Source organism: Athene noctua, unplaced genomic scaffold (assembly GCF_965140245.1).
Source record: "Athene noctua unplaced genomic scaffold, bAthNoc1.hap1.1 HAP1_HAP1_scaffold_150, whole genome shotgun sequence".
NCBI classification, from domain to species: domain Eukaryota; kingdom Metazoa; phylum Chordata; class Aves; order Strigiformes; family Strigidae; genus Athene; species Athene noctua.
Window position 1 is genome coordinate 157,459 of NW_027437622.1, and position 137,135 is coordinate 294,593.

General features: G+C 63.2%; 7 protein-coding genes across 16 annotated transcripts; 3 read left to right on the plus strand and 4 right to left on the minus strand.

The window, feature by feature from the left end:
• Positions 1 to 41,748: 41,748 nt before the first annotated feature.
• On the minus strand, positions 41,749 to 52,779 carry LOC141955234 (dephospho-CoA kinase domain-containing protein-like). Of its 4 annotated transcripts, XM_074895154.1 has the most exons (7): positions 50,749 to 52,779; positions 50,260 to 50,337; positions 49,708 to 49,824; positions 47,390 to 47,507; positions 45,256 to 45,459; positions 43,323 to 43,410; positions 41,749 to 42,849 (listed from the first exon to the last, which is right to left on the minus strand). In XM_074895154.1, the coding sequence occupies exons 4-7, from the start codon at positions 47,499 to 47,501 to the stop codon at positions 42,564 to 42,566; spliced, it is 690 nt and encodes a 229-aa protein (XP_074751255.1). In that variant the 5' UTR covers positions 47,502 to 47,507; positions 49,708 to 49,824; positions 50,260 to 50,337; positions 50,749 to 52,779; the 3' UTR covers positions 41,749 to 42,563. The 4 variants fall into 4 exon arrangements, with proteins under 4 accessions (XP_074751255.1, XP_074751257.1, XP_074751256.1 ...); XM_074895156.1 differs by lacking the exon at positions 50,260 to 50,337; XM_074895155.1 differs by lacking the exon at positions 49,708 to 49,824.
• On the plus strand, positions 51,191 to 59,563 carry LOC141955235 (C1q-related factor-like). Of its 2 annotated transcripts, none has more exons than XR_012632443.1 (2): positions 51,191 to 51,302; positions 58,449 to 59,563. XR_012632443.1 is itself a non-coding variant. In XM_074895158.1 (2 exons), the coding sequence occupies exons 1-2, from the start codon at positions 53,668 to 53,670 to the stop codon at positions 58,626 to 58,628; spliced, it is 234 nt and encodes a 77-aa protein (XP_074751259.1). In that variant the 5' UTR covers positions 53,066 to 53,667; the 3' UTR covers positions 58,629 to 59,483. The 2 variants fall into 2 exon arrangements, 1 of the variants encoding a protein (XP_074751259.1); XM_074895158.1 differs by lacking the exon at positions 51,191 to 51,302 and adding an exon at positions 53,066 to 53,721 and having other exon boundaries at positions 58,449 to 59,483.
• Positions 59,564 to 60,729: 1,166 nt separating this feature from the next.
• Positions 60,730 to 72,992, plus strand: LOC141955239 (kinesin-like protein KIF18B). 3 transcript variants are annotated; one of them, XM_074895165.1, is made up of 16 exons: positions 60,730 to 60,836; positions 61,437 to 61,837; positions 64,568 to 64,725; positions 65,204 to 65,308; positions 65,582 to 65,692; positions 67,119 to 67,316; positions 67,504 to 67,680; positions 68,071 to 68,145; positions 68,264 to 68,373; positions 68,680 to 68,791; positions 69,030 to 69,145; positions 69,893 to 70,107; positions 70,874 to 71,213; positions 71,965 to 72,060; positions 72,246 to 72,436; positions 72,677 to 72,991. In XM_074895165.1, the coding sequence occupies exons 2-16, from the start codon at positions 61,522 to 61,524 to the stop codon at positions 72,790 to 72,792; spliced, it is 2,436 nt and encodes an 811-aa protein (XP_074751266.1). In that variant the 5' UTR covers positions 60,730 to 60,836; positions 61,437 to 61,521; the 3' UTR covers positions 72,793 to 72,991. The 3 variants fall into 3 exon arrangements, with proteins under 3 accessions (XP_074751266.1, XP_074751267.1, XP_074751268.1); XM_074895166.1 differs by lacking the exon at positions 65,204 to 65,308; XM_074895167.1 differs by lacking the exons at positions 60,730 to 60,836; positions 61,437 to 61,837 and adding an exon at positions 63,683 to 64,147 and having other exon boundaries at positions 72,677 to 72,992.
• Positions 72,993 to 76,052: 3,060 nt separating this feature from the next.
• On the minus strand, positions 76,053 to 79,147 carry LOC141955233 (glial fibrillary acidic protein-like). The gene is made up of 6 exons (XM_074895153.1): positions 78,681 to 79,147; positions 78,041 to 78,101; positions 77,726 to 77,821; positions 77,490 to 77,651; positions 76,490 to 76,615; positions 76,053 to 76,277 (listed from the first exon to the last, which is right to left on the minus strand). The coding sequence occupies exons 1-6, from the start codon at positions 79,145 to 79,147 to the stop codon at positions 76,053 to 76,055; spliced, it is 1,137 nt and encodes a 378-aa protein (XP_074751254.1).
• A 2,686-nt stretch (positions 79,148 to 81,833) lies between these two features.
• On the minus strand, positions 81,834 to 95,593 carry LOC141955238 (kinesin-like protein KIF18B). Of its 3 annotated transcripts, XM_074895162.1 has the most exons (17): positions 95,240 to 95,593; positions 93,968 to 94,311; positions 92,987 to 93,387; positions 90,101 to 90,258; positions 89,518 to 89,622; positions 89,134 to 89,244; positions 87,510 to 87,707; positions 87,146 to 87,322; positions 86,681 to 86,755; positions 86,453 to 86,562; positions 86,035 to 86,146; positions 85,681 to 85,796; positions 84,719 to 84,933; positions 83,613 to 83,952; positions 82,766 to 82,861; positions 82,390 to 82,580; positions 81,835 to 82,149 (listed from the first exon to the last, which is right to left on the minus strand). In XM_074895162.1, exons 3-17 carry the CDS (start codon positions 93,300 to 93,302, stop codon positions 82,034 to 82,036), a joined length of 2,436 nt encoding a protein of 811 aa, XP_074751263.1. In that variant the 5' UTR covers positions 93,303 to 93,387; positions 93,968 to 94,311; positions 95,240 to 95,593; the 3' UTR covers positions 81,835 to 82,033. The 3 variants fall into 3 exon arrangements, with proteins under 3 accessions (XP_074751265.1, XP_074751263.1, XP_074751264.1); XM_074895164.1 differs by lacking the exons at positions 92,987 to 93,387; positions 93,968 to 94,311; positions 95,240 to 95,593 and adding an exon at positions 90,679 to 91,143 and having other exon boundaries at positions 81,834 to 82,149; XM_074895163.1 differs by lacking the exons at positions 89,518 to 89,622; positions 95,240 to 95,593 and having other exon boundaries at positions 93,968 to 94,834.
• A 159-nt stretch (positions 95,594 to 95,752) lies between these two features.
• On the minus strand, positions 95,753 to 103,646 carry LOC141955237 (C1q-related factor-like). Of its 2 annotated transcripts, none has more exons than XR_012632444.1 (2): positions 103,534 to 103,646; positions 95,753 to 96,382 (listed from the first exon to the last, which is right to left on the minus strand). XR_012632444.1 is itself a non-coding variant. In XM_074895161.1 (2 exons), exons 1-2 carry the CDS (start codon positions 101,167 to 101,169, stop codon positions 96,203 to 96,205), a joined length of 234 nt encoding a protein of 77 aa, XP_074751262.1. In that variant the 5' UTR covers positions 101,170 to 101,184; the 3' UTR covers positions 95,753 to 96,202. The 2 variants fall into 2 exon arrangements, 1 of the variants encoding a protein (XP_074751262.1); XM_074895161.1 differs by lacking the exon at positions 103,534 to 103,646 and adding an exon at positions 101,116 to 101,184.
• Positions 102,115 to 113,087, plus strand: LOC141955236 (dephospho-CoA kinase domain-containing protein-like). Its single transcript, XM_074895159.1, has 5 exons — positions 102,115 to 104,087; positions 107,329 to 107,446; positions 109,377 to 109,580; positions 111,426 to 111,513; positions 111,987 to 113,087. Exons 2-5 carry the CDS (start codon positions 107,335 to 107,337, stop codon positions 112,270 to 112,272), a joined length of 690 nt encoding a protein of 229 aa, XP_074751260.1. The 5' UTR covers positions 102,115 to 104,087; positions 107,329 to 107,334; the 3' UTR covers positions 112,273 to 113,087.
• The last annotated feature ends 24,048 nt before the right edge of the window (positions 113,088 to 137,135 follow it).

Genomic DNA, 137,135 nt, shown 5'->3' on the forward strand with positions numbered 1-137,135 from the left:
GGAGGACTGACAGACTCTCACAAAAGAGCATCTCTGGATGAGACACCACAGTGTAGCAAGGAGCTGGGTTAGTGCAGGAATGACAACCATGTGCAGTACTTGTTGCCACTTGCACCAACTAAAGGTGCAACTGCATCATCCCCTGAGCCAGCCTCCAGAGCAGGCCACCTCACTCACACCAAAAGGGGTAGGTAACAGCCAGCCACAATTAGCAAGTTACAGATTCAAACAGTTGCAATCAATATTAATCACAGAGCAGCTAGCGGTATCTCTCAGTACATCTTCCGTCACAGATAGTTTGAAACAGTTTCCGGGGTTTTTTAATCCAAATGTCCAACTGTGACTTAAATTTTTAATTCAAAACTTGATCATACTTTAGGTATGAGTCATCCTCCTACTCCACTGTGCCTCAAGGCTGGCAAACTCCTGCTGCATCCCACAACAAAATGCAACAGAAGTGACCAGGGTTTGAGAGCAATGAGGCAGATCCACCACCACGCCTTGTACCTAACTTTGCATTTCCAGCCACACCCCTCCCAGTTGCTGTGTCACTTTTCCTTCCATATGGCCTCCTAGGCACATCTTCATGCTATCATATGCAGTTCTATGTACCTCTGCCAGCAAACATCTGGGCACCAGATGAATTTCACTGATAGGATTAAAAAAAAAACAAACCAAAAAAAACAAACAACACCCCCACCCCCCCCCAACAATTTAAAAAGGCTGTGGGGTGTGATGATTCTTGGCTTTCCTGACTGGAGAAGCAGCTGGTGAGCCACAGTCTTTGGTGGATCAACCCTGAGTAATCTGCAGGTTCTTAGATCCCCCAGAGCCCAGCCACTGGCCTGTCCTTCCCAAAGTACTACATTGCACCACCTCCTAGTGAGACGCGGAGTCTAAACAATCTGAGATTGATGGTGCAAGACTTGCGCAAAAACAAAAGGAGGCGTATGGGGCTGCTCGCAAAGACGTAGCAGGTGCTGATAACGTTGCTAGGCGACTCACTCCTAGCTCAAGGAGAAGTCTACCCCGGTCCTTGAAGTTGTGGGCACCAGCAACAGACTACCCAAACACCAGCACAAACTGGCCTGGCAGTCTGGACAGAAGCCAGAGAACAACTGAGGCTGCGCAGAGCGACGGTGAAAAGTTCATCAGCGAGGAAGAAGAGGTACTTCATCTATACGACCCCTCCCCAGGAAGTTGCGACCCCAGACCGGAGGTTGAAGAGCTCATGGCGCAGGCGCGAGGGGAGGAGACCCGATTGCCATGAGGAGCGAGGGGGGCGGGGTAGACTCTGTGTATGTACAGGCGTTCTATGAACATGCACTGTTCTGTAACACATGAGCCGGACGGGAGCTGCAAACGGTGCGCATGCTGGTGGTGGAGCGACCCCCCATGCGCCCGGCGCTGAATAAACATACCCACTTTGTAACTCCACAGTTATAGAGTGATTTCTCCGCAAATCAACCCCCATGTCACACTGCCACCACCATGTCACAGTGCCACCACAATGTCACAGTGCCACTCCCATTTCACACTGCTACACCCATTTCATAGTGACACCTCCATGTCACAATGTGGCCCCCATGTCACAATGCTGTACCAGTGTCACAGTGCCATCCACATGTCACAGTGCCACTCCCAAGTCACAGTGCCACCTCCATGTCACAGTGCCATCCACATGTCACAGCACCATGCCCATGTCACAGTGCAGTCCCCATGTAAGAGTGCCACCCCATTGTCACAGTGGCGCCCCCATGGCACACTGTCATCCCCATGTCACAGTGCCACTTCCAAGTCACAGTGCCATCCCCATGTCACAATACAATACCCATGTCACAGTGCCACGCCCAAGTCACAGTGCCACCCCCATTTCATAGTGACACCACCATGTCACAGTGCAGTCCACATGTCATAGTGCCACCACAATGTCTCAGTGCCAACCCGATGTCATAGTGACACCCCCATGTTCCAGTGACGCTCCCGTGTCACAGTGCCACCAGAATGTCACAGTGCCACCGCCATGTCCCAGTGCCACATCCAGGTCACAGTAACGCCCCCATGTAACAGTGCCGTCCCCATGTCACAATGCTGTCCCCATATTACAGTGCCACCACATCTCACAGTGCCATCCCATGTCATTGTGCAACACCACGTCACAGTGCCACCCCAATGTCACAGTGCCACCACCATGTCACAATGCAGCCCTCATGTCGCAGTTCTGTCCTCATGTCACAGTGCCATCCCCGTGTCATTGTATCGTCCCCATGTCACAGTGCAACCCCACTGTCACAATGTCACCCCCATGTAACTGTGCCACCACAATGTCATAGTGCCACACCCATGTGACAGTGCCACGGCCATCTCACAGTGCTGCCCCATTGCCACAGTGCAGGCCCCTTGTCAATATGCCACGTCCATGTCACACTGCCACCCCCATGTCACACTGCTGTCCCTATGTTACAGTGCCACCCCATCTCACAGTGCCACCAGAATGTCACAGTGTCACTGCCATGTCACAGTGCCACATCCAGGTCACAGTAACGCCCCCATGTAACTGTGCCATCCCCATGTCACAGCACCACCCCCATGTCACACTGCCGTCCCCACGTCACACGGCTGTCCCTAAATGCCATCCCCATGTCACAGTGCCACCCACATGTCATAATGCCACCGCCATGTCACACTGCCGTCCCTATGTCACAGTGCAACTCTAATGACCCAGTGCTGTCCCACTCTCACAATGCCACGCCCATGTCACAGTGCCGCCCCCATGTCACAGTGCTGCCCCCATGTCACAGTGCTACCGCAGTGCGACAGCACCTTACCCGTGTCACGGTGCCACCAGAATGTCACTGTGCCACCGCCATGTTACAGTGACACCCCCACGTCACAGTACCACTCCCATGTCCAACTGCTGTCCCCATGTCACAGTGCAACACCCATGTCACAGTGCCAGCCCTATGTCACCCTGCCATCCCCATGTCACAGTGCAACTATAATGACCCAGTGCCGTCCCCATGTCACAGTGCCATGCCATGTAACAGTGCCATCCCCTGTCACAGTGCCATATCCATGTCCCAATGCCATCCCTATGTCACAGTGTGACCACAATGTCACAGTGTCACCGCCATGTCACAGTGCCGTCATCATATCACAGTGCCACCCACAAGACACACTGCCCTCCCCATGTCACAGTGCCGTCCCCATGTCATGGGGCAACTCTAATGACCCAATGCCTCCCCCATTTCACAGCGCTGCCACCCTGTCACAGTGCCACCCCAATGTCACAGCGCGAAACCAACGTCACAATGCTACTGCCATGTCTCAGTGCCAAAACTGTCACAGTGCCACCCACATGTCACAGTGCCATCTCTATGTCACAGTGCCGTCTCCATGTCACAGTGCCACCCCAATGTCACAGCGCCAAACCAACGTCACAATGCTACTGCCATGTCTCAGTGCTAAAACTGTCACAGTGCCACCCACATGTCACAGTGCCATCTCTATGTCACAGTACCATCTCCAAGTCACAGTGCCACCCCACTGTCACAGTGCTAAAACCATGTCACAGTGCCACCCACATGTCACAATGCTGCCCCCGTGTCACAGTGCTACACCCGTTACACTGCTGTCCCCATGTCACAGTGCCGCCCCAATGTCACAGTGCCACCGCCATGTCACAATGCAGCCCCCATGTCACAGTACCATACCCATGTCACATTTCGACCAGATGTCACAGTGCCACTGCCAAGTTACCGTGCCACCCCCTGGTCACAGTACCGCCCGCATGTCACATGCCACCCCCAGGTCACAGTGCCATGCCCATGTCACAGTGCAGACCCATGTCACAGTGCCAACCCAACGTCACAATGCCACTGCCTTTCACGGTGCAACACCCATGTCACAGTGCCGTACCCAAGTCACAGTGCCATACCCATGTCACAGTGCCACGCCATGTCACTGTGCCGTCCCCATGTCATAGTGCCACCCCCATGTCACAGAACCGTCCCCATGTCAAAGTGCCATCCTCGTGAAACCGTGCCACCCCAATGTCACAGTGCCACCCTAATGTAACAGTGCGACACGCATGTCACAGTGCCACACCCATGTCACAGTAACGTCCACATGTCACAGTGCCACCCCCATGTCACAGTGCCAATCCAATGTCACAGTGCCATCCCCATGTCACAAAACCACTGCCATGTCACAGTGGCACCCACAGGTCACACTGCTATCCCCATGTCACAGTACCGCCCCCATGACACCGTGCCACCCCACTGTCACAGTGACGTCCACATGCCACAGTGCCACACCCATGTCACAGTGACACATCCAGGTCACAGTAACGCCCCCATGTAACTGTGCCATCCCCATGTCACAGCACCACCCCCATGTCACACTGCCCTCCCCATGTCACAGCCACCCCCATGTCACACTGCCCTCCCCATGTCACAGTGCCACCCCCACGCCAAAGTGCCATCCCAATTTCACAGTGCCACCCACATGTCACAATGCCAGCACCATGTCACAGGTCCGTCCCCATGTCATAGGGCCGTCCCCATTTCACAGTGCCACCCCTGTGTCACAGTGCCGACCCGATGTCACAATGCCACGGTCATGTCACAGTGCCACCCCTGTGTCACAGTGCCACCCCCATGGCACAGTGCCACCGCCATATCATAGTGACGCCCCCATGCGACAGTGCCGACCAAATGTCACAATGACACCGACATGTCACTGTGCCACCGCCATGTCACAGTGCCTTCCCCATGTCACAGTGACGCCCCCGTGTCACAGTGCTGCCCCCAATTCACAGTGACGCCTCCATGTCACAGTGCCGTCCCCATGTCACAGTGCCGACCCAATGTCACAAAGCCATCGCCATGTCTCAATGCCACCGCCTTGTCACAGTGCCACCCCCAAGTCACACTGCCGTCCCCATGTCACAGTGCGACCCCTGTGTCATAATGCCACCACCATGTCACAGTGCCACCCCACTGTTACAGTGTCGCCCCATGTTACAGTGCACTGCCCATGTCACGCTGCCACCGCCATGTCCCAGTGCCGTCCCCATGTCACAGTGACACCCACATGTCACAGTGCCACCTACATGTCACAGTGCTACTCCCATGTCATAATGCCACCGCCATGTCACAGTGCCAACCCCATGTCACAGTGCCATCGCCGTATCATAGTGGCGCCCCCATGTGACAGTACCGTCCCCATGTCACGGTGCAACTCTAATGACCCAGTGCCGTCCCACTCTCACAATGCCACGCCCATGTCACAGTGCCGCCCCCGTGTCACAGTGCTACTCCAGTGTCACAGCACCGTACCCATGTCACAGTGCCACCAGAAAGTCACTGTGCCACCGACATGTTACAGTGACACCCCCACGTCACAGTACCACTCCCATGTCCCAGTGTCGTCCCCATGTCCCAGTGCCGTCCCCTTGTCACAGTGACGACCCCATATCTCAGTGTCACCCCCATGTCACATTTCTGCTCCCATTTCACAGTGCCACTTCCATGTCAGTGTCGCCCCCATGTCACAATGCCGCCCGCATGTCACAGCGCCACTCCTTGTCACTGAGCTATTTTCATGTCACAGTGCCACCCCAACGTCACAGAGCCATCCCCATTTCACAGTGTCACACTAAAGTCACCGTGCCACTCCCATGTCTCAGTGCCACTCCCATGTCACCGTGCCACCCACATGTCACCATGATGCCCCCATGGCACAGTGCCTAGTCCATGTCACAGTGCCACACTCATGTCACAGTGCCGTCCCCATGTAAGAGTGCTACTCCATGTCATTGTGCCGTCCCCATGTCACTGTGCCACGTCACAATGCCGCCCACATGTCACAGTGCCACTCGCTGTCACTGTTCTATTTTCATGTCACAGTGCCACCCCAATGTCACAGTGCCGAACCAACGTCACAATGCTACTGCCATGTCTCAGTGCCAAAACTGTCACAGTGCCATTTCCACCCCACTGTCACAGTATCGTCCCCATGTCACAGTGCCACCCCATGTCACAATGCCACCATGTCACAATGCCACCCCCATGTTACAATGCTGCCCTCGTGTCACAGTGCCACACCCATTATACTGCCGTCCCCATGTCACAGTGCCACCCCATGTCACAATGCCACCGCCATGTCACAGTGCCACCCCCACGTCACACTGCCGTCCCCATGTCACAGTGCAACCCCCGTGTCATAATGCCACCGCCATGTCACAGTGCCACCCCACTGTTACAGTGTCGCCCCATGTTACAGTGCACTGCCCATGTCATGCTGCCACCGCCATGTCCCAGTGCCGTCCCCATGTCACAGTGCCGCCCCAATGTCACAGTGCCACCGCCATGTCACAATGCAGCCCCCATGTCACAGTACCATACCCATGTCACATTTCGACCAGATGTCACAGCGCCACTGCCAAGATACAGTGCCACCACCAGGTCACAGTACCGCCCGCATGTCACATGCCACCCCCAGGTCACAGTGCCACCGCCGTATCAAAGTGACGCTGCCATATGATAGTACCGTCCCCATGTCACAGTGCTGCCCCGGTGACACACTGCCGTCCCCATGTCAGAGTGCCACCACCATGTCACAGTGCCATCCCAATGTCACAGTACCGTACCCATGTCACAGTGCCACCAGAATGTCACGGTGCCACTGCCATATTTCAGTGACACCTCCAAGTCACAGTACCACCCCCATGTCACAGTGCTGTCCCCATGTCAAGGTGCCGGCCCTGTGTCACAGTGCCACCCACATGTCACAATGCAGCCCCCATGTCACAGTTCTGTCCTCATATCAAAGTGCCACCCCCATGGCACAGTACAGTCCCCACGTCACAGTGCAACCCCACTGTCACAGAGCCACACCCATGTCACTGTGCCACCACAATGTCACAATGCCACACCCATATCACAGTGCCGTCCCCATGTCACAGTCCCATCCCCATGTCACACTACAAACCCAATGTGACAATGCAACTGCCAGGTCACAGTGCCACACCCATGTCACAGTGCAACTCGTGCAATAACGTGTCACAGTACCACCCCATGTCACAATACCACAGTAAAGTCACTATTTCGCCCACATGTCACCGTGCCACCCTCATGTCACACTGCTGTCCCCATGACACAGTGCCGTCCCCATGACACAGTACAGACCCCATGTCACAGTGCCACCACAATGTCACAGTTCAGTACCCATGTCACAGTGCCGTCCCCATTACACAGTGCCGTTCCTATGAAACAGCGCCACCCCATGTCACAGTGCCATCCACATGTCACAGTGCTGTCCTAATGTCACAATGCCACCGCCTAATGTCACACTGACCTCCCCATGTCACAGTGCCATCCCCATGTCACAGTGCCACGCCCATATCATAATGCCACCACCATGTCACAGTGACACCCCTCTGTCACAGTGTCATCCCCATGTCACAGTGAAACCACAATGTCCCAGTGCCATCCCCATGGCACAGTGCAACCACAATGTCACAGTGCCACTGCCATGTCACAGTGCCGTCCCCATGGCACAGTGCCTTCCCGTGACACAGTGCCATCCCCTTGTCACAATGCCACTTCCATGTCACGGTGGCACCCTCATGTTACTGTGCCATCCCGATGTCACATTGCCACCGCCGTATCAAAGTGACGCTGCCATATGATAGTACCGTCCACATGTCACAGTGCCGCCCCCGTGACACACTGCCGTCCCCATGTCAGAGTGCCACCACCATGTCACAGTGCCGACCCCATGTCACAGTGCCGACCCCATGTCACAGATACACCGCCACATAATAGTGACGCTCGCCTGTCACAGATCCAACCCCATGTCACAGTGTCACACTGAAGTCACAGTGCCACACCCATGTCACGGTACCATTCCGATGTCACAGCGCCACCCCCTTTCACAGTGACGTCCACATGTCACAGTGCCACCAGAATGTCACAGTGGCACCACCGTGTCACAGTGCCAACACCAGGTCAGTGTACCGTCCCCATATCCCAGTGCCACACCCATGTCACAGTGCCACACCCATGTCACTGTGCCATTCCCATGTCACACTATGTGACATGAGTATGGTACTGTGACATGGGGGCTGCATTGTGACATGGCGGTGGCACTGTGACATTGGGGCGGCACTGTGACATGGGGACAGCAGTGTAACGGGTGTAGCACTGTGACACGGGGGCAGCATTGTAACATGGGGTGGCATTGTGACATGTGGGTGGCACTGTGACATGTGGACATTACTGTGACAGTGGGGTGGCACTGTGACATGGAGACGGCACTGTGACATAGAGATGGCACTGTGACATGTGGCTGGCACTGTGACAGTTTTGGCACTGAGACATGGCAGTAGCATTGTGACGTTGGTTTGGCGCTGTGACATTGGGGTGGCACTGTGACATGAAAATAGAACAGTGACAGCGAGTGGCACTGTGACATGTGGGCGGCATTGTGACGTGGCACAGTGACATGGGGACGACACAATGACATGGAGTAGCACTCTTACATGGGGACGGCACTGTGACATGAGTGTGGCACTGTGACATGGACTAGGCACTGTGCCATGGGGGCATCATGGTGACATGTGGGTGGCACGGTGACATGGGAGTGGCACTGAGACATGGGAGTTCCACGGTGACTTTAGTGTGACACTGTGAAATGGGGATGGCTCTGTGACGTTGGGGTGTTACTGTGACATGAAAATAGCTCAGTGACAAGGAGTGGCGCTGTGACATGCGGGCGGCATTGTGACATGGGGGTGACACTGTGACATGGACGTGGCACTGTGAAATGGGAGCAGAAATGTGACATGGGGGTGACACTGAGATATGGGGTCGGCACTGTGATATGGGGAGGCCACTGTTACATGGGTGTGGCACTGGGACATGGGGACGACACTGGGACATGGGGGTGTCACTCACTGTGACATGGGGACGGCGCTGTGACATAGGAGGGACAGCAGTGTGACATTGGGGTGGCAGTTTGGCATGGGGGTGGCAGCGTGACATGGGGATGCAATATTGACAAGGGGCCTGCACTGTGACAATGGTGTGGCACTTTCAAATGGAGGTGGCTCTGTGACATGTGTGTGGCACTGTGACCTGGCAGTGGCATTGTCACATTGGTTTGGTAGTGTGTGGCACAGTGACATGGGTGTGGCACTGGGATATGGGGACGGTACACTGACCTGGTGTTGGCACTGTGACACGGTGGTGCCACTGTGACATTCTGGTGCCACTGTGACATGTGGACGTCACTGTGAAAGGGGGTGGCGCTGTGACATGGGAATGGTACCGTGACATGGGTGTGGCACTGTGACTTCAGTGTGACACTGTGACATGGGGTTGGATCTGTGACAGGCGAGCGTCACTATTATGTGGCGGTGTATCTGTGACACGGGGTCGGCACTGTGACATGGGGACGGCACTGTGACATGGTGGTGGCACTCTGACATGGGGACGGCAGTGTGTCACGGGGGCGGCACTGTGACATGTGGACGGTACTATCATATGGCAGCGTCACTTTGATACGGCGGTGGCACTGTGACATCTGGATGGCACAGTAACATGAGGGTGCCACCGTGACATGGAAGTGGCATTGTGACAAGGGGATGGCACTGTGTCACGGGAAGGCACTGTGCCATGGGGACGGCACTGTGACATGGCAGTGGCACTGTGACATGGGGGTGGCACTGTGACATGGGGATGGCACTGTGACATGGTGGTGGCACTCTGACATGGGGACGGCAGTGTGTCACCGGGGCAGCACTGTGACATGGGGACGGTACACTGTGACATGGGGACGGTACACTGCTATCCCCATGTCACAGTACCGCCCCCATGACACCGTGCCACACCACTGTCACAGTGACGTCCACATGCCACACTGCCACACCCATGTCACAGTGACACATCCAGGTCACAGTAACGCCCCCATGTAACAGGGCAGTCCCCATGTCACAGCACCACACCCATGTCACACTGCCCTCCCCATGTCACAGCCACCCCCATGTCACACTGCCCTCCCCATGTCACAGTGCCACCCCCACGCCAAAGTGCCATCCCAATTTCACAGTGCCACCCACATGTCACAATGCCAGCACCATGTCACAGGTCCGTCCCCATGTCATAGGGCCGTCCCCATTTCACAGTGCCACCCCTGTGTCACAGTGCCGACCCGATGTCACAATGCCACGGTCATGTCACAGTGCCACCCCTGTGTCACAATGCCACCCCCATGGCACAGTGCCGTACCCCACCCCCATGTCACAGTGCCACCGCCGTATAATAGTGACGCCCCCATGCGACAGTGCCGCCCCCATGAAACAGTGCCGACAAAATGTCACAATGACACCGACATGTCACTGTGCCACCGCCATGTCACAGTGCCTTCCCCATGTCACAGTGACGCCCCCGTGTCACAGTGCTGCCCCCAATTCACAGTGACGCCTCCATGTCACAGTGCCGTCCCCATGTCACAGTGCCGACCAAATGTCACAAAGCCATCGCCATGTCTCAATGCCACCGCCTTGTCACAGTGCCACACCCAAGTCACACTGCCATCCCCATGTCACAGTGCGACCCCTGTGTCATGCTGCCACCACCATGCCAGTGCCGTCCCCATGTCACAGTGACACCCACATGTCACAGTTGCCACGAACATGTCACAGTGCCAAGCCAAAGTCAAAGTGCCACCCCCATGTCACAGTGCAGTCCCCCTGTCATAGTGCCACCACAATGTCACAGTGCCACTCCTATTTCACACTGCTACCCCCATTTCATAGTGACACCTCCATGTCACAATGTTGCCCCCATGTCACATTGCTGTACCAATGTCACAGTGGCACCACCATGTCACAGTGCCAACACCAGGTCAGTGTACCGTCCCCATATCCCAGTGCCACACCCATGTCACTGTGCCACACCCATGTCACTGTGCCATTCCCATGTCACACTACCAAACCAATGTGACAATGCCACCGCCAGGTCACAGTGCCACACACATGTCACAGAGTCACCTCCATCTGAAAGTGCCACACCATTGTCACAGTGCAGGCCCCTTGTCAATATTGCATCCCCATGTCACACTGCCACCCCCATGCCAAACTGCCACCCCAATGTCACACTGCTGTCCCTCCTATGTCACAGTGCCGTCCCCATGTCACAGTGAGTGCCACACCCATGTCACAGTGCAGTCCCCATGTCATAGTGACACCCCCATGTCCCAGTGTCGCTCCCATGTCACAGTGCCACCCCTATGTCAGTGCCGCTCACATGTCACCGTGCCACCCCCATATCACACTGCCACCAACATGTTACTATGCCAAACCAATGTCACAATGCAGCCCCCATGTCACAGTGAAGCCCCCATGTCAAAGTGTCACCCCCATGTCACAGTGCCGTCCCCATGTTACCCTGAAGCCCCATGTCACAATGCCACCCTCATGTTACAGAGCCACCACCATGTCACACTGCCATCCCCATGTCACAGAGCCATCCCCATTTCACAGTGTCACACTAAAGTCACGGTGCAGCCTCCATGTCACAGTGCCACCCACATGTCACATTGCCGCACCCATGTCACAGTGCCGTCCCCATGTCACAGTGCCGTTCCCATGGCAAAGTGATGCCACCATGTCACAGTGCCATGAACATGTGACATGGGGACTGCACTATTAGGTGGGGACAGCACTGTGACATGGGGATGGCACTGTGACATGGGGACGGCACCAGGTCATTAGAATTCCACTGTGACATGGGGAAAGCAGTGTGACACGCTGGTGGACTGTGACATGGAGGCAGCACTGTTACATGGGGATATCACTGTGACATGGGCGCGGCATTGTGACATGGGGGTGGCTCTGGGACATGTGGATGTCTCTGTGACTTGGGGGTGGCACTGTGACATGGGGGCTGCATTGTGACATTGGGGTGGCACTTTGAAATTGAGGTGGCACTGTGACACGTGGATGGGGCCGGCACCTTGTCATGGGGGTGGCACTCTGACATGGGGACGGCAGTGTGTCACGGGGCCATCACTGTGACATGTGGACGGTACTATCACATGGCAGCGTCACTATGATACGGCGGTGGCACTGTGACATGGGGACGCCACTGTAACATGAGGGTTCCACTGTGACATGGCAGTGGCATTGTGACATGGGGATGGCACTGTGTCACGGGAAGGCACTGTGCCATGGGGACGGTACTGTGACATGGCAGTGGCACTGTGACATTGTGGTTGCACTGTGACATGGGATGGCACTGTGACATGGCAGTGGCACTGTGAGACATTGTGGTGGCACTGTGACATGGAATGGCACTGTGTCATGGCGGTGGCACTATGCCATGAGGACTGCGTTGTGACATGGGGACGGCACTGTGACATGGGGCGGCACGGTGAGATGGAGACGGCACCATGAGTTTAGTGTGGCACTGTGAAATGGGGATGGCTCTGTGACATTGAGGTGGCATTGTGACATGAAAATAGAACAGTGACAAGCAGTGACACTGTGACATGGGGGCGGCACTGTGACATTGTAGTGACACCAATGTTGCCCCCATGTCACATTGCTGTACCAATGTCACAGTGCCGCCACCATGTCACAGTGCCACCACAATAGCACTGTGAAATAGGAGTGGCACTGTGACATTGTGGTGGCACTATGACAGGGGGACTGCACTGTGACATGGGTGTGGCACTGTGACTTCGGCTTGGCACTGTGACATGTTCGTGGCACTGTGACATGGTGGCATCACTTTGCCATGGGGACGGCACTGTGACATGGGGACGGCACTGTGACATGGGTGTGGCAATGTGACATGTGGGTGGCACTGTGACATGTGGGTGTCACTGTGACATGGCAGTGGTTTTGTGACATGGGGATGGCACTGTGACATTGGATTGGCACTGTGACATGGGGGTGGCACTGTGACATGTGGACGTTACTGTGACATGGGTGTGGCACTGTGACATGCGTGTCGCACTGTGACATTAGGGTGGCACTGTGACATTAGGGTGGCACTGTGACATTGGGGTGGCACGGTTTCACGAGGATGGCACTTTGACATGGGGACGGTTCTGTGACATGGGGGTGGCACTGTGACTTGGGTACGTCACTGTGACATGGGTGTTGCACCGTGAAAGGCAGAGGCATTGTGACATTGGGTTGGCACAGTGACATGGGTCTGCACTGTGACATGGGCATGGCACTGTGACCTGGGGGTGGCATGTGACATGCGGGCGGTACTGTGACCAGGGGGTGGCACGGTAACTTGGCAGTGGCACTGTGAGGCACTGTGACATCTGGTCGAAATGTGACATGGGTATGGTACTGTGACATGGGGGCTGCATTGTGACATGGCGGTGACACTGTGACATTGGGGCGGCACTGTGACATGGGGACAGCAGTGTAACGGGTGTAGCACTGTGACACGGGGGCAGCATTGTAACATGGGGTGGCATTGTGACATGTGGGTGGCACTGTGGCATGTGGACATTACTGTGACAGTGGGGTGGCACTGTGACATGGAGACGGTACTGTGACATAGGCACTGTGACATGGAGAAGGTACTGTGACATAGAGATGGCACTGTGACATGTGGGTGGCACTGTGACATGGTTTTAGCACTGAGACATGGCAGTAGCATTGTGACGTTGGTTTGGCGCTGTGACATTGGGGTGGCACTGAAAATAGAACAGTGACAGCGAGTGGCACTGTGACATGTGGGCGGCATTGTGACGTGGCACAGTGACATGGGGACGGCACAATGACATGGAGTAGCACTCTTACATGGGGACGGCACTGTGACATGAGTGTGGCACTGTGACATGGACTAGGCACTGTGCCATGGGGGCATCATGGTGACGTGTGGGTGGCACGGTGACATGGGAGTGGCACTGAGACATGGGAGTGGCACGGTGACTTTAGTGTGACACTGTGAAATGGGGATGGCTCTGTGACGTTGGGGTGGCACTGTGACATGAAAATAGCTCAGTGACAAGGAGTGGCGCTGTGACATGCGGGCGGCATTGTGACATGGGGGCGACACTGTGACATGGAAGTGGCACTGTGAAATGGGAGCAGAAATGTGACATGGGGGTGACACTGAGATATGGGGTCAGCACTGTGACATGGGGACAGCCTTGTGACATGGGGGCGGCACTGTGACAAGGGGACGGCACTGGGACATGGGGACAACACTGGGACATGGGAGTGGTACTGTGACGTGGGGGTGTCACTTTAACATTTCGGTGGCACAGTGACTTTCTGGTGGCACTGTGACATGGGTACGGTGCTGTGACACTGGAGTAGCACTGTGACACGGGGGCGGCACTGTGACATGGGCGTGGCATTGTGAGAGTGGGACGGCACTGGGTCATTAGAGTTGCACCGTGACATGGGGACGGTACTGTCACATGGGGGCGCCACTATGATACGGCGATGGCACTGTGACATGGGGTTGGCACTGTGACATGGCGGTGGCATTATGACATGGGAGTAGCACTGTGACATGCACCCATGTCACAGTGCCACACCCATGTCACAGTGCCAACCCACTGTCAGGGTGACATCCACATGTCACAGTGCCACACACATGTCACAGAGTCACCTCCATCTGAAAGTGCCACACCATTGTCACAGTGCAGGCCCCTTGTCAATATTGCATCCCCATGTCACATTGCCACCCCCATGCCAAACTGCCACCCCAATGTCACACTGCTGTCCCTCCTATGTCACAGCGCTGTCCCCATGTCACAGTGAGTGCCACACCCATGTCACAGTGGCCTCCCCATGTCACAGTGCAGTCCCCATGTCATAGTGACACCCCCATGTCCCAGTGTCGCTCCCATGTCACAGTGCCACCTCTATGTCATAGTGCCGCTCACATGTCACCGTGCCACCCCCATGTCACAGTGCCACCAACACGTTACAATGCCAAACCAATGTCACAATGCAGCCCCCATGTCACAGTGAAGCCCCCATGTCAAAGTGTCACTCCCATGTCACAGTGCCGTCCCCATGTTACCCTGAAGCCCCATGTCACAATGCCACCCTCATGTTACAGAGCCACCACCATGTCACACTGCCATCCCCATGTCACAGAGCCATTCTCATTTCACAGTGTCACACTGAAGTCAGGGTGAGCCTCCATGTCACAGTGCCACCCACATGTCACATTGCCGCACCCATGTCACATTGCCGCACCCATGTCACAGTGCGGTCCCCATGGCAAATTGATGCCACCATATCACAGTGCCACGAACATGTGACATTGGGACTGCACTATTAGCTGGGGACAGCACTGTGACATGGGGATGGCACTGTGACATGGGGACGGCACCAGGTCATTAGAATTCCACTGTGACATGGGGAAAGCAGTGTGACACGCTGGTGGACTGTGACATGGAGGCAGCACTGTTACATGGGGATATCACTGTGACATGGGCGCGGCATTTTGACATGGGGGTGGCTCTGGGACATGTGGATGGCTCTGTGACATGGGGGTGGCACTATGCCATGAGGACTGCGTTGTGACATGGGGACGGCACTGTGACATGGGGCGGCACGGTGAGATGGAGAGGGCACCATGAGTTTAGTGTGGCACAGTGACATGGGGATGGCTCTGTGACATTGAGGTGGCATTGTGACAGGACAATAAAACAGTGACAAGCAGTGGCACTGTGACATGGGGATGACAGTGTGACATGGGGGCGGCACTGTGGCATGGGGGCGGCACTGTGACATGGGGACGGCACTGTGACATTGTGGTGGCACTGTGACATGGTGGCGGCACTGTGACATTGGTACAGCAATGTGACATGGGGGCAACATTGGTGTCACTATGAAATGGGGGTAGCAGTGTGAAATAGGAGTGGCACTGTGACATTGTGGTGGCACTATGACAGGGGGACTGCACTGTGACATGGGGGTGGCACTGTGACTTCGGCTTGGCACTGTGACATGTTCGTGGCACTGTGACATGGTGGCATCACTTTGCCATAGGGACGGCACTGTGACATGCGGACGGCACTGTGACATGGGTGCGGCAATGTGACATGTGTGTGGCACTGTGACCTGGCGGTGGCATTGTCACATTGGTTTGGTAGTGTGACATGGGAATGGCACAGTGACATGGGTGTGGCACTGGGATATGGGGACGGTACACTGACCTGGTGTTGGCACTGTGACATGGTGGTGCCACTGTGACATTCTGGTGGCACTGTGACATGTGGACGTCACTGTGAAAGGGGGTGGCGCTGTGACATCGGAATGGTACCGTGACATGGGTGTGGCACTGTGACTTCAGTGTGACACTGTGACATGGGGTTGGATCTGTGACAGGCGAGCGTCACTATTATGTGGCGGTGTATCTGTGACATGGGGTCGGCACTGTGACATGGGGTCGGCACTGTGACATGGTGGTGGCACTCTGACATGGGGACGGCAGTGTGTCACGGGGGCGGCACTGTGACATGTGGACGGTACTATCATATGGCAGCGTCACTTTGATACGGCGGTGGCACTGTGACATCGGGATGGCACAGTAACATGAGGGTGCCACCGTGACATGGAAGTGGCATTGTGACAAGGGGATGGCACTGTGTCACGGGAAGGCACTGTGCCATGGGGACGGTACTGTGACATGGCAGTGGCACTGTGACATTGTGGTTGCACTGTGCCATGGGGACGGCACTGGGACATTGTGGTTTCACTGTGACATGGGGATGACACTGTGACAGAGGGGTGGCACTGTGACATGGTGGTGGCATTATGATATGGGCGTGGCACTGTGACACGTGGGTGGCACTGTGACATGTGGATGGCACAGTGACATGGGGTGGCGCTGTTTCATAGGAACGGCACTGTGTAATGGGGACGGCACTGTGACATGGGTACTGAACTGTGACATTGTGGTGGCACTGTGACATGGGGTCTGTACTGTGTCATGGGGACGGCACTGTGTCATGGGGACAGCAGTGTGACATGAGGGTGGCACGGTGACATGTGGGCGAAATGGTGACTTTACTGTGGTATTGTGACATGGGGTGGCACTGTGACACGTTATTGCACGAGTTGCACTGTGACATGGGGTGGCACTGTGACACGTTATTGCACGAGTTGCACTGTGACATGGGTGTGGCACTGTGACCTGGCGGTTGCATTGTCACATTGGGTTGGTAGTGTGACATGGGGATGGCACTGTGACATGGGGATGGCACTGTGACATGGGTGTGGCATTGTGACATTGTGGTGGCACAGTGACATGGGGGTGGCTCTGTGACATGTGGATGTCACTGTGACAGTGGGGTTGCACTGTGACGTGGGGACGGTACTGTGCCATGGGGGTGGCACTTTGATATGAGGACAGAACTGTGACATGGGGGCTGCATTGTGACATGTGGGTGGCACTGTGACACAGGGCCGGCACCTTGACATGGGGACAGCACTGTGACATGGGGGTGGTACTGTGACTTGGAGGTGTCACTGAAATATGGCAGTGGCACCGTGACATTCTGGTGGCACTGTGACATGGGTACAGTACTGTGACATTGGGATGGCACTGTGACATGGGGGTGGCACTGTGAGATGGGGATAGCAGTGTGACATGGGTACGGTGCTGTGACATGGTGGTGGCACTCTGACATGGGGACGGCAGTGTGTCACCGGGGCAGCACTGTGACATGGGGACGGTACTATCATATGGCAGCGTCACTTTGATACGGCGGTGGCACTGTGACCTGGGGGTGGCATGTGACATGCGGGCGGTACTGTGACCTGGTGGTGGCACTGTAACTTGGCAGTGGCGCTGTGACATGGGTATGGTACTGTGACATGGGGGCTGCATTGTGACATGGCGGTCGCACTGTGACATTGGGGCGGCACTGTGACATGGGGACGGCACTGGGACATGGCGGTGGCAGCATGACATGGGCATGGGCAGTGCACTGTAACATGGGGCGACACTGTAACAGTGGGGTGGCACTGTGACATGGTGGTGGCATTATGACACTGGGGTCGCACTGTGACATGGGGACGGCAGTGTGACTTGGGGGTGGCACTGTGACATGGCGATGGCATTGTGACATGGGGTGGCACTGTGAATTGGGGGCAGCACTGTGACACGGGGGCGTCACTGTGACATGGGGAAGGCACTGTGACATGGCGGTGGCATTGTGACATGGGGTGGCACTGTGACATGGGGACGGCAGTATAATGGGTGTGGCACTGTGACACGAGGACAGCATTGTAACATGGGGGTGGCATTGTGACATGGTGGCATTGTGACATGTGGGTGGCACTGTGACATGTGGACGATACTGTGACAGTGGGGTGGAAATGGCACTGTGACAGTTTTGGCACTGAGACATGGCAGTAGCATTGTGACGTTGGTTTGGCGCTGTGACATTGGGGTGGCACTGTGACAGGGTGGCAGCGCTGTGAAATGGGGGAGGCATGGGGTCATTAGAGTTGCCCCATGACATGGGGACGGCACTGTGACATGGGGAGGGCAGCGTGTCTTGGGGGTGGCACTGTGATATGATGACGGCACTGTGACATGGCGGTGGCACTGTGACATTGTGGTCACACTGTGATGGCACTGGGACATGGATATGGCACTGTGACATGGGATGGCGCTGTTACATGGCATGGCACTGTGACATGGGGACGGCACTGGGTCATTATAGTTGCACTGTGACATGGGGACGGCAGGGTGACATAGGGCTGGCACTGTGACATGGGTGTTGCACTGTGACATGGGGACAGCAGTTGGACATGGGAGTGGTACTGTGACGTGGGGGTGTCACTGTAACATGGCGGTGGCACAGTGACATTCTGGTGGCACTGTGACACGGGTACGGTGCTGTCGCACTGGGGTAGCACTGTGACACGGGGGCAGCACTGTGACATGGGCGTGGCATTGTGAGAGTGGGACGGCACTGGGTCATTAGAGTTGCACCGTGACATGGGGACGGTACTGTCACATGGGGGCGCCACTATGATACGGCGATGGCACTGTGACATGGGGTTGGCACTGTGACATGGCGGTGGCATTATGACATGGGAGTAGCACTGTGACATGCACCCATATCACAGTGCCACACCCATGTCACAGTGCCAACCCACTGTCAGGAGTGCCACACCCATGTCACAGTGCCACACCCATGTCACAGAGCCACCACAATGACACAGTACAGTCCCCATGTCACTGCCACAACCATGTAACAGTGCCGTCCCAATGTCATAGTGCCATCCACATGTCACAGTTCCGTCACCATGTCACAGTGCCACCACCATGTCACAATGCAGCCCTAATGTCACAGTGCCGTCACATGTCACAGTGTCGCTCCATGTGACAGTGCCCTGCCCATGTCACACTGTCATCCCCATGTCACAGTGTCGTCCCCGTGTCAGTGCCGCCCCCATGTCACTGTGCCATTCCCATGTCACACTACCAACCCACTGTGACAATGCCGTCACCAGGTCTCAGTGCCACACACGTCACAGAGCCACCCCCAGCTCAGAGTGCCGCCCCACTGTCACAGAGTAGGCCCGTTGTCAATATGCCACACCCATGTCACAGTGCCACCATGATATCACAGTGCCGTCCCCATGTCACAGTGCCACGCCCATGTCACAGTGCCGCCTCATTGTCACAGTGCCACCAACGTGTCACACTGATGTGCCCATGTCACAGTGGAATTCTAATGACCCAGTTCCGTCCCCATGTCACAGTGCTGTCCCCACGTAATAGTGCAGTCCCCATGTCACAGTGCCGCACCCATGTCACAGTGTTGTCCACATGTCACAGTGCCAACCCACTGTCACGGTGCCATCCCCATGTCACAATGCCACCTCAATGTCACAGAGCCATCCCCATTTCACAGTGTCACACTAAAGTCACGGTGCAGCCTCCATGTCACAGTGTTGTCCACATGTCTCAGTACCGCCCCCATGACAAAGTGCCACCCCAATGTCACAGTTCTGTCCTCATATCAAAGTGCCATCCCCATGTCACAGTACCATCCCCATGTCACAGTGCAACCCCACTGTCACAGTGACATCCACATGTCACAGAGCCACCCTCATGTCACTGTGCCACCACAATGTCACAATGCCACACCCATATCAGAGTGCTGTCTCCACGTCACAGTGCCATCCCCATGTCATAGTGCCACCCCCATGCCATAGTGCCACCCACATGTCACAGTGCAGTCCTAATGTCACAACCCCACCACCGTGTCACAATGCCACCCCTCTGACGCAGTCATCCCCATGTCACAGTTCCACTCCATTGTCCCAGTGCCACTCCAATGTCCCAGTGCCGTCCCCATGTCACAGTGCAACCACAATGTCACAGTGCCACTGCCATGTCACAGTGCCGTCCCCATGTCACAGTGCCAACCACATGTCACAGATACACCGCCACATAATAGTGACGCTCGCCTGTCACAGATCCAACCCCATGTCAAAGTGTCACACTGAAGTCACAGTGCCACACCCATGTCACGGTACCATTCCCATGTCACAGCGCCACCCCCTTTCACAGTGACGTCCACATGTCACAGTGCCACCAGAATGTCACAGTGGCACCACCGTGTCACAGTGCCAACACCAGGTCAGTGTACCGTCCCCATATCCCAGTGCCACACCCATGTCACTGTTCCACACACTACCAAACCAATGTGACAATGCCACCGCCAGGTCACAGTGCCACACACATGTCACAGAGTCACCTCCATCTGAAAGTGCCACACCATTGTCACAGTGCAGGCCCCTTGTCAATATTGCATCCCCATGTCACACTGCCACCCCCATGCCAAACTGCCACCCCAATGTCACACTGCTGTCCCTCCTATGTCACAGCGCCGTCCCCATGTCACAGTGAGTGCCACACCCATGTCACAGTGTTGTCCCCATGTCCCAGTGCCGTCCCCTTGTCACAGTGCCGCCCCCATGTCACAGTGTCACCCCCATGTCACATTTCTGCTCCCATTTCACAGTGCCACGTCCATGTCACAGTGTCGCCCCCATGTCACAATGCCGCCCGCATGTCACAGCGCCACTCCTTGTCACTGAGCTATTTTCATGTCACAGTGCCACCCCAACGTCACAGAGCCATCCCCATTTCACAGTGTCACACTAAAGTCACCGTGCCACTCCCATGTCTCAGTGCCACTCCCATGTCACCGTGCCACCCACATGTCACCATGATGCCCCCATGGCACAGTGCCTAGTCCATGTCACAGTGCCACACTCATGTCACAGTGCCGTCCCCATGTAAGAGTGCTACTCCATGTCATTGTGCCGTCCCCATGTCACTGTGCCACGTCACAATGCCGCCCACATGTCACAGTGCCACTCGCTGTCACTGTTCTATTTTCATGTCACAGTGCCACCCCAATGTCACAGCGCCAAACCAACGTCACAATGCTACTGCCATGTCTCAGTGCCAAAACTGTCACAGTGCCAGCCACATGTCACAGTGCCATCTCTATGTCACAGTACCTTCTCCATGTCACAGTGCTACTCCCATGTCATAATGCCACCGCCATGTCACAGTGCCAACCCCATGTCACAGTGTCAACCCATCGCCGTATCATAGTGGCGCCCCCATGTGACAGTACAGTCCCCATGTCACGGTGCAATTCTAATGATCCAGTGCCGTCCCACTCTCACAATGCCACGCCCATGTCACAGTGCCGCCCCCGTGTCACAGTGCTACTCCAGTGTCACAGCACCGTACCCATGTCACAGTGCCACGCCCATATCATAATGCCACCACCATGTCACAGTGACACCCCTCTGTCACAGTGTCATCCCCATGTCACAGTGAAACCACAATGTCCCAGTGCCGTCCCCATGGCACAGTGCAACCACAATGTCACAGTGCCACTGCCATGTCACAGTGCCGTCCCCATGGCACAGTGCCTTCCCGTGACACAGTGCCATCCCCTTGTCACAATGCCACTTCCATGTCACGGTGGCACCCTCATGTTACTGTGCCATCCCGATGTCACAGTGCCACCGCCGTATCAAAGTGACGCTGCCATATGATAGTACCGTCCACATGTCACAGTGCCGCCCCCGTGACACACTGCCGTCCCCATGTCAGAGTGCCACCACCATGTCACAGTGCCGACCCCATGTCACAGTGCCGACCCCATGTCACAGATACACCGCCACATAATAGTGACGCTCGCCTGTCACAGATCCAACCCCATGTCACAGTGTCACACTGAAGTCACAGTGCCACACCCATGTCACGGTACCATTCCCATGTCACAGCGCCACCCCCTTTCACAGTGACGTCCACATGTCACAGTGCCACCAGAATGTCACAGTGGCACCACCATGTCACAGTGCCAACACCAGGTCAGTGTACCGTCCCCATATCCCAGTGCCACACCCATGTCACAGTGCCACACCCATGTCACTGTGCCATTCCCATGTCACACTACCAAACCAATGTGACAATGCCACCGCCAGGTCACGGTGCCACACACATGTCACAGAGTCACCTCCATCTGAAAGTGCCACACCATTGTCACAGTGCAGGCCCCTTGTCAATATTGCATACCCATGTCACACTGCCACCCCCATGCCAAACTGCCACCCCAATGTCACACTGCTGTCCCTCCTATGTCACAGCGCCGTCCCCATGTCACAGTGAGTGCCACACCCATGTCACAGTGGCCTCCCCATGTCACAGTGCAGTCCCCATGTCATAGTGACACCCCCATGTCCCAGTGCCGCTTCCATGTCACAGTGCCACCCCTATGTCATAGTGCCGCTTCACAGTGAAGCCCCCATGTCAAAGTGTCACTCCCATGTCACAGTGCCGCCCCCATGTCACACTGTCATCCCCATGTCACAGTGCCACTGCTTGTCACTGTTCTATTTTCCTGTCACAATGCCACCTCAATGTCACAGAGCCATCCCCATTTCACAGTGCCACACTAAACTCATGGTGCCGTCTCCATCTCACCGTGCCGCCCCATGTCACAGTGCCGTCCCCATGTCACAACGCAGTCCTCATGGCATAGTGCCACCGCCATGACACAGTGCCATTCCATGTCACAGTGCCACCACAATGTCTCACAGTGCCACTGCCATGTCACAGTGCCATCCCATGTCACAGTGCAACCACAATGTCACAGTGCCACTGCCATGTCACAGTACCGTCCCCATGGCACAGTGCCTTCCCGTGACACAGTGCCATCCCCATGTCACAATGCCACTGCCATGTCACAGTGGAACCCTCATGTTACAGTGGCGTCCCCATGTCACAGTGCCACCGCCGTATCATAGTGACGCTGCCATGTGATAGTACCGTCCACATGTCACAGTGACGGCCCCGTGACACACTGCCGTCCCCATGTCAGAGTGCCACCCCCATGACAAGGTGCCGTCCCCATCCAGGTGTCACAGTGCCACCTCAATTTCAAAGTGCCACCCCAATGTCACAATGCAGCCCCCATGTCACAGTGCCACCCCCATGTCATAGAGCCATCCACATGTCCCAGAGCCACCCCCATGTCACAATGCCGCGCCCATGTCACAGTGATATCCCCATGTAACAGTGCTGCCTCCATGTCACAGTCCACCAGCGTGTCACACTGCTTTCCCCATGTCACAGTGGAATTCTAATGACCTGGTGCCGTCCCCATGTCACAGTGCCATCCCCATGTCACAGTGCCGACCCCATGTCACAGTGCCGACCCCATGTCACAGATACACCGCCACATAATAGTGACGCTCGCCTGTCACAGATCCAACCCCATGTCACAGTGTCACACTGAAGTCACAGTGCCACACCCATGTCACGGTACCATTCCCATGTCACAGCACCACCCCCTTTCACAGTGACGTCCACATGTCACAGTGTCACCAGAATGTCACAGTGGCACCACCATGTCACAGTGCCAACACCAGGTCAGTGTACCGTCCCCATATCCCAGTGCCACACCCATGTCACAGTGCCACACCCATGTCACTGTGCCATTCCCATGTCACACTACCAAACCAATGTGACAATGCCACCGCCAGGTCACAGTGCCACACACATGTCACAGAGTCACCTCCATCTGAAAGTGCCACACCATTGTCACAGTGCAGGCCCCTTGTCAATATTGCATCCCCATGTCACACTGCCACCCCCATGCCAAACTGCCACCCCAATGTCACACTGCTGTCCCTCCTATGTCACAGCGCCGTTCCCATGTCACAGTGAGTGACACCCCCATGTCCCAGTGTCGTCCCCATGTCCCAGTGCCGTCCCCTTGTCACAGTGCCACCCCCATGTCACAGTGCCGACCCCATATCTCAGTGTCACCCCCATGTCACTTTTCTGCTCCCATTTCACAGTGCCACGTCCATGTCACAGTGCCCCCCCCATGTCACAATGCCGCCCGCATGTCACAGCGCCACTCCTTGTCACTGAGCTATTTTCATGTCACAGTGCCACCCCAACGTCACAGAGCCATCCCCATTTCACAGTGTCACACTAAAGTCACCGTGCCACTCCCATGTCTCAGTGCCACTCCCATGTCACCGTGCCACCCACATGTCACCATGATGCCCCCATGGCACAGTGCCTAGTCCATGTCACAGTGCCACACTCATGTCACAGTGCCGTCCCCATGTAAGAGTGCTACTCCATGTCATTGTGCCGTCCCCATGTCACTGTGCCACGTCACAATGCCGCCCACATGTCACAGTGCCACTCGCTGTCACTGTTCTATTTTCATGTCACAGTGCCACCCCAAAGTCACAGCGCCAAACAAACGTCACAATGCTACTGCCATGTCTCAGTGCTAAAACCATGTCACAGTGCCAGCCACATGTCACAGTGCCATCTCTATGTCACAGTGCCGTCTCCATGTCACAGTGCCACCCCACTGTCACAGTAATGTCCACATGTCACAGTGCCACCCACATGTAACAATGCCACCCCATGTTACAATGCTGCCCCCGTGTCACAGGGCTACAACCATTACACTGCTGTCCCCATGTCACAGTGCCGCCCCAATGTCACAGTCCAACCGCCATGTCACAATGCAGCCCACATGTCACAGTACCATACCCATGTCACATTTCTGTGACAGACACCCACACCCACCCACGGCCAGCGGCCCAGACCATGTCACCACCATGGGCAAGCACGTCGACACAGCACGGCCAGCGGCCCGGAACATCTCACCCCCCAGGCCCGCAACGTCGCCACGGCACGGCCAGCGGACCGGAACATCTCACCGCCCGGGACCGGCACGTCGCCACGACACGGACAGCGGACCGGAACATCTCACCACCACCCGGGACCGGCACGTCTCCACGGCACGGCCAGCGGACCGGACCATCTCACCACCCGGGGCCGGCACGTCGCCAGGGCACGGCCAGCGGACCGGAACATCTCACCACCCGGGGCCGGCACGTCGCCACGGCACGGCCTGCGAACCGGAACATCTCACCACCCGGGGCCGACACATCGCCACGGCAAGGCCAGCGGACCGGAACATCTCACCACCCGGGGCCGGCACGTCGCCACGTCACGGCCGGCGAACCGGAACATCTCACCACCCGAGACCGGCACGTCGCCAGGGCACGGCCAGCGGACCGGAACATCTCACCACCGGGGCCGGCACGTCGCAACGGCACGGCCAGCGGACCGGAACATCTCACCACCCGGGGCCGGCACATCTCCAAGGCACAGCCAGCGGCCCGGAATATCTCAGCCCCCTGGGACGACACGTCGCCACGGCACGGCCAGCGGACAGGAACATCTCACCACCCGGGGCCGGCACGTCGCCACGGCACGGCCAGCGGCCCGGAACATCTCACCACCCGGGGCCGGCACGTCGCCACGGCAAAGCCAGCGGCCCGGAACATCTCACCACCCAGGACCGGCACGTCGCCACGGCACGGCCAGCGGCCCGGAACATCTCATCCCCCGGGGACGTCACGTCGCCAAGGCACGGCCAGCGGCCCGGAACATCTCACCACCCGGGCTGGAGCGTCGCCACGGAACGGCCAGCGGCCCGGAATATCTCACAACCCGGGACCAGCACGTCGCCACGGCACGGCCAGTGGCCCGGAATATCTCACCACCCGGGACCGGCACGTCGCCACGGCACGGCCAGCGGCCGAGAACATCTCAAAACCCTGGGCTGGCACGTCGCCTGGGCACGGCCAGCGGACAAGAACATCTCACCCCCCTGGGCCGGCACGTCGCCACGGCACGGCCAGCGGCCCGGAATATCTCACCCCCCTGGGCCGGCACGTCGCCACGGCACGGCCAGCGGCCTGTAACACCTCACCACCCTGGGCCGGCACGTCGCCCCGGCACGGCCAGCGGACCGGAACATCTCACCACCCGGGGCCGGCACGTCGCCACACCACGGCCAGCGGACCGGAACATCTAACCACCCGGGGCCAGCAAGTCGCCACGGCACGGCCAGCGGACCGGAACATCTCACCACCCGGGGCCGGCACGTCGCCACGGCACGGCCAGCGGACCGGAACATCTCACCACCCGGGGCCGGCACGTCGCCACGTCATGGCCAGCGGACCGGAACATCTCACCACCCGGGGCCGGCACGTCGCCACGGCACTGCCGGCGGAATGTAACCTCTCACCACCCTGGGCCGGCACGTCGCCACGGCACGGCCAGCGGACCGTAACATCTCAGCCCCCTGGGGCGACACGTCGCCACGGCACGGCCAGCGGCCCTCACCATCTCACCACCCGGGGCCGGCGCGTCGCCACAGCACGGACAGCGGACCAGACCATCTCACCAGCCGGGGCCGGCACGTCGCCACGGCACGGCCTGCGAACCGGAACATCTCACCACCCGGGGCCGACACATCGCCACGGCAAGGCCAGCGGACCGGAACATCTCACCACCCGGGGCCGGCACGTCGCCACGTCACGGCCAGCGGACCGGAGCATCTCACCACCCTGGGCCGGCACATCTCCAAGGCACAGCCAGCGGCCCGGAATATCTCAGCCCACTGGGACGACACGTCGCCACGGCACGGCCAGCGGACAGGAACATCTCACCACCCGGGGCCGGCACATCGCCACGGCACGGCCAGCGGCCCGGAACATCTCACCACCCGGGGCCGGCACGTCGCCACGGCAAAGCCAGCGGCCCGGAACATCTCACCACCCAGGACCGGCACGTCGCCACGGCACGGCCAGCGGACCGGAACATCTCACCACCGGGGCCGGCACGTCGCAACGGCACGGCCAGCGGACCGGAACATCTCACCACCCGGGGCCGGCACGTCGCCACGGCACGGCCAGCGGCCCGGAACATCTCATCCCACGGGGCCGTCACGTCGCCACGGCACGGCCAGCGGCCCGGAACATCTCACCACCCGGGCTGGAGCGTCGCCACGGAACGGCCAGCGGCCCGGAATATCTCACAACCCGGGACCAGCACGTCGCCACGGCACGGCCAGTGGCCCGGAATATCTCACAACCCGGGACCGGCACGTCGCCACGGCACGGCCAGCGGCCGAGAACATCTCAAAACCCTGGGCCGGCACGTCGCCACGGCACGGCCAGCGGCCCGGAATATCTCACCCCCCTGGGCCGGCACGTCGCCACGGCACGGCCAGTGGACCGGAACATCTAACCACCCGGGGCCAGCAAGTCGCCACGGCACGGCCAGCGGACCGGAACATCTCACCACCCGGGGCCGGCACGTCGCCACACCACGGCCAGCGGACCGGAACATCTCACCACCCGGGGCCGGCACGTCGCCACGGCATGGCCAGCGGACCGGAACATCTCACCACCCTGCGCCGGCACGTCACCACGTCACGGCCGGCGGATCGGAACATCTCACCACCCGGGGCCGGCACGTCGCCACGGCACTGCCGGCGGAATGTAACCTCTCACCACCCTGGGCCGGCACGTCGCCACGGCACGGCCAGCGGACCGTAACATCTCAGCCCCCTGGGGCGACACGTCGCCACGGCACGGCCAGCGGCCCTCACCATCTCACCACCCGGGGCCGGCACGTCGCCACGGCACGGCCAGCGGACCGGAATATCTCACCACCCGGGGCCGGCACGTCGCCACGGCACGGCCAGCGGATCGGAACATCTCACCACCCGGGGCCGGCACGTCGCCACGGCACGGCCGTGGGACCGGAATATCTCAAGACCCGGGGCCGGCACGTCGCCACGGCACGGCCAGCGGCCCGGAACATCTCACCCCCCGGGGCCGGCTCGTCGCCACGTCACGGCCGGCAAACCGGAACATCTCACCACCCGGGGCCGGCACATCGCCATGGCACGGCCAGCGGCCCGGAATATCTCAGCCACCTGGGGCGACACGTCGCCACAGCACGGCCAGCGGCCCGGAACATCTCACCACCCGGGACCGGCATGTCGACACGACATTGCCAGAGGCCCGGAACATCTCACCATCCCGGGCTGGAGCGTCGTCACGGAACGGCCAGCGGCCCGGAATATCTCACAACCCGGGACCAGCACGTCGCCACGGCACGGCCAGTGGCCCGGAATATCTCACCACCCGGGACCAGGACGACGCCACGGCACGGCCAGCGGCCGAGAACATCTCAAAACCCTGGGCTGGCACGTCGCCTGGGCACGGCCAGAGGACCGGAACATCTCACCCCCCTGGGCCGGCACGTCGCCACGGCACGGCCAGCGGACAAGAACATCTCACCCCCCTGGGCCAGCACGTCGCCACGGCACGGCCAGCGGCCCGGAATATCTCACCCCCCTGGGCCGGCACGTCGCCACGGCACGGCCAGCGGCCTGTAACACCTCACCACCCTGGGCCGGCACGTCGCCCCGGCACGGCCAGCGGACCGGAACATCTCACCACCCGGGGCCGGCACGTCGCCACGCCACGGCCAGCGGACGGGAACATCTCACCACCCGGGGCCAGCAAGTCGCCACGGCACGGCCAGCGGACCGGAACATCTCACCACCCTGTGCCGGCACGTCACCACATCACGGCCGGCGGATCTGAACATCTCACCACCCGGGGCCGGCACGTCGCCACGGCACTGCCGGCGGATCGGAACATCTCACCACCCGGGGCCGGCACGTCGCCACGGCACTGCCGGCGGAATGTAACCTCTCACCACCCTGGGCCAGCACGTCGCCACGGCACTGCCGGCGGATCGGAACATCTCACCACCCGGGGCCGGCACATCGCCACGGCAAGGCCAGCAGACCGGACCGTCTCACCACCCGGGGCCGGCACGTCGCCACGTCACGGCCGGCGAACCGGAACATCTCACCACCCGGGGCCGGCACATCACCACGGCAAGGCCAGCGGACCGGAACATCTCACCACCCGGGACCGGCACGTCGCCAGGGCACGGCCAGCGGACCGGAACATCTCAGCATCCGGGGCCGGCAGGACGCCACGGCATGGCCAGCAGACCGGATCATCTCACCACCCTGGGCCGGCACATCTCCACGGCACAGCCAGCGGCCCGGAATATCTCAACCCCCTGGGGCGACACGTTGCCACGGCACGGCCAGCGGCCCGGAATATCTCACCCCCCGGGGCCGGCATGTCGCCACGGCACGACCAGTGGACCGGAACATCTCACCCCCTGGGGCCGGCACGTCGCCACGGCACGGCCAGCGGCCCGGAACATCTCAACCCCCGGGGTCGGCACGTCGCCAAGACACAGCCAGCGACCCAGAACATCTCACCACCCGGGGCCAGCACGTCGCCACGACACGGCCAGCGGCCCGGAACATCTCACCACCCGGGACCGGCATGTCGCCACGGCACGGCCAGCGGCCGAGAACATCTCAAAACCCTGGGCTGGCACGTCGCCACGGCACGGCCAGCGGCCCGGAATATCTCACCACCCGGGGCCGGCACGTCGCCACGGCACGGCCGGCGGATCGGAACATCTCACCACCCGGGGCCGGCACGTCGCCACGTCACGGCCGTCGGACCGGAACATCTCAACACCCGGGGCCGGCACGTCGCCACGGCACGGTCAGTGGACTGGAACATCTCACCCCCCGGGACCGGAACGTCGCCACGGCACGGCCAGCGGACCGGACCATCTCACCACCCGGGGCCGGCACGTCGCCACGTCACGGCCGGCGAACCGGAACATCTCACCACCCGGGGCCGGCACATCGCCACGGCAAGGCCAGCAGACCGGACCGTCTCACCACCCGGGGCCGGCACGTCGCCACGTCACGGCCGGCGAACCGGAACATCTCACCACCCGGGGCCGGCACATCGCCACGGCAAGGCCAGCGGACCGGAACATCTCACCACCCGGGACCGGCACGTCGCCAGGGCACGGCCAGTGGACCGGAATATCTCACCACCGCCCGGGAACGGCACGTCGCCACGGCACGGCCAGCGGCCCGGAACATCTCACCACCCGGGACCGGCATGTCGCCACGGCACGGCCAGCGGCCGAGAACATCTCAAAACCCTGGGCTGGCACGTCGCCACGGCACGGCCAGCGGCCCGGAATATCTCACCACCCGGGACCGGCACGTCGCCACGGCACGGCCAGCGGCCGAGAAAATCTCAAAACCCTGGGCTGGCACGTCGCCACGGCACGGACAGCGGCCCGGAATATCTCACCCCCCGGCGCCGGCACGTCGCCACGGCACGACCAGTGGACCGGAACATCTCACCCCCCGGGGCCGGCACGTCGCCACGGCACGGCCGGCGGCCCGGAACATCTCACCCCCCGGGGCCGGCACGTCGCTACGACACGGCCAGCGGCCCGGAACATCTCACCCCCCTGGGCCGGCACGTCGCCACGGCACGGCCAGCGGACAAGAACATCTCACGCCCCTGGGCCGGCACGTCGCCACGGCACGGCCAGCGGCCGAGAACATCTCAAAACCCTGGGCTGGCACGTCGCCTGGGCACGGCCAGAGGACCGGAACATCTCACCCCCCTGGGCCGGCACGTTGCCACGGCACGGCCAGCGGACGAGAACATCTCACCCCCCTGGGCCGGCACGTCGCCACGGCACGGCCAGCGGCCCGGAATATCTCACCCCCCTGTGCCGGCACGTCGCCACGGCACGGCCAGCGGACTGTAACACCTCACCACCCTGGGCCGGCACGTCGCCACGGCACGGCCAGCGGACCGGAACATCTCACCACCCGGGGCCGGCACGTCGCCAGGGCACGGCCAGCGGACCGGAACATCTCACCACCCGGGGCCGGCACGTCGCCACGGCACGGCCAGCGGAACGGAACATCTCACCACCCTGCGCCGGCACGTCACCACGTCACGGCCGGCGGATCGGAACATCTCACCACCCGGGGCCGGCACGTCGCCACGGCACTGCCGGCAGATCGGAACATCTCACCACCCGGGGCCAGCACGTCGCCACGGCACGGCCAGTGGACCGTAACATCTCAGCCCCCTGGGGCGACACGTCGCCACGGCACGGCCAGCGGCCCTCACCATCTCACCACCCAGGGCCGGCACGTCGCCACGGCACGGCCAGCGGACCGGAACATCTCACCACCCGGGGCCGGCGCGTCGCCACGGCAAGGCCAGCGGACCGGAACATCTCACCACCAGGGGCCGGCAGGTCGCCACGTCACGGCCGGCGAACCGGAACATCTCACAACCCGGGACCGGCACGTCGCCACGGCACGGCCAGCGGACCGGAACATCTCAGCATCCGGGGCCGGCAGGACGCCACGGCACGGCCAGCGGACCGGAGCATCTCACCACCCTGGGCCGGCACATCTCCACGGCACAGCCAGCGGCCCGGAATATCTCACCAACTCCCGGGGCCGGCACGTCGCCACGCCACGGCCAGCGGACCGGAACATCTCACCACCCGGGGCCAGCAAGTCGCCACGACACGGCCAGCGGACCGGAACATCTCACCACCCAGGGCCGGCACGTCGCCAAGGCACTGCCGGCGGATCGGAACATCTCACCACCCTGGGCCGGCACGTCGCCACGGCACGGCCAGCGGACCGTAACATCTCAGCCCCCTGGGGCGACACGTCGCCACGGCACGGCCAGCGGCCCTCATCATCTCACCACCCGGGGCCGGCGCGTCGCCACGGCACGGCCAGCGGACCGGAACATCTCACCACCCGGGGCCGGCACGTCGCCACGTCACGGCCGGCGAACCGGAACATCTCACCACCCGGGGCCGGCACATCGCCACGTCACGGCCGGCGAACCGGAACATCTCACCACCCGGGGCCGGCACATCGCCACGACACAGACAGCGACCCAGAACATCTCACCACCCGGGGCCAGCACGTCGCCACGGCACGGCCAGTGGCCCGGAATATCTCACCAACCGGGACCAGCACGTCGCCACGGCACGGCCAGCGGCCGAGAACATCTCAAAACCCTGGGCTGGCACGTCGCCTGGGCACGGCCAGAGGACCGGAACATCTCACCACCCTGGGCCGGCACGTCGGCACGGCATGGCCAGCGGCCCGGAATATCTCACCCCCCTGGGCCGGCACGTCGCCACGGCACAGCCAGCGGCCTGTAACACCTCACCACCCTGGGCCGGCACGTCGCCCCGGCACGGCCAGCGGACCGGAACATCTCACCACCCGGGGCCGGCACGTCGCCACGGCACGGCCAGCGGACCGGAACATCTCACCACCCGGGGCCGGCACGTCGCCACGGCACTGCCGGCGGAATGTAACCTCTCACCACCCTGGGCCGGCACGTCGCCACGGCACGGCCAGCGGACTGTAACATCTCAGCTCCCTGGGGCGACACGTCGCCAGGGCACGGCCAGCGGCCCTCACCATCTTACCACCCGGGGCCGGCGCGTCGCCACAGCACGGACAGCGGACCAGAGCATCTCACCAGCCGGGGCCGGCACGTCGCCACGGCACGGCCAGCGGACCGGAACATCTCACCACCCGGGGCCGGCACGTCACCACGGCACGGCCAGCGGACTGGAACATCTCACCCCCCGGGACCGGAACGTCGCCACGGCACGGCCAGCGGCCCGGAACATCTCACCACCCGGGGCCGGCACGTCGCCACGGCACGGCCAGCGTACCAGACCATATCACCACCCGGGGCCGGCTCGTCGCCACGGCACGGCCAGCGGACCGGAAAATCTCACCACCCGGGGCCGGCACGTCGCCACGTCACGGCCGGCGAACCGGAACATCTCACCACCCGGGGCCGGCACATCGCCACGGCAAGGCCAGCGGACCGGAACATCTAACCACCCGGGGCCGGCACATCGCCACGTCACGGCCGGCGAACCGAAACATCTCACCCCCCAGGGCCGGCACGTCGCCACGGCACGGCCAGCGGCCGAGAACATCTCAAAACCCTGGGCTGGCACGTCGCCTGGGCACGGCCAGAGGACCAAACATCTCACCCCCCTGGGCCGGCACGTTGCCACGGCATGGCCAGCAGACGAGAACATCTCACCCCCCTGGGCCGTCACGTCGCCACGGCACGGCCAGCGGCCTGTAACACCTCACCACCATGGGCCGGCACGTCGCCCCGGCACGGCCAGCGGACCGGAACATCTCACCACCCGGGGCCGGCACGTCGCCACGCCACGGCCAGCGGACCGGAACATCTCACCACCCGGGGCCGGCAAGTCGCCACGGCACGGCCAGCGGACCGGAACATCTCACCACCACCCGGGACCGGCACGTCGCCACGGCACGGCCAGCGGCCCGGAACATCTCACCACCCGGGGCCGGCACGTCGCCACGGCACGGCCAGCGGACCGGACCATCTCACCTGCCGGGGCCAGCACGTCGCCATGGCACGGCCAGCGGCCCGGAATATCTCACCAACCGGGACCGGCACGTCGCCACGGCACGGCCAGCAGACCGGAACATCTCACCACCCGGAACCGGCACGTCGCCACGGCACGGCCAGCAGCCCGGAATATCTCACCCGCCTGGGCCGTCACGTCGCCACGGCACGGACAGCGGCCCGGAATATCTCAAAACCCTGGGCTGGCACGTCGCCACGGCACGGCCAGCGGACCGGAACATCTCACCACCCGGGGCCGGCACGTCGCTACGGCACGGGCAGCGGACCGGAACATCTCACCACCCTGCGCCGGCATGTCGCCACGGCACGGACGGCGGACCGGAACATCGCACCACCCGGGGCTGGCAGGTCTCCACGGCACGGTCAGCAGACTGTAACATCTCACCACCCTGGGCCGGCACGTCGCCACGGCACGGCCAGCGGACCGGAACATCTCACCCCCCTGGGCCGGCACGTCGCCACGGCACGGCCATCGGCCCGGAACATCTCACCACCCGGGGCCGGCACTTCGCCACGGCACGGCCAGCGGACCGGACCATCTCACCACCCAGGGCCGGTTCGTCGCCACGGCACGGCCAGCGGACCGGAACATCTCACCACCCGGGGCCGGCACGTCGCCACGTCACGGCCGGCGAACCGGAACATCTCACCACCCGGGGCCGGCACATCGCCACGGCAAGGCCAGCGGCCCTGAACATCTCACCACCCGGGACCGGCACGTCGCCAGGGCACGGCCAGCGGACCGGAATATCTCACCACCGCCTGGGATCGGCACGTCGCCACAGCACGGCCAGCGGACCAGAACATCTCAGCATCCGGGGCCGGCAGGTCGCCACGGCACGGCCAGCGGACCGGAACATCTCACGAGCCGGGGCCGGCACGTCGCCACGGCACGGCCAGCGGACCGGAACATCTCACCCCCCGGGGCCGGCACGTCGCCACGGCACAGCCAGCGACCCAGAACATCTCACCACCCGGGGCCAGCACGTCGCGACAACACGGCCAGCGGCCCGGAACATCTCACCACCTGGGACCGCCACGTCGCCACGGTACGGCCAGCGGCCCGGAACATCTCACCACCCGGGACCGGCATGTCGCCACGACATGGCCAGTGGCCCAGAACATCTCAACACCCTGGGCCAGCACATCGCCACGGCACGGCCAGCGGACCGGAACATGTCACCACCCGGGGCCTGCACGTCGCCACGGCACGGCCAGCGGCCCGGAACATCTCACCACCCGGGGCCGGCACGTCGCCACGGCACGGCCAGCAGCCCGGAACATCTCACCACCACCCAGGACCGGCACGTCGCCACGGCACGGCCAGCGGCCCGGAACATCTCACCACCCGGGGCCGGCATGTCGCCACGGCACGGCCAGCAGCCCGGAACATCTCACCACCACCCAGGACCGGCACGTCGCCACGGCACGGCCAGCGGACCGGAGCATCTCACACCCCTAGGCCGGCACGTCGCCACGGCACGGCCAGCGGACCGGAACATCTCACGAGCCGGGGCCGGCACGTCGCCACGGCACGGCCAGCGGACCGGAACATCTCACCCCCCGGGGCCGGCACGTCGCCACGGCACGGCCAGCGACCCAGAACATCTCACCACCCGGAACCAGCACGTCGCCAAAACACGGCCAGCGGCCCGGAACATCTCACCACCTGGGACCGCCACGTCGCCACGGTACGGCCAGCGGCCCGGAACATCTCACCACCCGGGACCGGCATGTCGCCACGACATGGCCAGTGGCCCGGAACATCTCAACACCCTGGGCCGGCACGTCGCCACGGCACGGCCAGCGGACCGGAACATCTCACCACCCGGGGCCGGCACGTCGCCACGGCACGGCCAGCAGACCGGAACTTCTCACCACCCGGGTCCGGCACGTCGCCACGGCACGGCCAGCGGATCGGAACATCTCACCACCCGGGGCCACCACATCCCCATGGTACGGCCGCCAGCCCAGGTCACCTTCCCCCCCCCCCCAAGCCATCATGTCCCAGTCCCAGGCCACCTTACTGCCAAAGTCCACTGTTTACCAATGACAGGTCCACCACCCCAGGCTACCACGTCCCCGGCCATATCCCTACAGCCTGGCTACAGAGCCGTGACGGCTTCACCACCACCCTGGGGCAGCAGCACCCTATGGATGGGGACAACACCCCCAGGTGACCCTGGCTGGAGGCCCCAAGGCGGTCCCTGTCCCTGTCCCCAACCCCAGTAGAGGGAGGGGGTGCAGCGCAGCCCCCCAAGCCGGCTCTGAGCCAGCTCTGTCCACCTGGGGACAGACAACTGATGGCAAATCTGCAAAGGGCCACATTTGTGATAGCAGGAGGGGGACAAGGGACACAGCTTGGAGGTGACAGCAGTGGCTGCAGTGGCAGCGGGGACTGCAGTGGCTGCGGCTGCAGCGGCGGCTCTGCTCGACGCCAGCCGCTTTTGTTCCTCTGCAAAGGTTGAGCAAACAGCAGCTCTCACAGAATCGATGCGCAGCCGAGCCCCCGGCTGTTTGCTCTGGCAGTGTGACGCGGGGAGGTGAGTGGGCGATGCCGGGGGGCCCTGATCGATGCTGCGGGGCACAGGTTCAGCCTGGGGGGTGGATGTTCCCCCCCTCCCTGCCTGCTGCTCACTGGGGAGCTCATTAAGGGGATTTGGGAAAGGGTGAGCGCAGCCAGGCCAGGCCAGGGGCTTTCGTAGGGCTCAGCGCTGCTCCGTGCCTCAGTTTCCCATCCCAACACTGTGGCAGGGCGGGACCTGCTCTGCAGCTGCGCCACAGATGCTGCCCGTAGGACCACGCATCGCTGGGGGGGACATGGTGTCTTGGGGACACTGTGCCCGGGTGGCACCCTGGCACCTGCTGCCCAGCCCCTGCTGAGCAACAGTAATTAGGACTCAGAGCCTGAAATAACTAACGAACCCGACGTTGGCCCACACGGACGAGCTTAGGGAGGGAGCTGGTTTTGGCAAGCTGTCCCTGATGATTTTGGGTGCTGTCCTGCAAAATCATGCCGTGTCCTCAGGGTGGGGCCCAGGAGGGGCTGTGGGAGGGAGACACCCAGCTGTGGGCAGTGAGGGCAGGGCTGGGCCCTCAGCCCCTGGCCGGGGTGGGCAGGACCCCCCAGGGCAATGGGAGCCTGGGCTGCACAGGCTGGGGCATTGCTGGGAAGGCGGCCAGGTCCGCTGAGCTCCCACCTGGGGCTTCCCCTGCTGGTTCCCACTGCCTTGATGGCATCCACCCATCATTCCATCCATCCATCCATCCATCCATCCATCCATCCTTCCATCCATCCATCCATCCATCCATCCATCCATCCATCCATCCTTCCATCCATCCTTCCATCCATCCTTCCATCCATCCATCCTTCCATCCATCCATCCATCCATCCATCCATCCATCCATCCTTCCATCCATCCATCCATCCTTCCATCCATCCATCCATCCATCCATCCATCCATCCATCCATCCATTCCTGCATCCAGTAGCCCCCCCCGGCAGGACCCGGTGGCCCCTCCTGTGCAGGCTGTGCCCCGCTCTCAAGGGAGGACACCAGCCCCTCCAGCCACACAGCCTCCAGCCCCGCGTCCCCTCCATCCCTGAGACAGGGCACCACGGCCGCCTCGCCAGGAGGCAGATCATTAAAAGGAGGCATTCCCAAGGAGTTTTCCAGGCTGTTTGTGCCCGGGGAGAGGTGGCGCCAGCACAGGTCAGCGCGGCCCCATGGACCCATCCTGAGGTGGAGATGGTCCCGGCAGGAGCCAACACCTGCCTCTTGGTGCCAGGCTGGGGAGAAAAGGGGTCAAACCCTCCAGGGCTGGAGGTGCCTCTGGCCAGGGCTGGGCTGGGAGGTGTCCGGTGCCCCGCTTGCTGTGATGAGTGTGTCAGGGCTCAGCGGGGTGGCAGGGACGTGCCACTCAACACCCAGCCCAGGAGATGAGGGACACCTGGGGACAGGGCTGCAGGACAGAGGCAAGGGCGAGGCGGGTCCCAGCACCCGCCACGACAGGGGCAGATGGTGCTCCTGGTTGGCTGCCTGCCCACTGGCTGGTGGGCTGGCTGGCTCTTTGGGTAGCTGGCTGGTGGCCAGATGGCTAGCTGGCTGGTTGGACGCATGGATAGCTCATTGGCCAGTCGGCCAGTTGCCTGCCTGGCTAGCCACATAGCTAGATGGCTAGTTGGATGCTTGGGCAGCTCCTCGGCCAGTTGCCTGCCTGGCTAGCTGCACAGCTAGATGGCTGGTTGGCTGGCTGGCAGGTAGATGACTGGTCAGCTGCTTGGCTGACTGGCTGGCCAACCAGCTGACTGGCTGGTTGGTAGAAGGCTAGGTGGTGGGTTGACTGACTGGCTGGCTGGTTGGTTGGCTAGCTGGCCAGCTGTCTGGTTGATTGCCTGGCTGGCTTGTTAGCTAGATGGCTGGCTGGCTGGCCAGTTGACCAACAGGCTGTTTGGCTAGCTGGTTGATTGGCTGGCCAGTTGACCAGTTGGCTGGTGGAGGGCCAGTTGACCCAGGGGGTTTGCTGGCTGGCCAGCAGCAGGCTGATTGGCTAGCTGGCCAGCTGGGTTAGACCTGGCCTCGGGGACAGGGACATGCCAGCACCCCCAGCCCAACGGCAGGCACCATCCCTTGCCCAGTGAGGGGAGCCCAGCTGCAGGCAGGGGGACAAGGTGGGGGCGGCACATCCCCCCCGTCCCTGTCCCCATCACGCTGCCTCTCATTACGGACACGGCAGGGCCGCCACCCTCCCGCCGTGCAGCAATTAAGGGCTGCCAACACGGCTACTTAATTAGAGCTGGGCTGATGGGGTGGGCTGGTGAGTGATGGGAAGTGGCTGCTCGCCTGGCAGCCGGGTCCAGCCATGGGGCCACTGGACAGAGGGGACAGGCTCGGGGACGTGGGGTGGGGATTAGCGGGCACTTGGGCTGCTGGGACCTGCGGGGCTGTCCCCAGGGCGCCCCACGGCTGGCAGGGATGGCGTGTGACACAGCTGGGGGATGCGCAGTGACACTGGGTGACAACCCACGGGATGTGCAGGGGGTGGCACTGGGGTGTACCCTGTGCAGTGACAGTGTGTGACACCCCAGGCCATGCCGTGACAATAACACCCGGTGACACCCCGTGGGCCACGCGGCGACAGCGACACCCCGTGGGCCATGCAGTGACACAGCGCTGTGTGACATCCCGTGCACCAGGCACTGATGGTGACTCTGTGTGACAACCCACGGGAGCTGCAGTGACACTGTGTGGCACCCAGCGGCCCCGCGGTGACAATGACACCCTGTGCACTGCGCGGTGACAGTGACACCGTGTGACACCCCAGGGAGCAACAGTGACACTGTGTGATACCGCAGGGCTGCGCAGCAGCACCAGGTGACACGAATGGGACTGTGCAGCCATGATGACACGGTGTGACACCCCAGGGGCCGTGCAGTGACAGTGACACCGTGCCACACCCCAGGGACCGTGCAGGGACAGGAACACCTGTGACACCAGGGGCCATGCAGGTCCCTGCTGGGGGTCCCTCCCTCGTGGGTATTGGGGCCCCCACCCAGCCCATACCTGGGGACAGTCCCCACTGCGGATGTCACCCTGTGCCTGCAGAGGGAGGACCTGCCAGGTCCAGGACACCTGCACCCCCCCACCTGCCCGGTGGGTGCCCCGTGATGGGTGCTGGGGAGGGGGTGCACCAGGAAAGGGGTGCTCTGGGGAGGGGGTGCCCAGGAGAAGGTGTACACTGAGGAGGGGGTGCTCCAGGGAAGGGGTGCACAGGAAAAGGGGTGCACTGGAGAAGAGGGTGCTCTGGGGTGGGGGGGTGCTCCGGGAAGGGGGTGCACCAGAAAAGGGGTGCTCCAGGGAGGGGGTGCACTGGGGAGAGGGTGCACCAGGAGGGAGTGCTCTGTGGAAGGGGGGCTCCAGGAAGGGGGTGCACCGGTGAAGGGGTTATTCTGGGGAGGGGGGGCACCAGGAAAGGGGGGCTCTGAGGAAGGGTGTGCTTCAAGGAAGGAGGTGCTCTGGGAAGGGGGTGCTGCAGGGTCGGGGTGCAGCAGGACAGGGTGCTCCAGGAGTGGGGTGCTCCATGGAAGGGGTGTTCCAGGGAGGGGCTTCACTGGGGAAGGGATGCCCTAGGGAAGGGGTGCTCCAGGAACGGGGTGCGCAGGAGAAAGGGTGCGCTGGGGAGGGGATGCACAGGAGAGGAGCAGCCGTCTGTCACGAGCCCCCAGCAGCAGTTAAATATTTGGGTTGCGCGCGGCCGGGCCGGCTCCTGCTCAAACAGCCCTCGGTGAGAGGAGACGGATGGGCCACGGCGAGCCGCTGCTCCAGACACGGCCCGATCGATGGCGGGAGGCGCAGCGAGAAGGGGTGGCCTCAGCACATGGGGCTGGGGGGATGCAGCGGCGATAGGGGATGCGGCACAGAGCCCTCGGGCCTCCGCTGGCACCCGCGGGCCACTTGGAGCCCATGTGGCGGCAGCATCCGTGTCACAAGTGCAGGGGTCTCAGCCAGGGGGTCCCTGCTGGGGCCGGACAGGCGCTGCCCTTCAGGCCCCCTCCACGGCCATCGATTGAGCTATCGAGGCCACCCAGCAGCCTGCGGAGCAGAGCCATCAGGCACCGGCCGGGTACAGCTGCGGGCTGAGCCAGGTGGCCACCGGCATGGACACAGCGGGTCCTGCCAGCGGGTCCCCAAGGGGGGTTGGCTGGGGACTGCCCGGGAGCGGGACCCAGGCAGGTCTGCAGGTGCCATGGCCAGGTACCAGGGGGCACCCACGGGAGGCACTTGGTGGCCAAGCACCAGGCTGAGGAGCCTTTCCCGGGTGGGTGCCAACACCCAGGCACGCAGCCCACCCATGGGCTCACCCCCAGCTCAGCCCAGGACACTGGGCACCCCCAAACCAGGCACCCCAAGGCCACACCGGCCCCACGGCCAGAGCTGTGGGGAGCCCTGCGCCTCGCCACCCCCCTGAAATCACTCACCCCCCGGGCCCTGCTAAACTCGTTAGTGGCCGGCAAACGTCAGCAGGGCAGGAGCAAAGCGCCAAACGTGATTACAGCGCCCGTCTCACTTTCTCCTTCCCCCCCCCGGCCTCATCGCAGCCCCATTTATCGCGGTGGCGAGCCAGGAGGGAGGAAGGCAATCAGCGCTTATCTCGGGCTGAGGCTGTCCTGCTCCAGCCCTGATTTATGGCTGGCTGCGAGGGGCTCCCGGCACCACCACCGCAATTAAGGGAGCATTAAAAAGCAGGGGAGGGAACCGGCAGGGGGTTATCGCTTGTGTACGGCTCCTCCAGCACTGCCTGGAAAGTTGGAGTACCCAGGGTGGGTGCCCCAGCTCGGGGATGTTCTCCTGGGGCTCCCCAAGGGCCACGGGGTCCCCCTGGGTGAGTGAGACACGGGACCCTCGGGCGCAGGGCTGGGTCAGAGAGGGTGGGAAGGGTGCCTGGGGAGCAGGGCTGGGACACCCTGGGAAAGGTCCCCCACAGGCTGGAGCTGGGGCCAGCGAGGACCCTGCCTCGCTCTGCGGCATCCCTGCCTGCTGGGCCAGTAGCCCAAGCACCCCAGAGGGCCCCAGGGACCACCCACCTTTGTCAAAACGCCAGGACAGGGGGGTGGCAGCAGGACAAGGGGGTGGCAGCAGGACAAGGCTGCCCCGGGGTTAAAGCGCTGGCCACAGAAAACCACAGCGAGTCCAAGGATCACATCCTGGGAAGCCAGACCCACACCGTGGGGTGCCCGGAGCCGGCAGGAAGCCACGGCCCCCCACAACGAAGCTCACGGCAGGAGCCGACGCCCCAAGAAGCTCCCTGGGAGCAGCTGAGGGATATGTACGGGGGAAGAAGCACGCTCGGCAGCTCTGCTTGCGTGCAGTGAACTTTACAGAGCGCAGCCGTGCCCCGGCATAGAAACGACCTGGGAGCCGGGCAGGAAAGAGCAGCGCTCACAGCCTGCAGGTTGCAGAGCCGCAGGGAGCCGGCTGCTGCTTAGCACTTTATTAAAACAAACGTGAAGAGCCAGCACCCGCTTCGCCCCAACTCGTGCTCTCCCACAGGGAAACTGCTGCCAAAAGAAAACTCAAACAGCAGTAAATGAGTTTCAGCGAGGCAGGTCCTGGGTCTCAGCCTGCCCCGGGGATGTAGCAGACCCTCAGATCCAAAGCCAAGGGTGACCCACAGGTGTTGATCACAGAAAGAGGGTGCAGGAGTGAGGGCGAGCAGCCAGCTGAACCCCTAACCCATGGGAAATGAGGTGCTGTCTGTCCCTGGCCAGACAGATTTAACACATTTCCATTAAATCAACATGAAAGAAAGGAAAATTCCATATCTAAATTCATATTAGCCAGGGCTGTGAGGGATCAACCTGGGGACAATGGGCTCACAGCAACAGGACTCGAGAGGTCACCCCTGTGAAGAGATTGTCCTGGAAGGCATTAAAGAGCCTAAATTCACTGTAGTCCCACTGTACGTACCCACGGGGGACGTACCCACGGGCCGCAGCCACGCAAGGGGAACATCCCACCCCATGGGCACAGCTGGGGGGTAAGAACCTGAGCAGGAAGAAAGGAGAGGGGAGATGATGCCAGAAAAAGCCCCACTACATTCACCTTGGGGAGTCGGCAAGGAGACGCTTCGTCCCGCTGTCTGCATTCAGCTGGCAAAGCTCATTAAAAGAGGTGGCCTTTCACTGCCCTTTTCAAACCTGGAAATTCAGGCCTCTTCCATGACAAAAAGGAAAAGGTGAATTAAGAGATGAAATGCCGGAGGAGAAGGTACACCAGCCCTCCGAGCCCGACTACAACCGTGCCTGCCGCCAGCCGTGCCCAGAGGAAATCCAGGGAAGCCTCGAGGTGGGCATGCAGGCTCAGGACCTGCCGGCGCGTGCTCTCCCACTCCCCGGAGTTGTCAATGACGTGAGTCGCTAACTTGCGCTTCTTGTCCAGCGGCAGCTGGGAGGCGATGCGAGCTTCTGCCTCGGCCTGGGACAGCCCGTTCCTCTTCCTCAGCCGGGACAGCTGCGTCGGCGGGTCACTGCCAGGACGGGAGAGAAGGGGGGGTTTGCCTGCCCTCCTTGGCACAAGGGGGAATGACTGGGGTAAAGTTGGGGGCAGAGATGGTCCCTGCTTCATTTTGGGACCAGCGCAGGCATCCTGCCCTCGGATCAGCAGAGCCACCCCTGCAGCGCTGCCCACGGCGTGTTGTGGGTGTTCCCACAGCCCGTAACACCGGGACAGTGCCCCAAACCCTGCCCCAGCCAACGGAAGGCCCAAAGACAGCGATTTCCCCCGTACAACAGTGCCGGGCTTCAGGGACACCTCAGCAAGGAGCCCCTCGTGCACTGGGATAAAGGAAGGTGTTGCCCTCCCACCTACAGAAAAGAGGCGGTGCTGTCGAGAGGCTCCGCACCAGGGCTGCGGCCAAATCCCCCCCAGAGCCGGAGGGACGTGACGGTCCCCTCCAGCCTCCAAGAGAGGTGGCAGAGTCCCAGCCCTCACGGCACTTACCAATAAACCAAGACTGTGTATTTCATAAACTTGGTCAATCTGTTGGTCTCAAAGAGCAGAGGGATGTCGAGGATCACGTAGCGGCAGCCTGCAGGAATGACCAAGCCCCCACCCAAAGGGAACAGTCACTCGGATTCCCAACCCCCTCGTGCCACACACACACCGTGGCCACAGCTGCTCCAGCAAAGCGATGGGAGAGCTCTCAGCTCCACGGCTGAGCCGAGGGCCCTCCTCCCTCTCGTGAGCAGGAAATGGTTTTGTTCCAGGCTTCCAGAGAAAAAATTAAAAACAAAAAACCAGAAAAACCCTAACCTGGATGATCTCAGATCAAAGGTGAAGCTGGAGAAATATAATGAGGAGCTGAAACAAGAAGCCCAAGTGAAAGCGCCTGTGCCTGGCTGGCGAGAGCGGCAGTCACGCCGCCGCTGGTGGCCTCTCCAGGGGAGCAGAGCCCACAGCAGCGCTTGCTCTGTTCTCTCACCTGTCCCACGCTGCCGTCATTTGACGCTTCCCAGCTCAGTTTGGTTTCCTTTATGGAAAGCTTTGGCTAAACACTTCTATTTTTCCAAAGAAATCCCTGCAGACCTCTCAGAGCTGGGACACTGAAACATGGGGGTGCCTGCAGGCACAGCCCCAGGGCCTGACCTCACCAAACCTGGCCAAGTTTGGTTAAAAATTGTTGTCAACAGGTGGAGCAGGTGGCGGAGGAGAGCTCATAACCGCCAGCCGCCCTCCTCCCAGACCCTGCAGCCCACCCCAGGCTCTCCACGTGCCCCCACCCTTCGCAAGCACCAACTGCCCCGGCAGACAGCAGCGTCTGGGGACATGGGGGTACGCCCTGGCGAGCCTGGGGGAGCGGCAGGGGGTAGGGAAAGCTCTAAGTCAGGGCCTCACTCCCCTGTGTGTCCCCCAGCTTCAGGGACACCTCCAGTTTTGCTGGTGTCCCCCTCTTTATAACCTGAACCCCACAGCTGAGCTGGCCATGGCAATAAAAGCCTTGACAAAGACATCATCAGCCAATATGCCACCATTTTACCAGCATCTCCACCCAGAGAGACTTCTTGCGGCCCTACGGTTTGATCGATAAGAGCTTTCCTTACACAGCGATCCTTAGAGACAACATCCAGCTATCCCAAATCATTAAAACCTGACTAATGAGGACAAAGCAGCCTGCTGAAGACACACAGAGCTCTCGCCAGGGGCAGGACGGCATCCGCCTCCCGAGGCCACAGCCCCAAGTACAAGACTCCATCTCTGGCTCCCGGCTTTCCTGCCTGTTGCTTCCTTTGTGCTTTCTCCTCCTCCTCACCCCACAGCAGAGAACGGCCCCCGCAGTGCCCCAGCACAGGCCTATTCAGCTGTCACAAGGCTCAGCTTTGATAAGCTCCACGAAACCAGACTGACTCTATTAAGAGATCCTTCTGTCTACACGGAGACCTCCGAAACAGCTGGTGATCTTATCTGGCATTTGAGTAGACCAAGTTTGACAGCTGTATTTGTTATATTTATCAGGGGAAAAAGCGGGACTTTGGAAACCACAGCTGTCAGCCCATTTCTCACCTTATCGAGACTGAAAGGGCTCCGCAGCTTTCATTGAAGCCGGGGAAGGTTGGGGGCAGAGAATATTTGGCCATTTCAGAAGGTGTGACATTATCTAGCACGTAATCTCAGAAGAGGCCTCACAATGCTCTTCTCAGGCCCTACAGGTGTACTTTAAACCCCAGAAGGAGGTGGTGAAGGGCAGCAGTGAAAGGCAGGAAGGAATCCTCCAAACGCCAGGACGAAAGGCCACGGGTGGCAGAGCACAAAGGCCGCCAGGCAGCGTCGTTCCCCTTCTTCCCCGTCCCTCTCCCCACTCAGAACCAAAGGCCCCGCAGGCAGGGACAGCTCCTGCCTGAGCAGGAGTCCCGTGTGCTGGGACAGGGCCTCTTACCTAGCACAAAGTGCTTCAAGATCTGCTTCAGCATCTCCTTCTGGATCTCCGGGTGGGTGATGGAGTTCAGCAGCTGCCGTTTCTCCGGGTGGGAGAAGATAATGTTTGCTAGAGCCTCACGATTTATCTCTCCGTTCTCCAAGAGGATCTCGGTGCCAAAGTAACGCACGATCTGCTGATAGGCCTTGAAGCGGGGCTGCACCACTGATAACGTTAAACAGCCGGAGGTTAGAGCCAGCTCTGCAGCACAGTCGGTGTTTGCATCAGCGATCGGCCTCAAATGAGTTTTGTTCATTAAATAACCGAGCTTGATTCTCCTCGGCGGGCAGCACATCTGCCTGCCAGCACAGGCTGAAGCGAGAGCGGCGCGGCTCAGCGCTGCAGCCCGGCAGACACCTGGCGTCGGTGCTGCAGGAAAGCAGCTGCAGAAAACCCGCTCAGGCCAAGGTCCCTTCGAGGGCTGACGCCCGGGAGATCGAAGCATCCTGCAAACATTAATTCAGCGCCACAACCCTCCCTCGGGCGTGCTGCTGCTCGGGGTTAGAAGTCAGCCGGCGGGCGGGGGCACTTGCTGACAGCTCCCAGCCGAGGCGCGGGCAGGAGCGGTGCTGAGCCCGTTCCCACTGCCTGCAGGGCCAGGAGCCGGGCAGGCAGATCCTAAAGGGACCAGGGCAGCGCCAGCTTTATTTTAGCTGGAAACTTCAGCACTGGGTGACTACAGCCTGGCTGCTACAAGCTGGCTCTGACTGCTACTACGGCTTTTTACTGTCCTTTGCCTCTGTCACCAAGTTCTTCATGAGAATGAACACAGAAACCTTCCGAGATCAGTTCCCAACAGGTATGTGCAGGGACTCTGACGTTACATGAGCGTGTCATTTTAAAGCCACCAAAAAATCACTAACAAGCAGTAATAAAACCATAATTAAGATCAAGCTGAGCCTAACCACAGAGAATGACAGACCGTATATAATTTTTTCTCCAAAATCCAGGAACATTGCCACAGGTTGTAACCTCAGGCCAACCTAATAAAAGTCTTTAAGACCAATTTCTTTCTCCTGTGGAATTTCACATCGAGGCAGTTTCAGGATGGGTAAAATCCATAGAGTAAACAAACACATATAAAAAAGGAATTGGAGAAAAATGAAGTGATTGGTAGAAAACTGACACTGAGTATCTGCAGTGTTTTCCTATGGTCTCTGAGGGCTTTTAGCACCTCCAGCAAATTTTCTGCACCTTGAGGGGAATTACAGTGCAATAAAATGTTAAGAGCATCACAGCTTTGCACGGCTACAGGGTAAGGTCTTCACCAAACAGCAAAGTGCAGGCACTTCCGAATGACACTGCCTGCACCACTGCTCAGCTGCAGACCCGAAACCTGCTGCATACGAAATCAGCAGCCCCTCCTGGAGCAAGCGCTGCTCTCCTCGTTATCCCGGTGGCACGGAGGGATTGACATCTTGTGCCGCATCGCACAGGTAATCAGGGCAAGCAGGGTCTGCTCCAGTCCTGCTGAGGCAACAGATCTGGATTTCTGGGTCTTTTCTGTAGCCAGGGCAGCACATTCTGGGAGCAGCGAGAGGCAGGTGTGCTCTGCAGACGCACAGGCTGAATTCCCTCTGATCCGGGATAGCTGCAGCCTCTTTTTCCTAAGTGCATTAAGGCACAAGTAATTTTGTGGACCAATCTCTCAGTATTACCCAGCAAGCCACAGCCAGCACGGAGGGAAATTCTCTTCTGTCAGTGATCCCACCAAACATAACCAAATTACAGGATGGGCGTCCTGGGGCTTAGCAGGGACACGAGATCAGCCGAGGGAACCCGCTTCACAGAGAACGGTATTTATTTTGCCCGGAGTTGGCTTTCAAAGCCGGCAAGCATTGCACTCCAGGAGAGGGAAACTCAGGGCAAGATCTCCCCACAGTGTTTATTAGGACATGATTTTATTTTTTTCTTTATTAGAAATATATCCTAGTTCAAGCGAGACGATGAGGCTCCACGCAGCCTCATCGGCTGGGGAACGGAGGGAAACACTTCTGTAACGGAGCCAGAGCACCCTCTGCCATCTGCGCTTCCCCGCATCAATCCCAGTCGTCAGGGGAAACTCGGGGAGAAAGATCAACTATGCAGAACTCACCCTCTCTGGCAATAACATCGGCATCAATCACAGCACAGCCCAGTTCCCGGAGTACGGCCACCACCGTGCTCTTCCCCGACGCGATTCCACCCGAGAGTCCGACCAGGAACATTGTGCTCTGAAATGGAAAGAAAAGAGCTGGAAAACAGGCCAGGACAGGGCTGTTTTGTTCATGCTGTGCACATCAAATATTTATCCTAAACAGACAACTCCATTCAAAGCTCATTTTCAAATGTTTTCAGGGCATCACCGAGACATTAGCACGATTTTGGCACCGCTCTGAGCTGGCTACCCCTGTTTTACAGGCTGAAAGACAGCAGTGGGTTAAATGAGGCTTCCCTGGACCCTGCTCACTCTGGATGTGCAACTTGAGCCAGCCCTAAATTCCTCCAGCTGGTTTAGCTGCAGCTCCACACAACTCACTCCCCTTTAGCATCTGCACCCATCAAGCCGCAGGCTCACCTGCAGCACCCTAAATCAGAGGAAATTTCTGGCAGGGTTGCCAAGCATCAGTGGCAAAGGGGAAGAATTCAGACAACATCTCAGCCTGGACCAAGAAACACCAGGGCAGAGAGGGAAAAACCTGCTTGATCCCTACAGCTGGGGCGTGAGAGGAGATAAGCTACCTCTGACACAACTGGGATGCAAAGCACACAAGGCAGTAAGGAAACTGCATCCCTGTGCTACCTGGAAGCCAGCACGGTCAGCGGCAGCCCAAGAGACACGAGAAATCAGGGCTCTGAGCAGCAGACTTGTGCCTGTTAGCTTGAACACAGAGTCTGTGCTTGCCGATGAACTCGAGGCTGGGAGGGCACCGGTAACCCCCCGACCCCGAGCAGACAAATTCTCTCCCAGTTTCTGCACTGAGATCTCTCCCCACTCAGTCCAAACCCTGCAGCCCTCTAGACCCCCTTGCACCCTTTCAAAACCAAAACGCTCAGCGATGCAGAGGCAGCTCTGGGTGGGAGCAGGGACTCCTGTGAGCAAGCTGGTATCTGCATCCCCAAAAAGGCAACAGCCACAGCACGTGGGGAACAGACCCCAGCGTCCCCTCTCCAGCCCCCATGGACCAACACCAGCCGCAGCCAAGGGTGCTCAGGGCTTTGTGCAGCCCAGTCCTGCAGATCCCTGAGGCCCCAACTTTGCTGTCACCTTGTCCAGGGTGACACCACCCTCACAGGATAAGCCTGAACCACCCAAGCCCCAGCTTGTGGCTGTTGCCCCTTGCATCTGAGAAGAAACTGGCTCCATCATCTTTGGCCAAGAGCCACAGGCTGCTGGTAGACACCCCACAGCTTCCTCTTGCCCAGGGAAAGGGAGACCCAGCTCCCACTGCCTCTCCCAATGAGCCACGTACCCCAAAACCCAACGATCTCAGCAACCATCACTCTGCCTAACCTGGTTCTGACACCTCTCTCCAGACACCACGAGAGGTGGCCACCAGCTCCCAAAAAGCTCTGCACACACAGCAACCAGGCACCTACTGCCCACACGGTCCCTCACCAACAGGGACCAGCCGCCTTGCACCCAAGGGCAGCAGTCAGGAACACGGGCCTGCAGGACGGCTGAAGGTGCATGAAAACACAGCACTGCTTCCTTTTTCTTAGAAAAAAAAAAAGACAGTTTTGTCATAACTTGGTCCTACAAACAAGACGCAGACCCACAGTCTGGGGGTGAGGAGCGGGGGGATTAAGTCCTTTGGCAGCTGGAGGCAATTCAGCAGAAGCAGGAGTGAGAGCAAAAGCCAGCAGCGTCGCAAAGCGACTTTTCCTCATGGCTGCCGAGAGCCGACGCCAGCCCGCAGCAGCGCCACGTGCTCTTTTCCCTTTCAAGACACCAGGAGAACAGATGGGGTTAACTCGAGCAACAACAAGGGGGAATTCAAAGGGAATCAGAAAGGGCACTTATAATAAACATCAGTGCTTTGTGGGAGGCTGACATATATCCCAGACTTTGCTGCCAAGTCAGTACTCGGTCCCCACAGGGAGCATTTCCCAACACTACAGTGGGCTCGGCACAACAGAGGGGCTGTTTATTTATGGCAGCAGGTTAATATCCTGCCCTCCCTGTCAGGATTTTATCCGCCCTCCGCAACAGCCTACAAGGGCTAACGCTGCATGAGGAGAACCAGGCCTTCGGTGCTGCCTTGCAGGGGCACAGGCTCTGCTCATGTGTTTTTTTAAAATTCATTAAAAATTCTCCTGTCCAAGTAGAGTAAATACAGGGTTTTAACTGCAGTAACCCCGACACTCTGGCCTCCAGCCTCAGCTGGGACTCGGTCCCAAAAAACCTGCTATTTCTGTCCCTCTGGTACATACCTCTGCAGGCAGGCAGCTTGCTGGGAGAATTACAGCAGGGGTAAAAGTGCACTTGGAAGAGTTACTCTAGAAACCACATCCGAACGGGGTTTGAAAACACTTGTGCCGTCACAGGGCCTGTACAGATATAAGATCCACAGTTCAAGGTATAAATATTTAACAAGCTTGGGTTTGAACTGTACACAAGTGTAGAGAGTCCAGCCTGTTCCTGCAGATGTTACAGGCAGGAGCCAGAACCGTTTTTTCCCCAAATACACCATTTGTTGGTGTATTTGGTCTGTGCCAACTAAATCAAGCAGGGGGGAAAGCTGAAACATGAGCCACAGAGGCTAGTCAGGCTGGAAAACTCCAGTTAATTCCTGCTGTGAGGAACGGTGCCCTGGGAGATGTAACCCAGAGCCATGAGGAAGTGGCTTTTAAAGACTGAGGTGCCCAAATTTTCCCTGTATCTTGACTCCTTCGGTTTCTGGGCACAGCACAAGTCAGTCGCCTCAAGCCACCCACCCAGCGTGCCACGGGCCAAAAGGCATCCTCCAGCGCCATGCTACACACCCAGTCCTGCTCCTTGCTCCCATCCTTGACTCTGACGGGGCCTGGCACACTGACAGACTGGTGTTTGGCTTGAGGGGGCTGCAATGAGAAAAAAAAATAATCATAAAATACATCGCTAGCCTGGTGGGGAAAAACCCGCGAGCACAACTGCCACCATGCCCCAGCCCCTGGGCCCTTTGGCTGGTACCGGCTGTGCTGACAGTCCCTGCCGGGCTGGGCCCTGGCTGAGTAACGGCGCTTTCCTGGCGGTCCCGAGCCCAGGCCCGGCCGTGGCCACCCCGCGGCCTCCCCAAACCCGGCGGGTCCCCGTAGCTCCTGCCCAGGGCCTGGGACACGGTCAGGCCGGGCGGGTCAGGCCGGGCCACGCCGGGCGGCGGACCAGGGCCGGGCAGGCCCCGGAGGGACCCCCCGCACCGGGCCGGGCCTGGCCGCCGCCCGCGGGGTGCGAGGGCCGGAGCGGGTCCCCTCACGGGGCCCTCACCCACTCACCCGCCGACCGGCTTCAGCGCGGCGCAGGGTCCCGCGCGCCTATTGGCTGGTGGGAAGACGGGTCCCTCTCCCAGCCAACCGGCGCCGCCCTCCTTGGGCTCGCCCCGCCCCCTCGGGCAGGAAGCGGGTGGCGGCGCCGACACCGCGGTCCTGCAGGGGAACGGGCGACGGGGGAGACGGGCCGCGGCTCTCCGGCGCGGCGGGTGGCCCCGCGCGGCTGCCGCGGTGCGGCCGAGCCCTCCGGCCCCCGGAGCCCCGCCCCGGGGCGCCCCCAGAGCCCGACGGGAACTGTAGTCCCGGCCGCGGCGCGGCCCGGCCCCCGCCTGCCCGCGCAGACTACCGGTCCCGGCATGCCCCGCGGCCCGCCGCCCAATCGCGGCGCGCTTTGGTGCGGGGGCGCGGCAGGCGCCGAGGCCCCGTTTCAAGATGGCGGACGACAGTGAGACAGCAGTGAGGCGGCCACCGGCGAGGCCTCCGCGGCCGCCGGCGGAGGAGAACGACCACGAGCACTGCAGCGACTGCGAGAACGAGGCGGAGCGCGGCTCCAGCCGGGGGTGAGCGGCGGCCGGGGCGGCCCGTCGCGGCGGCGGCCGGGCCCATTGAGGAGGGCAGCGGCCGGGAAGTGAGCGGTGCCCCGCCCCGCGTGCGCGCTGATTGGCCGGCAGGCGGCGCCCCGCGCGACGATTGGTCGAGGCCGGCCGTCAGTCTGCCGGGGGGCGGTCCGCTGGCTGCCTTTCTCGGCAGTTGTGGGAGCGTGTCCTGGAGCGGAGCGGGGTCGGGCCCGTCCGTGGCGCGGATGGGGAGCGGCCTCCGCGGTGTGTGCGGGGCCGCCAGAAAGGGGCCGCCAGGGCCTTTCCCCCCCCCGAAATGAGCCCGATCCGCAGCTTTTATTGTCCCCGTGTTACGCTGTGTCTCCCCGCGTTCCCCCCGTGCTCCAGCGCCAGCCCCGTCCTTGTGCCATCTCCGGCACCGCGGTGGCGTCCGGGGCGGTGGCTCGGTTGGGCGCCTTACCCTGCTCCCCAGAGCCTGTGGCCTCCGGTGGCCGTCCCTGCGCCCTGGGAGAAGCCCGGGGTTCCTCACACCCGTCCCGTTGTTTCCCTAAACACGGCCCCGGGTTTGGGGAAGCTCAGCTGGCGCTGCCTTGTGGTTTGAGGAGAGTGGCGTCCAGAGGTGTGAGATGCTGAAATGGCCACAGTTGGGCTGGGAGCGAGCGCACGCGGGGAGGCAGGTCCCTGTCTAGGTGGGGAAGCTCTGAAGTCCCTAACGTAGTACCCGCGTTACTCACGGCCTTAATTAATAAGGCGCAGAGCTGCCTCGCCATGCCTGTGGGTTGCAGGAGAGGCTTTGTCCTCGTTCCCGCTGGCTTTGCATGCAGTAGGGCACGTCAGCGTGTGGCTCGTGCCACGTCGTGTCTTTCCAGAGGTTTCCAGCGGTTTTGCACCTTGTGCTTCACACACCGGAGCCTCGCTGGGCTCCTCTTCCCCCTCACCCTGCATTCCCAGCCCTGCAAGGCTGTTGGCTTGAAGAGCTTTTCTCCGTCCGTCGGCAGCTCTCTGTAGGCAATCCCGCCTGTCCAGTAATTGAAGTGAATAAAAGGTCATGCAAGAAATATCACTGAGGGTTTTTTTATGACAGCACAGATGCCTGTTTATATTTTATTTGCCTCCTGGGTGTGGCACCGTGTCTCACTTTAATAGGTTTAGCCGTGCTTGGGGAGATTTTTCTTTTCTTTCCCTCTGACATGATTAGGTTTGTGGAAAGCAGAGCAAAGCAGACGGGAGATGTGGTGCTTAATCACCGTTATTTCCCAGCCCATGGGTTCAGCCTGCCCTTTGCCAGGAAAAGGTGTGTCCTTGAGGCCTCTTCAGATCCTAGTGCGGGCATTGCATCTCCTGCAACCCTGAGGAGCTAAAAGTCACCTGCCCTGACTAGGGCGAGCGTTGAAGTGCAACAGGATAACCAGGCAACCTGGGAAATGACCAGGAACAAATATACTTAGAGAGTTCAGATCACTTGGGAAATAACATTAAAAGTGTGGAAGATGGGCACAGCGATAATGAGCACAAACCAGGGAGGGTTTGGGGCTCTCTGGCAAACCTCCTGCACCACCCCCCACAAACCTAGTGGGGGATCAAACTAGGAGAGAAAAGACCCAGCAGTAGGAAAAGTGGTGTTTTTTTTTCCTGATGCGCATCGGTTCCCTTGATTTTGTACCGTCACCTTACACTGGGATGTGGGAGTGTTTCTGGTTACCCCAGCAGAACTGTCCCCCCAAATTAGGCAGGGGAAGTGCTTTGAGCGGCCAGGGTTTGCAGAGATACATCTGGTGTTTCCCAGCCTCCAGGGGGGCTGAGCTGGTGGAGGACAGTCAGTCTGAGCGGGCCTCACCTTGAACAAGCCCATCTGGTTTATTTAGGTACTTCCAAAAGTCTGTTTTTGAGATTGCTCAGGTTATGGGTATTTCTAGTGTTGGTTCCTTTCCATCGCACTCGAGGAGCTGTCCGGTAGCGGGGCAGGGGGATTGCAGCAATAGGTAATGGCCGCGACGGACAACGATGCCTTTCCCGGGAGAAGAGAAAAGCATTTTCCTTCGTCAGAAAACGGACCATTGTGATCCTGAGGGTAATTGGAAGATGTTTCGAATAGCACAGCCAACGCGCCCTCTTCCACCCTCTTTATCTCTCAAAGCAGCTCGGGCTGGAAAGGAGATAGGGGAGGAAAAATGCATAAAGCATTTAGCTGGGAAGGCTGCGGGCTGTCGGGCAGGAGCTGGCCTGGCGGTTAACCCTTCCTGTGGGGTGAAACCGGCTTCAGCCCTTGCAGCTTCATGGGTCGCATCGACTCTGCTAGCTGGGATTTCGGTCTTTTAGCCTTGATCTTTTGCCACCTGGCACCTACTTCTTCACCTAGCACGTCCTCATGCGCGGCGGCGACGGCACAGGCATGTGGGCCGACCTCTGCAAGAACGGCCAGGTAAGGGCTGGCCATCCCAGCTACCAGCCCCCCCGCGGGGACGGGAGATGTCACTGCCCCCCCAGCACCGGAGAAGGGCGCTGGGTGCTTCCTCAGGGTGCCCCGTCCTTTTCCCAGCCCCAGGGATGCACCCCCTGGGTGCTCCATCCTTCTCCTGGCCCCAGAGGTGAACCCTCAGTATGCCACATCCTTCTCCCAGTGCTGATGATGAGCTCTGGGTGCTTCCCCCGGGGAGCCCTGTCCTTTTCCCAGCCCCAGGGATGCACCCCAGGATGCCACATCCTTCTCCAGTGGCAGTGATGGGCGCTGGGTGCATCCCCAGGGTGCCCTGTCCTGCTCCCAGCTCCAGAGATGCATCCACGGCATGGCCCATCCTTCTGCCAGCCCTGGAGATTTGCCCCCAAGAGGCTCTGTGTTTTTCCCAGTAGCGATGATGGGCCCTGAGTGTGTTCCTGGGGTGCCCCATCCAACTCCCAGCCCCAAAGATGCACCCCAGGGGTGCCCCATCCTTTCTCCAGTAGCAGTTTTGGGCTCTGGGTGCACCCCCGGGGTGCCCCATCCTGCTCCCATGCCCAGAGATGCTCCCCCGGGTACCCCGTCCCTCTCCCAGCACTGGGGGCACACGCTGCCACCACAGCCAGGCTGCCCTGCCATGTCCCCAAGGGTCCCCTTGGTCCTTTCCTTGGCCCCACAGACGTGCCCTGTCATGCCTCTGGGGTGCCTTGGGGTGTCCCCACAGTGTCCCCAGGGTGTCCTGCCCTCCCCGGCGGGGACAAGGCTCCTCCACAGGGGACAGTCCCTGGAGGGGGCAGCTTCTGCCCCAATTGTGGGGTGCAGCCCCCCCGGCCCAGAGCCAGTCCTGCTGCCGCTGGGTGAGGAGACATGTCCTCATCCCGTCCGGGCTGCGAGGGGACACCATGGGGGGACACCCCGAGGCTGGCTCCGTCCCTGTCCCCCGCCCCACTCCGGCATCCCCCCCAGACCCCGTCCATCTGAAAATCCTCCCAATCCCGAGACCCTCCATCCCCGCTGTTTTCGGGTGATGTCCATAGCGCTGCCCCTTTCTCACACTGTGTCCCCCCAGCCATGACCTGAGGCCCAAGACGTGGTCGTGACCCCCAAAACGTCACCTGAGCTCAGTTCCCTTGGGTGTCACCACAACCGGCATCCTCACCGGGATTCATCCCACCCCGCTCCCACTTCCCGTCTTCTCCCGGCATCCAGCCCTGTGGTGCATCCTTATCCTGAGGATGTACGACACCAAATGAACCCAAACTTCCGTTATCAACCCCCAAAAACAGCTGGGGGGGGGCGGGAATTGGGAGTCCTGTCACGGCCACAGCACTTCACCCCTCGGCTCTTAAAACCCCTGAGCCGGGAGGGCAGCAGAGGCAGAAGCCGCTCAGCTTTTTTTCTCCATCCAAACAGTTTAATTTTTTTTTTTTTTTTTTGTGTCCCCCCCACTCCAGTCCCAAATTTTGGAGGGTCCTGGCGACGCTTGGCACCCCTGGCTCTTTCTCCCAAGCAGCATCTGTGTAACTCTGGACTGAGCATCCCCAAAAAAACACCTCAACCCCTTATTCCTCCACAAAAGTATTTTTGGGGACCCCCCCCAAACCTTCCTGCCTTCTCCTGCCCTCCACTGAGCTCTGACCCCCCCAGCCTGGTGGGGGATTGATGCACCCGGACGCTCCTGGATGAATTTCCAGAAGCTACGGAGCCCCTCGACAAGAGGAACTGCACTTGGTCGGGCGCGCGATGCAGCTTAATTAACTGGTTGTTAATTACTAACGAGGTATCGCCGCTCCAATATTTATAAAGAAGCGGCTCGGGAGGCAGGGGAGCGTTTCAGCGGGCTGGCTCCAGCGGGAGAGTTTCAAAAAGGTACCCCAAAAATACCCCCAAAAATGAGAAAATTGGGTTAAGTAGGGATTTGTTACCAAAAATGCTCCATCCCTGGCAAAGCTGGGGGGTCGGGGGTTGCCGGGGTGTTTCCTGGTAGACAGGGGTCGATGCCAGCCTCCTCCTAGGGAATTATAACTCGGGGGTGTCCGTCTGACCCCCCCACTTTCCTCTGGGCGCTGCTGGTTCTGGGCACAGCCCCTCACCCTGCATCGGGGCTGGAGTTAATGAGAGCCAGGGGAGCCCCGGCGCTGGGAGGGAGCTGCTCCTGGTGGTTAATTAGCATTAATTATTCTTATTTGTAGTAGCCCATAGACAGGCGAGTGGGGCAGCGGGGTGGGGGCGGGTGCTGGACGGTTGGACGGACGGACGGACGGGGTCGGAACGGGGCGGTTCTGGGGTCCCCGTGGTGGGGGTGACTGTGGCCCCGGCTGCCTCGTGTAGCCAAAGGCCTGGGGAGGGGCACAGCCCCGGGGGGGTCCCTGTGGTTGGGGGCCTGGGGACAGTCCCCAGGGGGGACCCCCTTGCTGGGGGGGGATTCTGGGGGCACCCAGTGTTGTGCCTGGGGGCCCAGGGGGCCACCTGCTACTGCCCCCAAGGGTGCTGGGGGGCACCCACCGCCATGCCCAGAGGGGTCCGAAGGGGGGCACCCACTGCTGCGCCTGGGGGTGCTGGGAGGGCACCCGGCATATGTCTGGGGGTGCTGGGGGGCGCCCGCCACTACACTTGGGGGTGCTGGGGAGCGCCCACAGCCACACATTGGGGTCCTGGGCCACGGTGGCCGTGGCACGTGGGGCACATGGTGTCCCCGAGGCACCGAGCGTCACTGCGAGCAGCTCAGCCCCGCTGCCCCCCGTCCCCCTGCCAGCCCAGGGCCCTGGGGCGCAGCCGGCCACGTCGGGGACCATCCCAGTGACCCCAGGGCTGGTGACACCCCCCAGCAGTGTCACCGGGGTCAGTGACAGCGGCTGCAGCAGAGCCAGCTGCGGGGGCTGGGGGCCATGTCCCCCCCATGGTTCCCACCCTCCGGGGCTGCGCCGGGCTGTGGCACGGAGAAACTGAGGCACAGAGCAGCACGAGGGGGATGAGACCATCCGAGGGGGGGACTTGGTGGCAGCCCCCACTTCCTCTGCCACCGTGGTGCCGGGAGCGGCTCAGGCCAGCCTGGCGCTGCCATTTGTCTTCCCTGGTTAGCGCGAAGGGCTGGCGGGCACGTGGTGACGAGGCAGCTCCTTAACGAGGGAAGATGGATGGCACTGGGCGGCTCTGGCTGCAGGGGGAGGGACACGATGGCAGCAGAGCCCGGCACCAAAAAGCTTCCCCTCGTTCTCCCTCCCCCCTGCTTCTTCCTCCCTCCTCTTCCTCAGCATGACCCTCTGTGAGGCAACACCCCCCGGAGATTGGGACACTGTGACCCCCTGAGATTCACCGGGTGTCCTCCCCCAGGGATGGGGACCCTCGTGGTGGCGGGTTATACACAGGGCGAATATTAACAGGGTGATAGTGTTGGTGATGGCACGAGGGATACGGCTGCGTGGGTGAGAGCACGGGACCACCTGCTGGGACATCGGTAGGTTCCAGAGTTAACAGTGTCTGAGCACGCCATCGCAGGCTGCCTGTCGGCTCGGGGAGATGAGGAGAGGACCCTCCCCACCCAGCGTGAGCCAATTAAGAGCCCATTGTTGTCGGTTGTAATTAGGAGCATCTTCTCCCCAGCGAGTCGCTTTTGCATTTATTTCATTTGGGATTTTACCTGCCGGCTTGTCGCTGTCACCCAGCGCTGCGCGATCTCCCGGCAAGGCGCCGGCGGAGATTTGATTACCCAAATAATTCTGGAGTGGCAGCAGGCTCCAGCCACGGAGCTTCTTTGCCAGGCAGTTACGGCACCTCCGGCTCTGCCGGCACCTCCCGGCCTTGTCCTCTGGCACGGAGGAAATATTTCTCGGGGGGAGCATCCCGCCCCCCAGCAGGCTGGGATCAGGGTGAAGAGCGAGGCTTGTTTTGGGGGGATTTGAGCTCAGCCTCGCTACACGCTCATGGCCCACAGGGAGCTCATGGGAAGATGTGCAGGAGAATCAGGTTGGTTGGGGCTGGGCTGGGCTTGGAGACGCAGTCCTGTGTCCGAGCCGGGGTCCCACATCTGAGCCACGGTCCTGTGTCCGAATCCAGAGTCGGGGTCCCAGCTCTGAGCCACGGTCCCGCAGCTGCACTAGGTCAGGGTCCCGTGTCCGAGCCGGGGTCCCACATCCAAACCCGGAGATGGGGTCCCGTGTCTCAGCCGTGGTGCTGCATCCGAACCCAGGGTCGGGGTCCCGTGTCAGAGCTGTGGACTCACATCCAATCCCGAGACGGGGTCCCGTGTCTGAGCTGTGGGCCCGTGGCTGAATCTGAAACCGCGGCTCCATGTCTGAGCTGGGTCCCACATCCCCATCGGGAGACGGGATCCCGTGCCTGAGCTGTGGTGCTGCACCCCAGTCCGGAGCCGTGGTTCCGTGTCCGTGCCGGGGTCCCCCCCGTGCAGACCCAGAGCTGGGGCCCCGCCTCCGAGTCGTGGTGCCACACCCGAGCCTGGGCCTGTGGCCCCAAACCCAGCGCCAGGGCCCCAGCTCGGAGCCTGCCCGGTCAGGGAGAGGCTCCGGGCGGTGCTGGGGGCAGCCCCCTCCATCCGTGGTGCGTCACCCGTGGGGGGGGTCAGGGCACCCCACGCTGCCCCGGAGCTGGCGGGCGCTCTCCCTGGCTGCGGCTGAGCCGGGACCCCGGGTGTCCCGTGGGACCCGGGGCAGAGCCGTGCCCTGAGCTGGGTAACGCGGGTGTCCCCTGCGCAGGTGCGGGCCAGCGCCATCGCGCAGGACGCCGACCAGAACTACGACTACGCCAGCAACAGCGTCATCCTGCACCTGGACGCGGGGGACGAGGTCTTCATCAAGCTGGACGGGGGCAAAGCCCACGGCGGCAACAACAACAAGTACAGCACCTTCTCCGGCTTCATCATCTACTCGGACTGAACCCGCACCCACAGCGTCGCCCCACGGCCCCCCGGCCCCACGGCATCGCCCCATAGACCTCCAGCCCCACGGTATCCCCCAAAGACCGCCCAGCCCCACAGCGTCCCCCCACTGCCGCCCAGCCCTAGAGCCTCCCCTTTGCTCCTGTCCAGCCCCACGGCATCCCCCCACAGCGATCCAGGCCATGTGCGGTGCCCCAAACCCCCCCTTTCCCATTAGCTCACCCCACAGCTGCTAATTCAAGGCTGGGGGCCCGCAGGGGGCTGGGGACCAGCAAGAGGCTGGGGGACCCCCCTGCGCTGCCCCACTGCGCCCCCATCCCCTGGCTGTGCTCCCCGCTTGGCCCCGTGGTGCCCCACTCCTCGCTGCCCCCCCACGCTCGGGGCAGTGCCGGGGCCGGGGGTCCCTGCTGGCGTGTATATATGTACAGGACGCGCAGATGTCTATACGGGTGCCCCCCTGTCCAGCCCCGTGCTGGGGGGCTGCGCTGGGGCAGGGGGGAGATGCCTTGCTGCCTGACCCCAGGGCTACCCCATGGTAAAGCAGAGCTGTGACCTCTCCCCGTCTGCTGTCTGTGTCCCCGCGTGGGGCAGAGCCAACATCCCCCAGCCCAGGGACAGGGTCCACCTGCCACCCCCCCAGTCGACCCCGCTTGGCTTCCTGAACTGGCCCGGCCGGGGGTGCCAGGAGAGGCTCCCCTGTCCCCAAGCGCTGGCGTCTTCTCTGCCACCTCCAGTGCAGACAGTGGGGGTGCCACCGCCACCATGTCCCTGACCCAGAGCCCAGGTGGCCCCATGAGGGGTGTCCCCTCAGGTACATGCGTCCAGACTGCAGGGGGGGGGGGACGTGGTCCAGCCCTGCAGAGCCATGAGGACCCTCTGACACGGTCACCTGTCACCGCTGCTTCGGTGCAGGCAGCGATTCATAGAAACAGACTCTACAACTGGAGTAGAGTTACACAGTAGGTATGTTTGTATGTTTACTCCGGCCGGGGTGCAAGGGGATTTCTCTGCAAAGCTTTCACCCCCACAGCACATTTTACCAAAAACTTACCAAGTGTGGATATCCATATTCATTGGATTACACAATACAAATATCCATGTGCATGAGTGAGGCTGGGTTGGCTCTAGATGCTGGTGTCAGCAGTTGATGTTCTCTGCCCATTGCCTCCTGGTGGGTGTCTCTGGGGTCTGTTGGAGGAAGGCTCACAGTCCTCCTCACCTTGTACTTTTCCTTGGAGCATATGCAGATTCTCTCAGGCAATATCTTGAACAACAAGAGTGGTTTTCAGATGGTTTACCAACTCTATCTTACCTAAAAGCACCAGTAGATCAGTTTCTACTGCCAATACGTGGCTGTCTACCCACTACAAAGACTCAACTTGTCAGAACCCATCTGCTTTCCAAGGACATGGCTCCTATTTTTGCCAAACATAGTAGTTCTTGGTAAGTTTCCACAGAAAATGCTTTGTTTAGATGCACACAGTAGCCCTTGGTAAGCTTCAACAGAACAGTCAGGGCAAGCAGGATTCTTAAGCAATATTCAGAAATTATTTTAAGTTGCTCTAAGCTGTTATAAGTAAATCAGTTTCAAAGCACGGGATCATTTCCTTGTATCAGCAGGACGCCGCCCAATTCGATGAGCCCCTGCGGTGGGGTCAGAGGACAGGAGCCGCTGGGGCCCCCTGGGTGGCCCTGGGGACAGGGTGCACGGGTGGGTGGGTGTCCCCCGGCGGTACCGGGGCTCGTTTCTCAGCACCAATTCCCCGGGAGCAGCAGCGGCCGGGCAGCGGGAGCTGCTCAGGGCCGGGGCTGTCAGCTCGGAGCTGGGAGGAGAAGGCTGCCGCTGCGGCTCGCTGTGGCAGGCAGCAGGCGGCGACCCCGCGCCCCTCAGCCCTGCCGGGCCCTTGGCTGGGCTCTCTCCGCTGGACAGCGCTCGGGCCGCCGGTTCTCCCGGCCGCAGGGGGCCGCCACGGCCGGGACGGCGACCGGGAAGGGGGAAAGATGGCGGCCAGGTCGGGGCCGCGGGACTACCGCTCCCATGGTGCAGCGCGCCGGGCGGACAGCCAATGGGAGGGCGAGGCGGGAAGAGCGGCCAATGAGGAGCGAGGGCGTGAAGATCGGCCAATGAGGAGCGAGGGCGTGAAGAGCGGCCAATGAGGAGCGAGGGCGGGGCCTGCGCGGCCGTTGGCAGCGGAGCGGCGGGAGGGTCCGTTGAGGCGTTGGGTGCGCGGGGGGGAGGAGCGGGAGCGCGGGGGGCAGGTCTGGGGCCCTGGGGGCAGGTCGGGGGCCCTGGGGGCAGGTCTGGGGCCCTGGGGGCGGGTCTGGGGCCCTGGGGTGGGCGGGCCGGGGCTCGGAGGGGTGGGGAGGGCTGGGAGTGCCTGCGGGGCCGGGGGAGGCGGTGTGGGGGGCCGGGGGCCTTAGGAAGGGCCTTGGGTGGGCAGAACGAGGGGCCCGAGGGAGGCTGGGGGGGCTCGAAGGTGGCAGCGTGGAGGGGGGGGCGGGCTACAGAGGCCCGAAGGGGAGGGGGTGGGACGGCGTCCCTGGAGGGGGCGGGCAGGGCTGTGGGAGGGGGTTGTGGGGGCCTGAAGGGGGTGTGGGGCCGTGAGAGGGGCTGCAGGGACCAGAGGGGGGTGTAGGCCGGGGGGGACGGGGCTGAAGGGGTCGGGCCGTGGGCGGGTGTTAACGGCAGCTCTGGGGGCACCAGCGGGGCTCAGGACAGGGAGGGGGTGCGAGGCCTTGCCCAGCTGTGGGCTCCCCTCCACCCCCTCAGCCTCAGCTGACCCATTCCCCCCCCCCCCCCCCACAGTGCGTGAGGCCCTTGGGACGTTGGAGCCCGGTGCCGTTGTTCTCCAGGCAGTGCCGCGCCCCCATCGCAGCACCCCCCTGTCACCATGATGCTGGGGCCCCCGCCCCAGGAGGGCTCTGTGGCTGTTGTGGTGCGTGTGCGGCCCCGCGCTTCCTGTGAGCGAGAGCGGGCCGCACGCCCCGTCCTGCATGTCGTTGACCAGCACATCCTCGTCTTCAACCCTGAAGAGCACAGTGGCCCCCCCAGCAGTGTGCTGCCCACTCACGGGCCCAAGCACCACAGCAAGGACCTGAAGTTTGTCTTTGACCGAGTTTTTGGGGAGGGGGCCACGCAGGAGGAGGTGTTCCAGCACACCACCCACGCGTTGTTGGACAGCGTCCTCAATGGCTACAACTGCTCCGGTAAGACCCGGAGGGTCCTCCTTTGATCAGAAACCCAGAATAATCCAGGATAATAAAGATCTTGAAGCTCCTCCTGTCCAACCACAAACTTCACACTGACCGTTCCCGACTCCACCAGATCCCTCAGTGCTGGCTCAGCCCGACTCTTCAACCCCTCTAGGGATAGGGACTCCCCCCCTGCCCTGGGCAGCCCATTCCAACGCCCAACAGCCCCTTCTGCAAAGAAAAACTTCTAAAATCCTTGCAGGAGCTCCTGTCCCATCTGCTCCCAGGCAGGGTGGACTCAGTGGAGCTGTTCATTTATTGTGGAAGCCCTAAGCAGCTGGGGATATGAGGGTACACAACAGCAACACGCAAACATGCAGCCTGAAACTTGGTGCTGGCACCAAGCTGGTGTGACTGTGAGTGTGATCGGGACAGGGACGATCCTGACATGGAAATGTCGAATCTCCCCCTGGGGAGCAATGAGGAGAAGCAAAACCTGAATAAGAGCAACTTCCGGAGTCACAGGATGGTTTGGGTTGGAAGGAACCTTGAAAGATAATCCAGTCCAACCCTCCTGCGATGGGCAGGGACATGTGTCACTAAATCTGGTTGTCCAAAGCCCCGTCCAACCTGGCCTTGAACCCTGCCGGGGGGGGGCAGCCACAGCTTCTCTGGGCAGCCTGTGCCAGGGCCTCACCGCCCTCACAGGGAAGAATTCCTGCCTTACGTCCAGTCTAAACCTGCCCTCTGTCAGTTAAAAGCCGTTGCCCCTTGTCCTGTCACTGCAGGCCCTGGTAAAAAGTCTTTCTCCGACTTTCCTACAAGCCTCTTTCTATACATTGAGAGGCCTCAGTAAGGTCTCCCCGAGCCTCCTCCTCTCCAGGCTGAGCACCCCCAGCTCTCAGCCTCTCCCCGCAGCAGCGCTGTCCCAGCCCTCAGACCGTTCCCGTGGCCTCTGGCCCCGCTCCCACAGGTCCATGTCTGTCCTGTGCTGGGGACCCCAGAGCTGGACGCAGGGCTCCAGGGGGAAAAGGATTTGTGGGGAGGAAATGGTGAGGAGGGACCTGGCTGGGCTGGAAAAGCAGGAACAGTGGGAGGATGAAGACAGAGGAGTGCAAAGTCTCCCAAGTTGGGTCTGGGGCTGCATCTGCAGGGACATTTCTAGCTCAGACAGAGATGTAGGTAGACTGGATGCAGGTAGAGTTGAGGATTTCCAAAGGAGGGCCCCAGAGATGAGCCAAGGGCTGGACAGAGAGGGGAGACTGAAGGAGATGGGTCTCTTCTCCCTGGAGAGGAGAAGAGTCCGGGGCGAACCTCATCCGTTTTTGAGGACTTAAAGGGCAGCTTTGGAGAGGATGGGGGCTCTCTGGTCACAAGTTGAAGACAAGGGGCAGCAGGGACATGTTGAACCAGGAGAGGTTTCATCTCAGTAGAAGACATTTTTTACAGTGAGAACATTCACTGGCACAGCCTCCCCAGGGGCATAGTGGAGTCCCAAGGGCTGGGGGTGTTCAAGATGCCATTGGACAGGGTGCACGATGATCTCATCTGGGCTCCCCTTCCCACAAAAGCTCAGACCAGATGATCTCTCCAGGTTCCTCACAGCCTGGGTGTGCTGTGGTTCTGTGATGCTGGGGGCCACAGCGGTGCTGGAGGGGATGGAGGTGGGCGTTGGGGCAGAAATGAGGCTGGGCAGGTGCTTTCCAGGCATTCTGAGGGACAAGGATGACATGCTCTCCGCTCTGCTAGGGTGGGAAGGATGGCGAGAAATCAGGTGGATCTGTGGCGCAAAGAGCCCCTTGCTTTTGCCATCCCTTCGCAGCCCAAATCGCGGTGAGGGGCAGAGCTTTGGGAGGATGCTGGGTTTGGGAGCGGGATCTGGGGTGAAGCAGACACATCTTGGGGTGCTTTGGGGTTTGCCGTGCCCCTTGTGAGCATGCCGCAGGCTGGCAGCTCTGTAAAGCCAGGTCTGAAAGCTCCTTGCTGGGTCTGAAAGCTCCTCGCCTGCCGCCGCAGCCCCCCGTGCTGTTGGCAGGCTGTCAGCAGACGAGCGGCTTAACGAGCACATCACTTGTGTGAGGCAGCACCGTGCGGGAGAGGCTGCTCTCCTGTCTAATCATGTGCCGGGCCGGGCACTGGGACCGGAGGATGCTATTCCTGGCTCTCCGGCATGCTCTGAGAGCTGCTGAAGGCTGCCTCTGTCACTGTGCCCACCTGGCAGGCACGTCTCGTGTCTCTATCTGCATAAAATAACTCCAGGATCCTCAAACGAGAGTTGCCAAGCCCCGAGTGCTGCTATTGGGGGGACGGGCTGAGGCTCTCTGGGTTAGTGTGTCCTGCTCTGATGGTGACGCTTCAAAGAGTGTTGAAAGGGGGGGTGGGGGGGTGAGATGAATTACCAGGTCTGGAAGAAGAAACGCCTTCTGGGGAGAGGTGGGGGAATGGGGCTGCTCGGCTTGTTAAAAAGAAGGTTCAGGGGTGACTGGAGCATCCAAGCACGTGATGGTTTGGGGACTCGTTCTGTCTCTGCTAAATGAGAGAGGCTGCAGTGAGAAAAAAAACTGCACTGAGGGGTCGAGTGGCAAACGCGGAGGGGAATTGGCTTTGGCTTCTCTCTGCAAAGGCTGTGAGCAGCCCCCGCCGCAGGGGTTGCTGCGGGAAGCTCTCCTCTCCGGCAAGGAGTGCACTTTCCGCCGCTCCTGTTAATTAACGATCGTTGCAACCCTCCACCCTTTCTCTTCCCAGTGTTTGCCTACGGTGCGACAGGAGCAGGGAAAACCTACACCATGCTGGGCTCGGAGGAAAGCCCTGGCATCATGTACCTCACCATGGTGGAGCTGTACAAGAGGATCGAGGCCAGGAAAGAGGAGAAGAGCTGTGAGGTGCTCGTCTCCTACCAGGAGGTACGCCGCGTCCGAGCCGGGTCCCCTCCTGCCTCCGGGTCACCGTGACTGGGACCTGGGGTTGATCCAGACCCTGCAGTGCCACACTCAGGGTACCCGCTGCACTGACAGCTGTGCCCGGTGTCCCCAGGGCAGCCTTAGAGCTTGGCTGGAAGCAGGCTCACCCACCCAGTTTGGAGAACTGGTGCTGCTGGTTTCTCCCACCTGGAGCCTGGGGCATTTTCTGCTCCTTGCCGTGGTCCCCGAGCGACGAGGGCTTCCTGGCTTTGGAGGAGTGGTGGCGCGGTGACTTGCCAGTGAAGCCCTCCCAAGCTCTCCTCTGCATTGAGAGCCCCCTCAGCTGCTCTTGGTGTAACGAGGCCCCAGAGGTGGCATCGGGGGGACACCAGGTTGTGCGTGACACTGGGGCACAAAGTTCCTCTCCCTGCTCCCCGTTGGGTAACCAAACCTCAGCCTTCCGTGGCGTTCCCTGCTCCAGGTGTACAACGAACAGATTCATGACCTGCTGGAGCCCAAGGGCCCTCTGGCCATCCGGGAGGATCCTGAGAAAGGAGTCGTGGTTCAGGGTCTCTCCTTCCACCAGGTGGGTAGAGAAATGGGCACAAGGTCTGGGCACCGCTGCGCCTGCACCAGTTCTGACAGCGGATGCGTGTCCCGGGGCCGTGGGGGGTGTGAGGGCGCGGGGGTGCCATCTGCGCGGCTCCTGGCGGACAGCAAACGCCACCCTGAGATGAGAGGAGCCCCGCGGAGCTGCAGGATGCCTCAGCCTACGCCGCCGTGGCTGCTGGGTGCTGGGTTGTCTCGGTGCTTGCGTACGGGCTGCGCTGACGCCCGCCCTCTGCCCGTTCTCTCCCAGCCCGCGTCGGCAGAGCAGCTGCTGGAGATGTTGGCCAACGGCAACAGGAACCGGACGCAGCATCCCACCGACGCCAACAGCACCTCCTCCCGCTCGCACGCCATCTTCCAGGTGAGGGCTGCGGGTTGCAGTGTCGCTCGGGATTTGTGCTGAGAAGGGGGCGAGGGAGCCAGCCTGTGCCAGGACCCGGGGTTCCTGCCCCTGCTCCTGCTGTGCCACAGGAAAAATCGGTGGGTCCTGGCCCTGAGAAGAGAGGTGTGGGTCTGGGCAGGCCAGTAGCCAGCGCTGCAGCAGGACAGCACACACTGGTCACGCTGGTGGCCACGTCTCCCAGACAGCCCCAGACTCCCAGCTTGGTGTTAGGGGTCCCAAGGGCTGAAATTTCCCTTTGTGCTTTTGTCTCTTGTCAACTCAGCGTGTGGGAGCTGCACCTAAAACCTTCCTCAGAGCAAAGGGGCCGCGTATCGCTGGCTCCTGCTTGTGCCTCCCCCCAGGTGCCGCAGGCAGGCAGTCTGCTCCGTCGTGTCTCCCCCGGCTCTGAGCCGGGAATTCCGCTCCCCCGGGGCTCTGTGAATTTGCTCCCCGGTTTCTCGGTGCTCTCCTACACAAACCTGCCAGTTGATTTCAATTCCAGCCAGGCCCTTCCCCGAATTAGCAGGGCCGTCACGGCTGCGTGGGGAGACAGAGGGCTCTGACTGCAATTTCATTCTGAACCTGGTGCCTTGCCCGTTGCTGCTTGCAGGGGGAAGTCCAGGTGTCTGGATGCTTTCCCAGCCGGGCTTGTCACTGGGTGCTGGATTCCCGCCTGCCGTGAATCCATGAGCTGTGCTGGAACTCTGCCCTGCCCGGCAGGCAAACCACAGTCTGGTGAGGATGCAGGATCGGTTACCAGCCTCCAGCATCTATCTCTGTGGCACCTCCAGGCCATGCAGGAGCCGCTCCTGGGGGGCTGAGGGGGTTCCAGGGCGGTGGGGGAAGTGTTTGCTCCTCCTGGGAGATCTTGAGAGATGCTGAAGGGGAAGTTACGGAGCAGTGCTGTGGGTGAGTCTCAGTGGCTGTGTCCCTCCTCGCCTGCACCAGCTGGGAACTGGGCTGGGCACCGCCAGCCCTGCTTGGATGCCTCCCTGGGGCACTGCGAGGCTGTGTCTGGGGGCTTGCAGCCCCCACTGGCATCTGAGATTTCTGGAAAAACCCACAGTCGGAGTCAGGGCTGGGGCTGCCACCGTGCATGAGCACATCCTGGATGATGCCAGGGCTTTGGGTTGGGGTGTTGCCCTTCGGGGACACGACCAGATTATTTTCCGCAGCTCTGTCCCGTCTTGCGAGATCCCTTCCGTGGCTTTGCTGCTCAAGTCATCGCCGAGTTTTTGCTTGTCTTCTCAGCATGCCGGGCCCCTCCTTTCCTGCCGCTCGATCTCACGCCTGCGTGATCCGCTCCGCCATCGTTTCACAAACATTGAAACCGGTGATGCTGGCTCCAACCAGCAGCCCCACGAGCCTGGTGGAGCTGCAGCCTCACCCACCTCTGTCCTCGCAGATCTACGTGAAGCAGCAGGACTGCACTGGCGGCCTCGCTGGCGACCTGCGAGTGGCCAAGATGAGCCTGATCGACCTGGCAGGCTCGGAGCGAGCTTCGGTCGCCAACACCAAGGGAGAGCGGCTCCGGGAGGGCGCCAACATCAACCGCTCGCTGCTGGCCCTCATCAACGTCATCAACGCCTTGGCTGAGGCAAAGGTAACGCTGCTCCTCGCGTGGCCCCGCCGGGGTGGGCGGGTGAGCGCGGTGTCCTCCGGGGATGGTTCTGCCCGCGCGGTGAGGGTGGCAGCCTGGGCTGGGCTCCGAGAGGTGCCGTGGGATGAGGGTGGCCGCGCCCTTGCGGCACAGATTTGGAGCTGAGCAGAGCCTTGATCTCTCGGTACAGAGCAGGAAAAGCCACATCCCGTACCGGGACAGCAAGCTCACACGCCTGCTGAAGGACTCCATCGGCGGCCACTGCCGCACCATCATGATCGCCGCCGTGAGTCCCTCCGTCCTGGCCTACGAGGACACCTACAACACCCTCAAGTACGCCGGCCGGGCCAAGGAGATCAAGGTGTCGGTGAGGATCTGGCGTTGCGGCGGTGATCTGCTCTGTGTTTGGGAGCGGCTGGGGATGGCTGGGAAGGAGCCTGGTTTGTGGGGGGGGAGGTTAGTGGGTGCCTCCCTTATCCAGCTTGAGTTTTCCAGCCCTGGGGGTGCCGCTCTGGGCAGACAGCAGCGGATGAAGCTGCAGACAGTGTGTGCCCTGTCTTCGTGTAAAGCTCCTCAGCCCAGCACCCAGAAAGGCTTGTGACTGCGGCAGCAGGTCCCTGAGCGCAGCTCCTGTCCACTGCAGCCACCCTGGGGCTCCCTGGGGAGCCTGGAGGAGGCTGAGCAGCTCCAGCACTGGGAGAGAGGTACGTGCAGCCCCAGTGCTGCTTTAACCTCTGCCTTGGCCCTGTCTCTGCAGCTGAAGAGCAACGTGACCAGCTCTGACGGCCACGTTAGTAAATACGCCGTCACCTGCGAGCGGCTGAGAGCGGAGGTGAGATGCTGGCGGGGAGGGGAGGGCTCTCGCTTTAGCTGTGGTTTGCTGGGGACGTGGAGCTCTGAGCTCCTGGGCTCGTGAAACCATCTGAGCAAGAGCTGATCCTTCCTCGCAGGTGGCAGATCTGCGGGCGAAGCTCCGGGTCTATGAGGACGCTGCCCGGGAGTCACAGAACCAGGCTCTGGCGCCGCTGGCTCCCTCCGGCTTCCCAGAGGGGCTGCCCAGGTGAGGCTGGTGGGGAGCAGGGACAGAGCTTGGTGGGACCTCCTGGTGTGCCCCGAGCCTGTGGGGTTTTAGTGCTGGTCAGAGCCCAGGTGTCCATTAGAAAGCAGAGGAGCTTCTTTACTGGTGTGCACGTCACCTCGACTGGGCTCGGGGGCAGTTATGAGCGTGGCAGAGCACAGTGCACAAAGCTGGGCTGCAAAGGCCTAATCCTCTTCTCCTTGATCCATCCCAAAACTTCTTGGGCAAAGTGACAGCTTCCCCAGAGGATCTTCTCTGGCTCAGTGGCTGCTTCTCTGCCTTCTGCAGGTTGGAGGAAGCTGTCCCACAGACCAGCGTGGCTCAGAGGGGGAGTGATGGAGAGCAGCAGGAGCTGGGAGCTGGACAGTCTGTTGGGATGCCAATGGAGCTGGAGGAGGAGGTGAGAGAAGGGGTGCTGTGATGAGTGGGGCCTGGTGGGGGGCTCACATACCCTCGTGGGGTACCCTGGGCGCGCTGGGAGAGGGCAGGAACTCACCCGGTCCACGGGCTCCTGGCTCAGCGTGTGGGGGGCTGTGGACTGCTGGCAAAACCCCTTAACTTCCCAGCTAACGGGGAATTTGGGGAACAAACTCAGCTCAGAGATGGGCTAATGCTGCGCTTTTGGGTGATTGCTCCAGGCTCCAGAGGAAAGGCCTCCCAGCAGCCCCAGAGCAGCCCACCAGACAGACGTCCAGCTGGAAGGGAAGACACCAAGGTGCCTTCTGCAGGGGTTGTCTGGCAGCCGGGCAGAGACGTGAGTGTCCTCGTGTCGTTCCCACATGTTGCTTCCTCATGTTTGCCTGCGGAGGACGGGCTGCCCACCCTCCTGTTGCATCCTGTAGCCATCCTAAGGGCTGTCCAGAAGGACGTGGGACCAGGTCTTTGTCTGCAGATGACAGCCGGCCCTGTAAAATAAGGGATTTGGCTCCTGGAGATCTAATCCCATGGGATAGTCTCTCCTGGAAATGCAGCAGTGAAGGTTTCCAGGCACAGCCACCGTGTGAGCCTTAAGTGCGCGTTGTTAGTCCTGAAATTACCTCTGCGAAGTCTTTCCTCTTGCCGCTGCTCCCCCGGGCCCTGCCCTGGCAGGGCTCCCGTGGCACCATCTGCTGATGTCTCTGCCCCAAGCATCTTGGCAGAATGAACCTCTTTGGAAAGGCCTCTTGAGGGAGGCTGGCCTTGACGTGTGCCTGGATCTGTCTGCCTCTGCCGGAGCTGACAAGTGTCTGAAGCCCGGCAGAGCCTGCAGGTGCCGTTTTGTCCCTGTAACTAACAGGTAAACACACAACTCACAGCTCGGGTTGTCCAGGAAGAGATTTACAACTTGGGTATCTCTCGACTTCAGTTTGCCTCTCTTGCCCCAAAACTCTGCTAACAGGCTCTGCCCCGCCCAAGGAGGTGTCTCAGAGGTGACGCTGGTGCTGCTGGGCCTCCGTTACTGGTGACGCTGGCTCACGCTCGCCTGCTAACTGGTTCTTGGGTCTGTCTCTCTCTGTCCCAGGCTCCTGGCTGCCGTCCTGAACGTTGCCCGAAAGCAATACGCCCTCCTGAAGGCTGCCGCCCTCCTCACTCCTGCCATGGTCTCCGAATTTGAGGACCTGGAGCGCCTGGTCAGTCAGGAGGCTGGTGTAAGCGGGGAGCAAGCCACGTCTGCAAAGGGAGCCGCAGAGATCGGCGGGGCCAGCCCTGCCCAGAGGATGCAGCAGGGCTGTGAGGGTGAGAAGCTGGGGCCGTCGGTGCTGCCCCCTCTCTTTTGTCTCGGTGTGCGCTGGAGGAGCCGGTGGCGGGGGGGCAGCTCCCAGCTGTGGGCACAGGGCAGGGAGATGAGTTTCTCCTGACTCCTCCTGACGTGGCACCCAGCGGGTTCTGCCCAGAGCGGCTGCAGCCTCGCTTTGTAGAGCGACTGGGGCTGGCCAGCACCGCCGGGAGCCCGGGGCACGGCCGGAGCCAGGAGCAGCCCTTGTCTCCGGGGAGCTCAGCATGTGTGTGCGAGTCAGCATAAATGTGAGGGATATTTCTGCTCCTGGAGACCAAAACAGCAGTTCTGATCCTCATTTGTCCTCCTCTTGTTTACTCCTCCATGGAACATTTGTCCCAGCCAGCCTGGCTGTAGCCTCCCAGCCGGCAGCCTGCATCTGACCAGGGCTGAGCTCTCCCTCCTCATCCTCAGGGCCGATGCACGATGCCCATAGCGAAGCCGTGGGCGCTGCAGACCCTGTGTTCCGGGCACAGACCGGGCGTTGCCGCAGGGCACTTGCTTTGGGCCCAGCCTGATGCCTTTAGGATTAGTTGTGCTGGCTCTTTTCCTCTCGGTTTAAGGTGGTTGGATGGAAACACCCGCTGGCAAACGGCTGCTGTAGGGCTCGCTGGGCTGACCTCCGCCGAGCTGTGACGGGGGGCTGTGAGGGGGATGCCCCGGGCTTTGCGGGTGCCTGGGAACTGCAGACAAGGAGGTGACTCTGTTTCTTCTCTGCTCCTTCAGCCCAGGTGTCTGTCGCCGTGCCCAGCACCCCCGGGATGAGTGGCACCGTGCAGCGCTTGCAGGACCTCGCTGCCCCCTGCAGCCCCACGTCGGTGGCTCCTGGCCCGATTAAGAGGAGGGGGACTACAACAAGTCACATGTCCCCGGTGTCATCGGCTGCCCAAAACCGCCGCACGCTGCCTGCTGTGCCCGTTCACAACCTGAACGAGACTTTTGAGGTCTCCAACAGCAGTGGTTCACCCAGCGTGGCCGAGGCAGCTGCCTCCAGCCTGCCAGAATTCTCCATCTGGGAGAGCGTCCAGAGCCACCTAAACAAGCAGGACGGCCCCGTCGTGCCCCAGTAAGTGCTGGCCTGGGGGGGTTAACTGTGGTTTTGGGGCTCCCCCCTCCACGATCTTGCTGTCTGGGTGAATCCTCCGTGGATCGCTGCAGCTCTGCTAAGGGGGGAGACTGGGCAGAAAACACTCAGCCTGCAGACAGGCAGCCAGCGGTCCGAGCTCGTGTGTGAATCGCTGTCAAAGATATAAAAAACATTCCAAGGAAATCTATTTCTCCCTTTGGGGCCCTTCTGGAGCCCCGCGTGCTGGCTGGGAAGCAGGTGGGGCCTCACCTCTGCTCCCAGAGAGGTTGGAGCGAGGGTTGGGACTGCACACTCTGGGGTTTTGCGTTTTATTGTTTAGTTGGTAGTTTGGGTTTCTTTATTGCCGGTGCTTCAAAGGGGCTCTGGATTTTCCAAAGCTCTGTGAATCTGTGAGAGCATCCAAAGGCAGAGATGGGCATGGCCTTGGTAACGCAGGACACCCCGAGGTCTCCCCGTCTCCTCCTGCAGCTCTAGGAAATGGTTCCTACCGAGGGAACTGGGGACACTGAGGTCCAGGGGAACAGCCCGAGCACCTCAGGGAGCAGCAGTAGCCAGGCGGCTGACGCCTCCTGTGCCGCTCTCCTGAGGATTTACCCCTCTTGGAACGGTTTTCCCCTACAAAACCGGGCAGGTTTCCTGTGACTCCTGTTCCCTGCGGGCGGATGGTGTTGGCCTGGCTGCCTCGCAGCCTCACGAGAGCGGGCACTAACTCCCTTCTCCTTGGCCGCAGAGCCTGTGCCCCGGTGTCTGCCGTGAAGGGTTCCTCCATCCCCAGGCCCTCCGTGGTCTCCAAAGCCCCTGCGCAGAAGCGGAGGCGAGTGGAGAGGTGAGGCAGCCGCCGGCCCCCCGTGCCCCAGAGCGCCCCGCGCAGGCAGCAAGGGCTGGCAGCTGCCTGGGGCTCGAGCCCCCGTCCCTGCCTGCGTCGGCCCCACCTCACCTGTGACACGTGGGGACGCGGGGGGGCTCCGCCCTGAGCCTCGCGGGTTTAAAACGGCCCCTTTCTCTTCACAGCGCTGCTCCCCCCACCCTGGGTGGGCTCCAGAGCTGCAGCACCCCGAGATCTGCGCAGCCCTCCCGCGCCCCTCCGCTCCCGGGCAGGCGCCTGGGGAAACCCTCTGCCCGCAGCACCACGGGCTGCAAGAGCGTTCCCTGCGGCAGGGCAGGCACCAAGCGGGCGCTGGACCAGCCCCCTTCCGGGTCAGGTGAGGAAAATACCTCGAACTGGGAGGTTTGCTGCTGGTGGAAGATGCTCTTTGGGGTTTGCTGCTTCCTGGCTGTAGCCAGAGCCTCGGGGAAGGCTGGTGGGTGCTTGGGGAGGGGCAGAAAGGAGGAGGGGGCTGGCAGCACCTGGATCTCTGTCGGGGCGGGGGGGGACGGGACCTGGGTTTGCTGCTTTTACCCAGCAGCTGCCTAATGCACTTCCCTCCTCTTTCCATCCTCAGAGCATCCTGCGGGCCCTCTCTCCTGGAAGGGCAGCAGAAGGACCACCAAAGAGCTCGTGGCCCTGGGCAGTGCCCCCCCTGCTCCCACCCCCCAGCCAATGAAGCTCTTATGCTGATGGCTCCTGCACCCAGGATCCCCGGCAGTGTCCCAACCCAGGTGCCAAACTTCTTCCTTTCTCTCGTAGCCCTGTCCCACCCTTCCTGCAGCCACACAACAATTCCTGCAGCCCTTCTTGTACCCCTGCAGTCACCCCCAGCCCCCTCCTGTTCACCGTCCCAGTTACGTCCCCTGTCGTATGATACTAAGAAATAACATGTATTTTTAATAAACCTTTTTCGTTTCCAACCAGAGGGGAGAGGGGAGACGTGCGGCTGTTTCTTCTCGCCTCCCCCTCGCCCAGGGAGCTGGGATGGGGAAGCAGCTCCCGTCTGAGCGGGCCTGGAAAAGGCCCTTGCTCGTGGGGGTGGGCTCTGTCGGGGCTTCCCCCATCTCCCATCATCCCCGGGACCCCGTGGGTGCCTTCTGCCCCCTCTGCTGTGCCAGGGGGGCTCTGGGGCGCTCGCTCCGTGTCCCAGAGTGCCGGCAAGCACCGGCTGCTGCTGCTTTGCGGGGCGAAAAGTGTTTCTGCTACAACCCCATGGCCACCATCCCTGTCTCCGTGTGACGCTGGGGGCTCCTGGCTCCAGCCGCCTGCACAGCAGAGAGCTCCCCGCATCCCTACCTGGGGACCACACCTGTCCCCCGACACCCCTGCGACCCCCTTTCCTGCCGTGCCAGGGCACGTCTGGCCACGGGCACATCTGCTTGCCTGCCCCAGCTCCTCGTAGCCACCCCCAGAGGTGACCAAGCGTGGTGGGAGCAGGACGGGGAGGGAGGACCCAGCTGCGGGTGTGCTGCTGTCCCACAGGGACCGGGGTCACCGGCTCCTTCTGCACTACTTCCCTGCCTGGCAGCGGCTGATCTCGCCTTTGTCTTCTCAGAGCGTGGAAGCTTCTAATTAACACTTGCAGCCCGCTCCCAGTTCGTTTGTCTCATTAAGGGGGGCCGGGGAGGAGGAGGGGGAGAGCCCAGCTCTGCCTGCCGGCAGGGACAGCTTTCTGTGCTTTGATCCCGGCCGGCAGGAGCTGGGAGAAAATCAACCTCTGGGGAGCGGCGCGGGGGCTGGCGAGGACCCCGCCGCGCCCCCAGCCCCGTCCTGCCCCGCCAGGACTGTGCACGCCAGGGGACTTCAGAGAGTCCCGGGGGACGGAGGAGCCCTGTCACCAGGGGCTGTCACCCAGCACACGTTCCCAGGGCTGCCACTCTTCCGGGAGGCCAAGTGTCACTTGCGGGGTACATCGGGGCCCCAAGCCGGGCGTTCCTGTGGGCAAACCCCTGCCCGCCGCTGGTGACAGCGGCCCAGGACAGCTGGGGGACACGGGCCTGCCTGGGGGCGAGGAGCTTCTGGGGATTCGAGGGGGATGTGGCAGCAAGCGGTTGTCTCGGAGCGCCGCCCGAGTGCCCCCAGTCGCACCAGTATGAGCCCGCCCTGGCCCTGGGTGCCCACAGGTCACACCCGTGGGGCCACGGCTGTTGCCACGACACTTTCCAAGTGGCCGCGGTCGGTGGCCCGGCGACGGTGGCCGCGGTCCAGCGGGGCCTGGCGGCGTGTCCCCGTCCCCGAGCGGGCGGGGAGCCTTTCCCGGCCATCGGCTGCCATCTAGCTGCCAGCCGGCGGGAGCTGTCCCCCGCCCTGGCCCCGCTCCAGCCCCTCCTGGGACCCCCCCGGCTTCATCCAGCCGCCTCTTGGGGCCCCCACCCCGATGCCCCCACGAGTCCCTCGCGGTCCCCAAGCCCCCCGGCCCCCGCCGGCGCTGTCCCCGAGGCCTGGCCATGTCCCGCTGTGTGGCTCAGGGCTGGCGGTGGCCCCGTGCCCCTGGCTCTGTCCCCCCGCGTTTCCCGGCAGCGCCGGGCCCCGGCACAAAGAGACCCCGCGGGGGGGCCGGGCCCGCCGGCTCCGGCCCCGCACGAAGCCCCTTTCAGCCGCCCGGGGAGGGGTCCCGGCCCTCCCTCCTCCCCCCGCCGCCCCCGGCGGGCAAAAGCCCCCCCAAACTCAGCGCACAGGTGACGGGGACGCGGCCGCGCACCCACAGCAGCGGCTGGGGCAGGATCCGGCCCCCCCGAGCTGGGAAGGGGGGACCCGGCGCCCTGAGCCCCGGCCGGGCTCCGGCAGGACCAGGCGGCGCTTGACAGAGCCAGCGGGGGGGAAGGACTTGGGAGGCGTCAGGCTCTAATTAGCAGCCGGCCTTAATGAGCAGCCGGCCTTAATGAGCCGCCTGCCCGCGCTGCCAGACGGCCCGCACAGAGCCTCCGCCCAGGGGAGCCGGGGCCGGGCGGCGGGTGCGGAGCCGCTTGTGCCGGGGCTGGGCCCGGGGGGGCGACACGGGGAGCGGGCGGGGTGTGAGTCGTGAGAGAGACAGAGAGTGTGTGTGCGTGTGTGCGTGTGTGTGTGTGTGCGTGTGTGTGTCTCTGTGTGTGTGTGTGCGCACATGGGCATGGGGGGATGGAGACGTGTGTGCGTGTGGACGTGTGTGTGCACCCAGCACCCACAGCGCCCTGGGCCCCCGCACCCAGCACCCCTGGGCCCCCACGGCCGTGCCCCCAGCACCCACGCCGCCCCAGGGGAATGTATCCCGCGCCCACGGAGCCCTGCAGCGCTGCCCCCAGCTCCCGCGGTGCCCACGGCCTCGCACCCCGCCTCGCACCCAGCACCCACCCGCCGGCTGCCCCACGGGTGCACCACTGGGCTCTGCAGGCACCAGAACTAACCCAGGCACCGCGTCCTCGGCGGGGACAGCAGGAGCCCGCGCACGGGGCCAGCAGTGCCAGCGCCGGGCAGGGACAACGCACACCCCAGCTCGCTCACCAAAAATGAGGTTTGCTGCGGCGGGCGGAGGAAGCAAGCAGCTGATTCAATGTGAATGATAGAGCAAGCTTCAACTTTATTGAAAGAAATCACACTTATATAAGCACTCTACAATAATCGTGCATACTACTCACAAATCTATTGGATACATGTAAAAGGCTACATTATAATGTCCCAGCCCCCTGTGGCGTCTCAGACATGTCACAACATCTTCCCTCTTCTGGCCTGCCTCCTTTCCCAAGGTTGTTTTTACCATCAAGGCCATTGTGTACCTCAGTTTCTCTCTTTGTTAACATAACAGTCTGTTGTTTGGCATAACTGTACCCTGGGTTTTTTCCTTTGTTTACCTCAAGATGGCTGCAATCAGCTTCTGCAGAGACCCATGGCCTTGCTCTCTGCAAGCCGTTCTCCAGCAGTTTGGGACACGGCCGGGGAAGGGGCAGGGGCAGGACGAAGCCCCCGCTCTGCCATCACCTGCTCTCCTCGCCCTCCAGCAGTTTGCGGTACGTGGCGATCTCGATGTCGAGGGCCAGCTTGACGCTGAGCAGCTCCTGGTAGTCCTGCAGGTGCCGGGCCATCTCCTCCTTGAGGCTGCGGGTGTCCTCCTCCAGCCGTGCCACCGTGTCCTGGTAGCCGGCCGTCTCCAGGGCGTAGCGCTCCTCCAGCTCCCGCAGCTGCCTCTCCAGGGACTCGTTCTGGGGGACCCCGAGGGGACAGGACACCCTCCACCGCCGCCTTCTCCCGGGAGCTGGTGGCTCTCCGCGGTGCCCATCCACCTCCCACCCCTGGGGACCAGCCGTTCCCCCAGCAGCGGGTGGGGGTCCCCAGCGCCGTGCCAGGGAGCCCGGTGGCGGTGGCAGCCCCCCGATGCCGTGTCCCCCGCCCGCTCCCCGCAGCTGTCACCTACCGCACCCCGCAGAGCCTCCAGGTCGCAGGTGAGGGCCTGGAGCTGGCGCCGGTACTCGTTGGCCTCCTGCTTGGCGGCGCGCAGGGCCTCTGCGTGCCGGGCGGCCGCGGCCGTCAGGTCTGTGAACTGGGGGGGGGACACGTGCCGTGGGATGTGTCCCGGTGGCACATGGCATGGGGACACAGCCCTGCTCTGCTCCACTGCAGGGACGTGGCCCCACCAGCACGTGGCACACAGACACATCCCCGACCCGGCAGGGTGGTGGGACGGTGCTCACGGGACGTGTCCCCAGAGCCCCGTGGCACGGGGGACGTGTCCCTGCTGCTGGGGCAGGAGGAGACAGTGCACACGGGACACGCCCTTGGTGTGGGCCTGGGGACATGTCCCTGTTCCTGCAGCCGTTGGGGACAGGCGGGACATCCCCAAAGGCGCGTGTCCCAGGGACATCCCAGCTCCCGGGAGGCCGTGGCCCCAGCAGCGCCTGTGGTGGGGACACATCCCTGCTGCCATGGGAGGAAGGGACAGCTCACACGGGACGTGCCCCCGGTGGCACGCGGTGTTGGGTGGAAGGGACGGCGCACGTGGGGCACGTGGCTGATGGCACGTGTCGTGGAGACGTGTCCCTGCTCCCTTGAGGTGACGGGACAGCGGACATGGGACACGTCCCTGACGGCAGGTGCTGCTGGGGACACGTCCCCGCCGTGCAGGTGGGAGGGATGGTGCCTGTGGAAGCCACCGGGAACGTGTCCCTGCTCCTGCGGGACAGTGCCTGTGGGCCCCGTCACTGGGAACACGCCTCAGGGACCGTGCCCGTGTCACTCCGCAGGGGGACACGTCCCCGCTCCCCGCGGGGACCAGGCCCGGACACGGGACACGGGCGGGGGCAGCGGGGATCCCAAACCCCACGCGCCACCCCCAGGCGGCGCCGCCCAGCCCCGAGGAGGTGACGCTCGGGAGGGGACAGCCAGGCCCCCCCGCCGGGCGACCGGCTCCGCCGCACCTTGGACTTGTACCACTCCTCGGCCTCCCGGACGTTGCTGGCGGCCGCGGCCTCGTAGCGGCTGCGGATGTCGCGCAGGGCGGCCGTCAGGTCCGGCTTGCTCGCGTCCACCTCGACGTGCACCCGCTGCCGGGCCAGCTGCTCCTGCAGCTCCCGCAGCTCCTGGGGGGACAGCGGGGCTCAGCCCGGCCCCGGTGAGCCCCGGGACTCCCCCCCAGCCCCCCGCGCGGGGTTACCTCCTCGTGGGCCTTGCGGAGGAAGGCGATCTCGTCCTGCAGCGTCCCCACCCGCCGCTCCAGGGCCAGGCGAGCCAAGGCAGCGGCGTCCACGTCCTGCCGCCGCGGGGGGAGAGGAGGGACCGTCCCCAGGGCCTGCTCCCTCCCGAGCTGCCCGGCCCTTCCCCGTGCTGCCCCGTTCTGCCCACCCCAAGGCACCCCAGCCCCCCACTGCCCGCTCCTGCCCACCCCTGCCCGTCCCCGCGGGAGGCTGAGCTGGGGGCTGAGCCCCTGGGCTGCAGGACGGGGGACGCAGGGTCCAGCCCCTGCCCTCACCTGCCTGTAGGCAGCCAGGTCGCTCTCGGCCTCCAGCCGCAGGGTCGCCTCGTCCTGCAGCCTGCGCCGGAGCAGAGGCACCGTTACTCACTCAGCACCGTTCCCCTCAGCATCGCTCCTCGTTAGGCGCAGTACTCGTTGGGCGCTGCTACTCGGTATTGCTGCTACTCATTAGGCGCTGCTCCTCGTCACCCTGAGCCCCAGGGATGGACCCCCCGGGCCGACACGGCCCTGCGCTCCCAGCACCCACGCCCTGTGTCGGAGCACGTGCCCATCCCACACCCCCCGCCACCGTCCTGCGCTGTTCCCGGGGTCACCCTGGTCCCTGTTGCCACCCGCGGCCCCGTCACCACCCTGGTGCCCACCACTGCCCGGTCCCCAGGGCTACCCTGGTCCTGGTGGCCACCCTGGTCTCTGTCTCAGTGGCCAACCTGGGGATACCTGCTGTCACCCTGGTCCTTGCCACCGCCCTGGTCCCCAGATGACTGTGATCACCATCCTGGGGGCCACCTTGGTCCCTGAGGCCATCGTGCTGCTGGTGGCCCCCTTGCTCCCCATCCCCACCCCGCTCCCCATCCCCACCCTGGTCATGGTCGCCACCTTGGGCCCCAGGGCTACCCCAAGCGGGGCAGAGCCGTACTTCTGCTGGAGGCTGCCGAGGTCCTCGGCGAGGTTCTCCTTCTCGATCTCCAGACGGGCCTTGGCGGTGGCCAACTGCTCCACGTGGCGCCGCAGGTCACGCAGCTCCCCCTGGTAGACGTCGGGCAGACGCGAGGGCTCCTGCTCCCGCGCCTGGTGCAGCTCCACCACCAGCACCTTGTTCTGCTGCTCCAGCAGCCGGACCTTCTCGATGTAGCTGGCAAAGCGGTCGTTGAGCTCCATCATCTCCACCTTCTCGTTGGTGCGCGTCTCCCTGAACTCCGAGTTGAGCGCTGCGGCCAGCGAGAAGTCCATCCTGCCCAGCCCCAGGCGGGCACCCGTGCGGGGACCAGGCTGGGCGCTGCGGGGAGCCCGGAGCCGGGCGGGGGGGCTGGCGGGAAGCCCCCGGTAGCCCGGGGCGGCGGGGCCGATGCGGCGGCCGTAGGAGGAGAGCCGCTGGCTCTCCATGCCGGAGGGGGGGGCGTGATGGGCCCGGCCCGGGGGTTTTGTGCAGCCCGGGGGCCCCCCCGTCACTGGCCACCGGGCAGGGAGCCCAAGTCCCGGCACAGCAGCAGGGGGGGGCTGTGCCCTGGCAGCCAGCCCGGGCACCGCAGCACGGCCCCCTGCCCCCGCGGCGGGCACTGGGGGGGCTGGGGCACACGCCAGGCTGGGAGGCAGAGCCGTGGCCGTGGGCACCCGTGGGGCAGCCGGCGGGTGGGTGCTGGGTGCGAGGCGGGGTGCGAGGCCGTGGGCACCGCGGGAGCTGGGGGCAGCGCTGCAGGGCTCCGTGGGCGCGGGATACATTCCCCTGGGGCGGCGTGGGTGCTGGGGGCACGGCCGTGGGGGCCCAGGGGTGCTGGGTGCGGGGGCCCAGGGCGCTGTGGGTGCTGGGTGCACACACACGTCCACACGCACACACGTCTCCATCCCCCCATGCCCATGTGCGCACACACACACACAGAGACACACACACGCACACACACACACACGCACACACGCACACACACTCTCTGTCTCTCTCACGACTCACACCCCGCCCGCTCCCCGTGTCGCCCCCCCGGGCCCAGCCCCGGCACAAGCGGCTCCGCACCCGCCGCCCGGCCCCGGCTCCCCTGGGCGGAGGCTCTGTGCGGGCCGTCTGGCAGCGCGGGCAGGCGGCTCATTAAGGCCGGCTGCTCATTAAGGCCGGCTGCTAATTAGAGCCTGACGCCTCCCAAGTCCTTCCCCCCCGCTGGCTCTGTCAAGCGCCGCCTGGTCCTGCCGGAGCCCGGCCGGGGCTCAGGGCGCCGGGTCCCCCCTTCCCAGCTCGGGGGGGCCGGATCCTGCCCCAGCCGCTGCTGTGGGTGCGCGGCCGCGTCCCCGTCACCTGTGCGCTGAGTTTGGGGGGGCTTTTGCCCGCCGGGGGCGGCGGGGGGAGGAGGGAGGGCCGGGACCCCTCCCCGGGCGGCTGAAAGGGGCTTCGTGCGGGGCCGGAGCCGGCGGGCCCGGCCCCCCCGCGGGGTCTCTTTGTGCCGGGGCCCGGCGCTGCCGGGAAACGCGGGGGGACAGAGCCAGGGGCACGGGGCCACCGCCAGCCCTGAGCCACACAGCGGGACATGGCCAGGCCTCGGGGACAGCGCCGGCGGGGGCCGGGGGGCTTGGGGACCGCGAGGGACTCGTGGGGGCATCGGGGTGGGGGCCCCAAGAGGCGGCTGGATGAAGCCGGGGGGGTCCCAGGAGGGGCTGGAGCGGGGCCAGGGCGGGGGACAGCTCCCGCCGGCTGGCAGCTAGATGGCAGCCGATGGCCGGGAAAGGCTCCCCGCCCGCTCGGGGACGGGGACACGCCGCCAGGCCCCGCTGGACCGCGGCCACCGTCGCCGGGCCACCGACCGCGGCCACTTGGAAAGTGTCGTGGCAACAGCCGTGGCCCCACGGGTGTGACCTGTGGGCACCCAGGGCCAGGGCGGGCTCATACTGGTGCGACTGGGGGCACTCGGGCGGCGCTCCGAGACAACCGCTTGCTGCCACATCCCCCTCGAATCCCCAGAAGCTCCTCGCCCCCAGGCAGGCCCGTGTCCCCCAGCTGTCCTGGGCCGCTGTCACCAGCGGCGGGCAGGGGTTTGCCCACAGGAACGCCCGGCTTGGGGCCCCGATGTACCCCGCAAGTGACACTTGGCCTCCCGGAAGAGTGGCAGCCCTGGGAACGTGTGCTGGGTGACAGCCCCTGGTGACAGGGCTCCTCCGTCCCCCGGGACTCTCTGAAGTCCCCTGGCGTGCACAGTCCTGGCGGGGCAGGACGGGGCTGGGGGCGCGGCGGGGTCCTCGCCAGCCCCCGCGCCGCTCCCCAGAGGTTGATTTTCTCCCAGCTCCTGCCGGCCGGGATCAAAGCACAGAAAGCTGTCCCTGCCGGCAGGCAGAGCTGGGCTCTCCCCCTCCTCCTCCCCGGCCCCCCTTAATGAGACAAACGGACTGGGAGCGGGCTGCAAGTGTTAATTAGAAGCTTCCACGCTCTGAGAAGACAAAGGCGAGATCAGCCGCTGCCAGGCAGGGAAGTAGTGCAGAAGGAGCCGGTGACCCCGGTCCCTGTGGGACAGCAGCACACCCGCAGCTGGGTCCTCCCTCCCCGTCCTGCTCCCACCACGCTTGGTCACCTCTGGGGGTGGCTACGAGGAGCTGGGGCAGGCAAGCAGATGTGCCCGTGGCCAGACGTGCCCTGGCACGGCAGGAAAGGGGGTCGCAGGGGTGTCGGGGGACAGGTGTGGTCCCCAGGTAGGGATGCGGGGAGCTCTCTGCTGTGCAGGCGGCTGGAGCCAGGAGCCCCCAGCGTCACACGGAGACAGGGATGGTGGCCATGGGGTTGTAGCAGAAACACTTTTCGCCCCGCAAAGCAGCAGCAGCCGGTGCTTGCCGGCACTCTGGGACACGGAGCGAGCGCCCCAGAGCCCCCCTGGCACAGCAGAGGGGGCAGAAGGCACCCACGGGGTCCCGGGGATGATGGGAGATGGGGGAAGCCCCGACAGAGCCCACCCCCACGAGCAAGGGCCTTTTCCAGGCCCGCTCAGACGGGAGCTGCTTCCCCATCCCAGCTCCCTGGGCGAGGGGGAGGCGAGAAGAAACAGCCGCACGTCTCCCCTCTCCCCTCTGGTTGGAAACGAAAAAGGTTTATTAAAAATACATGTTATTTCTTAGTATCATACGACAGGGGACGTAACTGGGACGGTGAACAGGAGGGGGCTGGGGGTGACTGCAGGGGTACAAGAAGGGCTGCAGGAATTGTTGTGTGGCTGCAGGAAGGGTGGGACAGGGCTACGAGAGAAAGGAAGAAGTTTGGCACCTGGGTTGGGACACTGCCGGGGATCCTGGGTGCAGGAGCCATCAGCATAAGAGCTTCATTGGCTGGGGGGTGGGAGCAGGGGGGGCACTGCCCAGGGCCACGAGCTCTTTGGTGGTCCTTCTGCTGCCCTTCCAGGAGAGAGGGCCCGCAGGATGCTCTGAGGATGGAAAGAGGAGGGAAGTGCATTAGGCAGCTGCTGGGTAAAAGCAGCAAACCCAGGTCCCGTCCCCCCCCGCCCCGACAGAGATCCAGGTGCTGCCAGCCCCCTCCTCCTTTCTGCCCCTCCCCAAGCACCCACCAGCCTTCCCCGAGGCTCTGGCTACAGCCAGGAAGCAGCAAACCCCAAAGAGCATCTTCCACCAGCAGCAAACCTCCCAGTTCGAGGTATTTTCCTCACCTGACCCGGAAGGGGGCTGGTCCAGCGCCCGCTTGGTGCCTGCCCTGCCGCAGGGAACGCTCTTGCAGCCCGTGGTGCTGCGGGCAGAGGGTTTCCCCAGGCGCCTGCCCGGGAGCGGAGGGGCGCGGGAGGGCTGCGCAGATCTCGGGGTGCTGCAGCTCTGGAGCCCACCCAGGGTGGGGGGAGCAGCGCTGTGGAGAGAAAGGGGCCGTTTTAAACCCGCGAGGCTCAGGGCGGAGCCCCCCCGCGTCCCCACGTGTCACAGGTGAGGTGGGGCCGACGCAGGCAGGGACGGGGGCTCGAGCCCCAGGCAGCTGCCAGCCCTTGCTGCCTGCGCGGGGCGCTCTGGGGCACGGGGGGCCGGCGGCTGCCTCACCTCTCCACTCGCCTCCGCTTCTGCGCAGGGGCTTTGGAGACCACGGAGGGCCTGGGGATGGAGGAACCCTTCACGGCAGACACCGGGGCACAGGCTCTGCGGCCAAGGAGAAGGGAGTTAGTGCCCGCTCTCGTGAGGCTGCGAGGCAGCCAGGCCAACACCATCCGCCCGCAGGGAACAGGAGTCACAGGAAACCTGCCCGGTTTTGTAGGGGAAAACCGTTCCAAGAGGGGTAAATCCTCAGGAGAGCGGCACAGGAGGCGTCAGCCGCCTGGCTACTGCTGCTCCCTGAGGTGCTCGGGCTGTTCCCCTGGACCTCAGTGTCCCCAGTTCCCTCGGTAGGAACCATTTCCTAGAGCTGCAGGAGGAGACGGGGAGACCTCGGGGTGTCCTGCGTTACCAAGGCCATGCCCATCTCTGCCTTTGGATGCTCTCACAGATTCACAGAGCTTTGGAAAATCCAGAGCCCCTTTGAAGCACCGGCAATAAAGAAACCCAAACTACCAACTAAACAATAAAACGCAAAACCCCAGAGTGTGCAGTCCCAACCCTCGCTCCAACCTCTCTGGGAGCAGAGGTGAGGCCCCACCTGCTTCCCAGCCAGCACGCGGGGCTCCAGAAGGGCCCCAAAGGGAGAAATAGATTTCCTTGGAATGTTTTTTATATCTTTGACAGCGATTCACACACGAGCTCGGACCGCTGGCTGCCTGTCTGCAGGCTGAGTGTTTTCTGCCCAGTCTCCCCCCTTAGCAGAGCTGCAGCGATCCACGGAGGATTCACCCAGACAGCAAGATCGTGGAGGGGGGAGCCCCAAAACCACAGTTAACCCCCCCAGGCCAGCACTTACTGGGGCACGACGGGGCCGTCCTGCTTGTTTAGGTGGCTCTGGACGCTCTCCCAGATGGAGAATTCTGGCAGGCTGGAGGCAGCTGCCTCGGCCACGCTGGGTGAACCACTGCTGTTGGAGACCTCAAAAGTCTCGTTCAGGTTGTGAACGGGCACAGCAGGCAGCGTGCGGCGGTTTTGGGCAGCCGATGACACCGGGGACATGTGACTTGTTGTAGTCCCCCTCCTCTTAATCGGGCCAGGAGCCACCGACGTGGGGCTGCAGGGGGCAGCGAGGTCCTGCAAGCGCTGCACGGTGCCACTCATCCCGGGGGTGCTGGGCACGGCGACAGACACCTGGGCTGAAGGAGCAGAGAAGAAACAGAGTCACCTCCTTGTCTGCAGTTCCCAGGCACCCGCAAAGCCCGGGGCATCCCCCTCACAGCCCCCCGTCACAGCTCGGCGGAGGTCAGCCCAGCGAGCCCTACAGCAGCCGTTTGCCAGCGGGTGTTTCCATCCAACCACCTTAAACCGAGAGGAAAAGAGCCAGCACAACTAATCCTAAAGGCATCAGGCTGGGCCCAAAGCAAGTGCCCTGCGGCAACGCCCGGTCTGTGCCCGGAACACAGGGTCTGCAGCGCCCACGGCTTCGCTATGGGCATCGTGCATCGGCCCTGAGGATGAGGAGGGAGAGCTCAGCCCTGGTCAGATGCAGGCTGCCGGCTGGGAGGCTACAGCCAGGCTGGCTGGGACAAATGTTCCATGGAGGAGTAAACAAGAGGAGGACAAATGAGGATCAGAACTGCTGTTTTGGTCTCCAGGAGCAGAAATATCCCTCACATTTATGCTGACTCGCACACACATGCTGAGCTCCCCGGAGACAAGGGCTGCTCCTGGCTCCGGCCGTGCCCCGGGCTCCCGGCGGTGCTGGCCAGCCCCAGTCGCTCTACAAAGCGAGGCTGCAGCCGCTCTGGGCAGAACCCGCTGGGTGCCACGTCAGGAGGAGTCAGGAGAAACTCATCTCCCTGCCCTGTGCCCACAGCTGGGAGCTGCCCCCCCGCCACCGGCTCCTCCAGCGCACACCGAGACAAAAGAGAGGGGGCAGCACCGACGGCCCCAGCTTCTCACCCTCACAGCCCTGCTGCATCCTCTGGGCAGGGCTGGCCCCGCCGATCTCTGCGGCTCCCTTTGCAGACGTGGCTTGCTCCCCGCTTACACCAGCCTCCTGACTGACCAGGCGCTCCAGGTCCTCAAATTCGGAGACCATGGCAGGAGTGAGGAGGGCGGCAGCCTTCAGGAGGGCGTATTGCTTTCGGGCAACGTTCAGGACGGCAGCCAGGAGCCTGGGACAGAGAGAGACAGACCCAAGAACCAGTTAGCAGGCGAGCGTGAGCCAGCGTCACCAGTAACGGAGGCCCAGCAGCACCAGCGTCACCTCTGAGACACCTCCTTGGGCGGGGCAGAGCCTGTTAGCAGAGTTTTGGGGCAAGAGAGGCAAACTGAAGTCGAGAGATACCCAAGTTGTAAATCTCTTCCTGGACAACCCGAGCTGTGAGTTGTGTGTTTACCTGTTAGTTACAGGGACAAAACGGCACCTGCAGGCTCTGCCGGGCTTCAGACACTTGTCAGCTCCGGCAGAGGCAGACAGATCCAGGCACACGTCAAGGCCAGCCTCCCTCAAGAGGCCTTTCCAAAGAGGTTCATTCTGCCAAGATGCTTGGGGCAGAGACATCAGCAGATGGTGCCACGGGAGCCCTGCCAGGGCAGGGCCCGGGGGAGCAGCGGCAAGAGGAAAGACTTCGCAGAGGTAATTTCAGGACTAACAACGCGCACTTAAGGCTCACACGGTGGCTGTGCCTGGAAACCTTCACTGCTGCATTTCCAGGAGAGACTATCCCATGGGATTAGATCTCCAGGAGCCAAATCCCTTATTTTACAGGGCCGGCTGTCATCTGCAGACAAAGACCTGGTCCCACGTCCTTCTGGACAGCCCTTAGGATGGCTACAGGATGCAACAGGAGGGTGGGCAGCCCGTCCTCCGCAGGCAAACATGAGGAAGCAACATGTGGGAACGACACGAGGACACTCACGTCTCTGCCCGGCTGCCAGACAACCCCTGCAGAAGGCACCTTGGTGTCTTCCCTTCCAGCTGGACGTCTGTCTGGTGGGCTGCTCTGGGGCTGCTGGGAGGCCTTTCCTCTGGAGCCTGGAGCAATCACCCAAAAGCGCAGCATTAGCCCATCTCTGAGCTGAGTTTGTTCCCCAAATTCCCCGTTAGCTGGGAAGTTAAGGGGTTTTGCCAGCAGTCCACAGCCCCCCACACGCTGAGCCAGGAGCCCGTGGACCGGGTGAGTTCCTGCCCTCTCCCAGCGCGCCCAGGGTACCCCACGAGGGTATGTGAGCCCCCCACCAGGCCCCACTCATCACAGCACCCCTTCTCTCACCTCCTCCTCCAGCTCCATTGGCATCCCAACAGACTGTCCAGCTCCCAGCTCCTGCTGCTCTCCATCACTCCCCCTCTGAGCCACGCTGGTCTGTGGGACAGCTTCCTCCAACCTGCAGAAGGCAGAGAAGCAGCCACTGAGCCAGAGAAGATCCTCTGGGGAAGCTGTCACTTTGCCCAAGAAGTTTTGGGATGGATCAAGGAGAAGAGGATTAGGCCTTTGCAGCCCAGCTTTGTGCACTGTGCTCTGCCACGCTCATAACTGCCCCCGAGCCCAGTCGAGGTGACGTGCACACCAGTAAAGAAGCTCCTCTGCTTTCTAATGGACACCTGGGCTCTGACCAGCACTAAAACCCCACAGGCTCGGGGCACACCAGGAGGTCCCACCAAGCTCTGTCCCTGCTCCCCACCAGCCTCACCTGGGCAGCCCCTCTGGGAAGCCGGAGGGAGCCAGCGGCGCCAGAGCCTGGTTCTGTGACTCCCGGGCAGCGTCCTCATAGACCCGGAGCTTCGCCCGCAGATCTGCCACCTGCGAGGAAGGATCAGCTCTTGCTCAGATGGTTTCACGAGCCCAGGAGCTCAGAGCTCCACGTCCCCAGCAAACCACAGCTAAAGCGAGAGCCCTCCCCTCCCCGCCAGCATCTCACCTCCGCTCTCAGCCGCTCGCAGGTGACGGCGTATTTACTAACGTGGCCGTCAGAGCTGGTCACGTTGCTCTTCAGCTGCAGAGACAGGGCCAAGGCAGAGGTTAAAGCAGCACTGGGGCTGCACGTACCTCTCTCCCAGTGCTGGAGCTGCTCAGCCTCCTCCAGGCTCCCCAGGGAGCCCCAGGGTGGCTGCAGTGGACAGGAGCTGCGCTCAGGGACCTGCTGCCGCAGTCACAAGCCTTTCTGGGTGCTGGGCTGAGGAGCTTTACACGAAGACAGGGCACACACTGTCTGCAGCTTCATCCGCTGCTGTCTGCCCAGAGCGGCACCCCCAGGGCTGGAAAACTCAAGCTGGATAAGGGAGGCACCCACTAACCTCCCCCCCCACAAACCAGGCTCCTTCCCAGCCATCCCCAGCCGCTCCCAAACACAGAGCAGATCACCGCCGCAACGCCAGATCCTCACCGACACCTTGATCTCCTTGGCCCGGCCGGCGTACTTGAGGGTGTTGTAGGTGTCCTCGTAGGCCAGGACGGAGGGACTCACGGCGGCGATCATGATGGTGCGGCAGTGGCCGCCGATGGAGTCCTTCAGCAGGCGTGTGAGCTTGCTGTCCCGGTACGGGATGTGGCTTTTCCTGCTCTGTACCGAGAGATCAAGGCTCTGCTCAGCTCCAAATCTGTGCCGCAAGGGCGCGGCCACCCTCATCCCACGGCACCTCTCGGAGCCCAGCCCAGGCTGCCACCCTCACCGCGCGGGCAGAACCATCCCCGGAGGACACCGCGCTCACCCGCCCACCCCGGCGGGGCCACGCGAGGAGCAGCGTTACCTTTGCCTCAGCCAAGGCGTTGATGACGTTGATGAGGGCCAGCAGCGAGCGGTTGATGTTGGCGCCCTCCCGGAGCCGCTCTCCCTTGGTGTTGGCGACCGAAGCTCGCTCCGAGCCTGCCAGGTCGATCAGGCTCATCTTGGCCACTCGCAGGTCGCCAGCGAGGCCGCCAGTGCAGTCCTGCTGCTTCACGTAGATCTGCGAGGACAGAGGTGGGTGAGGCTGCAGCTCCACCAGGCTCGTGGGGCTGCTGGTTGGAGCCAGCATCACCGGTTTCAATGTTTGTGAAACGATGGCGGAGCGGATCACGCAGGCGTGAGATCGAGCGGCAGGAAAGGAGGGGCCCGGCATGCTGAGAAGACAAGCAAAAACTCGGCGATGACTTGAGCAGCAAAGCCACGGAAGGGATCTCGCAAGACGGGACAGAGCTGCGGAAAATAATCTGGTCGTGTCCCCGAAGGGCAACACCCCAACCCAAAGCCCTGGCATCATCCAGGATGTGCTCATGCACGGTGGCAGCCCCAGCCCTGACTCCGACTGTGGGTTTTTCCAGAAATCTCAGATGCCAGTGGGGGCTGCAAGCCCCCAGACACAGCCTCGCAGTGCCCCAGGGAGGCATCCAAGCAGGGCTGGCGGTGCCCAGCCCAGTTCCCAGCTGGTGCAGGCGAGGAGGGACACAGCCACTGAGACTCACCCACAGCACTGCTCCGTAACTTCCCCTTCAGCATCTCTCAAGATCTCCCAGGAGGAGCAAACACTTCCCCCACCGCCCTGGAACCCCCTCAGCCCCCCAGGAGCGGCTCCTGCATGGCCTGGAGGTGCCACAGAGATAGATGCTGGAGGCTGGTAACCGATCCTGCATCCTCACCAGACTGTGGTTTGCCTGCCGGGCAGGGCAGAGTTCCAGCACAGCTCATGGATTCACGGCAGGCGGGAATCCAGCACCCAGTGACAAGCCCGGCTGGGAAAGCATCCAGACACCTGGACTTCCCCCTGCAAGCAGCAACGGGCAAGGCACCAGGTTCAGAATGAAATTGCAGTCAGAGCCCTCTGTCTCCCCACGCAGCCGTGACGGCCCTGCTAATTCGGGGAAGGGCCTGGCTGGAATTGAAATCAACTGGCAGGTTTGTGTAGGAGAGCACCGAGAAACCGGGGAGCAAATTCACAGAGCCCCGGGGGAGCGGAATTCCCGGCTCAGAGCCGGGGGAGACACGACGGAGCAGACTGCCTGCCTGCGGCACCTGGGGGGAGGCACAAGCAGGAGCCAGCGATACGCGGCCCCTTTGCTCTGAGGAAGGTTTTAGGTGCAGCTCCCACACGCTGAGTTGACAAGAGACAAAAGCACAAAGGGAAATTTCAGCCCTTGGGACCCCTAACACCAAGCTGGGAGTCTGGGGCTGTCTGGGAGACGTGGCCACCAGCGTGACCAGTGTGTGCTGTCCTGCTGCAGCGCTGGCTACTGGCCTGCCCAGACCCACACCTCTCTTCTCAGGGCCAGGACCCACCGATTTTTCCTGTGGCACAGCAGGAGCAGGGGCAGGAACCCTGGGTCCTGGCACAGGCTGGCTCCCTCGCCCCCTTCTCAGCACAAATCCCGAGCGACACTGCAACCCGCAGCCCTCACCTGGAAGATGGCGTGCGAGCGGGAGGAGGTGCTGTTGGCGTCGGTGGGATGCTGCGTCCGGTTCCTGTTGCCGTTGGCCAACATCTCCAGCAGCTGCTCTGCCGACGCGGGCTGGGAGAGAACGGGCAGAGGGCGGGCGTCAGCGCAGCCCGTACGCAAGCACCGAGACAACCCAGCACCCAGCAGCCACGGCGGCGTAGGCTGAGGCATCCTGCAGCTCCGCGGGGCTCCTCTCAGCTCAGGGTGGCGTTTGCTGTCCGCCAGGAGCCGCGCAGATGGCACCCCCGCGCCCTCACACCCCCCACGGCCCCGGGACACGCATCCGCTGTCAGAACTGGTGCAGGCGCAGCGGTGCCCAGACCTTGTGCCCATTTCTCTACCCACCTGGTGGAAGGAGAGACCCTGAACCACGACTCCTTTCTCAGGATCCTCCCGGATGGCCAGAGGGCCCTTGGGCTCCAGCAGGTCATGAATCTGTTCGTTGTACACCTGGAGCAGGGAACGCCACGGAAGGCTGAGGTTTGGTTACCCAACGGGGAGCAGGGAGAGGAACTTTGTGCCCCAGTGTCACGCACAACCTGGTGTCCCCCCGATGCCACCTCTGGGGCCTCGTTACACCAAGAGCAGCTGAGGGGGCTCTCAATGCAGAGGAGAGCTTGGGAGGGCTTCACTGGCAAGTCACCGCGCCACCACTCCTCCAAAGCCAGGAAGCCCTCGTCGCTCGGGGACCACGGCAAGGAGCAGAAAATGCCCCAGGCTCCAGGTGGGAGAAACCAGCAGCACCAGTTCTCCAAACTGGGTGGGTGAGCCTGCTTCCAGCCAAGCTCTAAGGCTGCCCTGGGGACACCGGGCACAGCTGTCAGTGCAGCGGGTACCCTGAGTGTGGCACTGCAGGGTCTGGATCAACCCCAGGTCCCAGTCACGGTGACCCGGAGGCAGGAGGGGACCCGGCTCGGACGCGGCGTACCTCCTGGTAGGAGACGAGCACCTCACAGCTCTTCTCCTCTTTCCTGGCCTCGATCCTCTTGTACAGCTCCACCATGGTGAGGTACATGATGCCAGGGCTTTCCTCCGAGCCCAGCATGGTGTAGGTTTTCCCTGCTCCTGTCGCACCGTAGGCAAACACTGGGAAGAGAAAGGGTGGAGGGTTGCAACGATCGTTAATTAACAGGAGCGGCGGAAAGTGCACTCCTTGCCGGAGAGGAGAGCTTCCCGCAGCAACCCCTGCGGCGGGGGCTGCTCACAGCCTTTGCAGAGAGAAGCCAAAGCCAATTCCCCTCCGCGTTTGCCACTCGACCCCTCAGTGCAGTTTTTTTTCTCACTGCAGCCTCTCTCATTTAGCAGAGACAGAACGAGTCCCCAAACCATCACGTGCTTGGATGCTCCAGTCACCCCTGAACCTTCTTTTTAACAAGCCGAGCAGCCCCATTCCCCCACCTCTCCCCAGAAGGCGTTTCTTCTTCCAGACCTGGTAATTCATCTCACCCCCCCACCCCCCCTTTCAACACTCTTTGAAGCGTCACCATCAGAGCAGGACACACTAACCCAGAGAGCCTCAGCCCGTCCCCCCAATAGCAGCACTCGGGGCTTGGCAACTCTCGTTTGAGGATCCTGGAGTTATTTTATGCAGATAGAGACACGAGACGTGCCTGCCAGGTGGGCACAGTGACAGAGGCAGCCTTCAGCAGCTCTCAGAGCATGCCGGAGAGCCAGGAATAGCATCCTCCGGTCCCAGTGCCCGGCCCGGCACATGATTAGACAGGAGAGCAGCCTCTCCCGCACGGTGCTGCCTCACACAAGTGATGTGCTCGTTAAGCCGCTCGTCTGCTGACAGCCTGCCAACAGCACGGGGGGCTGCGGCGGCAGGCGAGGAGCTTTCAGACCCAGCAAGGAGCTTTCAGACCTGGCTTTACAGAGCTGCCAGCCTGCGGCATGCTCACAAGGGGCACGGCAAACCCCAAAGCACCCCAAGATGTGTCTGCTTCACCCCAGATCCCGCTCCCAAACCCAGCATCCTCCCAAAGCTCTGCCCCTCACCGCGATTTGGGCTGCGAAGGGATGGCAAAAGCAAGGGGCTCTTTGCGCCACAGATCCACCTGATTTCTCGCCATCCTTCCCACCCTAGCAGAGCGGAGAGCATGTCATCCTTGTCCCTCAGAATGCCTGGAAAGCACCTGCCCAGCCTCATTTCTGCCCCAACGCCCACCTCCATCCCCTCCAGCACCGCTGTGGCCCCCAGCATCACAGAACCACAGCACACCCAGGCTGTGAGGAACCTGGAGAGATCATCTGGTCTGAGCTTTTGTGGGAAGGGGAGCCCAGATGAGATCATCGTGCACCCTGTCCAATGGCATCTTGAACACCCCCAGCCCTTGGGACTCCACTATGCCCCTGGGGAGGCTGTGCCAGTGAATGTTCTCACTGTAAAAAATGTCTTCTACTGAGATGAAACCTCTCCTGGTTCAACATGTCCCTGCTGCCCCTTGTCTTCAACTTGTGACCAGAGAGCCCCCATCCTCTCCAAAGCTGCCCTTTAAGTCCTCAAAAACGGATGAGGTTCGCCCCGGACTCTTCTCCTCTCCAGGGAGAAGAGACCCATCTCCTTCAGTCTCCCCTCTCTGTCCAGCCCTTGGCTCATCTCTGGGGCCCTCCTTTGGAAATCCTCAACTCTACCTGCATCCAGTCTACCTACATCTCTGTCTGAGCTAGAAATGTCCCTGCAGATGCAGCCCCAGACCCAACTTGGGAGACTGCACTCCTCTGTCTTCATCCTCCCACTGTTCCTGCTTTTCCAGCCCAGCCAGGTCCCTCCTCACCATTTCCTCCCCACAAATCCTTTTCCCCCTGGAGCCCTGCATCCAGCTCTGGGGTCCCCAGCACAGGACAGACATGGACCTGTGGGAGCGGGGCCAGAGGCCACGGGAACGGTCTGAGGGCTGGGACAGCGCTGCTGCGGGGAGAGGCTGAGAGCTGGGGGTGCTCAGCCTGGAGAGGAGGAGGCTCGGGGAGACCTTACTGAGGCCTCTCAATGTATAGAAAGAGGCTTGTAGGAAAGTCGGAGAAAGACTTTTTACCAGGGCCTGCAGTGACAGGACAAGGGGCAACGGCTTTTAACTGACAGAGGGCAGGTTTAGACTGGACGTAAGGCAGGAATTCTTCCCTGTGAGGGCGGTGAGGCCCTGGCACAGGCTGCCCAGAGAAGCTGTGGCTGCCCCCCCCCGGCAGGGTTCAAGGCCAGGTTGGACGGGGCTTTGGGCAACCAGATTTAGTGACACATGTCCCTGCCCATCGCAGGAGGGTTGGACTGGATTATCTTTCAAGGTTCCTTCCAACCCAAACCATCCTGTGACTCCGGAAGTTGCTCTTATTCAGGTTTTGCTTCTCCTCATTGCTCCCCAGGGGGAGATTCGACATTTCCATGTCAGGATCGTCCCTGTCCCGATCACACTCACAGTCACACCAGCTTGGTGCCAGCACCAAGTTTCAGGCTGCATGTTTGCGTGTTGCTGTTGTGTACCCTCATATCCCCAGCTGCTTAGGGCTTCCACAATAAATGAACAGCTCCACTGAGTCCACCCTGCCTGGGAGCAGATGGGACAGGAGCTCCTGCAAGGATTTTAGAAGTTTTTCTTTGCAGAAGGGGCTGTTGGGCGTTGGAATGGGCTGCCCAGGGCAGGGGGGGAGTCCCTATCCCTAGAGGGGTTGAAGAGTCGGGCTGAGCCAGCACTGAGGGATCTGGTGGAGTCGGGAACGGTCAGTGTGAAGTTTGTGGTTGGACAGGAGGAGCTTCAAGATCTTTATTATCCTGGATTATTCTGGGTTTCTGATCAAAGGAGGACCCTCCGGGTCTTACCGGAGCAGTTGTAGCCATTGAGGACGCTGTCCAACAACGCGTGGGTGGTGTGCTGGAACACCTCCTCCTGCGTGGCCCCCTCCCCAAAAACTCGGTCAAAGACAAACTTCAGGTCCTTGCTGTGGTGCTTGGGCCCGTGAGTGGGCAGCACACTGCTGGGGGGGCCACTGTGCTCTTCAGGGTTGAAGACGAGGATGTGCTGGTCAACGACATGCAGGACGGGGCGTGCGGCCCGCTCTCGCTCACAGGAAGCGCGGGGCCGCACACGCACCACAACAGCCACAGAGCCCTCCTGGGGCGGGGGCCCCAGCATCATGGTGACAGGGGGGTGCTGCGATGGGGGCGCGGCACTGCCTGGAGAACAACGGCACCGGGCTCCAACGTCCCAAGGGCCTCACGCACTGTGGGGGGGGGGGGGGGGAATGGGTCAGCTGAGGCTGAGGGGGTGGAGGGGAGCCCACAGCTGGGCAAGGCCTCGCACCCCCTCCCTGTCCTGAGCCCCGCTGGTGCCCCCAGAGCTGCCGTTAACACCCGCCCACGGCCCGACCCCTTCAGCCCCGTCCCCCCCGGCCTACACCCCCCTCTGGTCCCTGCAGCCCCTCTCACGGCCCCACACCCCCTTCAGGCCCCCACAACCCCCTCCCACAGCCCTGCCCGCCCCCTCCAGGGACGCCGTCCCACCCCCTCCCCTTCGGGCCTCTGTAGCCCGCCCCCCCCTCCACGCTGCCACCTTCGAGCCCCCCCAGCCTCCCTCGGGCCCCTCGTTCTGCCCACCCAAGGCCCTTCCTAAGGCCCCCGGCCCCCCACACCGCCTCCCCCGGCCCCGCAGGCACTCCCAGCCCTCCCCACCCCTCCGAGCCCCGGCCCGCCCACCCCAGGGCCCCAGACCCGCCCCCAGGGCCCCAGACCTGCCCCCAGGGCCCCCGACCTGCCCCCCGCGCTCCCGCTCCTCCCCCCCGCGCACCCAACGCCTCAACGGACCCTCCCGCCGCTCCGCTGCCAACGGCCGCGCAGGCCCCGCCCTCGCTCCTCATTGGCCGCTCTTCACGCCCTCGCTCCTCATTGGCCGCTCTTCACGCCCTCGCTCCTCATTGGCCGATCTTCCCGCCCTCGCTCCTCATTGGCCGCTCTTCCCGCCTCGCCCTCCCATTGGCTGTCCGCCCGGCGCGCTGCACCATGGGAGCGGTAGTCCCGCGGCCCCGACCTGGCCGCCATCTTTCCCCCCTCCCCGTCGCCGTCCCGGCCGTGGCGGCCCCCTGCGGCCGGGAGAACCGGCGGCCCGAGCGCTGTCCAGCGGAGAGAGCCCAGCCAAGGGCCCGGCAGGGCTGAGGGGCGCGGGGTCGCCGCCTGCTGCCTGCCACAGCGAGCCGCAGCGGCAGCCTTCTCCTCCCAGCTCCGAGCTGACAGCCCCGGCCCTGAGCAGCTCCCGCTGCCCGGCCGCTGCTGCTCCCGGGGAATTGGTGCTGAGAAACGAGCCCCGGTACCGCCGGGGGACACACACCCACCCGTGCACCCTGTCCCCAGGGCCACCCAGGGGGCCCCAGCGGCTCCTGTCCTCTGACCCCACCGCAGGGGCTCATCGAATTGGGCGGCGTCCTGCTGATACAAGGAAATGATCCCGTGCTTTGAAACTGATTTACTTATAACAGCTTAGAGCAACTTAAAATAATTTCTGAATATTGCTTAAGAATCCTGCTTGCCCTGACTGTTCTGTTGAAGCTTACCAAGGGCTACTGTGTGCATCTAAACAAAGCATTTTCTGTGGAAACTTACCAAGAACTACTATGTTTGGCAAAAATAGGAGCCATGTCCTTGGAAAGCAGATGGGTTCTGACAAGTTGAGTCTTTGTAGTGGGTAGACAGCCACGTATCGGCTGTAGAAACTGATCTACTGGTGCTTTTAGGTAAGATAGAGTTGGTAAACCATCTGAAAACCACTCTTGTTGTTCAAGATATTGCCTGAGAGAATCTGCATATGCTCCAAGGAAAAGTACAAGGTGAGGAGGACTGTGAGCCTTCCTCCAACAGACCCCAGAGACACCCACCAGGAGGCAATGGGCAGAGAACATCAACTGCTGACACCAGCATCTAGAGCCAACCCAGCCTCACTCATGCACATGGATATTTGTATTGTGTAATCCAATGAATATGGATATCCACACTTGGTAAGTTTTTGGTAAAATGTGCTGTTGGGGTGCAAGCTTTGCAGAGAAATCCCCTTGCACCCCGGCCGGAGTAAACATACAAACATACCTGCTGTGTAACTCTACTCCAGTTGTAGAGTCTGTTTCTATGAATCGCTGCCTGCACCGAAGCAGCGGTGACAGGTGACCGTGTCAGAGGGTCCTCATGGCTCTGCAGGGCTGGACCACGTCCTCCCCCCTGCAGTGAGGACGCATGTACCTGAGGGGACACCCCTCATGGGGCCACCTGGGCTCTGGGTCAGGGACATGGTGGCGGTGGCACCCCCACTGTCTGCACTGGAGGTGGCAGAGAAGACGCCAGCGCTTGGGGACAGGGGAGCCTCTCCCGGCACCCCCGGCCGGGCCAGTTCAGGAAGCCAAGCGGGGTCGACTGGGGGGGTGGCAGGTGGACCCTGTCCCTGGGCTGGGGGATGTCGGCTCTGCCCCACGCGGGGACACAGACAGCAGACGGGGAGAGGTCACAGCTCTGCTTTACCATGGGGTAGCCCTGGGGTCAGGCAGCAAGGCATCTCCCCCCTACCCCAGCGCAGCCCCCCAGCACGGGGCTGGACAGGGGGGCACCCGTATGGACATCTGCGCGTCCTGTACATATATACACGCCAGCAGGGACCCCCGGCCCCGGCACTGCCCCGAGCGTGGGGAGGCAGCGAGGAGTGGGGCACCACGGGGCCAAGCGGGGAGCACAGCCAGGGGATGGGGGCGCAGTGGGGCAGCGCAGGGGGGTCCCCCAGCCTCTTGCTGGTCCCCAGCCCCCTGCGGGCCCCCAGCCTTGAATTAGCAGCTGTGGGGTGAGCTAATGGGAAAGGGGGGGTTTGGGGCACCGCACATGGCCTGGATCGCTGTGGGGGGATGCCGTGGGGCTGGACAGTAGCAAAGGGGAGGCTCTAGGGCTGGGCGGCAGTGGGGGGACGCTGTGGGGCTGGGCGGTCTTTGGGGGATACCGTGGGGCTGGAGGTCTATGGGGCGATGCCGTGGGGCCGGGGGGCCGTGGGGCGACGCTGTGGGTGCGGGTTCAGTCCGAGTAGATGATGAAGCCGGAGAAGGTGCTGTACTTGTTGTTGTTGCCGCCGTGGGCTTTGCCCCCGTCCAGCTTGATGAAGACCTCGTCCCCCGCGTCCAGGTGCAGGATGACGCTGTTGCTGGCGTAGTCGTAGTTCTGGTCGGCGTCCTGCGCGATGGCGCTGGCCCGCACCTGCGCAGGGGACACCCGCGTTACCCGGCTCAGGGCACGGCTCTGCCCCGGGTCCCACGGGACACCCGGGGTCCCGGCTCAGCCGCAGCCAGGGAGAGCGCCCGCCAGCTCCGGGGCAGCGTGGGGTGCCCTGACCCCCCCCACGGGTGACGCACCACGGATGGAGGGGGCTGCCCCCAGCACCGCCCGGAGCCTCTCCCTGACCGGGCAGGCTCCGAGCTGGGGCCCTGGCGCTGGGTTTGGGGCCACAGGCCCAGGCTCGGGTGTGGCACCACGACTCGGAGGCGGGGCCCCAGCCCTGGGTCTGCACGGGGGGGACCCCGGCACGGACACGGAACCACGGCTCCGGACTGGGGTGCAGCACCACAGCTCAGGCACGGGATCCCGTCTCCCGATGGGGATGTGGGACCCAGCTCAGACATGGAGCCGCGGTTTCAGATTCAGCCACGGGCCCACAGCTCAGACACGGGACCCCGTCTCGGGTTTGGATGTGAGTCCACAGCTCTGACACGGGACCCCGACCCTGGGTTCGGATGCAGCACCACGGCTGAGACACGGGACCCCATCTCTGGGTTTGGATGTGGGACCCCGGCTCGGACACGGGACCCTGACCTAGTGCAGCTGCGGGACCGTGGCTCAGAGCTGGGACCCCGACTCTGGACTCGGACACAGGACCGTGGCTCAGATGTGGGACCCCGGCTCGGACACAGGACTGCGTCTCCAAGCCCAGCCCGGCCCCAACCAACCTGATTCTCCTGCACATCTTCCCATGAGCTCCCTGTGGGCCATGAGCGTGTAGCGAGGCTGAGCTCAAATCCCCCCAAAACAAGCCTCGCTCTTCACCCTGATCCCAGCCTGCTGGGGGGCGGGATGCTCCCCCCGAGAAATGTTTCCTCCGTGCCAGAGGACAAGGCCGGGAGGTGCCGGCAGAGCCGGAGGTGCCGTAACTGCCTGGCAAAGAAGTTCCGTGGCTGGAGCCTGCTGCCACTGCAGAATTATTTGGGTAATCAAATCTCCGCCGGCGCCTTGCCGGGAGATCGCGCAGCGCTGGGTGACAGCGACAAGCCGGCAGGTAAAATCCCAAATGAAATAAATGCAAAAGCGACGCGCTGGGGAGAAGATGCTCCTAATTACAACCGACAACAATGGGCTCTTAATTGGCTCACGCTGGGTGGGGAGGGTCCTCTCCTCATCTCCCCGAGCCGACAGGCAGCCTGCGATGGCGTGCTCAGACACTGTTAACTCTGGAACCTACCGATGTCCCAGCAGGTGGTCCCGTGCTCTCACCCACGCAGCCGTATCCCTCGTGCCATCACCAACACTATCACCCTGTTAATATTCACCCTGTGTATAACCCGCCACCACGAGGGTCCCCATCCCTGGGGGAGGACACCCGGTGAATCTCAGGGGGTCACAGTGTCCCAATCTCCGGGGGGTGTTGCCTCACAGAGGGTCATGCTGAGGAAGAGGAGGGAGGAAGAAGCAGGGGGGAGGGAGAACGAGGGGAAGCTTTTTGGTGCCAGGCTCTGCTGCCATCGTGTCCCTCCCCCTGCAGCCAGAGCCGCCCAGTGCCATCCATCTTCCCTCGTTAAGGAGCTGCCTCGTCACCACGTGCCCGCCAGCCCTTCGCGCTAACCAGGGAAGACAAATGGCAGCGCCAGGCTGGCCTGAGCCGCTCCCGGCACCACGGTGGCAGAGGAAGTGGGGGCTGCCACCAAGTCCCCCCCTCGGATGGTCTCATCCCCCTCGTGCTGCTCTGTGCCTCAGTTTCTCCGTGCCACAGCCCGGCGCAGCCCCGGGGGGTGGGAACCATGGGGGGGACATGGCCCCCAGCCCCCGCAGCTGGCTCTGCTGCAGCCGCTGTCACTGACCCCGGTGACACTGCTGGGGGGTGTCACCAGCCCTGGGGTCACTGGGATGGTCCCCGACGTGGCCGGCTGCGCCCCAGGGCCCTGGGCTGGCAGGGGGACGGGGGGCAGCGGGGCTGAGCTGCTCGCGGTGACGCTCGGTGCCTCGGGGACACCACGTGCCCCACGTGCCACGGCCACCGTGGCCCAGGACCCCAATGTGTGGCTGTGGGCGCTCCCCAGCACCCCCAAGTGTAGTGGCGGGCGCCCCCCAGCACCCCCAGACATATGCCGGGTGCCCTCCCAGCACCCCCAGGCGCAGCAGTGGGTGCCCCCCTTCGGACCCCTCTGGGCATGGCGGTGGGTGCCCCCCAGCACCCTTGGGGGCAGTAGCAGGTGGCCCCCTGGGCCCCGAGGCACAACACTGGGTGCCCCCAGAATCCCCCCCCAAAGCAAGGGGGTCCCCCCTGGGGACTGTCCCCAGGCCCCCAACCACAGGGACCCCCCCGGGGCTGTGCCCCTCCCCAGGCCTTTGGCTACACGAGGCAGCCGGGGCCACAGTCACCCCCACCACGGGGACCCCAGAACCGCCCCGTTCCGACCCCGTCCGTCCGTCCGTCCAACCGTCCAGCACCCGCCCCCACCCCGCTGCCCCACTCGCCTGTCTATGGGCTACTACAAATAAGAATAATTAATGCTAATTAACCACCAGGAGCAGCTCCCTCCCAGCGCCGGGGCTCCCCTGGCTCTCATTAACTCCAGCCCCGATGCAGGGTGAGGGGCTGTGCCCAGAACCAGCAGCGCCCAGAGGAAAGTGGGGGGGTCAGACGGACACCCCCGAGTTATAATTCCCTAGGAGGAGGCTGGCATCGACCCCTGTCTACCAGGAAACACCCCGGCAACCCCCGACCCCCCAGCTTTGCCAGGGATGGAGCATTTTTGGTAACAAATCCCTACTTAACCCAATTTTCTCATTTTTGGGGGTATTTTTGGGGTACCTTTTTGAAACTCTCCCGCTGGAGCCAGCCTGCTGAAACGCTCCCCTGCCTCCCGAGCCGCTTCTTTATAAATATTGGAGCGGCGATACCTCGTTAGTAATTAACAACCAGTTAATTAAGCTGCATCGCGCGCCCGACCAAGTGCAGTTCCTCTTGTCGAGGGGCTCCGTAGCTTCTGGAAATTCATCCAGGAGCGTCCGGGTGCATCAATCCCCCACCAGGCTGGGGGGGTCAGAGCTCAGTGGAGGGCAGGAGAAGGCAGGAAGGTTTGGGGGGGGTCCCCAAAAATACTTTTGTGGAGGAATAAGGGGTTGAAGTGTTTTTTTGGGGATGCTCAGTCTGGAGTTACACAGATGCTGCTTGGGAGAAAGAGCCAGGGGTGCCAAGCGTCGCCAGGACCCTCCAAAATTTGGGACTGGAGTGGGGGGGACACACAAAAAAAAAAAAAAAAAAAATTAAACTGTTTGGATGGAGAAAAAAAGCTGAGCGGCTTCTGCCTCTGCTGCCCTCCCGGCTCAGGGGTTTTAAGAGCCGAGGGGTGAAGTGCTGTGGCCGTGACAGGACTCCCAATTCCCGCCCCCCCCCAGCTGTTTTTGGGGGTTGATAACGCAAGTTTGGGTTCATTTGGTGTCGTACATCCTCAGGATAAGGATGCACCACAGGGCTGGATGCCGGGAGAAGACGGGAAGTGGGAGCGGGGTGGGATGAATCCCGGTGAGGATGCCGGTTGTGGTGACACCCAAGGGAACTGAGCTCAGGTGACGTTTTGGGGGTCACGACCACGTCTTGGGCCTCAGGTCATGGCTGGGGGGACACAGTGTGAGAAAGGGGCAGCGCTATGGACATCACCCGAAAACAGCGGGGATGGAGGGTCTCGGGATTGGGAGGATTTTCAGATGGACGGGGTCTGGGGGGGATGCCGGAGTGGGGCGGGGGACAGGGACGGAGCCAGCCTCGGGGTGTCCCCCCATGGTGTCCCCTCGCAGCCCGGACGGGATGAGGACATGTCTCCTCACCCAGCGGCAGCAGGACTGGCTCTGGGCCGGGGGGGCTGCACCCCACAATTGGGGCAGAAGCTGCCCCCTCCAGGGACTGTCCCCTGTGGAGGAGCCTTGTCCCCGCCGGGGAGGGCAGGACACCCTGGGGACACTGTGGGGACACCCCAAGGCACCCCAGAGGCATGACAGGGCACGTCTGTGGGGCCAAGGAAAGGACCAAGGGGACCCTTGGGGACATGGCAGGGCAGCCTGGCTGTGGTGGCAGCGTGTGCCCCCAGTGCTGGGAGAGGGACGGGGTACCCGGGGGAGCATCTCTGGGCATGGGAGCAGGATGGGGCACCCCGGGGGTGCACCCAGAGCCCAAAACTGCTACTGGAGAAAGGATGGGGCACCCCTGGGGTGCATCTTTGGGGCTGGGAGTTGGATGGGGCACCCCAGGAACACACTCAGGGCCCATCATCGCTACTGGGAAAAACACAGAGCCTCTTGGGGGCAAATCTCCAGGGCTGGCAGAAGGATGGGCCATGCCGTGGATGCATCTCTGGAGCTGGGAGCAGGACAGGGCACCCTGGGGATGCACCCAGCGCCCATCACTGCCACTGGAGAAGGATGTGGCATCCTGGGGTGCATCCCTGGGGCTGGGAAAAGGACAGGGCTCCCCGGGGGAAGCACCCAGAGCTCATCATCAGCACTGGGAGAAGGATGTGGCATACTGAGGGTTCACCTCTGGGGCCAGGAGAAGGATGGAGCACCCAGGGGGTGCATCCCTGGGGCTGGGAAAAGGACGGGGCACCCTGAGGAAGCACCCAGCGCCCTTCTCCGGTGCTGGGGGGGCAGTGACATCTCCCGTCCCCGCGGGGGGGCTGGTAGCTGGGATGGCCAGCCCTTACCTGGCCGTTCTTGCAGAGGTCGGCCCACATGCCTGTGCCGTCGCCGCCGCGCATGAGGACGTGCTAGGTGAAGAAGTAGGTGCCAGGTGGCAAAAGATCAAGGCTAAAAGACCGAAATCCCAGCTAGCAGAGTCGATGCGACCCATGAAGCTGCAAGGGCTGAAGCCGGTTTCACCCCACAGGAAGGGTTAACCGCCAGGCCAGCTCCTGCCCGACAGCCCGCAGCCTTCCCAGCTAAATGCTCTATGCATTTTTCCTCCCCTATCTCCTTTCCAGCCCGAGCTGCTTTGAGAGATAAAGAGGGTGGAAGAGGGCGCGTTGGCTGTGCTATTCGAAACATCTTCCAATTACCCTCAGGATCACAATGGTCCGTTTTCTGACGAAGGAAAATGCTTTTCTCTTCTCCCGGGAAAGGCATCGTTGTCCGTCGCGGCCATTACCTATTGCTGCAATCCCCCTGCCCCGCTACCGGACAGCTCCTCGAGTGCGATGGAAAGGAACCAACACTAGAAATACCCATAACCTGAGCAATCTCAAAAACAGACTTTTGGAAGTACCTAAATAAACCAGATGGGCTTGTTCAAGGTGAGGCCCGCTCAGACTGACTGTCCTCCACCAGCTCAGCCCCCCTGGAGGCTGGGAAACACCAGATGTATCTCTGCAAACCCTGGCCGCTCAAAGCACTTCCCCTGCCTAATTTGGGGGGACAGTTCTGCTGGGGTAACCAGAAACACTCCCACATCCCAGTGTAAGGTGACGGTACAAAATCAAGGGAACCGATGCGCATCAGGAAAAAAAACCACCACTTTTCCTACTGCTGGGTCTTTTCTCTCCTAGTTTGATCCCCCACTAGGTTTGCGGGGGGTGGTGCAGGAGGTTTGCCAGAGAGCCCCAAACCCTCCCTGGTTTGTGCTCATTATCGCTGTGCCCATCTTCCACACTTTTAATATTATTTCCCAAGTGATCTGAACTCTCTAAGTATATTTGTTCCTGGTCATTTCCCAGGTTGCCTGGTTATCCTGTTGCACTTCAACGCTCGCCCTAGTCAGGGCAGGTGACTTTTAGCTCCTCAGGGTTGCAGGAGATGCAATGCCCGCACTAGGATCTGAAGAGGCCTCAAGGACACACCTTTTCCTGGCAAAGGGCAGGCTGAACCCATGGGCTGGGAAATAACGGTGATTAAGCACCACATCTCCCGTCTGCTTTGCTCTGCTTTCCACAAACCTAATCATGTCAGAGGGAAAGAAAAGAAAAATCTCCCCAAGCACGGCTAAACCTATTAAAGTGAGACACGGTGCCACACCCAGGAGGCAAATAAAATATAAACAGGCATCTGTGCTGTCATAAAAAAACCCTCAGTGATATTTCTTGCATGACCTTTTATTCACTTCAATTACTGGACAGGCGGGATTGCCTACAGAGAGCTGCCGACGGACGGAGAAAAGCTCTTCAAGCCAACAGCCTTGCAGGGCTGGGAATGCAGGGTGAGGGGGAAGAGGAGCCCAGCGAGGCTCCGGTGTGTGAAGCACAAGGTGCAAAACCGCTGGAAACCTCTGGAAAGACACGACGTGGCACGAGCCACACGCTGACGTGCCCTACTGCATGCAAAGCCAGCGGGAACGAGGACAAAGCCTCTCCTGCAACCCACAGGCATGGCGAGGCAGCTCTGCGCCTTATTAATTAAGGCCGTGAGTAACGCGGGTACTACGTTAGGGACTTCAGAGCTTCCCCACCTAGACAGGGACCTGCCTCCCCGCGTGCGCTCGCTCCCAGCCCAACTGTGGCCATTTCAGCATCTCACACCTCTGGACGCCACTCTCCTCAAACCACAAGGCAGCGCCAGCTGAGCTTCCCCAAACCCGGGGCCGTGTTTAGGGAAACAACGGGACGGGTGTGAGGAACCCCGGGCTTCTCCCAGGGCGCAGGGACGGCCACCGGAGGCCACAGGCTCTGGGGAGCAGGGTAAGGCGCCCAACCGAGCCACCGCCCCGGACGCCACCGCGGTGCCGGAGATGGCACAAGGACGGGGCTGGCGCTGGAGCACGGGGGGAACGCGGGGAGACACAGCGTAACACGGGGACAATAAAAGCTGCGGATCGGGCTCATTTCGGGGGGGGGAAAGGCCCTGGCGGCCCCTTTCTGGCGGCCCCGCACACACCGCGGAGGCCGCTCCCCATCCGCGCCACGGACGGGCCCGACCCCGCTCCGCTCCAGGACACGCTCCCACAACTGCCGAGAAAGGCAGCCAGCGGACCGCCCCCCGGCAGACTGACGGCCGGCTCGACCAATCGTCGCGCGGGGCGCCGCCTGCCGGCCAATCAGCGCGCACGCGGGGCGGGGCACCGCTCACTTCCCGGCCGCTGCCCTCCTCAATGGGCCCGGCCGCCGCCGCGACGGGCCGCCCCGGCCGCCGCTCACCCCCGGCTGGAGCCGCGCTCCGCCTCGTTCTCGCAGTCGCTGCAGTGCTCGTGGTCGTTCTCCTCCGCCGGCGGCCGCGGAGGCCTCGCCGGTGGCCGCCTCACTGCTGTCTCACTGTCGTCCGCCATCTTGAAACGGGGCCTCGGCGCCTGCCGCGCCCCCGCACCAAAGCGCGCCGCGATTGGGCGGCGGGCCGCGGGGCATGCCGGGACCGGTAGTCTGCGCGGGCAGGCGGGGGCCGGGCCGCGCCGCGGCCGGGACTACAGTTCCCGTCGGGCTCTGGGGGCGCCCCGGGGCGGGGCTCCGGGGGCCGGAGGGCTCGGCCGCACCGCGGCAGCCGCGCGGGGCCACCCGCCGCGCCGGAGAGCCGCGGCCCGTCTCCCCCGTCGCCCGTTCCCCTGCAGGACCGCGGTGTCGGCGCCGCCACCCGCTTCCTGCCCGAGGGGGCGGGGCGAGCCCAAGGAGGGCGGCGCCGGTTGGCTGGGAGAGGGACCCGTCTTCCCACCAGCCAATAGGCGCGCGGGACCCTGCGCCGCGCTGAAGCCGGTCGGCGGGTGAGTGGGTGAGGGCCCCGTGAGGGGACCCGCTCCGGCCCTCGCACCCCGCGGGCGGCGGCCAGGCCCGGCCCGGTGCGGGGGGTCCCTCCGGGGCCTGCCCGGCCCTGGTCCGCCGCCCGGCGTGGCCCGGCCTGACCCGCCCGGCCTGACCGTGTCCCAGGCCCTGGGCAGGAGCTACGGGGACCCGCCGGGTTTGGGGAGGCCGCGGGGTGGCCACGGCCGGGCCTGGGCTCGGGACCGCCAGGAAAGCGCCGTTACTCAGCCAGGGCCCAGCCCGGCAGGGACTGTCAGCACAGCCGGTACCAGCCAAAGGGCCCAGGGGCTGGGGCATGGTGGCAGTTGTGCTCGCGGGTTTTTCCCCACCAGGCTAGCGATGTATTTTATGATTATTTTTTTTTCTCATTGCAGCCCCCTCAAGCCAAACACCAGTCTGTCAGTGTGCCAGGCCCCGTCAGAGTCAAGGATGGGAGCAAGGAGCAGGACTGGGTGTGTAGCATGGCGCTGGAGGATGCCTTTTGGCCCGTGGCACGCTGGGTGGGTGGCTTGAGGCGACTGACTTGTGCTGTGCCCAGAAACCGAAGGAGTCAAGATACAGGGAAAATTTGGGCACCTCAGTCTTTAAAAGCCACTTCCTCATGGCTCTGGGTTACATCTCCCAGGGCACCGTTCCTCACAGCAGGAATTAACTGGAGTTTTCCAGCCTGACTAGCCTCTGTGGCTCATGTTTCAGCTTTCCCCCCTGCTTGATTTAGTTGGCACAGACCAAATACACCAACAAATGGTGTATTTGGGGAAAAAACGGTTCTGGCTCCTGCCTGTAACATCTGCAGGAACAGGCTGGACTCTCTACACTTGTGTACAGTTCAAACCCAAGCTTGTTAAATATTTATACCTTGAACTGTGGATCTTATATCTGTACAGGCCCTGTGACGGCACAAGTGTTTTCAAACCCCGTTCGGATGTGGTTTCTAGAGTAACTCTTCCAAGTGCACTTTTACCCCTGCTGTAATTCTCCCAGCAAGCTGCCTGCCTGCAGAGGTATGTACCAGAGGGACAGAAATAGCAGGTTTTTTGGGACCGAGTCCCAGCTGAGGCTGGAGGCCAGAGTGTCGGGGTTACTGCAGTTAAAACCCTGTATTTACTCTACTTGGACAGGAGAATTTTTAATGAATTTTAAAAAAACACATGAGCAGAGCCTGTGCCCCTGCAAGGCAGCACCGAAGGCCTGGTTCTCCTCATGCAGCGTTAGCCCTTGTAGGCTGTTGCGGAGGGCGGATAAAATCCTGACAGGGAGGGCAGGATATTAACCTGCTGCCATAAATAAACAGCCCCTCTGTTGTGCCGAGCCCACTGTAGTGTTGGGAAATGCTCCCTGTGGGGACCGAGTACTGACTTGGCAGCAAAGTCTGGGATATATGTCAGCCTCCCACAAAGCACTGATGTTTATTATAAGTGCCCTTTCTGATTCCCTTTGAATTCCCCCTTGTTGTTGCTCGAGTTAACCCCATCTGTTCTCCTGGTGTCTTGAAAGGGAAAAGAGCACGTGGCGCTGCTGCGGGCTGGCGTCGGCTCTCGGCAGCCATGAGGAAAAGTCGCTTTGCGACGCTGCTGGCTTTTGCTCTCACTCCTGCTTCTGCTGAATTGCCTCCAGCTGCCAAAGGACTTAATCCCCCCGCTCCTCACCCCCAGACTGTGGGTCTGCGTCTTGTTTGTAGGACCAAGTTATGACAAAACTGTCTTTTTTTTTTTCTAAGAAAAAGGAAGCAGTGCTGTGTTTTCATGCACCTTCAGCCGTCCTGCAGGCCCGTGTTCCTGACTGCTGCCCTTGGGTGCAAGGCGGCTGGTCCCTGTTGGTGAGGGACCGTGTGGGCAGTAGGTGCCTGGTTGCTGTGTGTGCAGAGCTTTTTGGGAGCTGGTGGCCACCTCTCGTGGTGTCTGGAGAGAGGTGTCAGAACCAGGTTAGGCAGAGTGATGGTTGCTGAGATCGTTGGGTTTTGGGGTACGTGGCTCATTGGGAGAGGCAGTGGGAGCTGGGTCTCCCTTTCCCTGGGCAAGAGGAAGCTGTGGGGTGTCTACCAGCAGCCTGTGGCTCTTGGCCAAAGATGATGGAGCCAGTTTCTTCTCAGATGCAAGGGGCAACAGCCACAAGCTGGGGCTTGGGTGGTTCAGGCTTATCCTGTGAGGGTGGTGTCACCCTGGACAAGGTGACAGCAAAGTTGGGGCCTCAGGGATCTGCAGGACTGGGCTGCACAAAGCCCTGAGCACCCTTGGCTGCGGCTGGTGTTGGTCCATGGGGGCTGGAGAGGGGACGCTGGGGTCTGTTCCCCACGTGCTGTGGCTGTTGCCTTTTTGGGGATGCAGATACCAGCTTGCTCACAGGAGTCCCTGCTCCCACCCAGAGCTGCCTCTGCATCGCTGAGCGTTTTGGTTTTGAAAGGGCGCAAGGGGGTCTAGAGGGCTGCAGGGTTTGGACTGAGTGGGGAGAGATCTCAGTGCAGAAACTGGGAGAGAATTTGTCTGCTCGGGGTCGGGGGGTTACCGGTGCCCTCCCAGCCTCGAGTTCATCGGCAAGCACAGACTCTGTGTTCAAGCTAACAGGCACAAGTCTGCTGCTCAGAGCCCTGATTTCTCGTGTCTCTTGGGCTGCCGCTGACCGTGCTGGCTTCCAGGTAGCACAGGGATGCAGTTTCCTTACTGCCTTGTGTGCTTTGCATCCCAGTTGTGTCAGAGGTAGCTTATCTCCTCTCACGCCCCAGCTGTAGGGATCAAGCAGGTTTTTCCCTCTCTGCCCTGGTGTTTCTTGGTCCAGGCTGAGATGTTGTCTGAATTCTTCCCCTTTGCCACTGATGCTTGGCAACCCTGCCAGAAATTTCCTCTGATTTAGGGTGCTGCAGGTGAGCCTGCGGCTTGATGGGTGCAGATGCTAAAGGGGAGTGAGTTGTGTGGAGCTGCAGCTAAACCAGCTGGAGGAATTTAGGGCTGGCTCAAGTTGCACATCCAGAGTGAGCAGGGTCCAGGGAAGCCTCATTTAACCCACTGCTGTCTTTCAGCCTGTAAAACAGGGGTAGCCAGCTCAGAGCGGTGCCAAAATCGTGCTAATGTCTCGGTGATGCCCTGAAAACATTTGAAAATGAGCTTTGAATGGAGTTGTCTGTTTAGGATAAATATTTGATGTGCACAGCATGAACAAAACAGCCCTGTCCTGGCCTGTTTTCCAGCTCTTTTCTTTCCATTTCAGAGCACAATGTTCCTGGTCGGACTCTCGGGTGGAATCGCGTCGGGGAAGAGCACAGTGGTGGCCGTACTCCGGGAACTGGGCTGTGCTGTGATTGATGCCGATGTTATTGCCAGAGAGGGTGAGTTCTGCATAGTTGATCTTTCTCCCCGAGTTTCCCCTGACGACTGGGATTGATGCGGGGAAGCGCAGATGGCAGAGGGTGCTCTGGCTCCGTTACAGAAGTGTTTCCCTCCGTTCCCCAGCCGATGAGGCTGCGTGGAGCCTCATCGTCTCGCTTGAACTAGGATATATTTCTAATAAAGAAAAAAATAAAATCATGTCCTAATAAACACTGTGGGGAGATCTTGCCCTGAGTTTCCCTCTCCTGGAGTGCAATGCTTGCCGGCTTTGAAAGCCAACTCCGGGCAAAATAAATACCGTTCTCTGTGAAGCGGGTTCCCTCGGCTGATCTCGTGTCCCTGCTAAGCCCCAGGACGCCCATCCTGTAATTTGGTTATGTTTGGTGGGATCACTGACAGAAGAGAATTTCCCTCCGTGCTGGCTGTGGCTTGCTGGGTAATACTGAGAGATTGGTCCACAAAATTACTTGTGCCTTAATGCACTTAGGAAAAAGAGGCTGCAGCTATCCCGGATCAGAGGGAATTCAGCCTGTGCGTCTGCAGAGCACACCTGCCTCTCGCTGCTCCCAGAATGTGCTGCCCTGGCTACAGAAAAGACCCAGAAATCCAGATCTGTTGCCTCAGCAGGACTGGAGCAGACCCTGCTTGCCCTGATTACCTGTGCGATGCGGCACAAGATGTCAATCCCTCCGTGCCACCGGGATAACGAGGAGAGCAGCGCTTGCTCCAGGAGGGGCTGCTGATTTCGTATGCAGCAGGTTTCGGGTCTGCAGCTGAGCAGTGGTGCAGGCAGTGTCATTCGGAAGTGCCTGCACTTTGCTGTTTGGTGAAGACCTTACCCTGTAGCCGTGCAAAGCTGTGATGCTCTTAACATTTTATTGCACTGTAATTCCCCTCAAGGTGCAGAAAATTTGCTGGAGGTGCTAAAAGCCCTCAGAGACCATAGGAAAACACTGCAGATACTCAGTGTCAGTTTTCTACCAATCACTTCATTTTTCTCCAATTCCTTTTTTATATGTGTTTGTTTACTCTATGGATTTTACCCATCCTGAAACTGCCTCGATGTGAAATTCCACAGGAGAAAGAAATTGGTCTTAAAGACTTTTATTAGGTTGGCCTGAGGTTACAACCTGTGGCAATGTTCCTGGATTTTGGAGAAAAAATTATATACGGTCTGTCATTCTCTGTGGTTAGGCTCAGCTTGATCTTAATTATGGTTTTATTACTGCTTGTTAGTGATTTTTTGGTGGCTTTAAAATGACACGCTCATGTAACGTCAGAGTCCCTGCACATACCTGTTGGGAACTGATCTCGGAAGGTTTCTGTGTTCATTCTCATGAAGAACTTGGTGACAGAGGCAAAGGACAGTAAAAAGCCGTAGTAGCAGTCAGAGCCAGCTTGTAGCAGCCAGGCTGTAGTCACCCAGTGCTGAAGTTTCCAGCTAAAATAAAGCTGGCGCTGCCCTGGTCCCTTTAGGATCTGCCTGCCCGGCTCCTGGCCCTGCAGGCAGTGGGAACGGGCTCAGCACCGCTCCTGCCCGCGCCTCGGCTGGGAGCTGTCAGCAAGTGCCCCCGCCCGCCGGCTGACTTCTAACCCCGAGCAGCAGCACGCCCGAGGGAGGGTTGTGGCGCTGAATTAATGTTTGCAGGATGCTTCGATCTCCCGGGCGTCAGCCCTCGAAGGGACCTTGGCCTGAGCGGGTTTTCTGCAGCTGCTTTCCTGCAGCACCGACGCCAGGTGTCTGCCGGGCTGCAGCGCTGAGCCGCGCCGCTCTCGCTTCAGCCTGTGCTGGCAGGCAGATGTGCTGCCCGCCGAGGAGAATCAAGCTCGGTTATTTAATGAACAAAACTCATTTGAGGCCGATCGCTGATGCAAACACCGACTGTGCTGCAGAGCTGGCTCTAACCTCCGGCTGTTTAACGTTATCAGTGGTGCAGCCCCGCTTCAAGGCCTATCAGCAGATCGTGCGTTACTTTGGCACCGAGATCCTCTTGGAGAACGGAGAGATAAATCGTGAGGCTCTAGCAAACATTATCTTCTCCCACCCGGAGAAACGGCAGCTGCTGAACTCCATCACCCACCCGGAGATCCAGAAGGAGATGCTGAAGCAGATCTTGAAGCACTTTGTGCTAGGTAAGAGGCCCTGTCCCAGCACACGGGACTCCTGCTCAGGCAGGAGCTGTCCCTGCCTGCGGGGCCTTTGGTTCTGAGTGGGGAGAGGGACGGGGAAGAAGGGGAACGACGCTGCCTGGCGGCCTTTGTGCTCTGCCACCCGTGGCCTTTCGTCCTGGCGTTTGGAGGATTCCTTCCTGCCTTTCACTGCTGCCCTTCACCACCTCCTTCTGGGGTTTAAAGTACACCTGTAGGGCCTGAGAAGAGCATTGTGAGGCCTCTTCTGAGATTACGTGCTAGATAATGTCACACCTTCTGAAATGGCCAAATATTCTCTGCCCCCAACCTTCCCCGGCTTCAATGAAAGCTGCGGAGCCCTTTCAGTCTCGATAAGGTGAGAAATGGGCTGACAGCTGTGGTTTCCAAAGTCCCGCTTTTTCCCCTGATAAATATAACAAATACAGCTGTCAAACTTGGTCTACTCAAATGCCAGATAAGATCACCAGCTGTTTCGGAGGTCTCCGTGTAGACAGAAGGATCTCTTAATAGAGTCAGTCTGGTTTCGTGGAGCTTATCAAAGCTGAGCCTTGTGACAGCTGAATAGGCCTGTGCTGGGGCACTGCGGGGGCCGTTCTCTGCTGTGGGGTGAGGAGGAGGAGAAAGCACAAAGGAAGCAACAGGCAGGAAAGCCGGGAGCCAGAGATGGAGTCTTGTACTTGGGGCTGTGGCCTCGGGAGGCGGATGCCGTCCTGCCCCTGGCGAGAGCTCTGTGTGTCTTCAGCAGGCTGCTTTGTCCTCATTAGTCAGGTTTTAATGATTTGGGATAGCTGGATGTTGTCTCTAAGGATCGCTGTGTAAGGAAAGCTCTTATCGATCAAACCGTAGGGCCGCAAGAAGTCTCTCTGGGTGGAGATGCTGGTAAAATGGTGGCATATTGGCTGATGATGTCTTTGTCAAGGCTTTTATTGCCATGGCCAGCTCAGCTGTGGGGTTCAGGTTATAAAGAGGGGGACACCAGCAAAACTGGAGGTGTCCCTGAAGCTGGGGGACACACAGGGGAGTGAGGCCCTGACTTAGAGCTTTCCCTACCCCCTGCCGCTCCCCCAGGCTCGCCAGGGCGTACCCCCATGTCCCCAGACGCTGCTGTCTGCCGGGGCAGTTGGTGCTTGCGAAGGGTGGGGGCACGTGGAGAGCCTGGGGTGGGCTGCAGGGTCTGGGAGGAGGGCGGCTGGCGGTTATGAGCTCTCCTCCGCCACCTGCTCCACCTGTTGACAACAATTTTTAACCAAACTTGGCCAGGTTTGGTGAGGTCAGGCCCTGGGGCTGTGCCTGCAGGCACCCCCATGTTTCAGTGTCCCAGCTCTGAGAGGTCTGCAGGGATTTCTTTGGAAAAATAGAAGTGTTTAGCCAAAGCTTTCCATAAAGGAAACCAAACTGAGCTGGGAAGCGTCAAATGACGGCAGCGTGGGACAGGTGAGAGAACAGAGCAAGCGCTGCTGTGGGCTCTGCTCCCCTGGAGAGGCCACCAGCGGCGGCGTGACTGCCGCTCTCGCCAGCCAGGCACAGGCGCTTTCACTTGGGCTTCTTGTTTCAGCTCCTCATTATATTTCTCCAGCTTCACCTTTGATCTGAGATCATCCAGGTTAGGGTTTTTCTGGTTTTTTGTTTTTAATTTTTTCTCTGGAAGCCTGGAACAAAACCATTTCCTGCTCACGAGAGGGAGGAGGGCCCTCGGCTCAGCCGTGGAGCTGAGAGCTCTCCCATCGCTTTGCTGGAGCAGCTGTGGCCACGGTGTGTGTGTGGCACGAGGGGGTTGGGAATCCGAGTGACTGTTCCCTTTGGGTGGGGGCTTGGTCATTCCTGCAGGCTGCCGCTACGTGATCCTCGACATCCCTCTGCTCTTTGAGACCAACAGATTGACCAAGTTTATGAAATACACAGTCTTGGTTTATTGGTAAGTGCCGTGAGGGCTGGGACTCTGCCACCTCTCTTGGAGGCTGGAGGGGACCGTCACGTCCCTCCGGCTCTGGGGGGGATTTGGCCGCAGCCCTGGTGCGGAGCCTCTCGACAGCACCGCCTCTTTTCTGTAGGTGGGAGGGCAACACCTTCCTTTATCCCAGTGCACGAGGGGCTCCTTGCTGAGGTGTCCCTGAAGCCCGGCACTGTTGTACGGGGGAAATCGCTGTCTTTGGGCCTTCCGTTGGCTGGGGCAGGGTTTGGGGCACTGTCCCGGTGTTACGGGCTGTGGGAACACCCACAACACGCCGTGGGCAGCGCTGCAGGGGTGGCTCTGCTGATCCGAGGGCAGGATGCCTGCGCTGGTCCCAAAATGAAGCAGGGACCATCTCTGCCCCCAACTTTACCCCAGTCATTCCCCCTTGTGCCAAGGAGGGCAGGCAAACCCCCCCTTCTCTCCCGTCCTGGCAGTGACCCGCCGACGCAGCTGTCCCGGCTGAGGAAGAGGAACGGGCTGTCCCAGGCCGAGGCAGAAGCTCGCATCGCCTCCCAGCTGCCGCTGGACAAGAAGCGCAAGTTAGCGACTCACGTCATTGACAACTCCGGGGAGTGGGAGAGCACGCGCCGGCAGGTCCTGAGCCTGCATGCCCACCTCGAGGCTTCCCTGGATTTCCTCTGGGCACGGCTGGCGGCAGGCACGGTTGTAGTCGGGCTCGGAGGGCTGGTGTACCTTCTCCTCCGGCATTTCATCTCTTAATTCACCTTTTCCTTTTTGTCATGGAAGAGGCCTGAATTTCCAGGTTTGAAAAGGGCAGTGAAAGGCCACCTCTTTTAATGAGCTTTGCCAGCTGAATGCAGACAGCGGGACGAAGCGTCTCCTTGCCGACTCCCCAAGGTGAATGTAGTGGGGCTTTTTCTGGCATCATCTCCCCTCTCCTTTCTTCCTGCTCAGGTTCTTACCCCCCAGCTGTGCCCATGGGGTGGGATGTTCCCCTTGCGTGGCTGCGGCCCGTGGGTACGTCCCCCGTGGGTACGTACAGTGGGACTACAGTGAATTTAGGCTCTTTAATGCCTTCCAGGACAATCTCTTCACAGGGGTGACCTCTCGAGTCCTGTTGCTGTGAGCCCATTGTCCCCAGGTTGATCCCTCACAGCCCTGGCTAATATGAATTTAGATATGGAATTTTCCTTTCTTTCATGTTGATTTAATGGAAATGTGTTAAATCTGTCTGGCCAGGGACAGACAGCACCTCATTTCCCATGGGTTAGGGGTTCAGCTGGCTGCTCGCCCTCACTCCTGCACCCTCTTTCTGTGATCAACACCTGTGGGTCACCCTTGGCTTTGGATCTGAGGGTCTGCTACATCCCCGGGGCAGGCTGAGACCCAGGACCTGCCTCGCTGAAACTCATTTACTGCTGTTTGAGTTTTCTTTTGGCAGCAGTTTCCCTGTGGGAGAGCACGAGTTGGGGCGAAGCGGGTGCTGGCTCTTCACGTTTGTTTTAATAAAGTGCTAAGCAGCAGCCGGCTCCCTGCGGCTCTGCAACCTGCAGGCTGTGAGCGCTGCTCTTTCCTGCCCGGCTCCCAGGTCGTTTCTATGCCGGGGCACGGCTGCGCTCTGTAAAGTTCACTGCACGCAAGCAGAGCTGCCGAGCGTGCTTCTTCCCCCGTACATATCCCTCAGCTGCTCCCAGGGAGCTTCTTGGGGCGTCGGCTCCTGCCGTGAGCTTCGTTGTGGGGGGCCGTGGCTTCCTGCCGGCTCCGGGCACCCCACGGTGTGGGTCTGGCTTCCCAGGATGTGATCCTTGGACTCGCTGTGGTTTTCTGTGGCCAGCGCTTTAACCCCGGGGCAGCCTTGTCCTGCTGCCACCCCCTTGTCCTGCTGCCACCCCCCTGTCCTGGCGTTTTGACAAAGGTGGGTGGTCCCTGGGGCCCTCTGGGGTGCTTGGGCTACTGGCCCAGCAGGCAGGGATGCCGCAGAGCGAGGCAGGGTCCTCGCTGGCCCCAGCTCCAGCCTGTGGGGGACCTTTCCCAGGGTGTCCCAGCCCTGCTCCCCAGGCACCCTTCCCACCCTCTCTGACCCAGCCCTGCGCCCGAGGGTCCCGTGTCTCACTCACCCAGGGGGACCCCGTGGCCCTTGGGGAGCCCCAGGAGAACATCCCCGAGCTGGGGCACCCACCCTGGGTACTCCAACTTTCCAGGCAGTGCTGGAGGAGCCGTACACAAGCGATAACCCCCTGCCGGTTCCCTCCCCTGCTTTTTAATGCTCCCTTAATTGCGGTGGTGGTGCCGGGAGCCCCTCGCAGCCAGCCATAAATCAGGGCTGGAGCAGGACAGCCTCAGCCCGAGATAAGCGCTGATTGCCTTCCTCCCTCCTGGCTCGCCACCGCGATAAATGGGGCTGCGATGAGGCCGGGGGGGGGAAGGAGAAAGTGAGACGGGCGCTGTAATCACGTTTGGCGCTTTGCTCCTGCCCTGCTGACGTTTGCCGGCCACTAACGAGTTTAGCAGGGCCCGGGGGGTGAGTGATTTCAGGGGGGTGGCGAGGCGCAGGGCTCCCCACAGCTCTGGCCGTGGGGCCGGTGTGGCCTTGGGGTGCCTGGTTTGGGGGTGCCCAGTGTCCTGGGCTGAGCTGGGGGTGAGCCCATGGGTGGGCTGCGTGCCTGGGTGTTGGCACCCACCCGGGAAAGGCTCCTCAGCCTGGTGCTTGGCCACCAAGTGCCTCCCGTGGGTGCCCCCTGGTACCTGGCCATGGCACCTGCAGACCTGCCTGGGTCCCGCTCCCGGGCAGTCCCCAGCCAACCCCCCTTGGGGACCCGCTGGCAGGACCCGCTGTGTCCATGCCGGTGGCCACCTGGCTCAGCCCGCAGCTGTACCCGGCCGGTGCCTGATGGCTCTGCTCCGCAGGCTGCTGGGTGGCCTCGATAGCTCAATCGATGGCCGTGGAGGGGGCCTGAAGGGCAGCGCCTGTCCGGCCCCAGCAGGGACCCCCTGGCTGAGACCCCTGCACTTGTGACACGGATGCTGCCGCCACATGGGCTCCAAGTGGCCCGCGGGTGCCAGCGGAGGCCCGAGGGCTCTGTGCCGCATCCCCTATCGCCGCTGCATCCCCCCAGCCCCATGTGCTGAGGCCACCCCTTCTCGCTGCGCCTCCCGCCATCGATCGGGCCGTGTCTGGAGCAGCGGCTCGCCGTGGCCCATCCGTCTCCTCTCACCGAGGGCTGTTTGAGCAGGAGCCGGCCCGGCCGCGCGCAACCCAAATATTTAACTGCTGCTGGGGGCTCGTGACAGACGGCTGCTCCTCTCCTGTGCATCCCCTCCCCAGCGCACCCTTTCTCCTGCGCACCCCGTTCCTGGAGCACCCCTTCCCTAGGGCATCCCTTCCCCAGTGAAGCCCCTCCCTGGAACACCCCTTCCATGGAGCACCCCACTCCTGGAGCACCCTGTCCTGCTGCACCCCGACCCTGCAGCACCCCCTTCCCAGAGCACCTCCTTCCTTGAAGCACACCCTTCCTCAGAGCCCCCCTTTCCTGGTGCCCCCCCTCCCCAGAATAACCCCTTCACCGGTGCACCCCCTTCCTGGAGCCCCCCTTCCACAGAGCACTCCCTCCTGGTGCACCCTCTCCCCAGTGCACCCCCTCCCTGGAGCACCCCTTTTCTGGTGCACCCCCTTCCCGGAGCACCCCCCCACCCCAGAGCACCCTCTTCTCCAGTGCACCCCTTTTCCTGTGCACCCCTTCCCTGGAGCACCCCCTCCTCAGTGTACACCTTCTCCTGGGCACCCCCTCCCCAGAGCACCCCTTTCCTGGTGCACCCCCTCCCCAGCACCCATCACGGGGCACCCACCGGGCAGGTGGGGGGGTGCAGGTGTCCTGGACCTGGCAGGTCCTCCCTCTGCAGGCACAGGGTGACATCCGCAGTGGGGACTGTCCCCAGGTATGGGCTGGGTGGGGGCCCCAATACCCACGAGGGAGGGACCCCCAGCAGGGACCTGCATGGCCCCTGGTGTCACAGGTGTTCCTGTCCCTGCACGGTCCCTGGGGTGTGGCACGGTGTCACTGTCACTGCACGGCCCCTGGGGTGTCACACCGTGTCATCATGGCTGCACAGTCCCATTCGTGTCACCTGGTGCTGCTGCGCAGCCCTGCGGTATCACACAGTGTCACTGTTGCTCCCTGGGGTGTCACACGGTGTCACTGTCACCGCGCAGTGCACAGGGTGTCATTGTCACCGCGGGGCCGCTGGGTGCCACACAGTGTCACTGCAGCTCCCGTGGGTTGTCACACAGAGTCACCATCAGTGCCTGGTGCACGGGATGTCACACAGCGCTGTGTCACTGCATGGCCCACGGGGTGTCGCTGTCGCCGCGTGGCCCACGGGGTGTCACCGGGTGTTATTGTCACGGCATGGCCTGGGGTGTCACACACTGTCACTGCACAGGGTACACCCCAGTGCCACCCCCTGCACATCCCGTGGGTTGTCACCCAGTGTCACTGCGCATCCCCCAGCTGTGTCACACGCCATCCCTGCCAGCCGTGGGGCGCCCTGGGGACAGCCCCGCAGGTCCCAGCAGCCCAAGTGCCCGCTAATCCCCACCCCACGTCCCCGAGCCTGTCCCCTCTGTCCAGTGGCCCCATGGCTGGACCCGGCTGCCAGGCGAGCAGCCACTTCCCATCACTCACCAGCCCACCCCATCAGCCCAGCTCTAATTAAGTAGCCGTGTTGGCAGCCCTTAATTGCTGCACGGCGGGAGGGTGGCGGCCCTGCCGTGTCCGTAATGAGAGGCAGCGTGATGGGGACAGGGACGGGGGGGATGTGCCGCCCCCACCTTGTCCCCCTGCCTGCAGCTGGGCTCCCCTCACTGGGCAAGGGATGGTGCCTGCCGTTGGGCTGGGGGTGCTGGCATGTCCCTGTCCCCGAGGCCAGGTCTAACCCAGCTGGCCAGCTAGCCAATCAGCCTGCTGCTGGCCAGCCAGCAAACCCCCTGGGTCAACTGGCCCTCCACCAGCCAACTGGTCAACTGGCCAGCCAATCAACCAGCTAGCCAAACAGCCTGTTGGTCAACTGGCCAGCCAGCCAGCCATCTAGCTAACAAGCCAGCCAGGCAATCAACCAGACAGCTGGCCAGCTAGCCAACCAACCAGCCAGCCAGTCAGTCAACCCACCACCTAGCCTTCTACCAACCAGCCAGTCAGCTGGTTGGCCAGCCAGTCAGCCAAGCAGCTGACCAGTCATCTACCTGCCAGCCAGCCAACCAGCCATCTAGCTGTGCAGCTAGCCAGGCAGGCAACTGGCCGAGGAGCTGCCCAAGCATCCAACTAGCCATCTAGCTATGTGGCTAGCCAGGCAGGCAACTGGCCGACTGGCCAATGAGCTATCCATGCGTCCAACCAGCCAGCTAGCCATCTGGCCACCAGCCAGCTACCCAAAGAGCCAGCCAGCCCACCAGCCAGTGGGCAGGCAGCCAACCAGGAGCACCATCTGCCCCTGTCGTGGCGGGTGCTGGGACCCGCCTCGCCCTTGCCTCTGTCCTGCAGCCCTGTCCCCAGGTGTCCCTCATCTCCTGGGCTGGGTGTTGAGTGGCACGTCCCTGCCACCCCGCTGAGCCCTGACACACTCATCACAGCAAGCGGGGCACCGGACACCTCCCAGCCCAGCCCTGGCCAGAGGCACCTCCAGCCCTGGAGGGTTTGACCCCTTTTCTCCCCAGCCTGGCACCAAGAGGCAGGTGTTGGCTCCTGCCGGGACCATCTCCACCTCAGGATGGGTCCATGGGGCCGCGCTGACCTGTGCTGGCGCCACCTCTCCCCGGGCACAAACAGCCTGGAAAACTCCTTGGGAATGCCTCCTTTTAATGATCTGCCTCCTGGCGAGGCGGCCGTGGTGCCCTGTCTCAGGGATGGAGGGGACGCGGGGCTGGAGGCTGTGTGGCTGGAGGGGCTGGTGTCCTCCCTTGAGAGCGGGGCACAGCCTGCACAGGAGGGGCCACCGGGTCCTGCCGGGGGGGGCTACTGGATGCAGGAATGGATGGATGGATGGATGGATGGATGGATGGATGGATGGATGGAAGGATGGATGGATGGATGGATGGATGGATGGATGGATGGAAGGATGGATGGATGGAAGGATGGATGGAAGGATGGATGGAAGGATGGATGGATGGATGGATGGATGGATGGATGGAAGGATGGATGGATGGATGGATGGATGGATGGATGGATGGAATGATGGGTGGATGCCATCAAGGCAGTGGGAACCAGCAGGGGAAGCCCCAGGTGGGAGCTCAGCGGACCTGGCCGCCTTCCCAGCAATGCCCCAGCCTGTGCAGCCCAGGCTCCCATTGCCCTGGGGGGTCCTGCCCACCCCGGCCAGGGGCTGAGGGCCCAGCCCTGCCCTCACTGCCCACAGCTGGGTGTCTCCCTCCCACAGCCCCTCCTGGGCCCCACCCTGAGGACACGGCATGATTTTGCAGGACAGCACCCAAAATCATCAGGGACAGCTTGCCAAAACCAGCTCCCTCCCTAAGCTCGTCCGTGTGGGCCAACGTCGGGTTCGTTAGTTATTTCAGGCTCTGAGTCCTAATTACTGTTGCTCAGCAGGGGCTGGGCAGCAGGTGCCAGGGTGCCACCCGGGCACAGTGTCCCCAAGACACCATGTCCCCCCCAGCGATGCGTGGTCCTACGGGCAGCATCTGTGGCGCAGCTGCAGAGCAGGTCCCGCCCTGCCACAGTGTTGGGATGGGAAACTGAGGCACGGAGCAGCGCTGAGCCCTACGAAAGCCCCTGGCCTGGCCTGGCTGCGCTCACCCTTTCCCAAATCCCCTTAATGAGCTCCCCAGTGAGCAGCAGGCAGGGAGGGGGGGAACATCCACCCCCCAGGCTGAACCTGTGCCCCGCAGCATCGATCAGGGCCCCCCGGCATCGCCCACTCACCTCCCCGCGTCACACTGCCAGAGCAAACAGCCGGGGGCTCGGCTGCGCATCGATTCTGTGAGAGCTGCTGTTTGCTCAACCTTTGCAGAGGAACAAAAGCGGCTGGCGTCGAGCAGAGCCGCCGCTGCAGCCGCAGCCACTGCAGTCCCCGCTGCCACTGCAGCCACTGCTGTCACCTCCAAGCTGTGTCCCTTGTCCCCCTCCTGCTATCACAAATGTGGCCCTTTGCAGATTTGCCATCAGTTGTCTGTCCCCAGGTGGACAGAGCTGGCTCAGAGCCGGCTTGGGGGGCTGCGCTGCACCCCCTCCCTCTACTGGGGTTGGGGACAGGGACAGGGACCGCCTTGGGGCCTCCAGCCAGGGTCACCTGGGGGTGTTGTCCCCATCCATAGGGTGCTGCTGCCCCAGGGTGGTGGTGAAGCCGTCACGGCTCTGTAGCCAGGCTGTAGGGATATGGCCGGGGACGTGGTAGCCTGGGGTGGTGGACCTGTCATTGGTAAACAGTGGACTTTGGCAGTAAGGTGGCCTGGGACTGGGACATGATGGCTTGGGGGGGGGGGGAAGGTGACCTGGGCTGGCGGCCGTACCATGGGGATGTGGTGGCCCCGGGTGGTGAGATGTTCCGATCCGCTGGCCGTGCCGTGGCGACGTGCCGGACCCGGGTGGTGAGAAGTTCCGGTCTGCTGGCCGTGCCGTGGCGACGTGCCGGCCCCGGGTGGTGAGATGTTCCGGTCCGCTGGCCGTGCCGTGGCGACGTGCCGGCCCAGGGTGTTGAGATGTTCCGGGCCACTGGCCATGTCGTGGCGACATGCCGGTCCCGGGTGGTGAGATGTTCCGGGCCGCTGGCCGTACCGTGGCGACGTGGCGGTCCCAGGTGGTGAGATGTTCCGGGCCGCTGGCCGTGTTTTGGCGACGTGCTGGTTCCGGGTGGTGAGATGTTCTGGGTCGCTGGCCGTGCCGTGGCGACGTGCCGGCCCCGGGGGGTGAGATGTTCCGGTCCGCTGGCCGTGCCGTGGCGACGTGCCGGCCCCGGCTCGTGAGATGTTCCGGTCCGCTGGCCGTGCCGTGGCGACGTGCCGGCCTAGGGGTGTGAGATGCTCCGGTCCGCTGGCCGTGCCGTGGCGACGTGCCGGTCCTGGGTGGTGGTGAGATGTTCCGGGCTGCTGGCCGTGCCGTGGCGACATGCCGGCCCCGGGTGGTGAGATGTTCCGGGCCGCTGGCCGTGCCGTGGCGACGTGCAGGCCCCGGGTGGTGACATGTTCCGGTCCGCTGGCCGTGCCGTGGCGATGTGCTGGCCCAGGGTGTTGAGATGTTCTGGGCCACTGGCCATGTCGTGGCGACATGCCGGTCCCGGGTGGTGAGATGTTCCGGGCCGCTGGCCGTACCGTGGCGACGTGGCGGTCCCAGGTGGTGAGATGTTCCGGGCCGCTGGCCGTGTTGTCGCGACGTGCTGGCCCCGGGTGGTGAGATGTTCTGGGTCGCTGGCTGTGCCGTGGCGACGTGCCGGCCCCGGGGGGTGAGATGTTCCGGTCCGCTGGCCGTGCCGTGGCGACGTGCCGGCCCCGGCTCGTGAGATGTTCCGGTCCGCTGGCCGTGCCGTGGCGACCTGCCGGCCCCGGATGCTGAGATGTTCTGGTCCGCTGGCCGTGCTGTGGCGACGTGCCGATCCCAGGCGGTGGTGAGATATTCCGGTCCGCTGGCCGTGCCCTGGCGACGTGCCGGTCCCGGGTGGTGAGATGTTCAGGGCCGCTGGCCTTGCCGTGGCGATGTGCCGGCCCCGGGTGGTGAGATGTTCCGGTTCGCCGGCCGTGACGTGGCGACGTGCCGGCCCCGGGTGGTGAGATGTTCCGGTCCGCTGGCCGTGCCGTGGCGACGAACCGGCCCTGGGTGGTGAGATGGTCCGGTCCGCTGGCCGTGCCGTGGCGAAGTGCCGGCCCCGGTTGGTGAGATGTTCCGGGCCGATGGCCGTGCCGTGGCGACGTGCCGGCCCAGGGGGGTGAGATGTTCCGGTCCGCTGGCCGTGCCGTGGCGACGTGCCGGCCCAGGGTGGTGAGATGTTACAGTCTGCTGACCGTGCCGTGGAGACCTGCCAGCCCCGGGTGGTGCGATGTTCCGGTCCGCCGTCCGTGCCGTGGCGACATGCCGGCGCAGGGTGGTGAGATGTTCCGGTCCGCTGCCCGTGCCGTAGCGACGTGCCGGCCCCGGGTGGTGAGATGTTCCGGTCCGCTGGCCGTGCCGTGGCGACGTGCCAGCCCAGGGTTTTGAGATATTCCGGGCCGCTGTCCGTGCCGTGGCGACGTGACGGCCCAGGCGGGTGAGATATTCCGGGCTGCTGGCCGTGCCGTGGCGACGTGCCGGTTCCGGGTGGTGAGATGTTCCGGTCTGCTGGCCGTGCCGTGGCGACGTGCCGGTCCCGGTTGGTGAGATATTCCGGGCCGCTGGCCGTGCCATGGCGACGTGCTGGCCCCGGCAGGTGAGATGGTCCGGTCCGCTGGCCGTGCCGTGGCGACGTGCCGGCCCCGGGTGGTGAGATGTTCCGGGCCGCTGGCCGTGCCGTGGCGACGTGCCGGTCCCGGGTGGTGGTGAGATGTTCCGGTCCGCTGGCCGTGCCGTGGCGACGTGCTGGCCCAGGGTGTTGAGATGTTACTGCTACTTGCCATGTCGTGGCGACATGCCGGTCCCGGGTGGTGAGATGTTCCGGGCCGCTGGCCGTACCGTGGCGACATGGCGGTCCCAGGTGATGAGATGTTCCGGGCCGCTGGCCGTGTCGTGGCGACGTGCTGGCCCCGGGTGGTGAGATGTTCCGGGCCGCTGGCCGTGCTGTGGCGACGTGCCGGCCCCGGGGGGTGAGATGTTCCGGTCCGCTGGCCGTGCCGTGGCGACGTGCCGGACCTGTCTCGTGAGATGTTCCGGTCCGCTGGCCGTGCCGTGGCGACGTGCCGGCCTAGGGGGCTGAGATGCTCTGGTCCGCTGGCCGTGCCGTGGCGACCTGCCGGCCCCGGGTGCTGAGATGTTCCGGTCCGCTGGCCGTGCCGTGGCGACGTGCCGGTCCCGGGTGGTGGTGAGATATTCCGGTCCGCTGGCCGTGCTTGGCGACGTGCCGGTCCCGGGTGGTGAGATGTTCAGGGCCGCTGGCCTTGCCGTGGCGATGTGCCGGCCCCGGGTGGTGAGATGTTCCGGTTCGCCGGCCGTGACGTGGCGACGTGCCGGCCCAGGGGGGTGAGATGTTCCGGTCCGCTGGCCGTGCCGTGGCGACGTGCCGGCCCCGGGTGGTGACATGTTCCGGTCCGCTGGCCGTGCCGTGGCGACGTGCTGGCCCAGGGTGTTGAGATGTTCTGGGCCACTGGCCGTGCCGTGGCGATGTGCCGGTCCCGGGTGGTGAGATGTTCCGGGCCGCTGGCCGTGTCGTGGCGACGTGCCGGCCTCGGGTGGCGAGATGTTCCGGTCCGCTGGCCGTGCCGTGGCGATGTGCCGGTCCCGGTTGGTGAGATATTCCGGGCCGCTGGCCGTGCTGTGGCGACGTGCTGGCCCCGGCTGGTGAGATGGTCCGGTCCGCTGGCCGTGCCGTGGCGACGTGCCAGCCTAAGGGGGTGAGATGCTCCGGTCTGCTGGCCGTGCCGTGGTGACCTGCCGGCCCCGGGTGCTGAGATGTTCCGGTCCGCTGGCCGTGCCGTGGCGACGTGCCGGCCCCGGGTGGTGAGATGATCCGGTCCGCTGGCCGTGCCGTGGCGAAGTGCCGGCCCCGGGTGGTGAGATGTTCTGGGCCGATGGCCGTGCCGTGGCGACGTGCCGGCCCAGGGGGGTGAGATGTTCCGGTCCGCTGGCCGTGCCGTGGTGACGTTCCGGTCCCGGGTGGTGAGATGTTCCGGTCCGCTGGCCGTGCCGTGGCGACGTGCCGGCCCAGGGTGGTGAGATGTTACAGTCTGCTGACCGTGCCGTGGAGACCTGCCGGCCCCGGGTGGTGCGATGTTCCGGTCCGCCGTCCGTGCCGTGGCGACATGCCGGCGCAGGGTGGTGAGATGTTCCGGTCCGCTGGCCGTGCCGTGGCGACGTGCCAGCCCAGGGTTTTGAGATATTCCGGGCCGCTGTCCGTGCCATGGCGACGTGACGGCCCAGGCGGGTGAGATATTCCGGGCTGCTGGCCGTGCCGTGGCGACGTGGCGGTTCCGGGTGGTGACATGTTACGGTTCGCTGGCCGTGTCGTGGCGACGTGCCGGCCTCGGGTGGCGAGATGTTCCGGTCTGCTGGCCGTGACGTGGCGACGTGCCGGTCCCGGTTGCTGAGATATTCCGGGCCGCTGGCCGTGCCATGGCGACGTGCTGGCCCAGGGTGTTGAGATGTTCCTGCTACTTGCCATGTCGTGGCGACATGCCGGTCCCGGGTGGTTAGATGTTCCGGGCCGCTGGCCGTACCGTGGCGACGTGGCGGTCCCAGGTGATGAGATGTTCCGGGCCGCTGGCCGTGTCGTGGCGACGTGCCGGCCCAGGGTGGTGAGATGTTACAGTCTGCTGACCGTGCCGTGGAGACCTGCCGGCCCCGGGTGGTGCGATGTTCCGGTCCGCCGTCCGTGCCGTGGCGACATGCCGGCGCAGGGTGGTGAGATGTTCCGGTCCGCTGCCCGTGCCGTAGCGACGTGCCGGCCCCGGGTGGTGAGATGTTCCGGTCCGCTGGCCGTGCCGTGGCGACGTGCCAGCCCAGGGTTTTGAGATATTCCGGGCCGCTGTCCGTGCCGTGGCGACGTGACGGCCCAGGCGGGTGAGATATTCCGGGCTGCTGGCCGTGCCGTGGCGACGTGGCGGTTCCGGGTGGTGACATGTTCCGGTCCGCTGGCCGTGTCGTGGCGACGTGCCGGCCTCGGGTGGCGAGATGTTCCGGTCTGCTGGCCGTGCCGTGGCGACGTGCCGGTCCCGGTTGGTGAGATATTCCGGGCCGCTGGCCGTGCCATGGCGACGTGCTGGCCCAGGGTGTTGAGATGTTCCTGCTACTTGCCATGTCGTGGCGACATGCCGGTCCCGGGTGGTGAGATGTTCCGGGCCGCTGGCCGTACCGTGGCGACGTGGCGGTCCCAGGTGATGAGATGTTCCGGGCCGCTGGCCGTGTCGTGGCGACGTGCTGGCCCCGGGTGGTGAGATGTTCCGGGCCGCTGACCGTGTCGTGGCGACGTGCCGGCCCCGGGGGGTGAGATGTTCCGGTCCGTTGGCCGTGCCGTGGCGACGTGCCGCACCTGTCTCGTGAGATGTTCCGGTCCGCTGGCCGTGCCGTGGCGACGTGCCGGCCTAGGGGGGTGAGATGTTCCGGTCCGCTGGCCGTGCCGTGGCGACGTGCCGGTCCCGGGTGGTGGTGAGATATTCCGGTCCGATGGCCGTGCTTGGCGACGTGCCGGTCCCGGGTGGTGAGATGTTCAGGGCCGCTGGCCTTGCCGTGGCGACGTGCCGGCCCAGGGGGGTGAGATGTTCCGGACCGCTGGCCGTGCCGTGGCGACGTGCCGGCCCCGGGTGGTGACATGTTCCGGTCCGCTGGCTGTGCCGTGGCGACGTGCTGGCCCAGGGTGTTGAGATGTTCTGGGCCACTGGCCGTGCCGTGGCGATGTGCCGGTCCCGGGTGGTGAGATGTTCCGGGCCGCTGGCCGTGTCGTGGCGACGTGCCGGCCTCGGGTGGCGAGATGTTCCGGTCCGCTGGCCGTGCCGTGGCGATGTGCCGGTCCCGGTTGGTGAGATATTCCGGGCCGCTGGCCGTGCTGTGGCGACGTGCTGGCCCCGGCTGGTGAGATGGTCCGGTCCGATGGCCGTGCCGTGGCGACGTGCCGGCCCCGGGTGGTGAGATGGTCCGGGCCGCTGGCCGTGCCCTGGCGACGTGCCGGTCCCGGGTGGTGGTGAGATGTTCCGGTCCGCTGGCCGTGCCGTGGCGACGTGCCAGCCTAGGGGGGTGAGATGCTCCGGTCCGCTGGCCGTGCCGTGGTGACCTGCCGGCCCCGGGTGCTGAGATGTTCCGGTCCGCTGGCCGTGCCGTGGCGACGTGCCGGTCCCGGGTGGTGGTGAGATATTCCGGTCCGCTGGACGTGCCCTGGCGACGTGCCGGTCCCGGCTGGTGAGATGTTCCGGTTCGCCGGCCGTGACGTGGCGACGTGCCGGCCCAGGGGGGTGAGATGTTCCGGGCCACTGGCCATGTCGTGGCGACATGCCGGTCCCGGCTCGTGAGATGTTCCGGTCCGCTGGCCGTGCCGTGGCAACGTGCTGGCCCAGGGTGTTGAGATGTTCTGGGCCACTGGCCGTGCCGTGGCGATGTTCCGGTCCCGGGTGGTGAGATGTTCCGGGCCGCTGGCTGTGCCGTGGCGACGTGCCGGCCCCGGGTGGTGAGATATTCCGGGCCGCTGGCCATGCCGTGGCGACGCTCCAGCCCGGAATGGTGAGATCTTCCGCGCCTCTGGCCGTGCCGTGGCGACCTGCTGGCCCTGGGAGGTGAGATGTTCCTGTCCGCTGGCCGTGCCGTGGCAACGTGACGGCCTAGGGGGGTGAGATGTTCCGGTCCGCTGGCCGTGCCGTGGCGACGTGCTGGCCCAGGGTGGTGAGATATTCCGGGCCGCTGGCCGTGCCGTGGCAACGTGTCGCCCCAGGGGGCTGAGATATTCTGGGCCGCTAGCTGTGCCGTGGAGATGTGCCGGCCCAGGGTGGTGAGATGTTCCGGTCCGCTCACCGTGCCGTGGCGACGTGCCGGCCTAGGGGGGTGAGATATTCCGGTCCGCTGGCCGTGCCGTGGCGCCGTGCCGGTCCCAGGTGGTGAAATATTCCGGGACGCTGGCCGTGCCGTGGCAACGTGTCTCCCCAGGGGGCTTAGATATTCCGGGCCGCTGGCTGTGCCGTGGAGATGTGCCGGTCCCGGGTGGTGAGATGTTCCGGGCCGCTGGCCGTTCCGTGGCGACGTGCCGGTCCCGGGTGGTGAGATGTTACGGGCCGCTGGCCGTGCCGTGGCGATGTGACGGGCCAGGGTGGTGAGATGTTCCGGTTCGCTGGCCGTGCCGTGGCGACGTGCCGGCCCCGGGTGGTGAGATGTTCCGGTCCGCTGGCCGTGCCGTGGCGATGTGCCGGCCCTGGGTGGTGAGATGTTCCGGGCCGCTGGCGTTGCCTTGGCGACGTGCCGGCCCCGGGTGCTGAGATGTTCCGGTCCGCTGGCCGTGCCGTGGCGACGTGCCGGTCCCGGGTGGTGAGATGTTCCGGGCCGCTGGCGTTGCCGTGGCGACGTGCCGGCCCCGGGTGGTGAGATGTTCCGGTCCGCTGGCCGTGCCGTGGCGACGTGCCGGCCCAGGGTGGTGAGATGTTCCGGGCCGCTGGCCGTGCCGAGGCGACGTGCCGGTTCCGGGCAGTGAGATGTTCCAGTCCGCTGGCCGTGCCGTCGCGACGTGCCGGTCCCGGGCGGTGAGATGTTCCGGGGCGCTGGCCGTGCCGTGGCGACGTGCCGGTCCCGGGTGGTGAGATGTTCCGGGCCGATGGCCGTGCCGTGGCGACGTGATGGCCTAGGGGGCTGAGATATTCCGGGCCGCTGGCCGTGCCGTGGTGACGTGCCGGTCCTGGTTGGTGAGATGTTCCGGGCCGCTGGCGTTGCCGTGGCGACGTGCCGGTCCCGGCTAGTGAGATGGTCTGGTCCGCCGGCCGTGCCGTGGCGACGCGCCGGCCCCGGGTGTTGAGATGGTGCGGGCCGCTGGCCGTGCCGTGGCGACGTGTCGCCCCAGGGGGCTGAGATGTTACGGTCCGCTGGCCGTTCCTTGGCGACGTGCCAGCCCAGGGTGGTGAGATGTTACAGTCCGCTGACCGTGCCGTGGAGACCTGCCGGCCCCGGGTGGTGCGATGTTCCGGTCCGCCGGCTGTGCCGTGGCAACATGCCGGCCCCGGGTGGTGAGATGTTCCGATCCGCCGGCCGTGCCGTCGCGACGTGCCGGCCCCGGGTGCTGAGATGTTCCGATCCGCCGGCCGTGACGTGGTAACGTGCCGGCGCAGGGTGGTGAGATGTTCCGGTCCCCTGGCCGTGCCGTGGCGACGTGCCGGCCCCTGGTGGTGAGATGTTCCGGTCCGCTGGCCGTGCCGTGGCGACGTGCCGGCCCCGGCTGGTGAGATGTTCCGGTACGCAAGCCGTGCCGTGGCGACGTACCGGCCCCGGGTTGTGAGATGTTCCGGTCCGCTGGCCATGCCTTGGCGACTTGCCGGCCCCGGGTGGTGAGATGTTCCGGTCCGCCGGCCGTGCCGTTGTGACATTCCAGCCCCGGGTGGTGAGATGTTCCGATCCGCCGGCCGTGACGTGGCGACGTGCCGGCCCCGTATGGTTAGATGTTCCGATCCGCCGGCCGTGCCGTGGTGACGTGCCGGCGCAGGGTGGTGAGATGTTCCTTTCCGCCGGCCGTGCCGTGGTGACATTCCGGCCCCGGGTGGTGAGATGTTCCGATCCGCCGGCCGTGCCGTGGCGACGTGCCGGCCCCGGGTTGTGAGATGTTCCGGTCCGCTGGCCGTGCCGTGGCGACGTGCCGGCCCAGGGTGGTGAGGTGTTACAGGCCGCTGGCCGTGCCGTGGCGACGTGCCGGCCCAGGGGGGTGAGATGTTCCGGGCCGCTGGCCGTGACGTGGCGACGTGCCGGCCCAGGGGGGTGAGATGTTCTTGTCCGCTGGCCGTGCCTTGGCGACGTACCGGCCCAGGGGGGTGAGATGTTCCGGGCCGCTGGCCGTGCCTTGGCGACGTGCCGATCCCGGGTGGTGAGATGTTCCGGGCCGCTGGCTGTGCCGTGGCAACGTGCCGGCCCCGGGTGGTGAGATGTTCCGGTCCACTTGCCGTGCCGTGGCGACGTGCCGGCCCCAGGTGGTGAGATGTTCTGGGCCGCTCGCCGTGCCTTGGCGACGTGCTGGTCCCGGGTGGTGAGATATTCCGGGCCGCTGGCCGTTCCGTGGCGACGCTCCAGCCCGGAATGGTGAGATGTTCCGGGCCGCTGGCCGTACCGTGGCGACGTGGCGGTCCCAGGTGGTCAGATGTTCCGGGCCGCTGGCCGTGTCGTGGCGACGTGCTGGCCCCGGGTGGTGAGATGTTCTAGGTCGCTGGCTGTGCTGTGGCGACGTGCCATACCCGGGGGGTGAGATGTTCCGGGCCGCTGGCCGTGCCGTGGCGACGTGCCGGCCCAGGGGGGTGAGATGTTCCAGTCCACTGTTCGTGCCGTGGCGACGAGCCGGCCCCGGGTGGTGAGATGTTCCGGTCCGCTGGCCGTGACGTGGCGACGTGCCGGTCCCGGCTGGTGAGATGGTCTGGTCCGCTGGCCGTCCCGTGGTGACGCTCCGGCCCCGGGTGGTGAGATGGTGCGGGCCGCTGGCCGTGCCGTGGCGACGTGTCGCCCCAGGGGGCTGAGATGTTACGGTCCGCTGGCCGTGCCGTGGCGACGTGCCGGCCCAGGGTGGTGAGATGTTACAGTCCGCTGACCGTGCCGTGGAGACCTGCTGGCCCCGGGTGGTGCGATGTTCCGGTCCGCAGGCCATGCCGTGGCGACATGCCGGCCCCGGGTGGTGAGATGTTCCGATCCGCCGGCCGTGACGTGGTGACGTGCCGGCGCAGGGTTTTGAGATATTCCGGGCCGCTGGCCGTGCCGTGGCGACGTGCTGGTCCCGGGTGGTGAGATATTCCGGGCCGCTGGCCATTCCGTGGCGACGCTCCAGCCCGGAATGGTGAGATGTTCCGGGCCTCTGGCCGTGCCGTGGCGACGTGCTGGCCCTGGGAGGTGAGATGTTCCGGTTCTCTGGCCGTGCCTTGGCGACGTGCCGGCCCCGGGTGGTGAGATGTTCCGGGCCACTGGCCGTGCCGTTGCGACGTGCCGGTCCGGAAGGTGAGATGTTCCGTGCCGCTGGCCGTGCCGTGGCGAGGTGACGGCCCAGGCAGGTGAGATGTTCCGGTCCGCTGGCCGTGCCGTGGCGACGTGCCGGCCCCGGGTGCTGAGATGTTCCGGGCCGCTGGCCGTGCCGTGGCGACGTGCCGGCCCCGGGTGGTGATATGTTCTGGTCCGCTGGCCGTGCCGTGGCGACGTGCCGGCCCCGGGTGGTGACATGTTCCTGTCCGCTGGCCGTGCCGTGGCGACGTGCTGGCCCAGGGTATTGAGATGTTCTGGGCCACTTGCCGTGCCGTGGCGATGTGCCGGTCCCGGGTGGTGAGATGTTCCGGGCCGCTGGCCGTGTCGTGGCGACGTGCCGGCCTCGGGTGGCGAGATGTTCCGGTCCGCTGGCCGTGCCGTGGCGACGTGCCGCTCCCGGGTGGTGAGATGTTCCGGGCCGCTGGCCGTACTGTGGCGACGTGGCGGTCCCAGGTGGTGAGATGTTCCGGGCCGCTTGCCGTGTCGTGGCGACGTGCTGGCCCCGGGTGGTGAGATGTTCTGGGTCGCTGGCTGTGGCGTGGCGACGTGCCGGCCCCGGGGGGTTAGATGTTCCGGGCCGCTGGCCGTGCCGTGGCGACGTGACGGCCCCGGGGGGTGAGATGTTCCGGGCCGCTGGCCGTGCCGTGGCGACGTGTCGCCCCAGGGGGCTGAGATATTCCGGGCCGCTGGCCGTGCCATGGGGACGTGCCGGCCCAGGGTGGTGAGATACTCCGGTCCGCCGGCCGTGCCGTGGCGACGTGCCGGCCCCGGGTTGTGAGATGTTCCGTTCCGCTGGCCGTGCCGTGGCGACGTGCCGGCCCAGGGTGGTGAGGTGTTACAGGCCGCTGGCCGTGCCGTGGCGACGTGCCGGCCCAGGGGGGTGAGATGTTCCGGGCCGCTGGCCGTGACGTGGCGACGTGCCGGCCCAGGGGGGTGAGATGTTCTTGTCCGCTGGCCGTGCCTTGGCGACGTACCGGCCCAGGGGGGTGAGATGTTCCAGGCCGCTGGCCGTGCCTTGGCGACGTGCCGATCCCGGGTGGTGAGATGTTCCGGGCCGCTGGCTGTGCCGTGGCAACGTGCCGGCCCCGGGTGGTGAGATGTTCCGGTCCACTTGCCGTGCCGTGGCGACGTGCCGGCCCCAGGTGGTGAGATGTTCTGGGCCGCTCGCCGTGCCTTGGCGACGTGCTGGTCCCGGGTGGTGAGATATTCCGGGCCGCTGGCCGTTCCGTGGCGACGCTCCAGCCCGGAATGGTGAGATGTTCCGGGCCGCTGGCCGTACCGTGGCGACGTGGCGGTCCCAGGTGGTCAGATGTTCCGGGCCGCTGGCCGTGTCGTGGCGACGTGCTGGCCCCGGGTGGTGAGATGTTCTGGGTCGCTGGCTGTGCTGTGGCGACGTGCCATACCCGGGGGGTGAGATGTTCCGGGCCGCTGGCCGTGCCGTGGCGACGTGCCGGCCCAGGGCGGTGAGATGTTCCAGTCCACTGTTCGTGCCGTGGCGACGAGCCGGCCCCGTGTGGTGAGATGTTCCGGTCCGCTGGCCGTGCCGTGGCGACGTGCCAGCCCAGGGTTTTGAGATATTCCGGGCCGCTGGCCGTGCCGTGGCGACGTGCTGGTCCCGGGTGGTGAGATATTCCGGGCCGCTGGCCATTCCGTGGCGACGCTCCAGCCCGGAATGGTGAGATGTTCCGGGCCTCTGGCCGTGCCGTGGCGACGTGCTGGCCCTGGGAGGTGAGATGTTCCGGTTCTCTGGCCGTGCCTTGGCGACGTGCCGGTCCCGGGTGGTGAGATGTTCCGGGCCACTGGCCGTGCCGTTGCGACGTGCCGGTCCGGAAGGTGAGATGTTCCGTGCCGCTGGCCGTGCCGTGGCGAGGTGACGGCCCAGGCGGCTGAGATGTTCCGGTCCGCTGGCCGTGCCGTGGCGACGTGCCGGCCCCGGGTGGTGACATGTTCCGGTCCGCTGGCCGTGCCGTGGCGACGTGCTGGCCCAGGGTATTGAGATGTTCTGGGCCACTTGCCGTGCCGTGGCGATGTGCCGGTCCCGGGTGGTGAGATGTTCCGGGCCGCTGGCCGTGTCGTGGCGACGTGCCGGCCTCGGGTGGCGAGATGTTCCGGTCCGCTGGCCGTGCCGTGGCGACGTGCCGCTCCCGGGTGGTGAGATGTTCCGGGCCGCTGGCCGTACTGTGGCGACGTGGCGGTCCCAGGTGGTGAGATGTTCCGGGCCGCTTGCCGTGTCGTGGCGACGTGCTGGCCCCGGGTGGTGAGATGTTCTGGGTCGCTGGCTGTGGCGTGGCGACGTGCCGGCCCCGGGGGGTTAGATGTTCCGGGCCGCTGGCCGTGTCGTGGCGACGTGCTGGACCCGGGTGGTGAGATGTTCTGGGTCGCTGGCTGTGTCGTGGCGATGTGCCGGCCCCGGGTGGTGAGATGTTCCGGTTCGCCGGCCGTGACGTGGCGACGTGCCGGCCCCGGGTGGTGAGATGTTCCGGTTCGCCGGCCGTGACGTGGCGACGTGCCGGTCCCGGGTGGTGAGATGTTCCGGTCCGCTGGCCGTGCCGTGGCGACGTGCCGGCCCCGGCTGGTGAGATGATCTGGTCCGCTGTCCGTGCCGTGGCGACGTGCCGGCCCCGGGTGGTGAGATGATGAGGGCCGCTGGCCGAGCCGTGGCGACGTTTCGCCCCAGGGGGCTGAGATGTTACGGTCCGCTGGCCGTGCCGTGGCGACGTTCCGGCCCAGGGTGGTGAGAGGTTACAGTCCGCCGGCAGTGCCGTGGCGACGTGCCGGCCCCGGGTGGTGAGATGTTCCGATCCGCCGGCAGTGCCGTGGCGACGTGCCGGCCCCGGGTGGTGAGATGTTCCGGTCCGCTGGCCGTGCCGTGGCGACTTGCTGGCCCCGGGTGGTGAGATGTTCCGGTCCGCTGGCCGTGGCGTGGCGACGTGCCGGCCCCGGGTGGTGAGATGTTCCGGTCCGCTGGCCGTGCCGGGGCGACGTGCCGGCCCAGGGTGGTGAGGTGTTACAGGCCGCTGGCCGTGCCGTGGCAACGTGCCGGCCCAGGGGGGTGAGATATTCCGGGCCGCTGGCCGTGCCGTGGCGACGTGCCGGCCCAGGGGGGTGAGATGTTCTTGTCCGCTGGCCGTGCCGTGGCGACGTGCCGGCCCAGGCAGGTGAGATGTTCCGGTCCTCTGGCCGTGCCCAGGCGACGTGCCAGCCCAGGGTTTTGAGATGTTCTCGGCCGCTGGCCGTGCCGTGGCGACGTGCTGCTCCCGGGTGGTGAGATATTCTGGGCCGCTGGCCGTTCCGTGGCGACGCTCCAGCCCGGGATGGTGAGATGTTCCGGGCCTCTGGCAATGTCGTGGCGACATGCCGGTCCCGGGTGGTGAGATGTTCCGGGCCGCTGGCCGTGTCGTGGCGACGTGCTGGCCCCGGGTGGTGAGATGTTCTGGGTTGCTGGCTCTGTCGTGGCGACGTGCCGGCCCCGGGGGGTGAGATGTTCCGGGCCGCTGGCCGTGCCGTGGCGACGTGCCGGCCCCGGGGGGTGAGATGTTCCGGTCCACTGGATGTGCCGTGGCGACGAGCCGGCCCCGGGGGGTGAGATATTCCGGACCGCTGGCCGTGCCGTGGCGACGTGCCAGCCTAGGGTTTTGAGATGTTCTCGGCCGCTGGCCGTGCCGTGGCGACGTGCCGGTCCCGGGTGGTGAGATATTCCGGGCCACTGGCCGTGCCGTGGCGACGTGCTGGTCCCGGGTGGTGAGATATTCTGGGCCGCTGGCCGTTCCGTGGCGACGCTCCAGCCCGGGATGGTGAGATGTTCCGGGCCTCTGGCAATGTCGTGGCGACATGCCGGTCCCGGGTGGTGAGATGTTCCGGGCCGCTGGCCGTACTGTGGCGACGTGGCGGTCCCAGGTGATGAGATGTTCCGGGCCGCTGGCTGTGTCTTGGCGACGTGCCGACCCCGGGGGGTGAGATGTTCCGGGCCGCTGGCCGTGCCGTGGCGACGTGCCGGCCCCGGGGGGTGATATATTCCGGGCCGCTGACCGTGCCGTGGCAACGTGTCGCCCCAGGGGGCTGAGATATTCCGGGCCGCTGGCTGTGCCGTGGAGATGTGCCGGCCCAGGGTGGTGAGATGCTCCGGTCTGCTGGCCGTGCCGTGGCGTCCTGCCGGCCCTGGATGCTGAGATGTTCCGGTCCGCTGGCCGTGCCCTGGCGACGTGCCGGTCCCGGGTGGTGAGATGTTCCGGTCCGCTGGCCTTGCCGTGGCGATGTGCCGGCCCCGGGTGGTGAGATGTTCCGGTTCGCCGGCCGTGACGTGGCGACGTGCCGGCCCCGGGTGGTTAGATGTTCCGGTCCGCTGGCCTTGCCGTGGCGATGTGCCGGCCCCGGGTGTTGAGATGTTCCGGTTCGCCGGCCGTGACGTGGCGACGTGCCGGCCCCGGGTGGTGAGATGATCCGGTCTGCTGGCCTTGCCGTGGCGATGTGCCGGCCCCGGGTGGTGAGATGTTCCGGTTCGCCGGCCGTGACGTGGCGACGTGCCGGCCCCGGGTGGTGAGATGGTCCGGTCCGCTGGCCGTGCCGTGGCGACGTGCCGGCCCCGGGTGGTGAGATGTTCCGGTCCGCTGGCCGCTCCGTGGCGACGTGCCGGCCCAGGGGGGTGAGATGTTCCGGTCCGCTGGCCGTGCCGTGGCGACGTTCCGGCCCCGGGTGGTGAGATATTCCGGTCCGCTGGCCGTGCCGTGGCGACGTGCCGGCCCCGGGTAGTGAGATGTTCCGGTCCGCTGGCCGTGCCGTGGCGACGTGCCGGCCCCGGGTGGTGAGATGTTCCGGTCAGCTGGCCGTGCCGTGGCGACTTGCTGGCCCCGGGTGGTGAGATGTTCCGGTCCGCTGGCCGTGGCGTGGCGACGTGCCGGCCCCGGGTGGTGAGATGTTCCGGTCCGCTGGCCGTGCCGGGGCGACGTGCCGGCCCAGGGTGGTGAGGTGTTACAGGCCGCTGGCCGTGCCATGGTGACGTGCCGGCCCAGGGGGGTGAGATATTCCGGGCCGCTGGCCGTGCTGTGGCGACGTTCCGGCCCAGGGGGGTGAGATGTTCTTGTCCGCTGGCCGTGCCGTGGCGACGTGCCGGCCCAGGGGGGTGAGATATTCCGGTCCTCTGGCCGTGCCCAGGTGACGTGCCAGCCCAGGGTTTTGAGATGTTCTCGGCCGCTGGCCGTGCCGTGGCGACGTGCCGGTCCCGGGTGGTGAGATATTCCGGGCCACTGGCCGTGCCGTGGCGACGTGCTGGTCCCGGGTGGTGAGATATTCTGGGCCGCTGGCCGTTCCGTGGCGACGCTCCAGCCCGGGATGGTGAGATTTTCCGGGCCTCTGGCAATGTCGTGGCGACATGCCGGCCCCGGGTGGTGAGATGTTCCGGGCCGCTGGCCGTACTGTGGCGACGTGGCGGTCCCAGGTGGTGAGATGTTCCAGGCCGCTGGCCGTGTCGTGGCGACGTGCCGGCCCCGGGGGGTGAGATGTTCTGGGCCGCTGGCCGTGCCGTGGCGACGAGCCGGCCCCGGGTGGTGTGATGGTCCGGTCCGCTGGCTGTGCCGTGGCGACGTGCCGGCTCCGGGTGGTGAGATGTTCCGGTCCGCTGGCCGTGCCGTGGCGACGTGCCGACCCAGGGGGGTGAGATGTTCCGATCCGCTGGCCGTGCCGTGGCGACGTTCCGGTCCCGGGGGCTGAGATGTTCCAGTCCGCTGGACGTGCCGTGGCGACGTGCCGGCCCCGGGTGGTGAGATATTCCGGTCCGACGGCCGTGCCGTGGCGACGTGCCGGCCCCGGGTGGTGAGATGTTCCGATCCGCCGGCCGTGCCGTGGCGACGTTCCGGCCCTGGGTGGTGAGATGTTCCGGTCCGCAGGCCGTGCCGTGGCGACGTGCCGGCCCCGGCTGGTGAGATGGTCTGGTCCGCTGTCCGTGCTGTGGCGACGCGCCGGCCCCGGGTGGTGAGATGGTGAGGGCCGCTGGCCGTGCCGTGGCGACGTATCGCCCCAGGGGGCTGAGATGTTACGGTCCGCTGGCCGTGCCGTGGCGACGTGCCAGCCCAGGGTGGTGAGATGTTCCGGTCCGCTGGCCGTGCCGTGGCGACTTGCTGGCCCCGGGTGGTTAGATGTTCCGGTCCGCTGGCCGTGGCGGGGCGACGTGCCGGCCCCGGGTGGTGAGATGTTCCGGTCCGCTGGCCGTGCCGGGACGACGTGCCGGCCCAGGGTGGTGAGGTGTTACAGGCCGCTGGCCGTGCCGTGGCGACGTGCCGGCCCAGGGGGGTGAGATATTCCGGGCCGCTGGCCGTGCCGTGGCGACGTGCCGGCCCAGGGGGGTGAGATGTTCTTGTCCGCTGGCCGTGCCGTGGCGACGTGCCGGCCCAGGGGGGTGAGATGTTCCGGTCCTCTGGCCGTGCCCAGGCGACGTGCCAGCCCAGGGTTTTGAGATGTTCTCGGCCGCTGGCCGTGACGTGGCGACGTGCCGGTCCCGGGTGGTGAGATATTCCGGGCCACTGGCCGTGCCGTGGCAACGTGCTGGTCCCGGGTTGTGAGATATTCCGGGCCGCTGGCCGTTCCGTGGCGACGCTCCAGCCCGGGTGGTGAGATGTTCCGGGCCGCTGGCCGTGCCGTGGCGACGTGACGGCCCCGGGGGGTGAGATGTTCCGGGCCGCTGGCTGTGCTGTGGCGACGTGTCGCCCCAGAGGGCTGAGATATTCCGGGCCGCTGGCCGTGCCATGGCGACGTGCCGGCCCAGGTTGGTGAGATACTCCGGTCCGCTGGCCGTGACGTGGCGACGTGCCGGTCCCGGGTGGTGAGATGTTCCGGTCCGCTGGCCGTGCCGTGGCGACGTGCCGGCCCCGGCTTGTGAGATGGTCTGGTCCGCTGTCCGTGCCGTGGCGACGCGCCGGCCCCGGGTGGTGAGATGTTCCGGTCCGCTGGCCGCTCCGTGGCGACGTGCCGGCCCAGGGGGGTGAGATGTTCCGGTCCGCTGGCCGTGCCGTGGCGACGTTCCGGCCCCGGGTGGTGAGATATTCCGGTCCGCTGGCCGTGCCGTGGCGACGTGCCGGCCCCGGGTAGTGAGATGTTCCGGTCCGCTGGCCGTGCCGTGGCGACGTGCCGGCCCCGGGTGGTGAGATGTTCCGGTCAGCTGGCCGTGCCGTGGCGACTTGCTGGCCCCGGGTGGTGAGATGTTCCGGTCCGCTGGCCGTGGCGTGGCGACGTGCCGGCCCCGGGTGGTGAGATGTTCCGGTCCGCTGGCCGTGCCGGGGCGACGTGCCGGCCCAGGGTGGTGAGGTGTTACAGGCCGCTGGCCGTGCCGTGGTGACGTGCCGGCCCAGGGGGGTGAGATATTCCGGGCCGCTGGCCGTGCTGTGGCGACGTTCCGGCCCAGGGGGGTGAGATGTTCTTGTCCGCTGGCCGTGCCGTGGCGACGTGCCGGCCCAGGGGGGTGAGATATTCCGGTCCTCTGGCCGTGCCCAGGTGACGTGCCAGCCCAGGGTTTTGAGATGTTCTCGGCCGCTGGCCGTGCCGTGGCGACGTGCCGGTCCCGGGTGGTGAGATATTCCGGGCCACTGGCCGTGCCGTGGCGACGTGCTGGTCCCGGGTGGTGAGATATTCTGGGCCGCTGGCCGTTCCGTGGCGACGCTCCAGCCCGGGATGGTGAGATTTTCCGGGCCTCTGGCAATGTCGTGGCGACATGCCGGCCCCGGGTGGTGAGATGTTCCGGGCCGCTGGCCGTACTGTGGCGACGTGGCGGTCCCAGGTGGTGAGATGTTCCGGGCCGCTGGCCGTGTCGTGGCGACGTGCCGGCCCCGGGGGGTGAGATGTTCTGGGCCGCTGGCCGTGCCGTGGCGACGAGCCGGCCCCGGGTGGTGTGATGGTCCGGTCCGCTGGCTGTGCCGTGGCGACGTGCCGGCTCCGGGTGGTGAGATGTTCCGGTCCGCTGGCCGTGCCGTGGCGACGTGCCGACCCAGGGGGGTGAGATGTTCCGATCCGCTGGCCGTGCCGTGGCGACGTTCCGGTCCCGGGGGCTGAGATGTTCCAGTCCGCTGGACGTGCCGTGGCGACGTGCCGGCCCCGGGTGGTGAGATATTCCGGTCCGACGGCCGTGCCGTGGCGACGTGCCGGCCCCGGGTGGTGAGATGTTCCGATCCGCCGGCCGTGCCGTGGCGACGTTCCGGCCCTGGGTGGTGAGATGTTCCGGTCCGCAGGCCGTGCCGTGGCGACGTGCCGGCCCCGGCTGGTGAGATGGTCTGGTCCGCTGTCCGTGCTGTGGCGACGCGCCGGCCCCGGGTGGTGAGATGGTGAGGGCCGCTGGCCGTGCCGTGGCGACGTATCGCCCCAGGGGGCTGAGATGTTACGGTCCGCTGGCCGTGCCGTGGCGACGTGCCAGCCCAGGGTGGTGAGATGTTCCGGTCCGCTGGCCGTGCCGTGGCGACTTGCTGGCCCCGGGTGGTTAGATGTTCCGGTCCGCTGGCCGTGGCGGGGCGACGTGCCGGCCCCGGGTGGTGAGATGTTCCGGTCCGCTGGCCGTGCCGGGACGACGTGCCGGCCCAGGGTGGTGAGGTGTTACAGGCCGCTGGCCGTGCCGTGGCGACGTGCCGGCCCAGGGGGGTGAGATATTCCGGGCCGCTGGCCGTGCCGTGGCGACGTGCCGGCCCAGGGGGGTGAGATGTTCTTGTCCGCTGGCCGTGCCGTGGCGACGTGCCGGCCCAGGGGGGTGAGATGTTCCGGTCCTCTGGCCGTGCCCAGGCGACGTGCCAGCCCAGGGTTTTGAGATGTTCTCGGCCGCTGGCCGTGACGTGGCGACGTGCCGGT

Coding starts and splice junctions, on each gene's coding strand:
- LOC141955233 (XM_074895153.1), bottom strand. CDS start 79,147: ATGGAGAGCCAGCGGCTCTCCTCCTACGGCCGCCGCATCGGCCCCGCC. Junction 77,822..78,040: donor ACCTGGCTGCCTACAGGCAG/GTGAGGGCAGGG, acceptor CCGCGGCGGCAG/GACGTGGACGCCGCTGCCTT. Junction 76,278..76,489: donor TGGAGGCTCTGCGGGGTGCG/GTAGGTGACAGC, acceptor GGGGTCCCCCAG/AACGAGTCCCTGGAGAGGCA.
- LOC141955234 (XM_074895156.1), bottom strand. CDS start 47,501: ATGTTCCTGGTCGGACTCTCGGGTGGAATCGCGTCGGGGAAGAGCACG. Junction 45,460..47,389: donor CGATGTTATTGCCAGAGAGG/GTGAGTTCTGCA, acceptor TAACGTTATCAG/TGGTGCAGCCCCGCTTCAAG. Junction 42,850..43,322: donor TACACAGTCTTGGTTTATTG/GTAAGTGCCGTG, acceptor CCGTCCTGGCAG/TGACCCGCCGACGCAGCTGT.
- LOC141955238 (XM_074895162.1), bottom strand. CDS start 93,302: ATGATGCTGGGGCCCCCGCCCCAGGAGGGCTCTGTGGCTGTTGTGGTG. Junction 87,323..87,509: donor ACGCCTTGGCTGAGGCAAAG/GTAACGCTGCTC, acceptor CTCTCGGTACAG/AGCAGGAAAAGCCACATCCC. Junction 83,953..84,718: donor GATGCAGCAGGGCTGTGAGG/GTGAGAAGCTGG, acceptor CTGCTCCTTCAG/CCCAGGTGTCTGTCGCCGTG.
- LOC141955235 (XM_074895158.1), top strand. CDS start 53,668: ATGCGCGGCGGCGACGGCACAGGCATGTGGGCCGACCTCTGCAAGAAC. Junction 53,722..58,448: donor ACCTCTGCAAGAACGGCCAG/GTAAGGGCTGGC, acceptor TCCCCTGCGCAG/GTGCGGGCCAGCGCCATCGC.
- LOC141955237 (XM_074895161.1), bottom strand. CDS start 101,169: ATGCGCGGCGGCGACGGCACAGGCATGTGGGCCGACCTCTGCAAGAAC. Junction 96,383..101,115: donor ACCTCTGCAAGAACGGCCAG/GTAAGGGCTGGC, acceptor TCCCCTGCGCAG/GTGCGGGCCAGCGCCATCGC.
- LOC141955239 (XM_074895165.1), top strand. CDS start 61,522: ATGATGCTGGGGCCCCCGCCCCAGGAGGGCTCTGTGGCTGTTGTGGTG. Junction 65,693..67,118: donor GCTCGCACGCCATCTTCCAG/GTGAGGGCTGCG, acceptor CTGTCCTCGCAG/ATCTACGTGAAGCAGCAGGA. Junction 68,792..69,029: donor CAATGGAGCTGGAGGAGGAG/GTGAGAGAAGGG, acceptor TGATTGCTCCAG/GCTCCAGAGGAAAGGCCTCC.
- LOC141955236 (XM_074895159.1), top strand. CDS start 107,335: ATGTTCCTGGTCGGACTCTCGGGTGGAATCGCGTCGGGGAAGAGCACA. Junction 109,581..111,425: donor CTTGAAGCACTTTGTGCTAG/GTAAGAGGCCCT, acceptor TCATTCCTGCAG/GCTGCCGCTACGTGATCCTC. Junction 111,514..111,986: donor TACACAGTCTTGGTTTATTG/GTAAGTGCCGTG, acceptor CCGTCCTGGCAG/TGACCCGCCGACGCAGCTGT.